Below are 144,179 nucleotides of genomic sequence, written 5' to 3' on the forward strand. Positions count from 1 at the left end.
CAACATGATGTTGAATCAGATGATATTTAGTATTGATGTGCTTTGTTCGATCATGGAACTTTGGGTTCTTGGCCAATTTTATTGCAGAGGTATTGTCAATCATGAGTGGAGTTGATTGTACTTGTTTTACCTACAAATCTTCAAGAATTTTCCTGAGCCACACAATTTCTTTTGTTGCTTTAGATGTTGCCACATATTTTGCTTCTGTTGTGGAATCTACTGGAATTGATTGTTTGCGTGCTTTGCATGAGACAGCTCCTGATCCAAGACTCATAACATATCCTGAAGTAGATACCCCAGTTTCTTTGTCTCCATCGAAGTCTGAATCAGAGTATCCAATCAAGCTGAAGTCGTCCACCTGTGTACACTTGATTCCAAAGTCTTGAGTTCCCATCAAGTACCTTAGAACTCTTTTTGCAGTAGACCAATGTCCCTCACAAGGCTTTTGCATAAACCTGGAAAGGATTCCAACAACAAACAAAATGTCTGATCTGGTGGTAGTTAGGTAGTTGAGACTTCCTACAAGATGTCTATACTTTGTTGCATCCTCAAATTCTTTTCCTTCAATAGATGTGAGCTTTAAGTTTTGTTCCATTGGAGTAGTAAGAGGATTGCATTCTGTCATGCCAAACCGATTCAACGGATCTCCAATGTATTTCTTTTGAGAAAGAAATATGGACTTCATATGTTGGGTTACTTCAATGCCAAGATAGTAATGAACATAGCCCAAATCAGTCATTTCAAAACTTTTCCCCAATTCCTTCTTTATGGATGCAACGTAGCTTTCATTGTTCCCTGTCATCAAAAGATCATCTACATATACCACAAGATATACTACTGTTTTTCCAACTTTCTTGACAAATAAAGTTGCATCATCAAGATCATAATGTTTGAAATTGAGTTTCAGAAGATGCTCAATTAGTTATTCATACCAGGCTCACGGTGCTTGTTTAAGGCCATACAAGGACTTCACAAGTTTGCATACTTTATGTTCATGTCCTTTCATAGAAAATCCTTTAGGCTGAGACATAAAAACATTCTCTTTTAGATCTCCATTTAAGAAAGCAATTTTTACATCCATTTGATGGACTTTCCAACCATTCTAAGCTGCTAGTGAAAATAGTGCTCGGATGGTAGCCCATTTTGCTGTGGGGGAAAAAGTCTCCTCATAATCGACCCCTTCCTTCTGTGAAAAACCTTTTGCCACAAGCCTAGCTTTGTGCTTGTCAAGTGAGCCATTAGCTTTATACTTGTTCTTGTACACCCACTTGTAGCCAATTGGTTTGGTTCCTAATGGAGGATCAACCAGCTTCCAAGTGCCATTATTTATGAGGGCATCATATCCTTTTGCATTGCTTCTTTCCATTCATCATGAGAAGCAGCTTATTTGAAGGAAGTTTTTTCAAAATCTGTAGACAAGTTCAATTCACAATCATAAGAAACATCCATATCAACAGGTGAATTAGAGTCATCCACATCACCTCCATTTTGCCAGTTTGAATTTCTAGTTCCTATCTTTCCAACCTCATCAGGATGAACACTTTCAAGTGTCTTTGTCAGCCACTTCGGGGGACCTTTTTCAGATGGTCTAGGCTGCTCCGTTGATTGAGTTGGGACTGAATCAAGATTGAGTCTCCCAATTCTATCAATCACATCATTTAAAGCATCATCCATTATTGGAGTTTCTTGCGGGGGAGAGTGTTCTTCAGAAGAAGATTCCACATGTTGATCTAGTATAGGAATCCCCCCTTCAGGATGTGGAATCTGATTATCAAATTCTTGAAATGATTTTTCTTTTGCGAATCTATCCAAGCGATCAAGTTGCCGCTCAACAACATTGTTAGTTTTGGATGATTCAAGAAAAATTACATCTCTAGATACAACAAACTTCTTATTTACTTCATCATAGAGGTGGTATGCTTTGGAGGCGTTTGAATACCCCAGAAAGATACACTTATGACTTCTAGCACCAAGTTTGTTTCTATGTACCTTTGGTATCAAGGCATAACAGGTGGAACCAAAGACCCTGAGATGCTTTACCGAAGGAACATGTCCATACCACATTTCATATGGAGTCTTGTTTCTTATAGCATTAGATGGACATCTATTCTTTATATATGCAGCACATAGAACAACATCAGCCCAAAACATTATCTTTACATTTTTGAAGAAGAGCATGGATCGTACCATATTTAAGATTGCCCTATTCATTCTTTTAGCTACACCATTCTGTTGGGGATTATAAGGCACAGTTCTTTGATGTTTGATCCCATGTTGGCGAAGATAGTTTTCAAATTCATTTGATGTGTAATATTTTCCATTATCAGTGCGAATAGACCCAATATGAGATTGTGCATCATTTTCAATCCATTTATGAAAATTCTTGAATGTTTGAAAAACATCACATTTGTTCTTCAATAAATAAACCCAACACATTCTGGTGTAGTCATCAATAAATTTCATGATATATTTATTTCCATTTGCAGAAGGAATAGGCATTAGACCACATAAATCTGAATGAATGAGTTCAAGTTTTCTATGTGCTCTTGAAAGTGAATCATGAAAAGACTGTTTGCTATGCTTTCCTAGAATTCAAGCATCACATTGCTTAAGTTTCCTAGGAATTGTAGGCAAACCAGCAACACCATTTTTCTTCAACAAGCGGAGACTAATTAGTTCAAATGTCCAAATCTAGCATGCCATAATAAACTTGATGGAAGTGTACCTTCTTCATGATAAGAATTGTATGAGAAATGTTGTGCACGAGCAGAGGTTCCTTGCAGCTTGAGAAGCCTTTCTTATTCTATTCCCCTCATGACAAGTGAGTGGTCAGATGCTTTTCTTAACTCAAGCTTGCCATCAAACATATGAATAGAGTGACCTTGCTGGCGGATGTGGACCAAGGACAACAAGTTTCTCTTGAGCTGTGGGAGATATAGAACATGATGCAGAAGAAAGTATGGAAGACCAGGCAGTTTAAGCCTGATTGTGCCAAGCCGTGATGGCTTGATTTTTTATTGGTCTGCAAAGTATACTACTCCATCAACATTGTTAGTGAAATCTTCAAAAAAATCTTGTCTATGAGTCATGTGGCAGGTTGTTCCTGAATCAAGCAACCAATCATTTTTCCAAGAAGTAAGTGAAGCATTAAATAAATCTTCATTTACTCCAATGTTACATTGTGCCACATCATAGTGAGCGGATTCAGGTGCTTTACCTTTGTCTGTATCATCAATTTTACCTTTCTGTTGGTTTCTTTTCTGCTCAATTTTGTCCCATGGTAGCTTGCATGTAGAGGCATCATGTGATCCATTTCTTTTGCAGCGAATGTAGTGCAAATCTACCTTTTCTCCTTGAGAATGTCTGCTCCCCTTGCCTCTGAAATATCTTCCTCTTCCTCTTCGACCACCTCTTCCTCTTGTAGAATCTTGAGCAGGATGCTTTTCTTTATAAGCAAGGCACACAACCTCTTCAAAAGATTCAGGGGCTATCTTCTTTCCAAAAGCTTTCTCTCTTTTAGCAAACTTTTTCACAAGAGACTCAGTCAAAGGTGATATCTTTGAGATTTCCATTTGCTTGCAATGATTCAAGATAATTGGAGTAAGTAGGATAAAGTGCCTTGAGAAAAGCGATAAGAGGAATATCCAATTCAACCTTAGTGGATTTGATATCATGCATTATAGACTTTACTTTAGATGCAAGAGCAAGAGGATCATTATTTTGTAGTTCAAGAGTGAAGAGTTTAATCATGAGTTGAACAACTGCAAGTGTAGAATGAGAGTCATAGAGTTCTTTTAGCTTTTGTAAGGCTTCAAAGGCAGTTGAAATATGGCGACTCACCTCTTCATTTACAAATGCTGCAATTAATGCATAAGCTTTGTTTTTCTTGTTTTCCCAAATGACAATCTCTTTGTCTAAGGTAGGCTGTATTGGTTCATTGTCTCCATCTCTGACACACACTCCTTTCCACAATTCATTGAAAATGAGGGTGTATTTTATCATCTGGGACCATTCAGGATATTTCTCCTTGCTAGTGAGAACTATTCCCACCATGGATATGATTGAATGCATTCTATAAAAAAACTTGTGTTGATAGAAAAATACTTCTGCCAATATATAGTGAAATTGTACTTCTGATGGTAATTTTTTTTTTTTTTTTTACATTTCAAAAGAGAATTCTCTCCATGTACTGTCTTTGTCTTTAATGAAAATATAAAACATAAATTAGCTAGGCATTCTCAAAAGATTTCAAATCTCTTCCTCATATACCAATATGGACGCCAATACCTCACGCTACATCTTTATGCAACATATTTCCCTCACCTCATTGTTTATGCGAGAACTAAATGAAAAGCTCCAACATATATCTTCCATATACCCCAATGGTAATTTTATATAATGTAATATATGCCCATTAAAAGTATCACATATAATGGAACCAAAAAGTATCATGTACGTGAAGCACGTTACCACACAATGAAGCACGCAGGTGTGCTTAAATTAAATTCGCAGGTAGTTTCTAAAAATTGAAGATGAGATGAGATGGAAGGTCACAAGAATAAGATCACGGTACTTATGGCTGAGATAAATCACGTAAACGAGGAGAATCAGAAGCTCAAATCTATGTTGAATTGCACGTGTTACAGATATAACTACCTGTAGGAGCATATCAGGCGTATGTTGCAACAGAGGAATGGCGTTGATGGTAGCCAATTATTTAATCGAGATCACCCAAGTGAAGTCAAACTGTGGTGAAGGTCTATAAACGTTGACTCCAGTAGCACAGTTTCGCACCAATTTGCTCCCTATAGGGGTGATCGTGAACAAAGCTGAGAAACGGTGGAGAAGAATGTCAAGTTTATGGAAGATCAGCCGCTGCCCTCAAAAAAGAGAAAGAATGGGATGATCGATTCATCCATTGAACAAATGGAGCAGGTCATTTCATGCTGATAACGGTTCAGGCTACTGCGTGGAGCAGGTCATTCAGGCTACACAAATAGCAATTGGGACAGACATTAGATAGGGAAAATGGCAGTATGGACAACGCTTTTGAATGGAGAGCAGAGGAGCAGAATAGGGAGTTACAAAGGACATAAAAGCTAAAAAAGGAGTTGGCTCTGATACCATGTCAGGCCAGGCAGTAACTCCTCAACCAAAAATTGATTCATGTTTATTCCTTCAGGTAGGTCTTCATTAAATACATGAGGGAGAGACTGTTCAGTTCATCTCCCGATGACTGTTCATATTATTTATTTATCTATTTACATTATATTCACCCAATCATGAGGATTAGGTGTCAATAGAAAAATACAGAACCCACTGCTGAAATCCTAAACAAGCCAGGTGTTACTCCTTCTGAAACACCTGAAGTACAATCTTTGATCCATAAAATGCAGGTGATTTCAATTTCTCAAGAAGAGTCTGAGTTATCCTAAGGTAGTGTCACTTCCCAGTATATCCCATCGCAACTGTTAACTAGAGCAAAGAGTGAAAAACTTGGAATCCCACTAGTTGAATTCCCTCTGCCATGTCGAAAAAGGGCTAGGAAGACACCATCAAAATCTGACAACGAGATTATTTCATCATCATCCATACCATTGCAAGGTCACACACCTATTTCTCAACTTCAGATTGTAGTCCCCACAAGGACAATAACTTCAACATCCTATACCCAATCACTTTCAACCACTTCTTCACCCTCTTATACTAATAGCTCAATAATGGCACATAATCAACCTCAACCAAGGCCATGGACCAATCCAGAAGCTGTTACAATGCCTGCACCTTTGACACAATTTCCAACTCATCCAGAAAAATGGTTACCTAAATTCAACCCTGATAATGGCCTGTTAGCGAATGAACATATAAATAATTTCATGTTGTCCATTAATTTGAATGGAGTAACAGAAGAGGATGCAGTTATAAGGTTATTGCCATATACATTACAAGGAGCAGCTAGATCATGGTACTTCTCGTTACCATCAGGCTCGATTAATAGTTGGGATGCTTTTCAAGAGCAATTTTTAACTAAATTTGGAGACGATACGTCTACAACAACTTTGATAAATGATCTCTCCAATTTGAAAGCCGAACCCAAAGAACCCATTAAGGACTTCAACTCATGTTTCAATAAGTTATTGAATAAAATATGTACGGCATCCAAGCCTAGTGAAGAGGTCTGAAATGAATGGTACATTTTTGCACTACCTTAAAACACAACCATCTTTATTGATAGAGCTGCCAAACCAACATTAGTAGAAAATATGAAAGAAGCAATAGTTGTTGAAAAATGTATCATGGCCTTAGAAAATAAAAATGCACTAGAGGAAAGAAAATCCAAGAAGGTAACCTTTAGAGATGAATCAAAGAAGAAAGTAATCAAAGATCCATATGACATGGAAGGCTTGCAAAAAGTTCTTAAAACTATGTCCAATGAAATGGTAGAGATTAAAAAGCAGGTAGCTGAAACCTCATCAAAAAGACCATTTAGGAATTTTAAAAGAAATCAGGTAACTAATCCTAAACCACCAAATTCTATATCAAATGCAGAATCTGATTTAGATGACGAAGAAGAAGAAGATACAACTTTATCAGTTGATGAAACAAAGAAAGAAGAAACAATTGAATGTCATGGAATGTGGGACTTTATTTTTCCCAACTTTGATAATGAAAGTGAACAGGAAGCCTTACCAGTTAACACTAGAAGTAAGAGTGTTATAGAACCTAATCAATCAACTCAAAGGAAGAAAAACTCAAATCCTATTACTAAAGAGAAAGCTCCTGCAAAGATAACTCCAATTTCATCTCCTCAAACAAAACCATCTTCGTCTAACCCTCCATCATCATCAAAGACTCTAGTAGTTTTAGATCCCATGGATTATAACATAGTTGAAGATATGAAGAAGACTCGAGCAAACATTTCACTGCATGAACTTAGAAAGCTCAAACATCAACAAAAGTTTTTGCTTAAGAAATTAAATGCAGTACCTTCTTCTCCTCTTCCAACTAGTGTATTATCCAAGGCTGCCATAGGATCAGGCAAGCCACCATCTGATAAGGTGGAAGCTACCAATGCCATTTTAATGGGAGATAGATCAAATTCTCATACTCCTCCTTTTCTTTTGACTTATGAGATCTACAGTAGAAACTTGCATAACTGCTTGATTTATTCAAGGGCTTCATCAAATATAATGCCAACATCAGTTTGCTCCAAATTAAATATTGAACCCCAGAAGTCTGCAGTTCATATTGTTTAGTTAGATTGGACTAAGGTTCAAGTTTTAGGAGAAATAAATTCAATTACTATTAGACTATCTACTGATCAAAGGGTTGTTCAAATAATTGATATATTGATTGCTGACATCCCTGAGTTTTATGGTTTAATTCTTAGCAGAGATTGGTTTGAAAAACTCCATGGTTATATTTCAATAGATCAGTCTCACATGTGGCTTCCTTATAATGGGAAGCCAAATCAAATCAAAATCGACCGTGAAAAGAATCTCACTCACACAGTAACTGGATTTGAAGAAGAAAATGAACCAGTAGCCTTCAATACTAATATTCTTGGTAACTATTTGGCTGAATCATTTTTTGGGAACTTCCATGCTCAACAATCACCTTTCCCAGCTAATAATGTCACCTCACAAGTTGAAATTTTTTCAGAGACTGATACTTCTAAGTGTGTTAATATTGTAGATAAAATTGTAAATAAACATGTTGTTATTGGGAAATCTAGTGTCTATGCAGAGCTGCTAGTCCCACTAAGGCTGGTAGCTACCTCAGAAACAAACAAACTAAAACCACTTTCGTTTTCCTTTATGAGAAGTAGATAAGAGGGGAAAGAAGGAGACCAACCTCTGTCTTGCGCTTGGTTCCTTGCTTGATTCCTCTCCCTTCTGATAGATCTTTGCCACTCGCTTCCTCATCTACCCAGCTTCAAAGAGCATTTGTAGAATCAAAGCAGCATAACACTATCCAAGAACATAGATCTACTATCATAAACAATATAGGACCAAATATATATTGACCACACAAATGCATATATCATCAATCATACAAGAATGTGGAGGAAAACTTGAATAGCTTTATTAATAATCAAGAATAGCAAAGAGGATTACAACCAATTGTTCTGACCCAGCATCATCCTCTCAGCAAGAAAGCCCTTCTTCACCTCATGAAAAGCTTAGATCACCCAACACTATGATGTTACACCAAGAAACCAGCAGCACTTCCTTACAAGATACAAAATTCCAGCCTCCAACCTCCGGATCTCTGGGATGAGAGATCTATATATAGATATTTGCAGAGGTGTGAGTCAGCTCTGGGTTTTTGATTAGTGTCTTCTCTCTGATAGTTCTTGTTTCCACTTGGAGATCTCATTGATCTCTTACTCATCCTTGGGCGATTTTGAGAGGCAAGTGTCACAGGAGAAGTTTCTGGAAGATTCCATGATCATCCACCTCGCAAAATGTCTCTGCCATTTGTCTATTCTCATCCATCGCACCCTATAGAAGGGCTTTTCAGTATGCATCACACCTCTCGTGTGCATTTAGGTGGGATGCATCGCACCCTCAGCACTCAGCAATCAGTATGGTCCAGTTTTGACCATTTCTAAGTAGTTTTTCGTGGAGAACTTCTGGGAGATGATGTAATCAGTTGACCTTGTTCTTTTAGGGGTTGGAACAAGACTTTTAGGGACTTAGGAGCCATTGGTTTATGGACATATTTGATTGGGGTTGCAGTGCCCAAAAATGTATATAACAGTTGCCCCCTAAAGCATGAGGTCGTTAATCTTTTGATGTCGGGTGAAATGCTTTATCATGAGGATCCGAAGTTTTTTCGAGCTGGAAGGCGACCTGTAATAAGATACGATACAATACATTATCTTCATAATATTTTCATGATCTAGCTGAGGCGGGAATTCCCATGCTCAGCTTTATAAATTCATTTTCATGTACATAAGACAGACAATCGTCTGAGTGCAGACTGATGATTCTGGTAGAGCCATCATCCCTTAGATTGGATGATTATCTATGTAGCAATGATGTACATTTGATGTCTTTATTTTCCTGAATATATATCGCAACCCAGATGGATGAAACTAGATCCGTGGTCTTCAATCTCGTTTGATCTTCACTCAGAGTACAAGTCGATCCATGTGAGAGATGTTCTAGAGTCAAACATGGAAAGACATCGCCTGATTACCAGCCAGTGATGTAAGCTGTTAACAGGCGCGAGAGGAATCACCGATAATGATGATGACCCTCAAGGTACGACAGTACAATTCACGTGGTGTGAAAAAGGGACTTGGCGTCGAACACCACGCAAAATCTTTCGGTCGAAGGCCATTGATGTAAGCATGTTCCCGGAAGTGAGAAACTTGCCATTGAGGCATGCAAGCTTCAAAGTACTGAAAGGGTTGTTCCTAGATCGAGTTCCTGGATAATGAGCTGATGTCGACAAGAAGCGATCCGTCATAGGAGGGCCTTAGTGAATCCCACATCAATGACACGGAATGGAGCAAATGATTTTAATGGAGGTGAAAACGATCTGATGACATAAGGTTCAGGGTGGCGGTCATGAAAGAATGGAGCGTAAATGTATTGCAGTGGATGAGACACAGGTGAATTCTCTGAGCGACTTCTCTTGAACATATCAGCGACACTAACATGACGGATTGGTAGCGTTAACCCCAAATATGGATGGTGTGATGGACCAACGGTGATATGACTGGTGAACGGAACAACAAAACTCGACTCGGATGCAGAGTGAAAGTGTCATGTTCTAGAGAGACTTGCTACCAATAAAGTTTCTTCAAGTTTTCTTCCCAATTTTTCCCCAGTCATTGCTGACCAGTACCTCTTTATTTTTGTCAAGCTTGAGGAGGATAACATATGCTTGTTCTATAATTTTCCCTTCGAGCAAACCCATCGTTATGTTTTAACGAGCCTAGCGATAATGAAACTCGTTCTTGTCTGTATGGACAAGTTTGTCGCTATTCGGTTTTAACGAGTTTAACAACAAAGATAACTCGGTCCTTTTCAATTTTAGAGAGTCTGAAAAGGGACGTAAAGAAAACTCCGACAATCCTTTTTCGTCATATAATCCCTTAAGTCCGAAAAAGTATAAAATAATACAAAAGGGATGGATTTTTGGTAATTTTAACGAGTCGAACAAAACAAGTGCTCGATATTTTTGTGTAACAATCCCTCAGGTCCAAAAACATTAAAACTCAAAAGAGGGATAGCACTTCCGGTCACTTTAACGAGCTGGAGAGGCCAATTGCTCGACAATCTTTTCATATTTTACGAGTCAGATGAAAAGAGCTTAAAGGAGACTTGTTTTTCGAGGAATGAGTGATAAATTCGGGTAGCAACTAATTCCAGGTAAGGTTTGGAATTTTCCAATCACGACAATGTCACAAGGATGGCTAATAGGATCACTCTTCGCAGCTGTTCCTCAAAAAGGGTAAACAATCAAATGGAGGTGAATGATCAGCCAATATAGAGTGGAGGTGATGATGAGAACACGACCAAGGCTTAAAATGCTGATGATAATGCATTCACGATGGTTATTTACCGGAAATTGGTTCATTTTTTAATGAGCTTAAACTTTGGGGGAATGTTTGCTCATTGATTATGTTTATTTTTTAACGAGCTTGAATTCCACGTTAAAACTGCTCGATGCAGGTTTATTTTTTAACGAGCTTGAACCCTGCAGTAACACTGCTCATGATAAGTTTGCATGCCCCCAGCATAATAACACAAATCGAGGTGCATGCCCCCCAAGCTTCATTGCATTCAACTCGGTGGTTGGAATGAAGGTTTACCTTTGAGATTTGGAAAGGGATTTCTTTCATTTTTTAATTAGGTTGACATAGTAAAAGAACTATCCTCATGACTCCTCCGTATTTATAGTATTTGATAGAAATTCAAAAACTGAAGGATGATTAAGGTCATTGGAATAATCTTCGTTGTAATCCGGGAGATGGGAACGATGGTGGTAATCTTCCCATGGTGCCTCTCCTAACATCATTGACTGAATGATTCCTTTGTCTGTAGAATGTACATGCGACCAAGGATCTGAAGAGGTACCATATTCCTTAGACCTATCTATCCACACTCGATGAGCATTGATTTGGGTTTGTCCCCCAGGCCAAGAAAATTGATTGCTACAATATTTCTAAAATGGTGATGATCCATGCTGACAAAATGTTTAGGAATCTTCCGAATCCATTAGATATAGAAGATTTCATATTGCAGGTTTCCACTGTGGCCACTTCCGCCAGATTAATCGGAGGCGGTAGGGCAAAATTACCCATTAAGGCAGGGTCTTTTAGGAGACCTACTCTGATATTTTGAAGCGAATGATTGCTTCCATGGATCATTGGAATGCTTCCCGTAACTTGTGAACTGTTGGGGAGAAATGTTTGTTGGTCGACGATTGTAATTCCTCCTTGAAAGGGAAATGCAATCTTTCTGAAGTAGGTCGACACAACTGCAGCCATGGCATATATCCAGGGCCTTCCCAGTAGGATGTTGTAATCGAGGTTTCCGTCGATTACTTCAACATCAATTTCTACTCTTTTGCCCCCTAGTTCAACTTGCAAGTTACTTAAAATCTCGTATGGAGTGTATGATCGTCCATCAAATGCTTTTAACATTGTTGATGATCGCGACAAGGGTGGTGAGCCTAAATTTTTCGAGCAAGTCATCGACATAATACATGTAGATGCCTCCTCATCAATAATTGTTCGATGAACAGTTTTGTTGAGGGCTTTCATTTGAATAAGGAAAGCTAGTTGAGCTGGTAACTGAGGGTCATATCCTTTGTGATTAAAGGATACAAGATTGGAATCCATTAGGTCAATTCCACCTATTACTGAAAATAGATCCTGCTGTTGGGAGAGGCAATTTTGTGATACCTCAAGTGTCGACATAGCGGATGGCGATTGGGCCAGGTCCTCTATTATATTATAGTTTTGTGCTACTTTGGCACGAGGATTAAATGTCGATTTGTGTACTACTCACTTTGGCGGTTTTATCATTGGTTCAGGAATGATGGGTGGCACAACTTCGGTCAAAGTTGTTGTTGAACTACAAGGTTGTTCATTAGCTTTGTTATTCGACAACTGTGGATTCCCGTAATCTTTATTCCTTGTCAAAGCATCATTTTTCTGCTTTAATATAGACAACATAAGCACTTGGGATCGGGAAGCATTTTGATTAGCAACCAGTTTAGTTCCCGGGTTTGGAAATGGATCAGTCAATGCTGCTGAGATTTTTGAACTCTTAAAGAGTTTCTTAACTTCAGCTTTATGTGGACAATCTCTCGTCTGATGATCCTCATCGCATATCTGACACCCCGCAGGGGGTTTCCTTTGCCCAGAAGGGTTTGTAGAAGGTTTTTCACGAGATGAATCATCCTGCTTCTTTTTTCTTCCTTTCTTTTTCTTCTTGCCCCCTGGTTGCTTCAGTTGTTTGCCCTTGTCGGTCAACACGACATTTACCTCCGAGGCGAGAAGTTCTTCATTTGCATTTTGATCAGAAATCTTACGAGCTTTCTTAGATGTAGCCTTTGTCGATTTCGTGCTTGTCATACCTATCACGCCATTGCCGGCATGAGAGTATTTGTTTGATTTAGGAGGGGGAGGAATGGAAAATTCCAGTCTAGGAGCATCAGGTATTTTATCGTAGAGCATGCCAGACTGAGTATAGATCAATTCTAGATATTGTGCACGAGCAATGAATTGCTCTTCAGTGACGACTCCTCCTTTTGCCACATCTTCCATAATAGAAGGTAATAAAGACTTAATAAACCATTCAGCTAGCAGCTGATCAGGAACATATGTTTATACCATTCTGCGACGACGTCGCCACTCATGAATATGATTAGATATGTGAGTGGCCGTTGTCTATTTGAAATTGGTAAGAAGCTCTGTTCCTGTTTCGTACCTTATTGGTAACTGAAAATGGGTTAAAAAGGTTGTGGCTAGGGTGCTGAAGTTATCGAATGAAGCTCTAGGCAATTCGATATACCATTTTGTTGCCAGACCAGTTAACGTTCGCTGAAAAAGGCAAAGCCTAATCGAATCATCGTTTAGAGTGTTAGATGAACACCACAGATGAAAGGTCATCACATGATTCGACGGGTCTTCACCCGGATTTCCATTAAATTTAGGAATATCTGACGGAAGTTTATGCGGAATCACCGGCCACCAAGGGGCATAAGAAATTGGATCATTCGTCAGCCGGTTTAAATCTGGTAATTCTAGAGTTGCTACAAAGGGCAACTATTGATTCAGGTTAGGCGAAGCATACCCAGGATAAGATGGAATCGCCTGAGCAGTTTGTCTTTGCATACCAGCATAATGTATTTGATGCTGGTAACTTTGATAAGGTTGATGGGCATAACCATTATAATATGGTTCTTGTAACAACTTTGGAAATGCGGCTGCCCATTACTTAGAAAGAATTGTTGCTCAGGTCCTTGATATGATTGCTGGAATGGGGGTTGTTGAGATTGAACCAGCCATGGTTGTTGGACCATTTGTTGTTGCCCAATACTGGATGATTGACCAAGATGAGGAGTCATAGTAATTGTTTGAGCCTGAGTCGCTCCAAATAAGGAGGCACTAACCTGAGGTTGTGAATGAGTCGTCGAGACAAGAGGCTGTTGTATTGCAACCTGAGAAACTTGGGGTTGACATACAACAGGTAGCTCTTGTACTTGCGACGCAGTCACCATAGCAGGTATAGTGGGAATATTCGACACAGGTTGGACTGGTTGCATTGAATATACAATCGTTGGTTGCTGAGGCAGTATTGGTACCGAACTGCTGGATGTAATTCCAGTTTGACCTGAACTTTGTTGTAAACTCCCATATGGTTGTTCTCCAGGAGGGAACAATGAAAAGGCATACTGCCCTCCATATGGTGGCAATCCAGTACTTAAAGGGTAGATTGGCCTTTGAAGACACATTGGATCAATTTGTTGAGTTTCAACATAAGAAATACCAGATGATAATTCGGATGAAGAAATAGGAACCGACCATGTTGTCGAAACAGTCCTTGATTGGACTCTGGCTTGTTGTTGATAACTTGCCGGGACAGATGGTATATCAGCGAACATCGTTGGAGTAGCAGCAAGAGGCTCTGTTGCTGCTGCATCGGATGACACAGTCCTGGATGTCGATGGTTGTTTAGACATATCTAGTCTGTCCAAAAGATTTTCTAGCGATTTCGATTGAATTTCTTCCACCATTGCGGATTACTCGATCAACTAAAAATCAAGGGGAAATATGTTTCCAAATTAAATGAATTTTAGACGCTTTGACACAACTTGTTTTTTCAATTTTTAAGAGTCAAGAAAAAACAAAAGATGACTCTAGTCGCCTTCGATTTTTAATGAGCTTGAAGTGACAAGTGCTCAGATGGACCTTTTCCTTTAAGGAGTCTAAAAAGGAACGAAAGAGACTATTTTGGAAATCTAGATAGAGGGATTACCAAACCAATCACGAAACTGCAGAATACTTTTTACGGTACGACAGTCAATCTTCCCGAATGCTATGTTCAGTGCATTGCGATCAATAGGGCGGCAGACACGGCTTCCTATGGATAAAGGATGAAGCCTATTGTGGTCTCCCAATATATACTCGACGGTACGTGGGAGCACAAGTCCGTACTGGCACTTATCGTCTCAAAGTGGAGGAATCAACCAACCAGCAATGAAAACAACAGTTACCAGGCTTTACGATGCCAGAATACGTCTCTAGCCTAGACTTCTAAATGTTGTGCATTAGGTTCCAAAGCGTTTTTAGATTCATTAAATTTATTTTATAGTTGATCTTGCTTAAGAAATTTGCCTTTCAGGTTCACCGCATGATGTAGATATACAATTCCTAAAATGCAATCTAAGATGATAAACAATCGTCTAATCTTCTTTTTGCAATGAAAATCCTAGCTACTAAAGAAAGAGAGATGAAATTCTTTCAACATAGAGCAGAGAGAACACACTATATGCACTGTCCTAAATCAAACCAACAAACGGCCTAAATGCAAATGCACATGCATGTATTTGTTTTCAGCCTTCTTAATGTGTGAATGATAAAAAGAAAGCTAAGCGCAAATCTGAATTATTTTCAAAGCGACTTTACTAACAAGTTTCTTTTCAAGATAAAATGAAGACAATGACGACACTTTGCGATTTAGAATTGAAAACTTGCTTTCGACACTTGAAAAACTACTATTTCAAATCAAATACAAGAGTAATAGTGTAATCGACTATCAAGAACAATCAGATTCTCTTCTATGACTGAAAACGACACTTGTGACACTTTCAAATCAAGAAACGACAGTTCAATTACGCTACTTCTTTGTAAAAGAGAACTGAAAATGGCTCAAAATACATAAAAACATTTACAGTTCTTTGCACAATGGAGGTGGAATAATGGCAAGGAAGGGGGTTTAAACGGAGGTATACCGACTACAGACAACAAAAGTCCTAAACAGAGCTAAAAAGAGTGAACACAGAAACCAAAATCGAAGAGCAGAAGAGGTCTTGTCTGATCAGCTCACCTGTAACACAGGGAAAGTGAGATGCAGCGCACGTACTACACTTAGGAAGTGCGATGCATCCAGATTCCAGAGAAGAGACAATGCGATGATCCAGGGACGAGACTTCAACTGGGTTCCGGGTCACAGTTTGCAGCTCAGTTCAGGTATTTAGGCCGAGTAAGTGGTAATCAGTAAATCAATCACAGGGGTAGATCTAAAGAGGTTACTAGAGCCACCACAAGGGCAATTAGAGAGCTTGTAAATCGATTGTTCAATTCATCAACAAAACCCGGAGATAGACTGAAGCAACATTGATCTACTTTGCACTTGCATAGCAAATGCAGTTCGAAGGCTAGCTGGCTTGACTTCAGGCTCCGTCTGTAAGTTTAAAAAGTAGAAAAATATAGAAAAACAAACAATCTATTCGCTCCCCAGTGGAGTCGCCATTTTTTTATCGGGAAATCTAGTGTCTATGCAGAGCTGCTAGTCCCACTAAGGCTGGTAGCTACCTCAGAAACAAACAAACTAAAACCACTTTCGTTTTCCTTTATGAGAAGTAGATAAGAGGGGAAAGAAGGAGACCAACCTCTGTCTTGCGCTTGGTTCCTTGCTTGATTCCTCTCCCTTCTGATAGATCTTTGCCACTCGCTTCCTCATCTACCAAGCTTCAAAGAGCACTTGTAGAATCAAAGCAACATAACACTATCCAAGAACATAGATCTACTATCATAAACAATATAGGACTAGATATATATTGACCACACAAATGCATATATCATCAATCATACAAGAATGTGGAGGAAAACTTGAATAGCTTTATTAATAATCAAGAATAGCAAAGAGGATTACAACCAATTGTTTTGACCCAGCATCATCCTCTCAGCAAGAAAGCCCTTCTTCACCTCATGAAAAGCTTAGATCACCCAACACTATGATGTTACACTAAGAAACCAGCAACACTTCCTTACAAGATACAAAATTCCAGCCTCCAACCTTCGAATCTCTGGGATGAGAGATCTATATATAGATATTTGCAGAGGTGTGAGTCAGCTCTGGGTTTTTGATTAGTGTCTTCTCTCTGATAGTTCTTGTTTCCACTTGGAGATCTCATTGATCTCTTACTCATCCTTGGGCGATTTTGAGAGGCAAGTGTCACAGGAGAAGTTTCTGGAAGATTCCATGATCATCCACCTCGCAAAATGTCTCCAACATTTGTCTATTCTCTTCCATCACACCCTATAGAAGGGCTTTTCAGTATGCATCGCACCTCCCATGTGCATTTAGGTGGGATGCATCGCACCCTCAACACTGAGCAATCAGTATGGTCCAGTTTTGACCATTTCTGAGTAGTTTTTCGTGGAGAACTTCTGGGAGATGATGTAATCAGTTGACCTTGTTCTTTTAGGGGTTGGAACAACACTTTTAGGGACTTATGAGCCCTTGGTTTATGGACATATTTGATTGGGGTTGCAGTGCCCAAAAATGTCTATAACACATGTAAATAAGCCTTTATTTTGGTCTTTGTATTTCGATGGATATAAATCCAATGATGGTGCAGGAGCAGGATGTATTTTAGTCAGTCTTGAAGGAGAAAAAACTATGTTATCATGCAGGTTAGAATTTGAGTGTACCAATAATACTGCAGAATATGAAGCCTTGATTCAAGGTCTTTATAAAGCCATAAGTCTTGATGTGAAATATTTGAAAGTGTTTGGTGATTCTGAAATAGTGATAAAACAAGTAAGAAATACTATTCATTGTCTATCAGGAAATCTCAAACACTATCAATCACTCACTCAAGATCTTATTTCTCATTTTCTGGCATTTGATATCTCTCCTATTCCCAGATCACAAAATGCAGCAACAGATCTCCTAGCTAATGTAGCTTCTAAACTCCTTCCATCTGAGGATTATAGTCTAGATAGATTTTTTATTGAGTTCATTTTTAGACCATCCATCCCAGATAATGTCACCAATTGGCGTGTGTTCAATCATGATGAGGATATCCTAAACTTCTTGACATATGAAGGGTCTTATGATGATCAAATAATTGATAAAAGTGAACATGATCTTCAATTAAAATAGAAATTCAATGAAAATCCTATTCCTAAATCCGTGGTTAAACTAGAAGATCTTTATGATATTAAGGATAGATTCAAAAAGGTCACTAATGCAAAAATTCAAAGTTCAACTTTAAGGTTTGAATTAGTAGACCTTGGTACAGATACCAAACCACAAAATGTCAATCTAGGGCTTGGACTTTCACCTGATAAAAGATTTGCTTTCATACAATTATTGAAGAAATACAAAAATGTTTTTTCTTGGAATTATGAGGATCTGAAGACTTATGATACCTCTATTATTCAACATACAATTCCAATGATTTCTGACAAGAAAACTGTACAACAGAAATTAAGGAAAATTCATCCCAATCTTGAGAGTCAAATCAAAGCAGAGTTTAATAAATCCTTAAAGCCAAAATAATCTTTCCTGTCCGACATTTGAAATGGGTCTCAAATCTAGTACCTGTTAGGAAAAAGAATGGCGATATTAGGATTTGCATAGATTTTAGAAATCTCAACAAATCATGTCAAAAAGATAATTTCCCATTACCAAAAATGGCACAGATACTTCAATCAGTAGCTGGCTCATAATTAATGTCTTTTCTTGATGGTTTTTCAGGATATAATCAGATCCTGGTTCATCTAGATGATAGATTAAAGACTACATTCAGAACTAAATGGGGAACATATGCTTATCAAAAAATGCATTTTGGTTTGATAAATGCTGGAACTACTTTCCAATGAGCCATGGGCATAGCTTTCAAAGGTTTGATCAATAAAACGATCGTTTTTTACTTGGATGACATAACTGTCTATTCTAAGAAAAAGAGCACCGTTTGCATGATTTAAAGAAAAATTTTGCACGTTGCAAAAAGTATGGGATTTCCTTATATCCCAAGAAATCATTCTTTTCTCTTAACGAAGGTAAACTCTTAGGGTTTATTGTATCCAAAAATGACATATATATTGATCCTAATAGGATAAAGGAGATTTCTGATATCCATTTACCACATAATAAGAAATCTATGCAAGCATTCTTGGGACAGATAAATTTTGTAAAAGGATTTGTTCCTGATTTTTCTCATATTGTTCTACCCTTACCATCCATGATTAATAAAAATTCAGTCTTCAAATGGGGACATAACAAAAAGGAATATTTTGACTCAATCAAACAAGCAATCATTAATGCTCCTACATTGAATACTCTGAATTTTTCTAGTCATTTTATTTTGTATACTTTGGCCATTGAATCATCTTATGCTGTTGTTTTAAGACAAATCAATGATCAACAAGTGGAAGCACCCATATCTTTCTTTAGTTACAATTTACAAGGTGTTGAACTTAATCATTCAGAAGTCAAAAAATAATCCTTCACTGTGTTTAAATTTGTTAAACATTTTAGAACTTTCCTCTTGAAAACGCATAAGAAAGTAATAGTCCCATTCTCTACAGTGAGGCAATTGCTAATTCAAAGAGAAGTAGGAGAAAAAAGAGCTAATTGGGTAACAGCTTTACAATAATATGATATTGATATTAAACTAGTGAAAATTGATAGAGGGAAAAGTTTTTGCAGGTTGCTAGCAGGAGCTTCCAATATACCAGATCATGAAGATTTAGGTAGTACCGTACAAGTCAATCAGATACGTATGATTGATTCTGAATCTCAATATGTTGATCTGATTTTTTAGTTAAGGAATGGATATGCCCCCCGTGAGTTCAGCTACAAAAGCGAACGTGCTCTAAGGTTAAATGCCAAACAATATGAAATCATTGATGATGTGTTATTCAGAAGAAATTATGATTTTGTTCTATTAAGATGCCTTGAAAAATCTGCAGCGCAAACGGTTTTACAGGAATTGCATGATGGCCCAGCTAGTGGGCATTTTGGAGGAGACACTACAACGCACAAAATAATGCATGCTGGGTATTATTGGCCAAATTTGTTCAAATATACCCATGACTATGTGAGGAAATGTAAGATATGCCAAACTGCTAGTGGGAGGCAAAGGAAACCAACCTTTCTTTTACAACTAGTTAACATTAAGCAATCGTTTGAACAGTGGGGGCTTGATATTATAGGTGAAAATTTTCCTCATTCTTCGAAGCAACATAGATATATCCTTACAGCCATGGGCTACTTCACAAAGTGGGTAGAAGCAATTCCACTAAAGGTAGCAAATTCTGATGTGATTATTGAATTTATTGATCATTTTATCATCACCAGGTTTGGTTTACCTAATGCGCTTATCTTTGATAATGCATCTTATTTTTCTGGAAATAGTATAGTCAAATTTGCTCTTAAGAGAGGTTTTAAGTTAAAATACTCTGCAAATTACTATCCTCGAGGAAATGGCTTAGCAGAGTCAACTAACAAAAATATCATAAGGATTATTAAAAGAACTGTTGATCAAAGCCAAAAGAATTAGCATAAATGTTTAATATTCATACTATGGTCAGATCGTATAACTCATAAGGCCTCAATAGGTACTTCTTCTTTTAACTTAGTATATGGGAAATAAGTTTTTATTCCACCAAATCTATCCCTCCCATCACTAGCCCTAGTACAATTCATTGAAGAAACTCCTTCTTCCTCTATTCAATTAAGGTTCGATCAAATTCTTAAATTAGATGAGGAAAGAGAAAAAGCCAAGATTACTCATTCCAAACATCAGAAAGTCATTAAATCTTCTTTTGATGCAAGTTCATCTGGCTCAAAAACATTACAGATTTGTGATCTCATTTTGAAATGGGACAAAGCACATGAAGACAAAGGTAAACATACCAAATTTCAGAAAATGTGGCTTGGACCATTTCAGATCGTCGAAAAGGTAGGCTCACTAACAATTTTTATTGCAAGACTTATCAGGAAAGAGAGATTCTCTTCCTATGAATGGGCTTATCTTAAAGAAATTCTTTCCCTAAGGAGGTAACCCCTTCTTATCTATACATATTCTTTTTATGCAAATTTTGATTTCTTTCAATAATGTTGTAAACAATTACCATTGGCTTTCTACTATTGAAATCTCTTTGAAAACATATTGTGAATATCCGCTTTTAGAAAGTAGAAACTTTTAAGGAAGTGATTACAGTTTTGGGAAATTAGATAAACATCATAAAACTCTGAGATGTTCTTTGAAATTGTGAAATCTTTCAAACCAGGGAAACATAGTGAATCATTTTAATTTTTATCAGTTGAGAGAGGTTATTTTGTAAAAAAAAGTAAATACTTTCTACGACTGAGCATCTACATCTCTACAATTGTCATCCAATAACTCTTAAGGAGTCAAAGCTTCACCCCATCCATTAGGACTATGATTTTTAAAGTGTAATTCTAAAATATATCTGATTTAAAAGATAAGAGGTCTCATTACGAGCCTGGTTACCATGATCATAGGGAACTAATTAAACTAGCATTACCAATATTGCATACCAAAGTAGGGTAATGGCTTATAATCATATACAAGGGGTCTCATTACGAGCCAGCTTGTTCAGTTCAATTACAACTAGTGAATGGCATTGTCATCTTCTGGCTCCCAAACCAGGACAATGGATTTTAAGCAGAAAAGAAAAAAGGAAAAAAAGTAATATATATATATATATATATCTTTATGAATTTATCTTTAAAATATTATATTCTTAGATGGATGGGATAATGAGTAATTGATGGTTAAAAGGTAACCCTGTCGAGACTATAGATGTTTGCTGGTAGCAATGGCTCTACCTATGACAAAAGAATAAATTCAAAATCTAAGTTGGAGAAGCCCCCTACTTTATCTTTAACAACCAATCAAGGCTTGAAGAAACTATAAATGGTTTCATTGATAATAAGGGTTTGTAAAAGAAATTGAAAAATTGATAAATTTTTCTTATTCAGAGTAATTTTGTTTATTTAACAAATTTCAAAATAGTTTCCTTTTCCTCAATTGTTTGTACTAAAGAAATTATTAGAAATTTCATCTTTTTATTTAGAGATAACTGGTTCTTTCAGTGAATCGCTAATTGTTGTGCTATACAACAAACCCCCCCATTTCAAAAATTTTCTTAATTTTATTCTAAGACGCTAAATAGGAAATAGGGTCCCTTTAGTTTGTAAAAAAACAATAAAACCTTTACATAGAAATCAATTTCTTTGTTTCTTGCTTTTTAAATAAAAGTGCTTCAAAAACCCCTCTAAAAAACAACACACATCGCAAATCGCAATCGCTTAAGGTTAAGGAACATACAATCTGTATAATATTGTTGCGGTCCGAAAGTCTCAATCTTAAAGCTTCTTAAGCAAATCATTGGTAAACATGTGATGTGATGAAGCGATTGCATATTTCCTATCGCATCACAGACTCCAAATGATAGGTTTAACAAAACATTGAAACTTTGCGATGCGAAAAGATTATCGCATCTCGCATATCACCAAAAACCAAAAGAAGCTAAACTCGAAAACCTGTGATGTGATGAGATTCTCACATCTCTCATATCGCAAACCTAGCGGAAATAAGTGATAATCACCTCGAGGATGCGCGATGCGATGATAAAATATAATAAGTGGTTTAATGATAATAAAAAGAAAACATGATGCGGGCAGTTAAATAAATATTTTCCCAACTCTATGTGCCAGGTCATCATTGATCGCAATCGCAAAAATTCAAAAGACTCTTAGAACATGGCGCTTACACCTCTCGACTTGTGATATGTGATGGCTCTTAGAATATTAAAATAATATATATTGAAATCGCTCATCGCAAAATCGGAAAATTTATGGCACACATTCTAATTAGGCCTTAAGAAAACTGCGATGCGATCTATTTATTGAACATTTAAGTTTCACGTCATTGAATACGGCAAAGCATTAAGAACAGTAATGACTTTAGTCCTTCAAGATTTCGTCCTTCGTGTTGATATTATTTCATAATACGAAATCTTTCACACCAAATGCTCCTGCCCTGATTTTTGACTATACTATTATCACCATTATTTGTTCAAGCATTAGTTGCTCTAAAAGTTTTAGTTTATTGATTTTCTCTGTTTCATATAATTGCAGTTTGAATCTGGAAGTATGCAGCCAGCTAAAATGTCAAAGAAAGCCCGAAAGACGAAAGCTTCCCCTACAGTAGCTGAAGGATTGGAGAAAGTTGTGTTGATATATGTTGTGGCCACCAACGATCCCCCTCCTTATTTAGTATTAGCAATAACACTATATAAGTGGGGACCCTTAGTCAAAAAATTTTAAAAAATCAATTAGTGCTTATATGACCTCTTGGATAAAACTTACCATCATGGACTTAGGAAAATACTTTTGAAAAATCTAAAAAGCTTAAGTTTCATGATGAAGAAAGTAATTTCACTCCTTAAGAAATATCACATCGCGCAAAGAATGATAGGGCATCTTCTTATGAGTCAAAATGATAAAATGCGAGATTGCGATGAGAACTCCATCGCATCACATGCATTAATGAACACTCACATTGGAAAACCTTAAAATCGTCGATATGCGATATCGCATATCGCATATCACAAAATCGCATAAAATACACATAACGATTAAAGGATTAAGCGATCTGCGATCTTGCGATATTGCGATCCGCGATCTTGCGATATTGCGATCAAGCAACCTTGCGATAAAATAGCATGATGAAATTGCGGTAATGTGATACAGCGAAATGCGATACTTTGATGCAAATCGCAGAAACATTCCATCGCAGATTTTCTTGGCTTAATATTCAAGAAAAAACTTTTTTTCATAAACCAAGAACCGGTTACGCGCTTTAATGATAATTAATGAGTTACATGCCAGTTGTTAATAAAATATGGTTTTGTGTTTTCCAAAGAGCCAATTCACGGAAGATGGCGTGTTTTTGCATATCCTTGGCATTTAAAAGCTTTCTTGTCATTATTTATTATCATTACTCTCTCCTCACTTGTGAACTGCAGGAACGAAGAACAAAAGTTACACAAAGCAATGTGCAGGAAGCTATGGGGAAAAAGGGTAAGGCTCCAATGTCCAAAGACAAAGAAAAAGCACCCTTATATGCAGGCACTGCATGCAATAGAGCCGCAGATTCACAAAATGCTGCTGAGCCATCCATTACAGATCTTTCATATACAGCCATGGTTAAATGGGTACTGAGCGATGCTGATATCAGAGAGAGACAGTTTAATGCTCAGGGTCAAGAGCTCACGAAATCATTGTTTTTACAAATTTTGAGCTTTATACCTGATAAGAGAAAGAGGCGTAAAAGGCGAAAAACGCATCAGAGAAGACCGGATCAAAGAACGGAGGCAGTTTTCGATGCGCAATTAGCGCCTAGCGCTAATCGCTGAGAAAATTGCTCGAGAAGGAAAGCTTCTAACTGCTTAGTCACCTGTAAGCCCAAAAATTACAAGAAAGCAATGATAAAAACGAACTGGAAACAGAAAGCTAAAGAAAGGGCAGAAGCAATCCAAGGGTTAACCAAGTTGAACTGGGATTATTACTGGGCATACACCGTAAACCCACATAGTCAATGGATGACTCTCAAGTATATCATCGATTTTGTTGAGAAGATGGTGCTAGCTCTTGCCAATTCTGTTTGCTTAGCTAAACTAAAAGCGGAAGACAGTCAGCCGACTCTACTCAAGCAAATACTGAATGCTTGCAATGTTAAGGAGCAAATGTAGAAATAGTTAGATATTAGATTTAATTTTAGAAATAGTTTTGCTTTATTTTTGCTTAGAAAAAGGGTGGTCATTTAAACCGCATCCTGAAATCTTTGTAAATAAGTTATTTAGTTAGTAGTATTTAAACCCTTCTCATGCATTTAGAGAAGGGTCCAGAAATTTATCAAAAACTTGTCCTCAGAACATGCACTTTTGCACCCTCCGAGGAGGTTTTGATGAACGAATGGAACAGGATTTGTTGATGTTTGCATTTGATATCTGCTACTGATGTTGCACTTTTGTACTCTTAGTGGATGTTAGAGCAAGGAGAGATAAATCATTGTTGCTTGAAGCTCATGAGTAGGACTAGTTATAATTGGTACTTTTATCTCTTAACCATTTCTGCTTATGTGTTAAAGTGATATACAGTTTTTAGTTGTTTATGTATTACTGCATGAATGCTTGAGTTATCATTTGGCACTTTTGTATGGCGATAGCTATTTATTTATGCTTAATGTATGAATAGCTCATTATGCGATATGTTTTTCACAACTGTTTCATCTAACTTTTTATACGAAGTGGTTCATCCTTATTGATTTCTTTTCTCATAATAGTTGAATGATATTTATTACCAGTTGTTATTTGAAATCTTTTTGGATCGCATAATAGAAGAATTACATCCCGGGTTAGTATAGACTTAGATGTTGCTGCTTATTAGAATACAATAGCATAGCATTAGATTAAAGTTAGAATTAGAATATCTTAATTAAGAACTGTTAGATCAGGAACATCAAATTCTACACACACACACTCATAGATTGGGAAACTGGTCCCATATCCCCAGTCGGACCCGCTATACCAAACGGATAAGGAGTTGCCAACCAAGGTCCAGACCGGGCGGGTATCTCCCTTGTTGTAGACCCGATTTTCGGGGCTTCAACATATTTGGCGCTAGAAGGAGGGCCAAACTATGAATGGAAAGTAAATCTAAATCTGAATACCATTCCGAGAGTAAATCGCCCTCACCATATCCCCTGACTTCTCCATTACACTTAAATCCAGAGTTAGAAGTCGCTGGAGCATCAACCGCTACTACAAACCCTGACATTTTAGAACAATCTACTATTGAACCTCCTGAAGTCGAATCTCTAATTCAAAAACTTCAGCGAGTTTCTATTTCTCCTCAAAGATCTGATAAATATCAAGGCAACGTGACTTCGCAATATAACCCTGCTCATCCCCTAACCAGATTAAAGAGTGAAAGGTTTGGCGTTCAACCAACCAAACTACCTCTTCCCAAAAGGAAAAGAGCAAGGAAATCACCTAAGGAGTGCGATAGCGAGACTCTTTCATCATCATCATCCATCTCAACTTCTCCACCGCGAAGTCAACCATCCACTCCTCCACTTCAGATCATTGTCCATCTGTCGACTGGAACCCCCACAACTCCTCCTCAATCATCTACAATCATAATATCCTCATCTTCCCAACTGCAGGGATCATATTCTGCACTTTCCTCTGTTAGTAGTTCAGCAATGGCCCAATCTCCATGGAATAATCCTGGGGCAGCCTTAATGCCTGCACCCTTGAGTCAAATACCGGCCCATCCTGAGAAATGGCTGCCTAAGTTTAATCCCGAGGCAGGCATGCTAGCAGAAGATCATATAAACAACTTTATGCTATCCATTAATCTCAATGGGGTTACTAATGAAGATGTTGTTGTTCGACTTCTTCCTTATACTCTGCAAGGAACAGCCGGATCATGGTATTTCTCATTACCCTCTGGATCCATCACTAGTTGGGACATCTTCCAAGAGAAATTCCTGACCAAGTTTGGTGATGACAGGTCTACGGCAATGCTAATCAACGACCTATCTAACCTTAGGGCCGAGTCAAGAGAGCGTATCAAAGATTTAAATTTACAGTTCAATAAAATCCTAAACAAAATTCCTACTGCTTCCCAGCCTAGCGAAGAAGTACGAAGTGAATGGTATATCATTGCTTTACCATCAAACATAACAATCTTCGTGGACAGGGCTAATAAAACAACCTTAGCCAAAAACATGAAAGAAGAAATAGCAGTAGAGAAACGTATAATAGCCTTAGAGAAGAAATCCGCGATAGAGGAACGGAAATCCAAGAAAGTCACCTTCAAGGAAGATTCCAAGAAGAAACAAACAAAAGATCCATTCGATTTGGAAGGATTGCAAAAAGTTTTGAAGACCATGTCCAATGAAATGGTCGACATCAAGAAGCAAGTAGCAGAAACTTCTTCAAAAAAACCCTACATAGCTTTTAAAAGAGGCCCTTCAATGGATTCAAAGCCACCCAATGCTATTTCAAATGCTGAATCCGAAGAAGAGGAAGAGGAAATTGCCATTGAAGGGCAAACCGATGAAGAAGAAGTTGTAGAGTTACAAGGAATGTGGGATTTCATCCTCCCACAAGAAGAAGATCAAGAAGTATTCCTAGTTAGCACACGAAGTAGAAATCAGCTTGATCCTCCCCAAACTATCCCTAAACCAAAGAGTGCAAGCTCTGCAATAAAGGATAAATTCGCAACAAAGAAAATGACATCTAAAGCGACTCAAACCAGCCCAGTCCAAACAAATTCATCAACTCCATTTAAAACACTGATCGTGTCGGATGAAATGGAGTACAATATTATAGAAGATATGAAAAATACTAGGGCCAACATCACTCTTTACGAATTGAGCAAGTTAAATCATCAACAAAAGATAATTTTGAAAGAATTACATGCTGTGCTAGTTGCACCTTTGCCTGCCGCTGTACTTTCTCAAGCTTCCCATAACATGGGAAGACCTCCAACTAATGCGACCAATAAGATTGATCCAAATGACATCGCTCTAATTGGAGGAAGATAGAGATCTCATACTCCCCCGTTTCTCCTTACTTATGAAATTTTCAATAAAAATGTGCATAATTGCTTAGTGGATTCTTGTGCTTCATCTAATTTTTTGCCAAAGTCCATATGTGCCAAGTTAAACGTTCAACCACAGAAATCTTCTTTGCGCATAGTTCAGCTAGATTGATCTCAAGTCGAAGTGATTGGCGAACTAAATCAGATAACCATAAGGCTATCATCCAACCCTAAGGTATGTCAAGTTATTGACATTTTAGTTGCTGATATTCCAGAATTTTATGGCTTAATTCTTAGCAGGGATTGGTCAGAAAAACTTCATGGATACTTTGCAACTAACTGGTCGCACATGTGGCTGTCCTACAATGGTAAACCAAATCAAATAAAAGTTGAACGAGAACTACATCAGAAATACATAGTAACGGAGCTAGAGGGGGAAAATGAACCAGTAGCATATAACAGTAGCATTATTGGAAATTACTCAGTAGATTCTTTCCTCGGCAATTTTAATGCTCATATGTCACCATACTTAGAACATTCTGCTTTGTCCCAAATCGAAATTTTTTCTCAAACAGATAGTTCAAAATGTATCAATTTTCTAGATAGTCTTGTAAATAAATCTTTGTTTTGGAAATTATTTTTTGATGGTTCTAAATCTAACGAAGGAGCAGGAGTAGGATGTGTTCTAATTAGTCCAGAAGGAGATAAAATTATGCTAACATGCAGACTCGAATTTGATTGCATCAACAATACAACAGAATATGAGGCTTTAGTCCAAGGGTTGTACAAAGCAATCGGGTTAGATGTCAAGTACCTTCAAGTTTTCGGAGACTTTGAAATTGTAGTTAGGCAGGTACGTAATACTATACATTGCTTATCAGGTCATTTAAAACATTATCAATCCTTAGTTCAAGATCTGACTGAGCATTTTATAGCATTTAATATTTCTTCAATTCCCAGACTCCAGAATGCAAGTGCAGACCTTTTGGCTAACGTAGCTTCTAAGTTTATTCCTTCAGAAGATTTTAGTCCAGATAGATTCTCAATAGAATTAATATTTAGACCATCTATTTCTGATAACATCACAAATTGGAGAGTATTCAATGATGATCCTGATATCGTAAATTTCCTCACATATGAAGGATCCTACTCCAATCAAATAATTGACGAAGACCAACATGATCGACAATTGCAACAAGATAGCACTAACAATGCTATACCTAAGTCGGTAGTCAAGTTAGAAGACCTGTACGATTTGAAAGATCGATTTAAAAGGTCTACCAATTCAAAACTCCAAAGTTCAACTTTGAATTACGAATTAGTAAACCTAGGAACCGATGCCAAACCACAAAAAATTAATCTAGGTCTCGGCCTAGCCCCTGAAGAAAAATTAGTGTATATTCGTCTTTTGAGACAATATAAAAATGTTTTTTCTTGGAACTATGATGAACTCAAAACATACGACACTTCCATCATCCAACATACTATTCCAATGATCAATAATGAAAAACCTGTCCAACAAAAGTTGAGAAAGATCCATCCCAATTTAGAAAATCAAATAAAGACTAAACTCAATAAGTTATTGAAAGCCAGAATAATCTTTCCCGTCAGACATTCTAAATGGGTCTCCAATATGGTACCTGTTAGAAAGAAAAATGGAGATATTAGAATTTGCATTGACTTTCAAAACCTTAACAAGGCCTGCCAAAAAGATAATTTTTCTTTACCACCTATGGAACAGATATTGTAGGCAGTGGCGGGCTTAGAATTAATGTCTTTCTTGGATGGATTTTCAGGATACAATCAAGTGTTGATACATCCTGATGATCAATTAAAAACCACATTTAGAACTAAATGGGGCACATACGCATATCGAAAGATGCCATTTGGTTTGATTAATGCTGGTGCCACATTCCAGAGAGCCATGGACATCGCGTTCAAAGGTTTAGTCAATAAATTTGTAGTAATTTATTTGGATAATATAACAGTGTATTCCAAGAAACGAAGCAACCATCTTAGAGATTTAAAACAAATATTCCAACGGTGTTTAAGGTATGGAATTTCACTTAACTCGAAAAAATCCTTTTTCGCAATAATTGAAGGGAAACTTCTAGGTTCATAGTGTCAAAATCTGGAATTCACATCGATTCCGATAGAATCAAAGAGATTTCTGAAATATCCCTACCTCACAACAAAAAAGCCATGCAGTCTTTCCTTGGTCAGATCAACTTTGTAAAGAGATTTGTTCTAGATTTTTCACGAATCATGTCTCCTTTGCAAGCCATGATTAAAAAGAACTCAAATTTTAAATGGGGCCAAGATGAAGATGAAGAATTCAACCTGATCAAACAAGCTATTATTAATGCTCCATCTTTAGCAACTCTGAATTTTTCAGAGCCTTTTATTTTATATACATTTGCCTCAAATAGGTCATATGTTGCGATACTCACTCAAGCAAATCAAGAAAAAGCAGAAGCCCCAATTGATCTTTTCAGTTCAAATTCACAGGGCGCTGAATTAAATTATTTAGATGTGGAGAAATAGGCTTATGCTGTTTTCAAAGCAGTCAAATACTTCAGACCTTTTTTACTCAAAACCCATACAAAAATTATAGTACCATTTCCAACGGTAAGGAATCTTCTAGTACAGAAGGATGTGGGTGAGAAAAGGGCCAATTGGGTTACTGCCTTACAGGAATATGACATAGAAACTAAACCAGCAAACATTGTAAAAGGTCAAGGATTTTGCAAAATGCTGGCTAGAGAGTCGCAAATTTCTGAAATTCCATCTGCAAAGGTACAAATGTGTGAGGTAAGCCTAAACGATGCAGAATCATTATACGCTAATATCATTTATTATCTTAAGAATGGGTATGCTCCTTCACACTTCGATCATACTAAGAAAAGAGCTCTAAGGTTGAAAGCCAAATAATATCAGTTCATAAATGATATTCTTTTTAGAATAAATTATGATTCTGTTCTCCTTAGATGTCTTGAGAAATCTGAAGCTGAAAAAGTTTTGCAGGAACTCCACGATGGGCCAGCAGGCGGACACTATGCTGGAGATGCTACTACACATAAAATCTTGTGCGCAGGCTATTACTGGCCCACGTTATTCAAAGACTCGCAAAGTTACGTGAGGAAATGTCAAGTCTGCCAAACTACTGCTGGGAGACAAAAGAAGCCATCCTTGCCACTACAACCAGTTAACATTGAGCAACCTTTCATTCAGTGGAGATTGGACATAATAGGTGAGATCGTTCCTCACTCTTCTAGGCAGCATAGATATATCCTCACAGCAACAGATTATTTTACTAAGTGGGTAGAAGCAGTTCCACTCAAGACGACTAATGCTGAAAATATCATTGAATTTATAGATCAATTTATAATCACTAGGTTTGGATTGCCTTCTGTTTTAATGTTTAATAATGCATCATACTTTTCTGGGAATGCAATGACTAAATTTGCACTTAAAAGAGGATTCAAACTTAAATATTCGGCCAATTATTACCCACAAGGCAATGGGTTAGGTGAGTCTATAATAAAAACCTAATCAGGATTATCAAAAGAACAGTTGACCAAAATCATAAAAATTGGCATAAGGCTTTGATATATGCTTTATGGGCAGACTGAATAACGAAAAAAGCTTCTATCGGCACTTCTCCCTTTAATTTAGTTTATGGGAAAGAAGTGGTTCTTCCGACTCATTTAGCAATCCCCTCTTTGTCTCTAGTTCAATACATTGATGAAGTACCAACTTCCTCCTTACAGCTAAGACAAATGGAAATAATCAAATTAGAAGAACAATGAGAACAGGCTAAGAAAACCCATGCTCATCATCAAGCACTAGTAAAATCCTCTTTTGATTCAAACATAATGACCAGAAAAGATTTTCAGATGGGAGACTTAGTTTTAAAATGGGACAAGGCTCATGAAGAGAAAGGCAAACATACAAAATTTCAAAGAATGTGGCTTGGTCCTTTTCAAATTGTAGAAGTCATAGGTCCATCAACGTTTGTGTTACAGGATTTAGCAGGTAAGAGAGACTCTTTGCCTGTTAATAGACAAATTCTCAAGAAATATTTTCCATAGAAGATTATTCTTCTATTTTTGTAGAAATATTGTTTTTCTTTTCATAATAAAACCAGTTGTGAGTGGTTACATTAGGCATTTACGAATAGGACACCAATTCTCTTTCAGATTTTGAACTTTTCGCTTGTATAAATAGCAAATCTTTTGGAAAATTGATCTTTATTATTGATAGATATAGTTAAAGACTCTAGCCTAGATATGATACTAGTTTCAACTTCATAAAGTTTGATGAAAACAACCTTTAGTGAAGAAATTTTTTTATGTCAGTATAATGAAAGGTATCAATAACAAAATAAAGATTCTCTGTAGAACAACTGTTTCCAATAACTCTACTATTGTCGTCCAGAGCTATCTTAAGGAAACAGTGACTTCCTCCCTGCTAAGGAGATCACAACTTTCAGAGGAACAACCCAAGGATACACTTCATCTTGAAGAATAAGAGGTCTCATCACGAGTCGGCTTATCATAATCACAGATATTATAACTTGCTGACTTTGCCAAATACTGTGCACCACAACAGGGCAATGACTCAAGATTTTTGCAATCAAAAGTCAAGGGGTCTCATCACGAGCCAGCTTGTTCAGCAAAGTTATAAATCAAGTGAATGACTGTGTCATAAATTGGCTATCAAACCAAGACATTGTTCTTTAAGATTAAAAAGAAAATCAAAGCAATAAATGTGGATGTGGATTCTTCTTTGAAAGTTGTAGGCTACTTTAAGTAGGATACAGGATCATTGCTGGGTAACAGGTAACCTTGTCGAGGCTATAAACGCTTGCTGGCAGCAGAGGCTCTACCTACGACAAATGAGCATATTTAAAACTGTTTACAGAGAAAACTTTGTTTTATCTTTACAGACCAAGTAATGACTGATGTAAATACAAGTACTAGCCTGAGGAAGCAAATAATCAAAGTTGAAAATAGTTGAAACAAAATGTCATTGACAGGTTAGAGCATAATGTACTTTATCTTTTCATAATAAAGTTTAACTTTCTGAAAAATTTTCTGTTTTGGAAGTTTAGAAAATTCAATAGAAAAACAGAGACAACTGGTTCTTCCAAGTGAATCGCCAATTGTTGTGGCCACCAACAACCCCCCTCCTTATTTAGTATTAGCAATAACACTATATAAGTGGGGACCCTTAGTCAAAAAATTTTAAAAAATCAATTAGTGCTTATATGTCCTCTTGGATAAAACTTACCATCATGGACTTAGGAAAATACTTTTGAAAAATCTAAAAAGCTTAAGTTTCATGATGAAGAAAGTAATGTCACTCCTTAAGAAATATCGCATCGTGCAAAGAATGATAGGGCATCTTCTTATGAGTCAAAATGATAAAATGCGAGATTGCGACGTGAACTCCATCGCATCGCATGCATTAATGAACACTCACGTTGGAAAACCTTAAAATCGCTGATATGCAATATCGCATATCGCATATCGCAAAATCGCATAAAATACACATAACGATTAAGCGATCTACAATCTTGCGATATTGCGATCCGCGATCTTGTGATATTACGATCAAGCAACCTTGCGATAAAACAGCGCGATGAAATTGCGGTAATGTGATACAGAGAAATGCGATACTGCAATGCAAATCGCAGAAACATTCCATCGCAGATTTTCCTGGCTCAATATTCAAGAAAAAACTTTTTTCCATAAACCAAGAACCGGTTACGCACTTTAATGATAATTAATGAGTTACATGCCAGTTGTTAATAAAATATGGTTTTGTGTTTTCCAAAGAGCCAGTTCACGGAAGATGGCGTGTTTTTGCATATCCTTGGCATTTAAAAGCTTTCCTGTCAATATTTATTATCATTACTCTCTCCTCACTTGTGAATTGCAAGAACGAAGAACAAAAGTTACACAAAGCAATGTGTAGGAAGCTATGGGGAAAAAGGGTAAGGCTCCAATGTCCAAAGACAGAGAAAAAGCGCCCTTATATGCAGATACCGCATGAAACAGAGCCGCAGATTCACAAAATGCTGCTGAGCCATCCATTACAAATCTTTCATATACAGCCATGGTTAAATGGGTACTGAGCGATGCTGATATCAGAGAGAGACAGTTTAATGCTCAGGGTCAAGAGCTCACGAAATCATTGTTTTTACAAATTTTGAGCTTTATACCTGATAAGAGAAAGAGGCGCAAAAGGCGAAAAACGCATCAGAGAAGCCCAGCAAAGAGCGAAGGCAGTTTTCGATGCGCGATTAGCGCCTAGCGCTAATCGCACATCACTGAGAAAATTTCTCGAGAAGGAAAGCTTCTAATTGCTCAGTCACCTGTAAGCCCGAAAATTGCAAGAAAGCAATGATAAAAACAAACTGGAAACTGAAAGCTAAAGAAAGGGCAGAATCAATCCAAGGGTTAACCAAGTTGAACTAGGATTATTACTAGGCATACACGGTAAAGCCACATAGTCATTGGATGACTCTCAAGTATATCATTGATTTTGCTGAGAAGATGGTGCCAGCTCTTGCCAATTCTGTTTGCTTAGCTAAACTAAAAGCGGAAGATAGTCAGCCGACTCTACTCAAGCAAATACTAAATGCTTGCAACGTTAAGGAGCAAATGCAGAAATAGTTAGATATTATATTTAATTTTAGAAATAGTTTTGCTTTATTTTTTCTTAGAAAAAGGGTGGTTATTTAAACCGCATCCTGAAATCTTTGTAAATAAGTTCTTTATTTAGTAGTATTTAAACCCTTCTCATGCATTTAAAGAAGGGTCCAGAAATTTATCAAAAACTTGTCCTTAGAACATGCACTTTTGCACCCTCCGAGGAGGTTTTGATGAATGAATGGAACAGGATTTGTTGATGTTTGCATTTGATATCTGCTACTGATGTTGCACTTTTGTACTCTTAGTGGATGTTAGAGCAAGGAGAGATAAATCATTGTCGCTTGAAGCTCATGAGTAGGACTAGTTATAAATGGTACTTTTATCTCTTAACCATTTCTGCTTATGTGTTAAAGTGATATACAGTTTTTAGTTGTTTATGTATTATTGCATGAATGCCTGAGTTATCATTTGGCACTTTTGTACAGTGATAGCTATTTATTTATGCTTAATGTATGAATAACTCATTATGCGATATGTTTTTCACAACTGTTTTGTCTAACTTTTTATACGAAGTGGTTCATCCTTATTGATTTCTTTTTTCATAATAGCTGAATGATCTTTATTACTAGTTGTTATTTGAAATCTTTTTGGATCGCATAATAGAAGAATTACATCCCGGGTTAGTATAGACTTAGATGTTGCTGCTTATTAGAATACAATAGCATAGCATTAGATTAAAGTTAGAATTATAATATCTTAATTAGGAACTGTTAGATCAGGAACATCAAATTCTACACACACACACTCATAGATTGGGAAACTGGTCCCATATCCCCAGTCAGACCCGCTATACCAAACAGATAAGGAGCTGCCAACCAAGGTCCGGACCGGGTGGGTATCCCCCTTGTTGTAGACCCGATTTTCAAAGCTTCAACAATATCAGATACGACATGCCAAGACTATGGGAAAATTTCATGGGAAGGCATATATGATATGATGGAAAAGGAAAAGCCTAAGGTAACTAAAGGATACGTAACAGAAGATGGACCTGCAAAATCTAAGAACACACTTGGTGATTTAGCCAACCCTTTTCTTCATAGAATAGCGGCCCAACAAAAAAATTTGCCATACAATGACATGGTAAAATGGGTAGTTGAGGGCATCAATATAACAGACAGGACGCTATTAACAGCCAATGGAAGAATGTTTGGATCCTTCAAGCCCGAAGACTTGAAGAAAATGTATCATTTTCCAGAGCTTCAGAAGTACTATAACAAATCATTCCTTGAAGCTTTCGCGAAGGAAAATGAAATAGAGTCAGACCCCATCATACAATGGAGGCATTTCCCTAACAAACACAAGCACGAGTCATCTGGTATGTATTCTGTGGACTCTCTAGCATCTCCATATTGTTATGATGTCACAATGATGTGTAGACTATTTGGAAGCCCCAATTCTGCTAAGTTTTCCATTGAAATGGTTCCGTTAATAGAAGCAACATTGAATTCTTTTGTAATGGATTGGGCTACTATCCTATCAGACAAAATGGCAATTCAAACACTTGATTATAGGAAAGGTAGGTTTGTGACAACTCGAGTTGTTCCCACATTCTATATGAGTGGCCACATAGTCGATACCATTTGTTTCAATTCTGATTTTCCCATCATGGGATGGAAATGGACTGTTCAGGACCCAACCCTTATACATATTTATTATAAAGACTCGTGGCAAAAACAATATAAGAAGCATTTTTACAAGATTTGTCATGGCTTCATCCTACCCATTCATCAGGCCATTTTTAATAGACCAGCCCCTCGGTTGTCCGAGGAAGCTAGCATCGATTTAACTTCAATTGGCAGTTGGTTTGGGGAAGAGCTGTTTACATACATTAGGGTTTTTGGTAGCATTACCAAATTGCATGTCCTTCCCCTATATGTCCCAGATAAATTATTGGCTAGGGAAATAACCTGTCAGACAGTTGAAAAAGGGCCTACAAAAAATCTCAAAGATGCCAAGAAACAATTATGGCATGTCTTTCCGGTTCGTTGCGGAATTTATTCATTGCATGATTATAAGCATGCCCAAATTGAAGCCGAGAAAATAGGGGGTTTGAATCTAGCGGTTATTCCTAAAAGGGAGTATGACCCGAATAATGTTGCTTTTAATTTCACTACTCAGGTAAAAGTTAATCAATTCATCCATGAGAAAGATGAATTCGATGAATTCTTCAGATCATCCGAGACATTCTCACAAGCACATCACCTCGAAAACATTAAGCTGGGACCAGGGAAAATGGATCAATTCATCCAATATAGGACGCAAAGGCTTCAGATAGTACTACTGGACCTATTGAGTATTGCACCAGTCATCCAACCAACAACACAAAGCATAGAACAGGAGAAAACTTCTGAGGTGGCCGAGACAAGCGAGAATACAATTGAACAGTTGGATACAGATGTTCACATTGATTTGATATTGATAAAAGAATGGGAACAATTTGATCAATAGATTAAAGGTCAGAGTAATACCCAAATTGTTATCGCACCAGAATCTCCCTTAAAACAACATCCCCTGATTCATGAGCCTGTGACTGATAGACCATCTGGCATGGACTCACCTCTAAAGGAAATCAAGGTAATCCTTGAGTATCCTTCGTCAGAGAATACACTCAGCATAGAAGATATTCCACTGTTCGATGCATTCTATAGCCCTAAACACAGAGTTGTAGTCAAAAGGCAGCGGAAAAAGAGAAAGATAGATCAAGTATCAGCGATAGTTCCTCAAAATGAATCCATGAATATCATTTTGAGAGACTCAGAAGTTAATCCCTCTAAGGACTTGACCAAATTATCTCAGTTTGCAGGAGCATATATAGTTGCCACGATTGATAAAGCAACCAAAGTTAATCAATTGCTTAAGGAAAAGGATCAGATGATTAAACAACTGGAAGAAAAGTTAAGGCTAGAAAAACATAGGATTGATCAGTAAGCTATTGAAAGACAACAACACCTATCTCAGGAATTCAAATAGCTGAAACTGGCACATCATGAAGAAATTAACTCTAAGGATGAGAAAATAAAGCAGCTACAAATCTCAATGGATCAATTTAAAGATAATCCCAAAATTGAAGAGTTTATAAAGGAAGACTTAGAAGTAAATAATTTCTTGTCTCAATAGCTAACCCAACTCTACCAAAAGATATCTCTCATTCATCCACTATGTATCAAAACCGGCACGTTGATAGATCAAGCAGTCAATTCCAGGTTGGAATTCGAAGATGCAGATGAAAAGATTACAGATTACATCTATTGGCCGAACACAGGAAAGGGAAGGGCTACTAAATCGCTAGTAATTGAAGAATCTCACAAAGAGATATTATTTTCAGAATGGGAGACACAACTGATCAAAGAAGAAAGAGAAACTTCCAGGGCTAGGGCAATGAGGAATAATAGCATTGAACTGATTAATGATAACTTACACAATGCCAGTTTAATTTTTGAGTGTTCACAGAAAACCTTCCAAAAGAAAAGGCGTTGGAAAAACAATGGAAGCAATATTTGAATACCAGGGAGGAGAAAATAAAAAAATTAAAAAGTCTCAATTGGGATGCACATTGGTTCTACTTGGTCAAACCACATAGTCAACAAATGACAATCAAATGTCTTGCTGATTCAGTCGATCGCATGATGCGAGGACTCTCGGATGCAGTGTACACAGGTCAGTTGCATGCTAGGATGAGTCATCCACTAGAAGTCCAAACGATGCTCGAGATTTGTCAGTTAAAGCCACAGGAGGAATGATAGATGCGATGCATCTTTTTAGAGTTATTGCAATTCTATTTTTATCATGAAATCCCATATTTTGAGAGAGGTTGTTCCAACCACTTTAAGCACTTTTTATGAACAATTTGTTTTATTTTTACTATAAAGACCCTTTCATGTCATTTTAGAAAGGGTCCTGAAATTGTATTAAATTAGATTTAAGAAAATAGCAATTCTGCACTTCTGGATTTATTTTTGTCGAAGATAAGGATCAAGGTTCAAACTTGTTATAAAGGAGAATTCAAGAGGACTTGCATTTCTGTATCTTTTTGAAGTTTTCAGAAATAAGACGAACGAACGAGACTGTTATTCTTGTAGGAGGATTAAAATACATATGGTACTTTTATCAAATGTCTTTTTGTTACATGTTATGCAAATAAACAGTCTTTTGATTCATGTTGTTATTATATGTGAATGTTCATACAGTTCTGCATTACATCACTTTTGAGTAAGTTGGAATTGGTATTCTATAAGCACATATGCTGACAATTGATGTTATTATGAGATGCGATATGTTTTATATCACTTTGTGATCATCATTCATGCTTAACTTTCTGTAGTCAAGTGACTGATCTTTATTAGCATTCGATTACCAGGAATCATTATAAATCGCATTGATATTGTATTACCTGGGTTATTTATATATAGATTTATTTGTATATTTTTGTAAATTTGCAACTCAAACCATCTATCATCTCGTTATATACTCAAAAAACTCATTCATCAAAACACATTTGATTGGGAAACTGGTCCCATATTATCCAGTCGGAGCCACCATCCCAAACGGAAAAGAAACTGTATTAAGGGCCGGAACGGGTGGTTATCCCCAATGTTTGTGCAACGATTTTAGAGGCATCTACACAACACCAGTACATAATATATCATCACCCAGTCTCTTCCTCCTATAGATGGGAAAGCTCCAGGTGATGAAGAATAAATTTCTCCTTTAGATGATAGCTCGGTCATGGATATTTGTAGCTTGACTTTCAATGAGCTTCAGAGAAAAATTGTGCAAGAAAGAAAGAATAATTTCCCCAATGACCTCACACATCCTGCTTTCATTAATACAAAAAAGGTGATTGTCAAGGATACTAGAAGGAATCCTCAAAAAATTGTTGTAGCTAAATTGGCCTTTACATGAGCTTTGAATGAAAATACATATTATCTAATGGCAAAAAACAAACAAATGGAAAAGGATTTGGAAGTTGTGAGACAACAAATAGAAAAAATCCAAGCACAAACCCATAAGTTGCCTTATGCACATGTTTACTTGAAGGAAATTTAGGTGACAATATATGGTGAAGTTCAAGAATTGAGAGACACTATGATGAATATTTATGAGGAGTTTGTCATCGTGCATAAAGAAGTTTTCCCCTTGCATGATATGCAAAATAAATCATAGGAGAATGCATAACATTTGAAATTCATTCATACAACCATCACCACAATTCATGAATGGGGAATGAAATACAAAGGAGCACCATTAGAATTGGATAAGAAAACAAGAGAACAAGCTGGGTTGGAGAAAGTTGAAGTTAGAATGCTTATGAAAAACAATAAACAACTCAACACCTTCATAGTCAACATCTTATATTCTTATGCACGATTGTACAATGGTGTGGAATCCTTGGTGAAATCTCATAAGATAACTTCATGTAGGAATTTATAGGGTAATTTCCTTAGATAGAACACCAAGGGACATCGCGCACAAACAGATCACAGATCAGTACACTAGTATTCTTGACATGGTTAAAACCCTCAAAGAGGGAAACAATCCATGGCCTAAGCCAACACGGCCACTTTAGGCAATTTATTAATGTAAAAGAAAGAAAAATTACATAAGCTTCTCTCATGAATGGTCATCTTACAAATGACCCTCCATGCTCTTTAAATAGAGATCATGGACCAATCAGGTGTTAATCCATGGATCATGTGTCGGTAATATCGAGGAGAGAATGAACCGTTGGATCACTTCATGTCTAGAACATATCGTGACCATCAGATTGTAAGTTACAAAAGTACATAGTAAAGAAATAGACTTTACCTAACTCTACACTAGACCAAGTTATACTTAACTATTTCCTATGTGTCAGAATATCCTAACATCCCCCCCCAAGAACAAATTGGGATAGGATTGAAGGATGTACAAATATGATACAATAAGATAAGGAAGGAGGCATTAGATCCTATCCACCCGTAGTGAAAACTTCCTGAACTCCAACCATTAATCGAAGTTTAGTAAACTTCGCATCTACGAGATCCTTGGTAAATGTGTTTGCAACTTGATCATTAGTTGAACAATATTGCACTTCAAGAACATGGTCATGAATGAGCTTTCTGATGAAATGCATGTGTAGTTCAATTTGTTTTCTGTACTGATGTTGGACTGGATCTTTGCATAGTTGAATGGCACTTTGATTATCACACCAAAGTGTAGTCGGATGCTGCTGCTGAAAGCCAAAATCTGATAGGATCTGATGAAGCCACATGGCTTCCTTACTAGCTTCTACAGCACAACGATACTCTACTTATGCTAAAGAAATGGAAATGGCACTTTGTTTCTTGCAATCCCATGTAATAGGTCCAGAACCAAGAGTGAACGCATAACCTGCAGTAGACTTCTGATCATCAGGGTCACCAGCAGAATCAAAATCAGTGAAACTAACCAATAGAGGAGATGCTTTTGTACTATAATGAATCCCAAACTGAACTATACCTCGATCATAACAAAGTATTCTTTTAGCTGCTTTCTAATGACTTTCATGTGGGTTTTGCATAAACCGAGAAATAAGGCCAACAACAAAGGAAAGGTCAAGCTGGGTATGGGTGAGCTAAAAACGTTTTCCTACAAGCTGATGGTATAAGGTAGCATCAACTTTAGGGGAAGTACAAGTGACTAAAATTTTGGTTCTAGATTGAAAGGGAGAAGGGGTTGGCATATAGTCTTCCATGTGAAAGTTGTGTGGAAGATAACAGACATACTTGGACTGGGAAAGGGAAATACCTTCCTTGGATTGCAATACTTGAAGACCAAGAAAATAATGCAAGTGTCCTAAGTTTGTCATTTCAAACTGATTTTTAAGGTTGGAATTCACATGGTTTATAAGGTTGGGATCACTACCAGTAAGGATAATATCATCAACATAAAGAGCAATAATGATAAGAGACTTACCTACTTTCTTGGTGTAGACAATATTGTAAGAATGACACCTATAAAAGCCAATATCTAAAAGAAATCTATCCATTTTGGCATACCAAACTCGAGGGGCTTACTTGAGACCATAAGGGGATTTCTTAAGCCAACATACAAGGCTGGAGTCTGTTTGTATAAAGCCAGGAGGTTGTTCGATATATATTTCTTCATGCAAGTCCCCATGCAAGAAGGCAGACTTAACATCCATATGATGGACTTCCCATTTGAAAGAGGCAGCAAGGGAAAGAACAAGACTGATAGAGTTCATTTTGGCAACAAGGGAGAAGGTTTCAGTATAGTCAATTCTTTCAACTTGTGAAAAACCCTTAGCAACAAGACAAGCTTTATGTTTATCAACTTTTCCATCTGGTCCAAACTTGGTTCTATAAACCCATTTGCATCTAACAAGTTTTTGTCCCTTTGGAAGAGGAACAAGATCCCATGTATCATTTTCCAACAATGAACGATATTCTTCATTCATAGCTGTGTCCCAATCTAGATGGCCTGAAGCTTCTGCAAAGGTGTTGGGATCATAATTCGTTGAAGCTTGAGCTAGTAAAGAAGAGGTTCTATCAAACTGAGAACATGTACGTCGCTGATATGTAGGATCACTTGCAAGAGCACCTACTGCATCCCGAGTAGCACAGACCCATTTTGGAATTTGAGGAGATGAAGGAGGATCCCGAGAAGGTGGGGTAGGATTGTCATCCTCGCTATCATCATTTGAAGAAGAAATATTTTCAGAAGTAGAAGGGATAAAAAGAGGTGGCACATCCGCCGAACTAGGCTCGTAGGCCGATATATTTTCAGCAAACTTTACATCTCTTCTAATGAACATTTTTGGATTTAGGTGGAAGAAGTCTTATCCTTTGGCATCTTTAGAATATCCAACAACAATACATTTTTTACTCTTAGGTTCTAAGGCTTTATTTTTCTTGTCTGGAATATGGACCCATGCTTCACTTCAAAAACGTGAAAGTGACTTACATATGGTTTAATTGAGTTCCATACTTCTTCTAGAGTGATATTCTTTAAAACCTTAGTAGGAGTGCAATTTACTATGTAATTTTCACAGTTAATTATTTCTACCCAAAAATTAAGACTAAGTCCTTTAGATTGAAGCATACAATTAGCCATTTCCTTTAAGATGTGATTCTTCCTTTTAGCTACACCATTTTGTTGTGGAGTATATGGAATAGTATGTTGCATTTGAATTCCATGCTCAGTGCAAAAGTTGATGAATTGTTTGTTAACATATTCTCTGCGATTATCATATCTTAGCTTAAGAATTTGATGACCAAATTGTTTCTCAACAAAGGCCTTAAAGGCCAAGAACATGTTAAATACTTCATTCTTGAGTTTTAAGAAGTATACCCAAGTGCGTCTAGAGAAATCATCAGTGAAAGTTAAGAAATACTTGTAGCCAGAGAATGAAACAACTAGAAGTGGACCACATAAATCACTATGCACAAGATGTAAAGGGCTTGAGGTGTGCCAAGAGGCACGTTTTTCAAAACTATCATGATGATTTTTTCCGAGTACACATCCGGAACAAACACCATCTCTACAAGATACCATAGGAAGACCTGTCACCATATTTTCTTTACTTAGATTTTGAAGGGAGAGATAGTTTAAGTGACCAAATCGCTCATGCCAAAGTTTGCTCACTTCATCATTATGAGGAACAAATACCGAGGGAAGAGTTGATGACCTAAAGCTATGAAACTTATGTAACCTTGTAGAATCATCAGCAATTCCAGTAGCTAAAATCTATCTAGGATCTCTTAGGTCCTTAATTACAACATCGTGAGGTGAAAATTCAATGGTTTTACCTTCACCTGAATGAGTTATCTGATATACAAATAGAAGGTTGCAGGATAAGGTTGAAACACATAATACATCATTAAATTGACCATTATCTAGATGAATACTTCAAATCCCTACAACAATAAGAGATCTATCATCACCAACATATATATTTTTGGTGTTACAATCATTTAAAGAGGAAAACATGGCTTTGTTTGTGGCCATGTGATAAGAAGCTCCAAAATCAATGAGCCACTCATGAGAATGAGAAGAAGAAGATACATTTAGTGCATAACCAGACTGAGATGCTTGACAACCACATGCAGAAAATGCTATTCCTGAGGATGGAGTTGAAGTTGAAGAGTGCTCCAAATGGATGTTATGCTTCTCTATTGCTGCTTCCAAGGCTTTCATCTTCTTAAAGCATTTGGATTCTAAGTGGCCATCTCGATTACAAAAGTTGCAATGTCTATCAATATTCTTCTCTTTTTTTTTTTTTTTTCCTTATCATTTTGTTGAGATTGAAAGTGCTTAGAACCCTTGTTTGGTTTATGACCATTCTTTTCAAGATACTAGTTCTTAGGATTCTTTGAATTTGATTGCTCCTGGGCTACTAAGGATTTCTTAGAAGAGTTTGCAATTTTAAGAAGACGAAGATGTAAGAGTTTTCCTTGTTCTCTTACTAAAGAATCACAAAAGGCATCAAAAGAGGGAGACTTGTAGGCTTGTCCTTGAGAAAGAAAGGCTTCTCTAGTAGAATGGAAGGTGGAAACAAACACAGAGTATGTCAGCCCTAACTTAGTAAGAATGGAATAGATAAGGCTACCATCTTCTTTATTAACCTTAACATCTTCCAAGAGAAGTATAAGGGTCTTGAACTTGGAAAAAAAATCTTCAATGGAAGAAAAATTATTGGGGTTCAGCGTAAGCAACTAATTTTCGAGTTGATGGGTTCTAATTTCATTTTTAATTCCAAAAACTTTATTGAGATGCTTCATTTCTTCATCAGGGGTATCAAGTTCTACGATATGGAATATAAGATCTGGATAAATAGACATTACTATCAACCCACGTGCTTGATCTTGCTTATTTTCCCATTTGACTGCCTTATCTTCATCTTTAGGTTTAGATTCTTGGCCTGAGGTTATTCTATAAAGACCTTTACTTCTAAGTAAATCCTCCATGTAGGACACCCATTGGAAGTAATTGGTGTTGTCAAGAATAAATTGGCATGGACTTTCCATTTTAACAGAAACTAAAGTTGTGGATGTTATAACTAAGTTTTTCAATGGAAAGATCTCGAAAAATTAAGCCGATTCAAAAAAAACCACTCTAAAAACAGCTTCCGGATGAAGTTATGGCTTTTTGAAGAAAAGTTGTTGAAGATGTTGATGAAGTACATGAATGTGTGGAAGTGAATGATAATATTATATTTTAAAAAGAAAACCCCTCTTTCCAAACTTAATCTAATTAGGTCACTTTAAAAAAAAATTAATGTGACCCACTTTTATAAATAAGTGAAAGTCACTTTTACAATGTACTTTATGAGCTACCCACTAAATTGTAACTTAAATAAAAGATAAAGATACTTTATAATTATAAGTGACTCACTTTTTATAATGGGTGAGAACACTTTTACATAAAGTAGCTTTAAAACATAAGTTACATGTGCTTTTTGAAAAAGTAACTCAACAAAAAGAAAGACTTCAACCCAAGACCTCTATTCTCATAAAGTAACTTTGGACCAAGTGAGCTAGTTTAAAAGGTTAGTAATTTTTGGAAAAGAGGAAGAGAGGGTTTTTTTTTTTTTAGTCACTAAAGCTTTGGAGTGCATGCTTACTTGAGAAAGACATTTTTGCCTATAAAACAAAAAACCACACAACCCAAAGCGTACATGCAAAAAAAGCAAACCTTATGGCTTGAAGTTAGAATTTGCCGGAAACTAAATATTTTCCTCAATGTTTCTGATTTTCCGAGATCACACTAAGGCGTGATAGAAAAGAGCATATGCATGAGAAAAATCCTTCCTTTCTATTTCCGATTTTCCTAGATCGCATAGAGTCATGGGGCAAAGAGCATACGCAAAAACGAAAGGTATAGATCTAGTAATAAAAAATAAACAGAAATAAATAGAGAGATAAACAACTAAAACTGCAAATAAAGACTGTATACCTCTAGATCTTAGAAATGACGTAGCTAGGGCTCCCAGAAACCTTTTCGTGTGAAGCAAAAGGAGTTCCTCACTGGAATAGATAATCCTAACACAATAGAGCAATCCCCTCAGCCCGAAAGTGGTAAGAAACAGTGGATCTAGGAAATGACAATCAGATACAGTTGTACCAGTTTCGGATTTTGGGTCAGCAATGGATGCGACCCTTAAATAGCTCTGATACCATGTAGGAATTTACAGGGTAAGTTCCTTAGATAGAACACCAAGGGACACCGCTCACAAACATATCATAGATCAGTACACCAATATTCTTGACGTGATTAAAGCCCTCAAAGAGGGAAATAGTCCATAGCCTGAGCCAACATGGCCACTTCGGGAAATTTATTAATGTAAAAGAAAGAAAATTTACATAAGCTTCTCTCATGAATGTTCACCTTACAAATGACCCACCATTCTCTTTAAATAGAGATCATGGACCAATTGAGTGTTAAGCCACGGATCAAGTGTTGGTAATACCAAGGAGAGAATGAATTGTCAGATCACTTCATGTCTAGAACATATCGTGACCGTCGAATTGTAAGTTACAAAAGTACATAGTAAAGACACACACTTTACCTAACTCTACACTAGACCAAGTTATACTAAACTATTTCCTATGTGTTGGAATATCCTAACACTTCAGTCGGGTCATTCATAGAGGAAAAGGGAAGAAATGCGGTCAGGCATGAAGTTTATGAATACTTGGACCAGCTGAAGCAGATTGCTAATCAAAGAATACTTGGATATTAATAGACATGCCATGCAAAAATATATTGGTGACCCTGCTAAGATCAATACTATGTTGTTTTTATTAAAGTAGGGGACACAAACTAGTTCTAGAATTGTCTACCGAGATGCAATTGAAGTTAGAGTCTAATATGAACCTAATCTTATTGAAAATTATGAGGATACCATTGCACAATACAAAGCTTGGTGTCACTATGTAACTGAATATTACAAATTGAAGTTGATGAGCTACAATTTCCTCAAACTCAAGCTTAATGTGTATAATTTGTCTTATTAGGATCTACCCATTTTTGTCTTATATGGGTTTTTGTATTATTGTATTTGAAATAAAATATGTAAGTGGAAGTCCAAGTGTCAATTTTGGAATATGAAAAGTCATTGGTTAGGAAAATACAAAAGAAGTCAAAGAGTCATGAGGGAAGCTCAATGGTCACAATGGGAGATGAAGAGTCATCTCATTTGTTATAAATAAACCCTCATAACTCAAGCAAAGGGCTTGGAATTGAAGGCTTGGAAGATTTGTTTTGGAGCCTTGGCTTCTTTAGTTTAGCATAGGAGGAATATCATTCTTTGGAGAAGCAAGTGTTGACTTCATGTTCCACTACTGGGGCTAATGTTTTATTAATGTAATTGTATGGCTGGAATTTTCACTCTATAATAAAAGCTCAGAGTCAACACACCTTCATGCATATTTTGTGGATGTTGTAAGACTATTCTTTATATATTTACAATGTACGTTGTTTCACTTGCGCTAATACTAATGAACTAATTTGTTTGCTTTAGTATGCATCTTTTTGGATGCATGTTATTTATGTCACTACGATAATTGTTATCTTGTGAACTATTTTAGAGGTTAATTAACGATTCTTTTGTATTGCTCGTGCATATCTTCTAAGTTAGTACTATTACTTGCTTATAAGGGGCTCACTTATTTCCTTCGATGTGATGGAAACTTTCATGCATTACACTTGATACTTCACAAATTCCATACACTTACTGTTACCAAAGTCATGTATATATCATTCTATGTGTTTATTGCAGCCAAGGCATGTCTTTGAAACCACCACTTTCAAAACCGGTCATTTTCTGGTTGGGGTTTCTACTCCAAACTATGTGGGGTCTAATTGGGACTTCACATCGAGGAGACCCCCTTCCTTGTTAGTGTCTTCTAGCACCATCAACAAGTTTTAGTGCTAGAAGGAGGGACAGATGACAAGCTAATCCTGTGAATTTTGTTTGAAGCGTTCTTATCTTAAATTGCTTCTTCCCAAATATTAACCCCAACATGTTTTTCTAGAATCGCAAATATGAAAGTTCCTTCAGGGATAATTCATGACTTGTCGAATATGAAATTTGATGGCGAGGGTGGAACAATCATTCTTGAGCACACACTTCATTTTCTTAATTTTTTCACTTCTCATGAAATTAATTATGAGGATATTGCTTGCAGGGTGTTCGTTCTCACATTCGAAGTGCGTGTTAAACAATGGAGTTACACATTGCCCACCATCTTTATTCATTTCTTCCAACATATTTTTAAGGAGCTCCATCGTGACTTTGACAGGTATGATTATGAAATTGTTTATAAGAAAATCATTGATCTCAAAAAATAACTTGATGAATCCATTGAACATTTTTATGATCATTTCATTCACTTATTTTATGAGTTTTCTGAGGATGACATAAACTAGAATTTTATGAAAGAGGATTTTGAGTATCTTGTTTATATTTCTTTGAATCTGTCTGAATCTGAATCCTTTGAAAGTCTCCCAACATTTCGTGGTAATGGAGCTCTCAAATCCACAAAAGGAGAAATCATTTTCCCATGTGACTTTTTTTCTTCTTGCAGTTCTTCAATAAATCAAACAGCTCCATGCACCCAAGCAGAGGTTGAAGAATATGATAATCAATTTTTTCATCTAACACCATCTTCTTTCTCCCCTCATATTCAAGAGTTGAACTCAACTTTCAATTTTGAATCTAATTTAATTAGTGACATTATTTCTTCTCATTCTTCATCGATTATTTCCTATGATCCTCCTCATTTTGTGTTGTCATATCAACTTGTTACAATTGTTTCTTTTGATTCTCAAGAGGATCAAGTCCAATATGGAGTCAGTGGAGACTAAGAAACTTGGAATATATTTCATAATGACTATGTGTGGGATTATAATTATGAACAAGAATATGAATTTAAAGATGATCTTTTACTCGATATTTCCATTTATTTCCGTTCACCCATTTTCCTGACATTTTCGCTGATTCCAGTGCACCTATCACATATTTCAATGGTATTGAATATGATTTGTAGTCACGAATGGTAGAATGTTGATTTCAAATCAAAGGAAATCAAGGAAGAATCCACTCATTATAATCTATCTCATCCCTAATCTTCTGGAAGTAAAAAAGCAGAGAATGTAATTTCAAGTTTTTAATCAACCCCTCTCTATGATTCACCAGGTCATGAGGATTCCCTTCTCTTGGATGAAAAATCAAAATGTTATCATGACTATCTTGACATATTCATAGATTCATCCAGTAATGATTATGTGTCTTTAATTGTTTATTATTCCAAGCCACTAGTTCTTGATGGTCTACTTTCATATCCTCAGAACCATGTCAAGATGTCGAGACACTTCAACCTACACTAATGGTTTTGTCAGGATCTCATGATCTTGACAGTTGTTCAAAGCATGATCAGGTTGACATTATTCCTCAAAAGAACCCTCATGGGTTGATCACAAATGTTTGAAATGAATTTATCTCTTATTCTCAAGATCCTTCACCCATTTACCGTGATCCCATTGCTAAATGGTTAGAGGAATCATACTTAGAAAGCCCTTATGATAAACACAAGTTTTTATCTTTCTTCATGTTTTCCAAGGCTAAAAGTCAGAATGGATTCTTTGATATGAGAGTTTGTCCAATGTGTGTAAATATCATGGTGCATGAGCATAATGTTTAGAACACACTTTCTTGTTGTACTTTTCTACTCATGTTTTGTGTCTTCAGATTCTTGAAGATATCGGGTTTTATATTTCTTGTCACGTGCTTTTATTGATGATATTTATTGTTTTTGATTCCCTTGTTGGTATAGGCTAGGTAACACTCCGTTGGTTGAATTGAAGATTTAATTTTCTTGTTTTTGATTCCCTTGTTTGTATAGGCCAGGTAACGCTCCGTTGGTTGCATTGAATATTTAATTTTACATAAGCCTGGCCTATTCTTAGTTAGTTTAGGAGTAGGGTTAATTTAGTTAAGTTTGTTTTTCTTTATTTCTTTGTCTTTTTTTTGTTTCTTTCCTTCCGGTATCTTGTCAATAATCCTTGTATGAAATCGTGCTTTGTTTTTGAAATATGCATGGTGAAGTTCAAGAGGAAATTTGTAAAACTATCAATGCTTGGATTTGTATCTATTCCTTTATTTGTATGGGTCTTGTATCAATGCTTAGATGGAGAAAATGTTTTCTCTCCAAGAAATTATTAATGGATCTGTGATGCTCAAATCTATAAATAAGATCTTCTTCTTCAATCATATTTTTATTTTTGATCAGTTAACTTGTCAACTTGGTCAAGTAGAGAAAGGAAAGGGGGAAACTTTAACAAGTGAACTATATTTCAGAGGCGTATATATATCCTTCTTTGAAGGGATGACCTCTTCTTCTCTCAATAAATTGGGATCCCTCTTCTGCCCCATAAAATAATAAGTGTCGAAGCAAAATTATATGAATAAAAATAAATCAATAAAGGGTGAAAGAAGAGAAGGGCTTCTTTCACAAGGAGGTGAAGTAAGAAACTTTGTAGGGGTACTTCTCAGGCTCGCTGGCAGGGACACGTTGTTTGTGTTCCTGTAATGACTCTCTCGAGGTACTATCTAGGCTTGATGGTAGTAGAGAAACACCAAATATGAAAATTAAGACTTTGATAATACTTTTCACTTGCATATCTATATACTTCTTATTCCCAATCAAAACAACCAAAGTTTGACTTGATTTTGTTAGTGTGTCACAGATGAAAATAATGGAAGAAACTATATCTTTAACTCAAGCTAAGTAAATAATTTATGGTGATCAATGAGATGAAAAATACTTCCTGTAATGCTAGACCTATTTTATAGAGCTAGACCCATACAAAGAGCTAGAATTCTACTAGTGCGTCACCAAGTGTTATAGCTGCTACAACCCCCCTCGAATATTTTTCATATGATTTGATTTTGGAGCCTATATTCTATTCATAAGAACTTATCTTTCATGGTCATCAAGTGTACATCTTATTGTTTACTCTAGAAATCGCTTTTCTTCACATGCAATGCTTGTGATGAATTCACTATATTGTCTTGACTATGACTAAGTCTTGTTGACAACAACTAAAAAATTCTAATAACAAGCCAACTTATGCTTTGATCATGCATTAATTGTTGGTCTTCCCTACTGGAATTGTGAAATCCCTGTCACTAGAGACTGTGCAAGACCTTAATGATTTCAACTGCATAATCCCTTGAATATCAAAACTACACAACCCTAAGAGACTGGCATCCACTAAGCATGTGAACTATACAATCACTCACTAAGAGTCAAGACTGCGCAACTCACCAAGCCAATGGATTTCACAATCCCTTGTCCTTGGTAATTGCACAATCCCTTCTTCTAGTGAGACTGTGCATCTCCCTGGAGCAAGCAAGTGCACATACCTAGGAAATAGGGATTGAACAATCAACTTTGGACAAGTTTCCAGAATTTTCTATTTCGATCTAAGGACAAGTGTCACTTTCTCCTTGATTTTAGGAATGCACATCATAAACCATAACCTAACCCCATAGGGGTTAGATATATATAATAGATGCTTGTAGAGGTCATTTTCACACTTTGAAATTGGAGCTCTATCCTTCCTCACGAAATCAAGGAGCTTTGGACTTGGTTTGCAGCACTTTTCGAGGTAAGTTTTTCATGTGTCGCTTTTTTCTTCATTTTTTGTCACTTTTGTCTCTATGAGTGTTATTTTACCTATTTATTTTCATGGTATCTAGAGTTTACATCATTATTATCTTGTACAAGTGTTATTTTGGTGCATCGTTCATTTTTTGTAAGTGTTGCATCACCCTCTTTCTTTTTTCCTACCAACAGTTGTTGCTGATAGGTCTTTTTGTGCATGCATGTTTTTCGTTTTGCATGATATTTTTTGGCCCATATTGTTGTTAGATCTAACTCATCTGAAGGCTAATATAAACTTATTCCTACCCCAGCTTTAGATATGGAATTTTCTCTATATCTCCAGAAAAATTGTTCAATCCTTCAGCAATTGTTGCCTCCCCAATTGCGCATTTCGCAACCTCAAGCATCAACCTCACCTCTTGTACTCTGAGACTGTGTAGTGTGCAAACTAGCACTCCCAACAACACATTGTACAAATCCAACCCTCAATGCTTAGCCTTGGCCTCTGAGACTATGCATTGCACAGTTCCTTCTCTCTCCTTCCAAGCTAAGACTGTGCATTCCATAGTCTCAAGCCTCAAGATTCCTCCCTATCTTCTGAGACTGAGTAGTTCACAATTCTAGAACATATCTTTGCTCCTAGAGCCCAAAAACTACACAATCCTCCTCCTTAGTAAAATTTTTCCTACTTTAAGTTTTATGGATGAACATATCTTCTTAAGCTAACTTGTTTTTTCATGAGTGCATCATTTGGTTACATGCATTGGAGGTTTTGAGCTCATCTTTTTTTCATCAATAGCCATCATCATTCCTCCCAAGAGATTAGCCTCAAAATAAAAAATAGAGAGTAGTACCAATGAAGTGGTTGAGATTCCTCCAGTTACTATTCATATTTTATCTAATACCTCAAGCATCAAGCTCATCTCTTAGACTCTGAGACTATGCATTGTGCAATCACTAGCATTCCTAGCAAGACATTGTACAAATCCAGCACTCAATGCCTAGCCTTGGCTGTTGTTGGGAAAAGTATCCAATACGGAATGACCCTATCCCACTCTAAGGGTGATAGTACCTCAGCAACAACCGAATGCAAAGGTATTCAAGATTACTTCTTTATGAGATGTAAGAGAGGGGAGAAAGAGATCCACTAACCGTTGTCTTCCGCTAATGTTTGATCCAATCTTCTCTCCTTGCTGCTTGCTCCCAGCTCCTTGCTCTTTCACTGGCCCAGCTACACAAAGATCCTGCAAAAGCACAAGAAAGGGAAACTACAATAAGCATACATCCATAATTGATTCAAGGATTAGAATAAATCAAATATACAAGTATCAGTACGCCACAGAGACACATGCATATAGAAGAACCTCAAATGCTTTATTAATGGAAGAAGTAAAGTTCTGAGAATGTTACAACCATAATAGGCCCAATCCAGCAACACCTCCCAGCAGAAAGAAATCTCCTCTTCACCTCCCTCAAAGCAATCACCCAATAGTTCTATACTCAAACCAACAGCACTTCCTTACATTCACCAGATTCCAGCCTCCCTAGACCTCATGAGAGAGCTCTATATATAGGAGATTTGGAGAAAGGATGAGTCAGCTTGAGTTTGGCATGAAGCTGACTAGTGTCCTCTCCCACTTCAGTTATACTTCAGTTCTTGAGTCCACTTGGAGTTTCTTGCTTCCACTTGGAGATCTAGATCCTCTTACTCATCACAAGGCAAATTCCCTGATCCAAGTGTCATTTTGGAAGCTTCCTGGGCATTTGACACCTTGCAGAATGACTGTGCCACTTGGCCAATCTCGCCCAGCGCAGGTAGCCTTCATTAGATTTGACATTCAGCGCAGGTACAGAGTGGAGCAGTTGACATTCAGCGTAGATGTTGAGTGGAGCAGTTGACATGATCTAGAATTAGCTTGTTTTTGAGTGTTTTCAGGTGGAGAACTGATTTTTAGTGCTGTGCTTTGCTGACCTTGTTCCTCTAGGGGTAGGAACAACATGTTTAGGGACTTTGGATCCCTTAGATTATCGACATTTCATGCTTCATGCTGTAAGGCACAAAAATGTCTATAACATTGGCCTCTGAGACTACGCATTGCATAGTTCCTTCTCTCTCCTTCCAAGCTAAGACTGCACATTCCATAGTCTCAAGCATCAATATTCCTCCCTATCTTCTGAGACTACGTAGTTCACAATTCTAGAAGATATATTTCCTCCTAGAGCCCTAAAATGACACAATCCTCCTCCTTAGTCAATTTTTTCCAACTTTAAGTTTCATTGATGAATAGGTCTGCTTAAGTTGACTTGTTTTTCCATGAGTGCATCATTTGATTACATGCACTGTAGGTTTTGAGCTCATCTTTTTTCATTAATAACCATCTTCATGCCTCCTAAAATATTAGACTCAAAATAAACAATATAGAGTAGTACCAATGAAGTGGTTGAGAGTCCTCTAGTTACTATTCCTATTCTATCTAGTACCCAACTCTTCATTGAAAGGACTCTCATATCACATGACATATGGTCAAATATGCATTCAAAACTATAGAGTTCAAGGTAGATCTAGAGGATAGACAATTGTACAATAACATCAAGTGATCAAGTTTCCATAAGGTTTCTTACATGTTCCCAATTCTACCTTGCGTAGATGTCATCAAATGGATTCTGCAATAGTTGGATACTAAGATCATGACCCTCAAAAATGTCAGTTAGAAGCAACTTTATTTCCATTTATCCCATGATACTTGATGTACCACTTGCCTAAGCCTGAGGAATATATGGATTCACATTTCTATGCAGTCACTGACTATTTAAACACCAAGGATGATATCAAGACATGGGTAAAAGAGCCAGCTAAGTTTTTCCAAACACCTAGTAATACTTACAAGACTAGAACTCTGAGAAAGGTGTTTTAGTCCCTGAAAATGTTATGTTGTCGAATATATGGACAAAAGAACACTAAGTCCTTCCCTAAATGATGGGTTTACATGTTGCATCAAATTGTCATGGAGGGAAAGATTTTTAACTAGTCTGATCTTTTGGCTCAGTATCTCAGGATTAATGTAAACAATGCAAATAATCCACCTAAGGGAAAGCAAGCTAAATTCTACATGTCTAGATATCTATTGGATGGTATATGTGCTCATAATTCTTTTCCTAGCATGGTTGGAAATGGAAACCCAAGGAACCTTTTGTGCAAATTCATTGCAAACTGATTTCAGAATGCAGTTACAAAGGATTCATTAAGAAGTTGGTTGATCACTTCTTCAAAGTATTGTACTTGATAATATTTGAAGAAGAAACTCCTTGCATGTCTTGTGAGGCGATGGACTCAGTATCAGAAATTGTTGATTTGTTTACCTCACCAGATGGAACCTACCTCAGGGTGTTTGACTGCAAGAAACCATCTCATTTATTACTGAGGTATGCTACAGATAAGTTGGTCATGAAGGAGGTCCCGTATCATATTTCCACAGGCTTATCATCAGTTGCACAGGAAAAATAAAGCACCCTGGCCTATTTTTCCTTTGTAGGTGGGATCCTACAAAATCAAGTTTGACACAATATATTATCATCAGTATTACCCTGAAGGCTTTTGCAAGCAACATTGTACCAAGTTGCATTTTAATTGGTCATGTGGGAAATTCTTTAGGATAAAGGAGAAGAGTATTAAGAATTGTTATGATTCCTCTAGGCCTCACACACTAGGCATCCAGGAAGGCCCTTCCCATGTGGCTCTAGATTAGGAAACTACTTTGAAAGAAAAGAAACCACAAGAGCACAACTTAGTGAGTATAAAATATAAAAGGAAAGTTCCTCATAGCCTAGCAGAGGAGGAAAGCTGCAAGTTCAGAGCAAATCCAACTATTTAAAAAGTGGTTATGGCAGTGGAAAGAAAAAGGAAGCAACAACAAGAAGAGAAGAAGAGGAAAGAAGAAGAACAAAGGAAAAAAGAAGAATAGAAAAATAGAGAGTAGGAAGAAAGGTAGATGCAAGAATAATTAATAAGAAAGGAGGAAGAAGAAGCATTGTTGAAGCAAGCTGAAGAAGAAATATAGGAGCAGTTACAAGAAGAAGAAATCAAGAAGCAGTAGGACTAAGAACTTTCCCAAGAGGTTGAAGAGCTAATTATTTTCCATGACATGGAGGTAGAACAAGGGCAGTGGAACCAAGATGTTGATCTTATGCCTAGTATAAAACAGATCATCACCCAATCTCTGCCTCCTCCTACAGATGCTCAAGCTCCAAGTGATGAAGAATAAATTTCTCCTTTAGATGATAATCTGGTCATGGATATTTGTAGCTTGACTTTCAATGAGCTTAAGGGAAGAATTGTGCAAGAAAGAAAGAACTATTTCCCAAATGAACTCACACATCCTACTTCCATTAATAAAAAAAGGGTGATTGCCATGGATACCAAAAGGAATCCTCAAACCATTGGCTCAGTTAACTTTGCCTTTGAAAGAGATCGAAGGAAAATACAAATTATCTAATGGTAGAATAAAAAAAAAATGGCAAAGGATTTGGAAGTTTCAAGACAACAAATAGAACAACTCCAAGCAAAAACTTAGAAGTTGTCTTCCGCACATGTTTACTTGAAGGAGCGTCAAGCGGCTATATATGGTGAATTTTAGGAATTGGGAGACAATATGATGAATCTTTATGAGGAGTTGGTCACCGTGCATAAATTTGTTGTCCCCTTTTATGATATTCAGAAGGAATCATGGGAGAATGAAAATTATCTTAAAGTCATTCATGTAGCCATCACCGCAATTCATGAATGGGGAATGAAGTACATAGTTGCACCATCAGAATTGGCTAAGAAAATGCAATAATAAGCTAAGTTGGAGAAATATGAAGTCAAAATTCTTATGCAAAGTGTTGTAGCGGCTACAACCACCCTCCAAAATTTTGGCCTGCACCAATTTTGGAGCCTCCCTTGAAGAGTTTCACTTGATGACTACACCCACTCCGGTTCACACTGTGAGCTCATGTGAGCCTTTAAATTCACTTTGCTTGTCTATTACACTCAAGTCTCTGCATGTTGATGTCTAAGTCATGCTTGCAACCATGTTCTGGTTATGCTCAAAGTCTTTGATTCGTATGTGTTTGTTGTGTTTGCCATGAAAGAATCTGTTGCACTCACACATGGAGTCACATTCATTGTCACACAAGTGTCATATCGATCATGAAAAATCAATCATGAGTGCCATGCTTGTCGCTCACACCATCGTTCAGTCATGTTAAGCATGTTTTTCTAGATGGTTTGGTCATTTCGTCGTCAATTTATGCGAGTGTGTGTTCATATGATCACCTATACATCTTTCGATTATTCACACACTTAGTCATTTTTGTTGCAATTCTGACGACCAGACTCCTCACTGACAGCCATACCAACACCTTGCTTTTGACTTGATTTACTGTCAACCAGAACAATGCAAAAACACCAAGTTAGTTCTGTCAAGATGCGCTACCCACAAGAAGCTCAAGTGGCACTCATGTTGGCCACCTGTCACTCAGCTCAGAAATTGCACAGAGATGATCCGCAGGCTGGCCTCACATCCTTAGTGCATTTTTTCCAGCCATCAGCTCCTAGCAGTAGACTGATTATTCCCAAAATGAATTACGTAGTTTCTGCTACCAGTGACTGAGCATCCAACTAGCAGTTCCCTCTCAGAATTACGTAGTTCTGGCTACTAGTGACCCTAGCAGCCAACTGGCAGTTCCCTCTGGGAATAGCTTAGATCTGGCTGCCAGTGACCCCAGCAACCAACTGGCAGTTCCCTTTGGGAATTGCACAGTTCTAGCTACTAGTGACCCCAACAGCCAACTTGTAGTTCCCTCTTGGAATTGCGTAGATTTGGCTGCCAGTGACCCCAACAACCAATTGGAAGTTCCCTTTGGGAATTGTGTAGGTTTGATTGCTAGTGATGCCAACAACCAACTGGTATTTCCCTCTGGGAATTGTGTAGATTTGGTTGTGAGACTCCCAGGCAGTTCCCCAAAAAAATTGAGCAATCCCTGCCTGCTGACCCCTCATGCATCCCGACTCGTTCCTCTAGAAATTTGCGCAAATTTGGATGTCTAGCCCTTGCTAACTGTTCATTCCGAAAAATGCGCAGAGTATGCATGCCTTGCACAAATTTGGATATCTAGCCCTTGCTAACCGTTCGTTCTGGAAAATGCGCAGAGCATGCCTGCCTTGCCTTCCAGTAACCCGGACTGTCCCTCCCAAAATTTGCACAATGTTGCCTCCTAGTTGAGCTAGACCTTGCAGTCAGTCACTTTTGACTCGGATTGTGCATCTCCATCCTTCAGTGGCTCTTGCATAGTTTTCATCAGTAGCTTCCTGGAGCCATCATCCTGCATCACAACCCTGCTACCTGTCTCAGTCACCCGCATCCGAATGATCATGTGTCATGGTAGACTAGGAGGTTTTGGATTTGATGTCGTTTTTTTCATGAGTGATTGCAGGTATAGGTACACCAATAAACACGTCAAAATGATGAATGAGATGAATGAATGGAGCACATGTAGATGGACAAGTTAACCAATGAACGAACAAAAAAAGCATGCGAAATGGACGAACACGATGAACATGCACCTTCACGAACAAGTGAACTTGTCAACCCTTCCAACATGAAAGCAAGGGACAACATGCTAGAGCTTCAATAAGCAAAACACGGACCATTGACGGCACCACACATTTCACCAAGTGGAGGTGAAGCTATGATGCACCATGAAGACATCCATCACTTAGCATCATTGTAGCTCGACATGTACTCCAGCAGTAGCACGAATGTACGAGCATTGTCCTGTCAATTCATGTCGAGTCAAGTCATGAGTCATGTTGCCCACATCTCCACTATGGGCTTGTTTTCAATCAATGTGATGTAACGTGGAAGTCCAAGAGACACACTTGTTGAAAATAGAGTCATGTAAGTCAAAAATTAATGGGAGTTGAATGGTCATGAGGGTAGTCGAACAGCCACAAGTGTCAGTTTCACCTTTGCCTATAAATACCCCCCTCATTTGTACATGAAAGGAATTTTCACCTCAACTCCTCCCACATAGACAAGAGAGTCTGTAATATTTTCTTTAAAGAGTAATAGTGGCTCTAATGCCCTGCTGATGGGGTTAGTGCTGTATGGTTTAACGATGTGTCTTGGAAATTTCGCTTAATTCAGAAGCCTGTTAACAAGGCAACATGTTTTCATACATGTATTGTATTTGTTGTAAGACTGATCTTTAACACTTGTAATGCATGTTGCTTTAACCATGTGTTCTACATCTGAATTGATTCATTTGTTGTAATGCATCATCTATTAATGGAAATGTGTTGTATATGCTATTAATGTTGTCTCATCCGTGTGAACTGCCTTGCTGGACATCAGACAAACCTTTCACATGAACCTTGCTGTAACAACCGTCGCACTTATCTCAGACTGATACGTGAGTGTTGTACGTGTTATCTTACCTTGAATTTTGTGACAGTCACATCTAAGTGGACTGCTCCACCAGAATTTGTGCATGTCCTCTGTGTTGTGTGTTCCTAGTTGAGTTGGGACTGATCCCTTTCAACCTGGAAATCACCTTCACTCTCTTCCCCTCACAGTGAAAGAACCATTGACACAAGTACACTTACACTCACCAGGCATGTGAACCTCAGTTCCCAAAGACAAATCAAACCACTTTCCTGTGTTGACAAGCAAGAGTTGAGGCAAATCCTTAAGACAAGGAAATTGGGCCATCATACTGGATGGGACTCCCACACCAAACGGTGTGAGGTCTAGTTGGGACTTCATACTGGGTTGATCCCCTAAATTTCGGTGGGTCCAACACCGTCAACATTTCTGGTGCTAGAAGGAGGGCCTGATGACAAGCAGTTTCCTCTCATCTAGTTTTGAACCTTTGCATATATTTCATGGAGTCTTGCATTCTTCTTCCCCCGAGGTTTTTTCGAATTGCGAAGATTTCTCTATCTCGGGGAAGCTTTTCAATCTATTGTCCACTTACACATATTATGGTGAAGGCGAAGTGGCCTGGTCTGATCTCTTACATAACTTTCTTTCCATGATTTATGAGGAAGATGAGTTTATTGACGAACAAGACAGGTTGCTGCTCACATACACACTTCGCGAATCTCCATTTCGTTGGGTGCTTAGCCTATCGACTAACACCATGCACTCATGTGAGAACTTCTATGATCTTATTGAAGACACGTTCTATCATTTTGATCCAGACCATCTTGACTGGAAACTGTTACAGCAATAGAGGGCTCTGCATGAATCCGTTATTGATTTTTGGCAGCACTTCCATGACTTGCAGTTTCAAGCTACGAGGAGCCAGATGAAGTTCGCTTATCTTTGGGACCGGTTCGAGTACTGCCTTAAGAAATCTTCCCATCCCAAGAGGAAGCTTGATGTCAAGCCTCGCTTAACCTTATTTGTTGATGGAACTGCGCAATCCCATGTGGGAGCCGACACTGTCTCAATGGATTGTTTGCCTCCCTCTCATTCAACAGTTCCACCATTTCCTAGTGATGTTGAGGATCATGTTCGCACATTTGTTCACCCTTCACACCCTTCCAACATCACTCTACTCAATTTTCGCATAGATTTGGTTGTGAGTCCTTCGAGTTCCCATATGAATTATTTTCTTTGACCTTCATCTTCGCACTCAAGTGTTCCTCCAAATGATGTTGTCTTGTGTTCATCTATTCTAGACTCTTCACTTGTTGTGAATGAGGACCAACCCACTGACGGAGTTGGTGTTGCACAACCCACATGCGCTACCATTGATGAAGAGTGTGAGTGGGAGCTTGAACATCAGCACTAGGTGAAGGATGACTCCCTTCCATCGATGCCGCATCCGTTATTTCCTAGCTTCTTTGGTGAACTTTCCATCCATGATTTTGCATGTGTGTCTTCATCCACAGATGCACCCATTGTTGATCACTTGCAGGACTAACTAGATGTTAGTCCATCATTTGACAATGGAGAGAATAAGTCATTCATTGAAAATCCACTTGATCTTTCATTTTCTTTTTCTGGAAATGCAGAGGGTGAACATCCTTCCTTCTCATCTACGCCTCTGTGTGATTCATCAAACCATGAGGCTGTTGACCAACATCCTGAATTTTCTAATCTTGGTTGTTGTGATCTCTCCACTTCATCATCCGATAAAGGTGTTGATTCACTCGTTGTTAATCCGTTGAAGCCAATGTTCTATGAACATCCATCTGTCAACGAAGTCAAAACCCCACAGACTGTTGAGGCACTTCAGGCCGAGCTGATGGTTATGTCAAGCCCTCGCTGTCCTGAGGTTGGTTTCACTTCTGATCAGGAAATTGTTCAATCACCCAAGGCTCCTCATCACCCATCTGTATGCATTGAAGATCCATCTCACACATAGATCACACTTCCTCCACTCGAACTGCATGATCCTGTTGCTCATGAATTGGAGGAATCTTACATTACAAGCACTCGTTCACGACACAAGTTATCTTTGTTTCTTTCATTTGCTTGCATGCCACAGTCAATAGTGTGCGTATGCTTCAAAGTTGCATGTTGTGTCACACAACACCATGAAAAGTCCACAAACTTCCCAGCATGCACTTGTACTCACTTATGTCATGTAGTCACTTTGACACACGAACACAGTTGTCTTCATTGTTATATCTTTCTTGCCTACTGGTTCGAAAAACTGGGTTTCTCGCCAACCAAGCCTTCACCAACATGGGTCAACCAATGCACTGGTGGTTGCATTGGAAATATCACTTCACGTGATCGGGCCCATGCACCGTTAGCTTAGGAGTAGGAGTAGTGTTTTCTTTCAATTTTCTTGCCACATGCTTGTTTGCTTTCTTGCTTTACATGTTTGTTTGTTTGCTTGCTTGTATGTTTGCTTACTCGCTTTGCTTTCTCTTTTACTTCTACTTTTGCTTTGCTTTGTTTGTTTTTCTTGCTATTATTGTTTACGTTCATTTTATTTTCTTGATATATTACTATTTTTGTTTCTGGAAATATGTGCTAACAACTACTTCATTCTGACTTTTGAATAGAGTATGTGGTTGAGATAGGAAGAAACTTGTGACACTTCATCACTTGGCCAATCTTTTGTCTATCTTCTTTGTGCTTGGTTACAACCTTCGGCCGATGAAGTCTTGACAAAAAATACGAATCGTATGCAGGGGAATTTTTGGTCCAACCGTGATTGTGTGTCCACACTGGGAAGATCCATGCTTGTACTCAGCCTTCTGTTGTGTTGAAGCTAATCCAATTAGTAGAAATGGATAAGGGGAAAAATAAATGAGTAAACCAATGCCAAAGGTCTTACATGCTTCTCTAAAGGAACAACCTCTTCTGCTCTTAATAAGTCGGGATCCCTATTCCTCCCCAAAAATAAATAAGTGCATATGCACAGTTCTCTTAAAAATACAAAGGCGAAAGAAGAGAAAGGCTTCCTATGCAGAGAGGTGAAGCATGCAACTCCACTGGGGTATTGACTAGGTTTGCTGGAAGTGGAGAAATGTGTGTGTTCCTGCATGACTCCGATGGGGTACTGTCCAGGTTTGTTGGTAGCGGAGAACACCAGAGATGAAAACTTATACTCTAAAAATATTCAACTTGCGAGCTAAACTACCCTTCCCAGATTCGAAACACTGAGATCTGATATGAACTTCAGATTGTGTTTGACCGAGTTAGCAAAGGGTGAACCATATATGTCCATGGGGTAAGTGGGGAAACTGAAGTACCCCACACAACAATTGAATACTCCCTGAAATACCAAGGCCTGTGCTAACAATGAACCGAAATAGAGAAGCTAGAGTTCTACCAGTGTGTTGCCAAGTGTTGTAGCGACTACAACCACCCTCCAAAATTTTGACCTGCACCGATTTCAGAGCCTCCCTTGAAGAGTTTCGCTTGACGACTGCACCCACTCAGGTTCACTGCATCAGCTCATGTGAGTCTTTACATTCGCCTTGCTTGTCTATTTCACTCAAGTCTCTGCATGTTGATGTTTAAGTCATGCTTGCAACCATGTTTTGGTTATGCTCAAAGTCTTCACTTCGTATGTGTTTGTTGTGTTCGCCATGAAAGCATATGTCACACTCACACACGAAGTCACATTCGTTGTCGCACAAGCATTGTCTCGATCATGAAAAATCAATCATGAGTGTCGCACTTATCGCTCGCACCGTCAGTCAGTCATGTTGAAAATGTGTGTCTAGATGGTTTGGTCGTTTCGTCGTTAAGTCATGTGAGTGTGTGTTCATATGATCACCTATGCATCTTTCGACTATTCACACATTTAGTCATTTTTGCTGCAATTATGATGACCAGATTCCTCACTAATAGCCAAAACATCACCATACTTTTGACTTGATCAAAAGTCAACCAGAACAATGCAGAAACACCAAGCTAGTTATGTCAAGTTGTGCTGCCCGTAAGCAGCTAAAGTGGCACTCATGCTGGCCACCCGAATAATCGACCGACTATTCATCTCAGAAATTGTGCAATGCTCATGAGTAGGTATCCTACTGCCAATCAGTTAGATCAACTTAGAAATTGCACAAAGATGATCAGCAGGCTGGCCTCCCAGCCTTAGTGCATTTTTTTCCTGTCGGCAACTCCCAGCATTTTTCTGCTGCCAGTGACTGAGCAACCAATTGGAAATTCCCTCTGGGAATTGTGCAGTTATGGCTGCCAGTGACCCCAACAGCCAACTAGAAGTTCCCTCTGGGAATTACGTAGATCTGGATGCTAGTGACCTTAGCATTGAACTGGCTATTCCCTCTGGTAATTGCACAGTTCTAGCTGCCAGTGACCCCAACAGCCAACTGGCAGTTCCCTCTGCGAATTGCATAGATATGGATGCCAGTGACTCAAGTAGCCAACTGGAAGCTCCCTCTAGGAATTGCGCAGATCTGGATGCTAGTGACTCGAGCAGCCAACTGGTAGTTCCCTCTGGAAATTGCACAGATCTGGTTGCCAGTCTCCCGGGAAGTTCCCCTGAAAAACTGTGCAATCCCTACCTACTGACCCCTCATGTAACCCGACTCGTTCCTCTAGAAATTTGTGCCAATTTGGCTGTCTAGCCCCTACTGACCGTTCATTCTAGAAAATGTGTAGAGTTGCTTGCCTTGCCTTCCAGCATCCCAGACTGTCCCTCCCGAAATTTGCGCAATGTTGCCTCCCAGCTGAGCTAGACCTTGCAGTCAGTCACTGTCGACTTAAATTGTCTGTCTCCATCCTTCAATGAATCTTGCATAGTTTTCATCAGCAGTTTCCCGGAGCCATCATCCCGCATCACAGCCCTGCTGCCTCTCTCGGTCACCCTCATTCAAATGATCATGCGTCATGATAGACTAGGAGGTTTTGAATTTGATGCCATCTCATCATGAGTGACTGTAGGTAAAGGTACACTAACAAACATGTCAAGATGACGAATGAGATGAACGAAGGGAGCACATGCATATGGATTGGTTCACCAATGGATGAATGAATGAAGCATGTGAAGCGGACAAACGTGACAAACATGCACCTTTGCAAAAAAGTGAACCTGTCAAGCTTTCCAACATGAAAGAAAGGGACAACATGCTAGAGCTTCATCAAGTGAACCAAGGACCATCAAAGACTCCACGCATTTCACCAAGCGGAGGTGAAGCTATGATACACCATGAAGACATCCATCACTTAGCATCATTGTAGCTCGACATGCACTCTAGCAGTAGAACGAATGTACCAGCATTATCCTGTCAAGTCATGTCGAGTCAAGTCATGAGTCATGTTGCCCACATCCCCACTATGGGCTTGTTGTCAATCGATGTGATGTAACGTGGAAGTCCAAGAGACCCACTTGTTGAACATAGAGTCGTGTAAGTCTAAAATTCATGGAAGTCGAACGGTCATGAGAGTAGTTGAACAACCACAAGGGTTAGTTGCACCCTTGTCTATAAATACCCCCCTCATTTGTACATGAATGAACTTTTCACCTTAGCGCCTCCCACATATCCAAGAGAGTTTGTAATATTTTCTTTGAGGAGTAAGTAGTGGCTCCAATGCCCCACCAATAGGGTTAGTGATGTATGGTGTAACGATTTTTCTTGGAACTTTCTCTTAATTCAGAAACCTATTAACAGGCTAGCTCGTTTTCATACATGTATTGTATTTGTTGTAAGATTTATCTTTAACACTTGTAATGCATGTTCCTTTAACCATGTATTCTACATCTGAACTGATTCATTTGTTGTAATGCATCATCTATTAATGGAAATTTGTTGTATATGCTGTTAATGTTGTCTCATCCATGTCGACTACTCTTCCGAACATCAGACAGACCTTTCACATGAACCTTTTTATAACAACCGTTGCACTCATCTAGGACTGATCCATGAGTGTTATACGTGTTATCTTACCTTGTATGTTGTGACAGCCATATCTGAGTGGACTGCTCCATTGGAAGTTGTGCATGTCCTTTGTGTTGTGTGTTCCTAGCCGATTTGGCACTGGTCCCTTTCAACTTGGAACTCACCTTCACTCTCTTCCCCTCACAAGTACACTTACACTCACCAGGCACACAAACCTCACTTCCCAAAGAAAAAGTAGACCACTCTCATGTGTTGACAAGAAAGAGTTGAGGAAAATCCTTAAGACAATGGAAACCGGGCCATCATACCGGATGGGACTCCCACATCAAATAGTGTGAGGTCTAGTTGGGACTTCATACTAGGGTGATCCCTTGAATGTTGGCGGGTCTAGCACCATCAACACAAAGAAATAAACACCACAACACCTTCATAGCCAACATATTATATTCTTATTCATGGTTTTACAATGGTGTGGAATCCTTGGTGACATATCATAAGATCCATTCGGTCATGTCATTCATAGAGGAAAAGGGAAAAAATGCAGTCAGGAAGGAAGTTTTGAAATACTTGGACCAACTAAAGCAAAATTCTAGAAAATAAGTCTTGGAGATTAACAAACACACCATGCATAAATATATTGGTGGTCCTACTAAGATCAATACTATGATTTTCTTATTAAAGAAGGAGACATAAATCAGTTCTAAAATTGTCTACCTAGATGTAATGGAAGCTAGAGTCTGTTATCAGCCTAATCTTCTTGCAAACTTTCAGGATACCATCACACAACACAGAGCTTGGAATCACTATGTAACTGAATATTTACAAATTGAATTTGATGAGCTAGTTTTGCCTCAAACTCAAGCTTAATGTGTGTAATTTGTCTTATTATTCTTGTATTATTAGGATCTACCCATTTTTGTCTTATATGGAATTTTATATTATTGTATTTGAAATAAAATATGTAATTGGAATTCCAAGTGTCAGTTATGGAATATGAAAATTCATTGGTTAGGAAAAGATAAAAGACGTCAAACAATCACGAAGGAAGCTTAATGGTCATAATGGGAGATGAAGAGTCATCCCATTTGTTATAAATAAACCCTCATAACTCAAGCAAAGGGATTGGAATCGAAGGCTTGGAAGATTTATTTTGGAGCCTTGGCTTCTCTAGTTTAGCATAGGAGGAATATCATTTGTTGGATAAGCAAGTGTTGGCTTCATGTTCCACTATTGGGGTTGGTCTTTTATCAACGTAATTGTATGCTTGGAAATTTCACTCTATAATAAAAGCTCAGAGTCGACATGCCTTCATGCATATGTCATGGATGTAGTAAGACTATTCTTTATATATTTGTGATGTATGTTGTTTCACTTACACTATTGCTAATGAACTATTTTTTTTTACTTTAGTTTGTATCTTGTTGGATGTGTTTTGTTTATGTCATTACGATTGTTGTTATCTTATGAACTATTTTATAGGTTAACTAAGGATTCTTTTGTATTTATCATGCATATATTCTACATTAGTATTATTAATTTCTTCTAAAGGGCTCACTTATTTCCCTTTGATGTGATGGAACCTTTCATGCATTACATTTGATGCTTCACAAAGTTCATACACTTGTTGTCACCAAAGTCACTTATATATCATACTATGTGTTTATTGTAGCCAAGGCACATATTTGGAACCACCACTTTGGTAACTGACTATTTTTTGGTTGAGGGTCCTACTCCAAAGGGTGTGGGGTCTAATTGGGACTTCACATCGGGGAGGCCCCCTTCCCTGTTGGCAACTTCTAGCACCATGGTATTGGAAAATCACCAAGGACTAAGCATTATAGGCCTATTCTTAAATGAAGCTTGAATGGGTCGGCAACTTCAGCTTAGATTCTTCATATTTGGTAGTTCTACCAAATTGGATTCCTACTATATAATATTTAACAGACGTGAACTAGTCGGTAGCTAGATTTTAATATTGGAGTCAATAGAAACTGTAGAAGAACACTAGATCAAGGTATCAAGGAAAATGATTTTTTGGAATTAATTAATGGATCATATCTCAAACAATAACAAGTAAAACCTACTACTTGAATTGATTATGACTACAGGGAATTAAGAAGGCAATGAAGAAGGAAAAGAGGACCATGATATACAAAATAGTGTTAATGGAGATCAATCTAAGAGCTTTGAATGCCATGTTGAAGCACATCTTGAGTTTTGGAGAACCATGCTATATGTAGATACATAATTTAACAGAGGAACTACTTGAGTATACAAGTGGACTAAGAATTAATTCTCAGCATTACAAAACCTCCTATGTCCATTCCCAAAATTAATACAACAAAAATGACTAAATAATTTGATGTAACAACAAAATGGAGTGTCTAACAGGTGTACACTCGAGCATAGTAAATGCATAGTAAATGATAGAGGATACAACATTGTTCCCCATGTTGTAGAGGAACTAAAATATGGAATGGAAGTGATAATACATGGGGAGTAGAATCCATAGTTTGTGCTCTATGTGAGAGTGAGCGTTGTTGTGAGAGATTGTGTGTGTGCATGATAAGAATTGAGGGTTGAGAGATACTAATTGTTTATACTAATTCAGGTCTGAGAGTAGAGCTAATGGATCAGTGAGGTGTGTAGTGGAGAGTGAGACTGCAAAGCAGAGAGGAAGGATTTATGTGTGACAACAAACTAGGTTATTTATGTTTCTATGTAATATAAGTAGGCCTATATTACTCAATTTGTATGAAAATTAGGATAATTAGCTAAAGCAGGTTGTGGACTGCATTTATAAGGGGTTGGAGCCTCTTGAAAATTTGTTCCTTCCCATTTTTAAGGCGGTTGGGGCTTCCTATGAGTGGGTGATAATAAAAAAGAAATAACAAACAAATTGGTAGTTTTCCCTTTTGGGTTTCCACATTATTTTAATTTGTGGATGGTGCTCATACTGATGGTGTGTGTATGTATGTGAATGATTTACTTTTCAACTTATTTATTTACTTGTGAATGCTCACATGAATGAATGTTGAATGAAAAGAGAAAATAGGAACTATATGTAAAATTTAAAATTAGCACCAATTACTAATTCACTGCCCCCCCCCCGCCAACCAATAATTTATTATGTCCAATAATTGGTATCAGAGTCAAGTTCCTTCAGGAACAGTTTAACCACTGGAAGATAGATCTATAAGGAATCATGTATTGACAAGAGAACTAGGATGCTTACTCAAGTAAGATACCAATATTTGATGGGAAAAACTATGTCTTTTGTAAAATTAGGATGGAAACATATCTCATGTCCCTAGGGGAAGATTTTTGGAGCTCTACATTAGTAGATTATGTTGTCCCAGCAACCCCTCTTATAGATGCATATGGTTAAAAATGTTTATGCAAAAAATGCAAAGGCCAAGAATGCCATTCTCTACTATTTGAGTCAATCCAACTTTGTAAAGGTTATGCATTGTAATTCATCCAAGGAAGTATGGAGACAACTTAATAAGAGTCATGAAGAATATGAGAAAATCAAGAAAACCAAGCTTCAAACCTTCAAAATGAGATTTGAGAGCTTAAGGATGAATGAATAAGAAAGAATATCATAATATTTCCTTAGAGTTAATGAGGTAACGAACATGATTAGAGGACTTGGTGAAGATCTCAAAGAGGAAGTAATTGTTCATAAGGTTTTAAGGTCTCTTCCTATGAGATTCAATGCCAAAATCTCGACCATTGAGGAGATGACATATTTGAAAATTCTCACAATGGACCTGCTACTTGGTACTCTCATAACCTATGAGATGAGACTTGGAAAGGAGAACACTGAACCAAAGGAGGTCGCATTCAAAGTGTTTAAGAAGACTAAGGTGCAAAAATATCACCAAGAATGGTCTAGCTATGAATCTGATCAAGAGATGGATCATTTTGCTAGAAAATTGAACCGAGATTCAGGTAAGTATAAGGGGAAACTACCCTTCAAATTCATTAACTATGTTTTTCTTCCAAGTTTTCTTATAAATAAAAGATAGACAAGGATAAGATTCAAAATCGCGAGAAAAAGCTCATAAATAACAGAATAAGAAGTCCTCTAAGAAGAAGGGGCTCTACTCTAAAGAGGACAACTCTACATCAAAATATGATAGTGAGGGCTCTTCAAAAGGTGATTCCAATGAATGTTTTCTTATGGCACTTGAAGTTGACTCGAAAACCAAGAATTTCTCAGACTCCAAGGAAGAAGACCAAAGAGTAGTGGATCTTTGAGGGGAGCTCATCAATTTTCTTGATGAATTGAAGAATGCTAGAAGGAAAAATAAGAAATTAAAAGAGCAGTTGTTGTGAGTTGAAGAAGGTATGTATAAGTCTGATAATGAGGATTTTGTTTATCAAAGATAAAAACTTGAACAATCCATTAAAAGAAAAGACAAGCCAACACTTCAAGTAGAACAAAAACAAAAAACTTGTGAAAAGATAGAGGATGAGTATGGACTCTTGAAACAAGAGCTAATTAAGAAATAGGATGAGAATATTTCAGAAACATGTAAAGGAAAAAATTTGTCTCTAAAAGTCAAGTTAGAGGAACTAAAAAGAAAGGAAGTGGTTCTAAATGACTTGATCCTCGAATGGGAAGAAAATTGCCACATATTAGAAGAAGAAATAGTAGTTTTGAGAATAGACCTCGAGAAATTCACAATTGAGAAGATTTTCGACAAAAAAAATATTGAAGGAATAGAGAAATTGAGTCATATTTTATGCAGTCAAAGGTCTCCAGCAAATAAAGTGGGTATGGGATATTTTGAAACACAAAAGACCTCAATAAGAAAAACAAGTTTCAGTTTCACAAGATTCAAAGTCCCCCAGAGCTTTTCAAAGGGGCTTCAATATAGAGTCAATGAAGATAAACCACGGCAAGATCTGAGGAGCACTCAATGTTGGAACACAAATACTAAATTCTCAAACAACTCACACCACAAGGATATAAATTAATCAACAAGACAACAAGGGTACCTGCAACCAGCTCAACCTCATCAATTCTTAAATATCAGGTACCCACCAATTTTTTTTTATCATTGCTATAAATGTCATGTCTTTGGAAATAAAGCTATTAATTACAAAAGTGTCAAATTGAATGAGATGAAAATTTCATATATATAAATTATCATAATTCTAGAACTCAAAACTCATTCCCTAGGAATAAAAATCCTTTCTCTCTGATGAATGAAGTTGAATGCTTCAAGTATAATAATTTTTGGCACAAGGAAAGTGAGTGCAGAAGTAGTTTTGAGTACCCTTATAAACCACAGCATGCTTGGTAGTCATTGTTAATTTTTCAAATTATTCTATCATGTTGTATTAATTACTTTAGCCCAATTTACTTCTTCATTAACAATGCATCCAATTATTAGCAATGTAACCAATCATAAACTGTAACTGAAGATAGAAAAATATATGCAATGGCAAAGAAGACAACAACACAACCATAAGAGATAGTAGATTGGTCCAAGACCAGGGAAAAACCCACAATGGGGAAAAACATTTCAAATCTTCTTCTTTATTAGATCATCATAAAAAATTTCAGTAGAGAGTACAATGATCCCAATACATAAATTTGCAACAGAGATTTCCATAAATAGATTGCAGATCTATATATCAGCAGAGAGAAACCCTTGATCCATCAAATCACTGAGGCCAATTGAAGAAAATTTCCAAACCCTAGATCAAAGCTCTAAACACTTTTAGTAAGACTGATTGCGTTCGTCTAAAACTCCCTGGACGCTCCCTCAACCACTTTGTGAGGGCATCTGTGTCTGCCCGGATGCTCTTAGGAAGATTGTATGTGAGTGTCCAAGGTCAAACCAACTCATATCCACTCCAAATCCCTAGAAACTCTCTTCCATTTACTATGCATGCGTCCGAGACTGCATGGATGCTCTCTAGACCACTCTGTGCGAACTTCTGGGGACTAATACTGCCTTATTTGCCTCTGAAACCCTGGACGCTCTGTTCAGGCCTCCGTGTGAGTGTTTGAGACTTCCGGGTTTCTCTCTTAGCTGCTGTATGCATGTGTTTGAGGATGACAAATTTTAGTTACGTTCCTGCATCTGAGAAATAGAAACCCTAGATCTGTGTGAGCTTCACGGCTATAATTTTAGACCCTTTCACGAACTTATTCCATCAGACTTGTGCAAACCAAGAAAAAAGAGAAGAGTAGAAGATGGGTTTATCAATGTGTCCAAATGAGCTTGAGGTCTCTTCTATTTATAGGGTTCCATGAGGTTCCACTTGGGGTTGAGGTCAACCTAACCAATTTCACATGTGATTAGGACCGAACCATTCCATTATACATGAATGAATAAAATAATTCAAAAAATCAACTTCTGCTTGTCCAAATGGGGTGATATTTAGGTTTATTTTGGTCCTCTCAAAAATATGAATTTAATGCAATCATCATCTCAGTCATCTAAGTTTTCCAAGGTGGAATTTGACCCTAGTTTCAAAAATTAACACCCCCTCTCAACTAGGAAGAATTCCACCTACCAATATCTATATGTTGATCATCACGTCATCCTATCATGTTGTCATCATGATTTGGTTGTCTCTACTAAAATATATCTGTTGAAACTTTCTCAGATCTAAAAGAACAAGAATCGAGGAGCAATAGCTTCCACCCATACTGAGTAATAGGATAACTTAATCATACATGGGAGCACATATTCGACCCTTGAATCTCATCAGGGAGCTCACTCTCAACCCGGAATCTCAAAAGGGGGAAATTCTCAACCCAATCCTATTTCCTACCGATATTCTGAACATTGACCCTCAATAGTCATGTGGTAGAAAACCTGTATAATAATCAACTTGGGTTGTATGCCCCAAGTACACTCTCAACCCATTGGCCAAACATGAAGTGTATTCCCAACAAGACTTGCCTAAGGGTATGATGCCAACGGGTGTATACTTTGCATAGACCAGATAGGGAAGCAACATATCCAACCCTATGGGTAATAGATAGGGGATTACCCTATTGTTTAGAGATCCCTCAACCCAAGGATCCCTCTATCTCAATTCCTCACCTTAGGAACTCAAACAGGGTAGGAAGAGTTGGCTCAGTGTCCTCGATCAGCACTGCCACTTATCTAGAGGGGCCACATCCATTAGTCCAAGCTACTATGTAAAGACCAAGAAATTCCATTTTGGTAATTCCTTGGAGAGAATATTTGCAATCTTCTCATCTGTAGATATGTGATTGATTTTAATAGCTCCTCTTTACACCATGTCTCGAATAAAGTGATATCGAATCTCAATGTGCTTGGACTTGTCATGAAACACAGGATTCTCTGCCAGACAAATCCCACTCTTGTTGTCGCAATATATCACTGTAGTGCCTAGGACCTGCTCAAATAGATCTCTAAAGAGATTCCTCAACCAAACTGCTTCACATCTAGCCATGCTAGTGGTAATGTATTATGCTTCGGAGGTTCTTAATGCTACAAAATTTTGTTTCCTTCTCATCTAGGATATCATGGTAGATCCAAGGCTAAAGCAACATCCAAATGTACTCTTTCTGTCGATAAAATTTCCTTCCTAGACATCAGTGTATCCATGAAGTTGGACATCTCTAGCAGAATATCTCAAACCAAGTGTGATTGTCCCATGAAAATATCTCAATACGTGTTTGGTGGCTATCCAATGTGTATGGAGGAGCTCGGTCATGAATTGACTCAATGTGTTTATTGCATAACATATCTCTAGACGGGTTTTCACAAGGAACATTAGAGCCCCAATTAGTTGTATATACTCAGAGGAATTTGCCAAATCGGGTTCTGTAGATTCTCCACATAATTTCTTAAAGTTCATTTCCATCGGTGTAGCCATGGATTTGCATTCAGCCATTTCAAATCTGTCCAAAAAATTCACAACATATTTTCCCTGTGAAAGGAAAATATCGATGGGCCTTTGCCATACCTGAAGGCCTAGAATGCATGAGTCCAAGGTCTTTCATCTTGAATTCAGAGGCCAACTCCCTCTTACATTCGATCATCAGAGGCTCACTGGCTATCAAGAATAGATCGTCAACATATAAAACCAAAATCAATGGCATATATTGGAATACCTTGAAGTAGAGGTGGATCGACATTGCTTCTTGTGAATCCCAACTTCATTAAATAACTCTTAATGCATGCATACCAAGCTTGGGGAGCTTGCTTCAAACCATACAATGAATTATTCAACCTGCAAACATGTGTTCTTAAATCTTCCACTTCAATTACATGTGGTTGTTCAACATATACTTATTCCTCTAACATTCCATGAAGGAATGCAGTTTTTATGTCCATCTGATGAAGAGTCCATTCTTGACAAGCAACAGGGGACACTATCGAACAAATGGTTGTTTATCGAGCCATAAGAGAAAATATGTCATCATAATCTTCTCCCTGTTTCTAAGAGAATCCTCGAGCTACAGAACTTTCTTTGTATTTCTCAATGTTGCCATCAATTCCATGTTTGATGTTGAATAACCACTTTGAAGTTAGAACATACTTCCCATTTTGTCTTGGCACAACATCGCATACATCATTTTTCATAATGGATTCATATTCCTCAACCATCGCAAACTTCCAAAGTTGTTCTTTTGCAGTTTCTTCAAATGAGGATGGTTCGGATTGAATCATAATGCTCATGGCTGCAACATATCTATGATACCTACATGGTTTCTTCCTTTCTCTAAATGATCTACAAATGGGAACATTAGTTTTAGCATTTTGTAGAGTATCGCAGAGCCAAATTGGTCTCTTCCTAGTAGGAGGATCACTTGGAGGAGGATCTAAAGGATCCATAGGCTCCATGGGATCAACAAAAATATTTGACATAGGCATGGAAGGACCATCTAGAATATCCTATTCATCATTATCCTTCTTGGGAGGAGGAGGAGGAGGAAGGTCTCTCGCTTTTCCAAGAGCTACATCTTCATCGAATGTTATGTCCATTCTAATTTCGACCTTTCTTTGACCAAGAATATATATTCTATATGCTTTATAATTTTCACAATAACCCACAAATGTACCTTCTCTTCTTGTAGCTTCCAACGTGTTTCTTTTGTCCTTCGGCACATGAAAATATACGAGTCAGCACATGAAAATATACAGAGCAGCCAAATACACGAAGATGGCTAATATCGATCTTGACACCTGTGAATATTATTCAGGGGCCTTATTTTCTAATGCTTGATGAGGTACCCTATTTTGAACATATATGACAACATGTGTGGCTTCTTCCCAAAGGAATTTTGGCAACCTTTGATCATGGGGCATGGCACAACCAACTTCTAATATAGACCCATTCTTCGTTTCAGCTAAACCATTTTGTTTCGGAGTATATGGGACTGTTTCATTTTTTATCCCTTGTTTCTTCCAAAATGCTATGAATTCGTTTGATATGTATTCCCATCCATTGTCAAACTTGAATACTTTGATTCTCTTTCTTTTTTGATTTTTTGTTCAAGGCTTTGAATTCCTTGAATATTTCAAAAGCTTCATCCTTGTGCTTAAGGTAGTATATCCATGTCCTTCTTGAGAAGTCATCAATGAAGGTGATGTAGTAGAGACGACCACCAATAGAATCATAGGCATCAAACCACATATATCGAAATGAATGAGATGGAGGATGTCATTTGTCTTGTTCTCACTAGAGGGGAATGGTCCCCTTTCTTTCTTTCCACTCGCACAACCTAGAAAAACTCTGCCATGATGGGCTTGAACATTAGGAATACCTGAAATCAATTTCTTCAATTTCGAAAGAGAATCATAGTGTATATGAGCCAATCTGCGATGCCACAACTCACTCAGATGATTGGTATTATGAACCAATGCTAGAAGTGGCCTTTGAGTGACTCTATAGAGTCCTTCAAATCTTGATCCTAATGTAAATGCATCTCTCATGGGTGAATTAGCTGAAAAAATCAAAACTTTTCCATTGATGAAGGCAACTATCATCCTTTTATCTTCCAATGCGGATATAGATACCAAGTTCTTCATTAATCTCGAAACGTACATAACATCATGCAGCAAAATTGATTCCCCAAAATTCAACTAAAATTTGACGGACCCAAAGCTTTTCACAGGATGAGTGGAGTTGCCTCCAAGAATGATATTCAGCTTGATCTCCCTTTCTACTAGATTAGATAGGACTTCCTTGTATCCATAGAAATGATGAGTGACCCCACTATCAACCAACCAACTATCCCACGAGTCTTGTGGAGAAGAAATAGTAAGGGTAGAAATAAGAATATATTCAAATTTATTTACAACATTAGTTTCATACCTGGGAGCTCTTGACTTCTTTTGAGGAGGATGATCTTCTACACGGTCACTTGAGGAATCCCTTATTATTCTTTCATATCTTCTATTGCGGTTATTCCTTTGATTGTCTTTTCTTATTTTATTATTGTTGTTGCTTCTGGTGTTGTAATGTGGCCTTTTTATTTTCTCGGGACAATATCAAGCATAATGACCTTTCTTGTGGAAATTATAGCATTCAATATGAGATAAATATATATCATTCCTTCCTTTTTTATTTTGATAAGGAGGCTTCCTTGATGGACCTCCTCTTCCGTTCTTATTTTTGTTATGAGTGATATATGTAGCGGGCTCTCCCTCTTCATGGTTTTGAATCCTTCCTCTAGCTCTCATCCTTGATTCTTCTTGAGTGAGCTTCCCAACAATTTCATCAAATGACGGAAGGACATTGCTATTTCTTATTGTAGTAATGAAAATTTCCCAAATAGGAGGGATACCTCTAAGAGTCACAACTACAAGTTCCCTATTAGATACACTTTCTCCAACTATCTGTAATTGATCTCTAAGGAAAGAAATACTCATAATATAGGATTTAATAGGTTCTTCTTTGTTAATATTGGTTTCCTTGAGTTTATATTTCAAGGTGATGATCTCATTCAAATTATTGACTCCATACATGTCGTCTATTTTGTGATACATGTCTTTAGACTTTCTTAAATTGCCAACATATGCAAGTAAACGATCTTGTAAACCATAAAATATAATTTTCTTTTATTTGGAATCATATTTATTTTACTTGTTTTTGAGGGAATCGGAAGCATTTTCTGGAGGCTCGGGCATCCTTCCTTGAATGTATTCTGTTAAGAAACCAGCTCACAAAAAGATAGATCAACAACTTCCAAATCAGCCTCTTCGAGGGGGCAACCTCCTTTACATTACACAAATGAACAATTCTTGGATGATACAAATGAAAAAACCTCCATTATATATATAGGATTTTAAGTGGTCACAATATAATCAAAGCCGACATAACAATAATAATATAAGGGCACAAAAATAACAGTAGTGGGATTTTATGGGGCACATTAATAGCAATATGTGGACAATAGGGGCACAACAATAACAATAAGGGCTATAATGACAATAGTAATGGGGGAATCACTAGTATTATAGGGACCTAACATGCCCTTCTCCTTCAAAAAAGTGTTGTACTCAACACTTGAGTAGTTTTATATGCTTCTGTTTAAAATTCTCATCCTTCCATGTGGAATCTTTAGCGAGTAAATTCTTCCACTTGATGAGATACTCCAAAATTGATTGATTTTGTATTTGTTGAGTTCTTGTTTCTATGACTGCTTCAAGTTCCAATATGACTTTTCCTGCCTCATCAAGTTCTAGCAATATTGTTTGAATTGGGAGCTTGTCACCTATAAACTTCTTTAAGCATGAAACATGGAAATCTAGGTGCACTAGGGAAGCTGCAGGAAGCTCCAATTTGTATGCCATAGTACCAATCTTTTGCAACACCTTGTATGGACGATAATACTTTGATGATAATTTATTATCCTTATTACATCACTTGAGGGACATTTGTTTATATGGTTGTATCTGTAGAAATACCCAGTCACCTACATCAAAAATTCTTTCGTTGTGATGTTGATCTGCCTGTTGTTTCATTATATTCTATGCCAAAGTGAGGTTATCCTTTAAGAGTTGAAGAACTTGTTGTTGATGCTCGATGTGATCTTCCACTGCTTGAACCTTAGAATTTTATCTTAAATATGATGTGATGGACGGTGGATGATATCCATAAAGTTCCATAAATGGGGTCATTTTTGTTGCAGTATGGAAGGAAGTATTATACCACCATTCATCCAGAGGCAACCATTTCACCCATTGTGTTTGTTTATCAGATACAAAGCAAATAAGATATCCTCCCAAACATTTGTTTACTATCTCAGTTTTCTCATCATGTTGAGGATGATAAGATGAGCTATGAGCTAACTGAGTACCAAGACAAGAAAATAATTTTGTCCAAAAATTTCCAGTGAAAATGGGATCTATGTCGCTTACAATAATCTCTGGGTTTCCATGTAGCTTTTGAATTGTTTCCACAAATGTAGTAGAACATATATTAGCTTTAAATGGATGAGATAATGCACAAAAGTGTGCATACTTGGTAAGTATGTCAACTATTACCATGATGACACTCTTTTATTCGAACTTGGGTAAACTTGTGATAAAATCCATTGAAACCTCCTCCCAACTTTGACTTGGAATGGATAAAGGTTGTAATAGACCAGGGGTCTTAACTATTTCAACTTTATTTTGTTGGAAAACCAAACATTCCACCATAAACTTTTTAATATCATATTTAAGGCCATCCCAAAAAAATTCCTTCTTAACCTTGTGGTAAGTTTTTAAAAATTCTGAGTGACCTCCTAAGGAAGAGGTGTGGAATTCCATAAGAATCTTTTGTTTGAGTTTGGAATTATTACATAGGTAGAAGCGATCTTTGTGCCATAAGGAATCCTTTTTCCAGCTAAATGTAGCAGATGTACTAGGATCTTGTTGTAACTTTGGAATGAGTGCCCACACCTCTTCGTCATTCTTCCATTCATCCCTTGCTTTGTTTATCCAATCTGGTTGGATAATAGAAATGGCACAAAGCAATGCTTCCACATCCTCATCCTTTCTTGAGAGTGCTTTTGCCACAACATTTTGATTCACTTTTTTGTAGTGGAAGGATGAATGGAAGGATGTTAGGTATCAAAGACTTTGTACTTTTTTATTTTTTTTTTCACCATTAATATTAACCATTTGATCAAATATAAATTGTAAATAAATAATCACATAAATTTTACTTAACCAAATAATTTTGCTTAAAACAACTTAAATCCATCCTCACTTGAAAGCACGCATCAACACAAAACAAAAATAATGGGGGACCATCTCACACCTTGTTGTTCATCTTACCTTCAAGGCCTCCCACCAATGTTGAGAGCTGTTCCAAGTTTTATTGCTTCTCCAGTTCAACCCACACCACATTATTCATCACTTAACCCCACCTTGATATGCTCGTTCACATCAAGAGAAAAATCTATTGGTACCACATTGCCTCGAGTTATTTAACCTTTTCTTAATTTCCAAGCAAAAAAATGGCATCCCTAACTTTGAATTTGTCATTTCTTGCTTCTTTGAACCTCCTAGATTTAATGAAGAATATTGTAAACCCATTTCACATGATGCCACATGGCCCACAATGCCAACCAATCCCCTTTTGGATATTCCAAATTTCAAAGGAAAGCAAGAGAGGACCTAGTTAACCACATTATTACCTTTCACTTGTGGTGTTCATCAAATAATATCACTAAAGACTCAATTTGTTTGAGACATTTTCAATGCACCTTAACTGCCCCCTTGACCAAGTGGTACATTAATGATAAAGAAGGTGCTTACAAATACTTTTCATCCCTATCCAAGTCCTTTCTCACATTTTTCTAATTACTAGTTCATCATGATACGAGATTCAAAATACTCATTGAGTTTAGGAAAATCTCATCTACCCATATCATAGATCACATCCATGAATGGCATAGATATTTTAACATATGTAAAGTTGAAGCCCCCCAAAATTATTTTATATTTCTTCCTCAAATCAAATTTTCCAATTATAGAAAAATATGTTGCAACCGTTATGCCTTAAAATAAAGAATAGTTTATCATCAGGGCTTAACATTTTGAGCTCATTTATACTCAATCATATTTTCATTCGATCATCCCGAGTGACCATTTATCCCAATCCCCCAATAAAAAAAAATTAATGGAATCAAATATTGATAATAGAATCATAGGGTCTCTCCCATAGTTTAACCCATATGGAGGAAACTCTGCATCCTATGATACTAATCTATAGGGGAAACAATATGGGCCACAATAATAATCTCAAAACATGGTAGGGTCTACATAATCCTTCATTCCCATGGAAGTGGGGCAATATGTTAATCCATGTGTTTCTCCTCTTATCACAACAAGATGTCCTCCCGAGCATCCCCCCTTGTACAACACACTATGAACTAATGATGGAATGTCCATACCCTATAACTCCTATGGGAATCCTTGAAAAGTAATCCCTTATTTCCCTTTCATAGACCCACACAAACAAATCTAATGGCTACACACTACCAAAAATAGGATGTGATCAATGTTGTCCAACCTTACTTTTCACAAAAACAATAGGCATTTGAAAAAGTCAATAATACCAACCACCCCTCCCAATAAATGAATGCGAAAAAGAAAGGGAAAAGTTAACAAAATGGGAACTAGGGATGGGGAGGGGGGGGGGGGGGGGAATATCAAACAATAGAACCTGCAAGCTAGGTGAAATTCCCCTAAACACAATCAACCTTATAATCAAGGTAACAATAATCCACCAAAGTAAGGGAAGAACAATTATATTGATATTAATTTCCTATGCACATTATGTGGAGAATATAGATACTATATCCATCATTACCCCAATATAGCTAAATTAAAATGTATGGAAGAAATCATGGGAAATCATGGCCAAAATTTTCCTTAGAGGGGTCCAAACCCTCCACAAAAGCCACTAGTGTTATAGGATCCATCCATTAGCTTGGTGTTATGACCACTCAACAAGAAGTTGGTTCATACAACCAAATTTCAGGCCCATTCACCCCACCATTAGCAAGACATCAAGGTCACTAGTGTTATAGGATCCATCCATCAGCTTGGTGTTATGACCAGTCAACAAGAAGTTGGTTCATACAACCAAATTTCAGGCCCATTCACCCCACCATTAGCAAGACATCAAGGTCACTCTGCCAATAAGGATATCTATATGAATTTTATGGACATCCTCCTCCAAACTCACATGTTTCAATATGGAACACCTCCTAATCCTATCCTTGCATTAGTAGAAACCACTAAGTTTGCATATAACATGCCCTTAGTGACCCCACATCCTAGTTGTGAATCTACCCCCAAGATACTGAAACCATCTCTAAGGTGTAACACTCAAAACCCTCATGCAAAGGAAGGTCATAGTTAAATATCATGGATGATTTGTCTCAATCAATGGAAACAATGTATGTGTTAGAGATACTATGCACAAGCCTACCTTACCTAGAGAAAGGCTCTACTTTTCTATTTAGAGGCAATCCCTTTTGATTAACATCTCATCACTTGCAAATTGGATATTTTAGAGCTACAAATACCCTATTTAGTTTCTTTTAAAATCCTAGTAACAATTTTCAATGTTACCATCCATAATTGCATCAATTATAACGGTGCATCAACCAGTATCATGTCCAAGAATATATGGTAGAAGTTGGTTTCCCCTATAGTCATCAAATATTTCATTGCATTATGAGAATATGAAAATTGTCTTTCAAAAATCATCGGCCTCTATTAGAATGTACCTATGGGAATTATAGGAAAAATATCCTAATAGAGATTGACGTTATTCGTGCTCCTCTCATTTACAACATCTTTTTTGGGAGAAATTACATGCACACCATGAAGGATATAACTTCATCAATATTCCATACCATGAGATTCCCCCAAAATGGGAAGATAGCCACCATCGACCAACTAACACATTATGAACCTTAGTCATCACTTTTGACAGATAACATGTTACCATTCATAGGTTCCCAACAATATCTTACCTTATCCTTCACAAAAGTCGTATTGAGAATCTTGAAGGATTCCTCACTTCTTGGGACTTACCCAGGAGACCACTACTCACTATGACCTTTGGCTAACCTCACATCTATTTTGTGTCCATTTATCCAATAAAACCAATCATTGAATCTCCTCCTCCCCAGCGAAACTAAACATGTTTTCTCCCAAGATTCATCCTACCATTTGTAACCACCCCTCGCACATTTACCCACATTAACTAGCTTGCCAGGGTAAACATGAGCTAAGGGCTACTATGACATGACATGACTTGCTAGATTCATTAAGGATGTGGAGTTGACAAACTAAAACTTTATTGACCTCCCTCTGGAGCTACGAGACCCCTGGGAGCTAAACGACCACTCCAGGTGCCGAAACCCTGAGCTAACATGTGTTTTTAGTGATATGGGCCCCTAATTGCATGCATGACAAGGTCTCCATGCCACTATAGGCCTCCAGTCACATGCATAAGCCTAGAAGGTGGCAACTGCAACCCAGAATTTCCAGTTCCAAGCATGCGACCCTAGAATTAGTGCCACCTTTTCAAGGCCTGACTCTCAACCACTTCCCAGAACTTAATGTGACTTTCTAGAATGATATATAACATCAATACAAAGCCATCATACAAAACATAGTCAATAACTTGACCTAACCACACCTAACCATGACAGTGATTTCATCAAACATATGGTGAACATGAAATCTACAAGTCATCAATGCATATCTGAACATAAGGGCCTCAAAATTATTTGAGATTCACCTAGAAGGTATATTTCCTATCTTAATAGCTGCAATAAAATTTGTTAGCTCATGCATTCATCAACCAACCAAATATATATCAATTCATGAAAAGTCCATCGCTAGAGTATATAACATATCCATGCTTATAACTATCAAATAATAATCATAATAACCATGACATAAAAACCATCAAATCATCATATTAACTGGTACAAATGATTCATAGATTTCCATAGAGAAATAACTCTCATTAAATGATGAAAAATCCAATCAAGTCAAGGAATTCCACGTACCACCCGACCATAGATTAGGTTGAACCAAATATTTCTTTTAACCAATCATCCCCATGCCATATTCCAAGAATGAATGTGGGATCTCATGGGATAAACCAAGACATAAAAAACCAAGGGAATCCAGAGTTTAAACCACCTCCACCCTCACACTACCAGAATATCACCTAAACTGGTCATGAGATCACAAAACCAAACCAAGCTTGTTTTCCTCGGATTTCCTTCACCATTCCTTGAGGAGTTTTCCTAACTCAACCCACCTGTTGAGGGCTTCCCAAAGAAAACTGTCTTCGCTCCCAACCCTTGGTATTTCCCTGATACCACCTCACCTGGATCCCAAACCTTATGGTAAGCCAAAGCTCAACCAAGAATGAATCCCATCACACCATGGCTATCCAAGAATTGGCAAGGCAAGGCTAAAACCACCATCAAAATAAGAAAAACCCTTGCCAATGATAGCAAATGAACCACATACAAAAATGCTTGCACCATGCCTTCACAATTTAGCTAATAAATCACACATGCAACCTATTACCTGCAAGTACTCCTGCTAAACCTGCTTGATCCAATCCTTTCTTGCTTGTTCTTTGATTTCCTTGTCATTCCTTTGCTTGTCCTTTCTTTCCTTTCCTTCCTTTGCTTTCTTTCCTGCTTTCTCTTGTTGGTGCTCTTCTCCTCTCTCTAACTAAATCCAAATCCAAACAGAGAAAAGGCCCCAAACTGATGCTCTGATTCCTTTTTATTATTGATGCCTCTAATTTCTTCATTTTCCCTCTATTTTCCTTCAATTTCCTCCTCATGAAAACCTATGACCTTTCATCTCCATTTTATCTTGTTTTCCTTTATTCTCATAAATAAATGCCAATAATTGCCACATTTCCTTTCCAAAGCCATTTCCAATTTCCTTATTCATAATAAACAACAAGTGATGCCAACTAGGATGTTTTTCCCCACCATTTAGCTTGGAATATGTGCCCCATGACCTTGGTCTTATTTTTCCTTTATTAACTTTATTACATGAAATTTTAACCAGAGGTAGTATCACCATCCCTTATTCAATCATGCAGACTCCTTTTGTATACCCTCCACTTGAATTCACCTGACACCAAGTGATAGCTACTCTGGTCCTCCCCAACATGATATTGGTTATTCCCATTTTCTACTTGGATCCCCATATCACATCACTCATGCTAACAATGATTGCTAATTGCTATAAACAACTGAGTAGGCCAGTTGCTAGTTAGACTCCCATAAAGCATAACGACAAAGTTGGGGAAACCAATAAATGTACGTTTTAACCTTGTACAAAAATTACCTGCAAAATAATTCTTAAAAATAGGAAAATATACAATGGTGAGAACATAAAAATATACACAAAGATTTTCTCTTGTAACCCAAAACTGGGAAAAGCGGATTAATTTTTCATTATATTCCTTTCAATATCATAATACATTATATACATTCCTAAGAATTCATAAACCTTAATACATTAACCCTAGATTAAAACATAATCATATTTCCCTTGGTCACATCTACAAAATACCATGGGAAAATCATGATACCCAAAACCATGCACAAAAACCAAAAACCATGGGTGGGTCTGCATAAAAAATCAAAATCACAAGGAACTTCTTTGGACCTCGTGTTGGGGGGATACCTCCCCTGCCCTATGACTGTGCCTAGCACAACGTAAGATCATGTGGGGCTAGTTGTGGAAATAATATAACACACTCTCCATAATAAACACCAAGGGGACCTAAGAAAAAGATTGGGGGAAATCATAAAAGGACATTTGAAGTCAAATATCTAGCCATGCCACAAGTCATGTCTCATGTTCCCTTTGTAATATATAGGGATATCCAACAAATCATTTATCTTACCTTATGGAACTAAAGGATGTCCTTCATGACCTATAAGCACCGCCACTTCTACCAACTCTTCCCACTGAAGGAGCTACCATAGGTTCATCTATTCCTATGCACAAAGAAAACTTATAGACTAGTCATCCATGCATCAATTTTGCTACACATGGCCATTGCACTCATCACTATGCATATATTCCTCTATATCAAGACACATTAGTAGTAGTTGACAAGCATCCATTCCCACACCAACAATCATGCCCACACCCACCTTAGATATTCTTCAAGACTCACCTACTATATACTATGTGTCCACATTTGTGAACACACATCATAGTGAGTCTCGTGCATTAAGTGGGGTATATGATCATTTCACCTATCTTTATGCATTTATCATTTCACATCACATATGAATAATGACATCGATAATATACACATACAACTTGAAACATGTACAACAATCCATAACCATTGCAACCAATACCTAGGGCTCTCTTTTCTCCTCCCTCTATAAGGGGAAACCTATGACCCTACGAGTGACCACCTAAAAAATTGAAAAACTATTGGAGGCATCCCTTTCCCCCTTTTTCCTTGATGGAAAAAAAATCCCCCCCCCCCCCCTCTAACAACTCATGAACCTCACAATTGTGAGAATATTTTATATAGTTCTTCATGTATGGGAGAAACATTCCTAGTTGTTTGCTCATGGCTTGCACATGTTAGGATAATTTCCTATCTAAATAAATCAACATTGTTATAGACACATGCATTAATTCATTCCATCTGTGTTATTTCCTCCTATGTTGGTGCCATGGAACCTAGCATGGCGTCTCATGCTTGTGATGTGTCTAGCACCTCAATATGCCTCTAGCCACTTCATGCCTCCCCTAAGTCCATCCCAACATTGTGACAAGTATTTCACTCTGATGAATCCAAATTGGAGGTCATGACTACACATGATTTCCCCTAGAATTCCATGCATCATTGTTTTTTTTCTTCCACACGCCATGCCAACCACCTAAAGACACTATCATTTTTGCTTTAGTTACCAAATATTTCATTCCTCCCAACCATGTCAATTGGTTCAAGAATCAATCCAAAAACTTGATGCCTTCAAGAAGGAAACATGGACAAAATATCCTTTACCATCTTGATGGATATATCCATGAAAAAATTATTGGTCGCAGAAATCACATGAGGGGCAACTTGTTCCCTAGAACTAGTTTCCTACAAATCCATTGTTTAAGAGTTTAAAGATATATTCATTTGGTCATGTGAAAAAATGCTTTCGTTGAACCTTTCCATTTTTTAACATTGCATGGATCTGTTTCCCAATGCCTCATGTAACTTATATAAGCAACAACTGTTACATCCATCAAGATAAATGGACATCAAATCTAAAATTGACTAGCTTCATAAAGAAAGTTTCATCTATCCCATTTCTTACACTTCATGGGTTTCTAATCCTGTCCCTACAATTAAAAAGTAGGGAACCATTCATGTGAGAAATGAATTCCATTATCTTAAAAAAAATTGTCCCAAAGACAATTTTCCAACACCATTCATCAACCAACTCATTGATGCTTGTGTTATCTATGAGGCCCTATCCTAGTGTGGATAAATTTTCTATCTATAATCAAATTTAGATACATCATGTGGAGCAATACAAAAAACAATTCACAACACCACGAGGTACATTTTCACACTATATCATGGAATTTTGTATACAAAACAATGGAGCCACATTTAAAAAAGAAATGACATACATCTTCCATGATATTTCTCACCTCATTTGTGCTTATTTGGATGATCTCACCATGTAACAACCCCTAGTTAAAATTTCATGTAATAAAAGTTAATGAAGGAAAAATAAGACCACGGTTAAGGGACACTTATTCCAAGTTGAATGTTAGGCAAAGATATCCTAGTGGGCATCATTGGTTGTGTTTATGGCTAAGGGAAATTGGCAAAGCTAATGGCTAAGGCATTAAAAAGGAAAAAATGTATTTTTAGCACATTTAATGGAGGCCTCATTGATCAAAAGGCTTCTGAGGATCAGTTTGTAACCTTTGTAAGTGCAGTTTTGGAGCTCTCTCATTATTCTTGGTCTTTCACATGCTTGGACACTTAGAGTTTTCTAGGAGAATTCTAGACTTGGACCAAGGAAGGGAAAAACAAGCAAAGGAAGGAAAAGGAAAAGAAAGGAAAGAAAAGAGAAAGCAAGGAAGATAAGGATCAAGGAACTTCAGCAGGGATACTTGCAGGTAACATATTGCATGTGTGATTTCCTAAATGGTTTTGACATGCATGACTTTGCATGTTGGTATTTGGTTCTTTAGATGTTGGTGGCATGGTCTTGTTGGGTTATGACAGTGGTTTTCAGCCTTGCCTTGACTTTTTTCGAATAGCCATGGTGTGATGGGATTTTTTCTCAGTTTTTAGCTTTGGAATTGCTAGATGGTTTCAGAATCCGGGGTGGAGGTGGTCTCAGGAAAATTCCCAAAGGCCTAGGAATCCCTTTAGAAATTTTGGCGAGATACACTATAAAGCAAGAGTGTGGAGCCTCGGTTTAGAGTCTAGTGATCCCGTGTGGATTGCGGTAAATCCTAAGGGACAAGGAGAAAAAAATCCCTCAATATAGTGATGGAGTCTATAGGCATTCCAAGCTCGGTTTGGTTTTGTGATATTGGTGTTGGTTTTGGTGAGATCACAGTTTGGTGAGGGTGGAGGTGGTTTAACCTCTAAATTTCCTTGGTTGTTTTTGGATTGGTTTATCCATGAGATCCACATTCATGCTTGGAATATGGCAAGTGGGTGATTGGATGAAATAAATAGTTGGTTCAGCCATGTCTATGGTCAGGTGGTACGTGGAAGTCCTAAACATGGTTGGATCTTGCCTATGTTTAATAAAAGTTGAGTTCTCTTTCTTTTGTAGGTGTTATTGTGTGGCTTTAATGGTTGTTATCTCATTGTTATTTACATGGTTTAATGTTGGTTATAAGCATGGTTATATGACTGGTTAGAGTCATGGTTATTTAATGTATTTACTTGAAATTGAAAGAATAATGGATGCAAGACCTAATTGATGTCAAAATAGTTAAGGGAAGAGGGTGGTGATCCTTCTTTTCAACTCTCATATGATTTATCAGTCATTTATTCTTTGTCTTGTATTCATGTCCTATAGATTGCATTGATGCCAAGTGTTTGACAAAATGTCAGTCTCGGTTAGGGATGGTCAGACCTAGTCCTGGAGCTAGTTTTTGGCTTGCAAGTCTTGTTTTCAGGTAAATTATAGCTTATGAAAGCTACATGGGTTTTTGGGTAGTGACCTGGATTCTAGGCTTGAAAAGAGGCACAAATCTCAGAGTCACATGAATAGTTCTAAGGAGAAAATTCCCCAGACACACCCATTCCTTGTTGTGGGAGTGTCTCGAACCTCTGATATGCACCCTTGTCCATATCAAGGGAGTGTCTAGGGGCTTGATGCACTAAAAAATTAGTGAGACCCAAGGGTTGTTCATGGGGATAACTGTGAAGGCTTCTAGGAGTCCTGTAGTAGGTATAGAAGGCCTGTGTTGTGGGTTTCCATCGATTATGCTTCCTTAAGGTCCTAAGAGGTTGAGTCTTGTCATAGTAGCCCCTCATCTCATGTTTACCCCGGGTAAGCCAGTGAAAGTGGGTAGATATGAGGGGAGGTGTCGTTAAAGGGTGGTATCAAAGTGGGTCGCACTCTCTATGGGAAAAGTTTGATGTTGTCAAGGTCATTATTGTCATGCATGGGATCAGGGGATACTAGTTGTATGGTCATGCATTTTGTTATGTGTTGGTAATGTTACATATCCATATATTCTTATGTTTATACATGTACATGCTAATGTGGACCAATCTTGCAGATGAGATAAGCCTCCCCTAAACAAAAATAAGGTAGAGATTTTATTTTTTTATCTATTTGGTTTTTATAACATGATATACTTGCAGGAAGAAGAGAATCAAGGATGACGAGAAAAATGATAGACTATAGCTCCCATGACTCTCCTTATAGATCAGTTAAACAACAAGGAGATGAGAATTCTCTTGGTATGGCAGATACATTGAGGAGCTTGAGGGCTAAAATTAGAAGTTGCAAGGCAGATAATGATTGGTTTGTTGAGGCTCAAGAAAAGAAGATAGAGGTTAATGCAGCTATCCTTCAGAGCTTGTCTGATTTGTAGAAACAATGAAAAATGAGGATCATTTAGGAGAAGGAAGAAAAGACCAGTGGAGCCTATGGTATTAGGTCTCTCTCTGGACACATGTTGGATAGAGGGGACATAATTAGAGGTGGCAGATGATTCGACACACGTAATAGTGTTATAGAAATATTTGGGAACTGCAACCCCAATCACATATGTCCATAAACCAAGGGCTTCTAAACCCCTAAAAGTGTTGTTTCATACCCTAAAGGAACAAGTTCAGCTGATTACATCATTTCCCAGAAGTCCTCCCTAAAAGACTGCTCATAACTGGTCAAAACTGGACCATACAAACTGCTCCATGCTAAGGGTGCAATGCATCTCACCTATTACACACAGGGGGTGTGATGCATACTGAAAATCCCTTCTGTAGGGTGCGATGAGTGAGACTAGACAAATGGCAGAAGTAGTTTGCTAGGTGGAAACTCAAAGAATCTTCTAGAAACTACTCATTTGACACTTGCCTCTCTAAATTTGCCCAGGGATGAGTAAGAGATCATGAAATCTCCAAGTGGAACCAAGAACTATCAGTGAAATGAGACTAATAAAAATCCCAGAAGCTAAATCACTCTCCTGCAAACATCTATATATGGATCCCTCATCCCAAAGATCCAGAGGTTGGAATTTTTTAATTTGCAAGGAAGTGTTGTTGGTTTCTCTTTGAAGACATTGTATTGTTAGGTGATCTTGCTTTATATGAGGTGAAGAGGGCTTTCATGTTGGGAGGATGATGCTGGATCAGACAGCTTGGTTGTAATCCTCTCTTCTACTACTTCTATCAATAAAGCTATTTGAGTTTTCCTCCATATTCTTGTATATCTCTGAATCTTGTATTTGTATATGCATTTATATGGTTAATTTACATCTGATCCTACATTGTTTATGGTTGTAGATCTCTATGCTTTGATGGTATTTTGCTACTTTGACTCTACATGTGTTCTTTGAAGCAGGACAAGTGAGAAAGGAGTGGCGAAAGCTCTATCAAAGGAGAGAGGAAACAAGCAAGGAGACTAGCGAAAGACTGAGGTTGGTACTCTCTGCTTCTCTCTCATCTACCTCTCATAAAGGAAAACACAAGTAACTTTAGTTTGTTTGTTTCTAAGAGAGCTACCCATCTTAGTGGGACTATCAGCTCTGAATGGACACTAGTTTTCCCGATAACAAAATGGTGACTCCACTGGGGAGCGAATAGTTTGTTTGTTTTGTTATTGTTGTTTGCTTTATAAACCACAGACAAAGCCTCAAGTTAAGGCAGCTAGCCTTCGAACTACTTTTTCTATGCAACTGCAAAGTAGATCAACGCTGCTTCAATTAATCTTCGAGTTCGTTTATGAATTGAACATCTGACTTGAAAACATCCTAAATGCCCTGGTGGTAGCTCAAATAACCTCATTAGATCAGCCCTTATATTTTGTGTTTACTTCCTATCATTAGCTCAGCCTAAATCCCTAAACTTAGCTACAAACTATGAGTGAAAACCAAGCTCAGTATCATCCCTAGACAATCGCACTATCTCTCATTGGAAATCTAGATGCATCGCACCTCCTATGTGTTGCAGGTGAGATGCATCCCTATTTCCCTCTGTTACAAGTGCGATGATTGACTAAGACTATTTCTGCCTCCAGATTTTGGTTTTTTCTTCATCGTCTTCAGCTTTATTTAGTAGTTTTGTAGTCTATGATCAATACATCACTGTTGAAACCATCTTCCTTTGAATTATTCATCCTCCACTAATAAGGAATTGTGAATGTTTTTTTTATATGTATTTTTCATCATTTACAATTCTCCTTTGAAAATAGTAGCTTAATCGAACTGTTGTCTTTTGATTTGAAAGTGTCGCAAGTGTCGTTTTCAGTTAAGAAAAAAGAGTGTTATAAAGAATTCCTCTTTTAGATAGTTGATCACACTTTTGCCATCATATTTGATTTGAATTAATAGTACTTCAAGTGTCGAAAGCAATTTTAAATTAGAAATCGCAAAGTGTCGTCTTAGCCTTCCTTTCGTTTTTTGAAGAGAAAATTGCTAGTATTGTCACTTTGAAAGAAGATAATTCAGATATGTACTTAGTTTTCTTTTTTTCATTCTCACATTAAGGAAACTGAAAAAAACAATACATGCATGTGCATTTGCATTTAGACTGCATGCTAAAATTGATTTAGGAAAATTGCATCTAGTGTGTGCTCTCTTCTCTATGTTGAAAGAATTTCATTTCTCTTTCCTTAGTAGCTAGGATTTTCATTGCAAAAAGAAATTAAATGACTGTTTATCATCTTAGATTTCACATTTAGGAATTATATATCTACATCACGCGGTGAACGTTAAAGGCAAACTTCTTAAGAAAGACAAACTATAAAATAAACCTCAATGAACATAAAAATGCTTTGGAACCTAACGCACAACATTTAGAAGTCTAGGCTAGAGACGTATTCTGGTGTCATAAAACCTAGTAACTATCGCTCTCATCGCAGGTTTGGTGATTCCTCCTCTTTGAGACGACAAGTGCTAGTATGGAATTGTGCTCCCATGAACCGTCAAGTATATATTGGGAGACCACAATAGGCTACATCCTTTATCCTTAGGAAGCTGTATCTACCACCCTATCGATCACAATGCACTGAACACAACATTTGGGAAGATTGACTGCCATACCGTAAAAAGTATTCTGCAGTTTTGCAATTGGTTTGGTAATCCCTCTATCTAGATTTCTAGAGAAGTCACTATTATTCCTTTTCAGACTCCCTAAAAGAAAAGGTCCATCTGAGCCCTTGTCACTTTAGGCTCATTAAAAATTGAAGGTGACTAGAGTCATCTTTAGCTTTTTCTTGACTCTTAAAAATTGAAAAATAAAGTTGTGTGAAAGCGTCATAAAATTTATTTTAATCGGAATAACATCATTGTTCCCTTGTTGGTCTTAGGTTGAGAAAATGGAGTCCACCAATCAAGGATTTCTCCTTGGGGAAAATCCTAGTCCTTTCTCTTCTTGGGGAGATGTTGGCGCTCCACATATGGATACGTTGTCCCTTCTAGGACTCATAATTGGCCTGCCGGAATGGCTTTTCTCGACCTTTGTCGTTCAAAACACCGTAATTCCTGAGCAATCAAAATAGCAACTAGATGATACTAGAGTTACCCCCCAACCTTCTACTTCATTTGTTTCTCCCTCTCCTTCTTCCTCTCCGCTTGGTGAAGCTAGTAACCAAGTAATTGAGAAAAAGAAGAAAGGGAAGGAGAAGAGGAGGAAGAAGAAGCCAACGACGAAAGGGGGCAACCATGCATCGTCTGGTGAAAATCCACACACTGCACCATCCAAGCCTAAATCTCCATATGTCATTTGCAAGGGAGACCATTATCATCGAGATTGTCCCTGCATCCCATGGATCCTGAGGGACTGGTCTCCCCGCTTGCACAATCCAGTGTCTTCAACCTCTGATGATCATGTTGAGAGCACACCATCAACTAGTGAAAATTAATTCAATGGACAAAAAGGAAGATATAAATTTCCTTGTAGACTGTGTGAAGGCAATCATGCCCTCCATCATTGTCCTTTTCTGGAAAAAGCTAAAAGAGTCTTGGATAACCATCCTGCTTCACCGCAACGACTTCCTCCTGGATACAAGAAACTCTTTCCGAGTCCATCGCTAGTTGAAAATCCAACTGACACACCTCTGTTGTCGGTTGAAGCATCTATCATTGAATATAGACCCTTTGAGTCCACACCGGACCAAAGTCAACAGGTCGAGACGGCAGTCGACCCAATCTTGTCTTCAGAAGGTCAACCTTCATATGATACTATCACCAAAGAGAATGAGAACGACACCGTTCAAATTCTTTTCGTCAACATAGAATCCGATGAACATGGGGGCAATCTACCCATTCCTTTACCGCAACAAGGAAGTTCGTCAGAGGTCTATCCGGCCATTTATTCGGTCCCTCCTCCAAGAAATCTAGTCATTTCCTTCGATTGGAATCTACTAGGGAGACCCCGCCTACCATCTAATGTACCATTCCAAATCATAGTACAAGCTTACAAAATGATCATGGTTGGTACTATCATAGATGAAGGGGCTTCTGTGAGTATCCTTTCCTCAATTTCTTGGAAAGCGCTTGGTTCACCATCACTTTTTCTTGAGATTCGAAATCTGACATGCTTCAACAAAGGAACCAGTCGACCATTAGGGATCCTTCCAATTTTACCTATAACTTTGAGAAGGAAAACTGTTCATCTAAATGTGATGGTAGTCCAAGGGCCTCCAGATTACAATCTACTCCTTGAGCGTGACTACATTTATAGCCTGGGAGCTATTGTTTCCTCACTCTTTCATGTGATGTGTTTTCCGCATGAAGGCAGAGTGGTCCACCTAGTTGACCAGCTTTCATTCCCTGGTTCAAACACAGCTATTAGTCAAATGCCACCCCTAACTGGTCCTTTTGCTCAAGGAATGTCTCATCAATCTCCAATTTATCCACCAGATGAGCGCGAGTGATTTGGTGATTGTGACTTAAACCCAGGAGGCATGCGCCCTGGTCTGCTTCAGCGGGAAAACCCCAGTTATAAGGTAGGTTTCCATGTAGGATATATGACTAGTCTGACTATCCTGTTTGTTTAGGAAAATGGATCAGTCTGGGAATATCTTTTCTTCATCAAAGCTTATGTGATTAGCACTGACAACGATCACCTTTGTCCATTTCGAACAATGCCAAGGAAGTTTTTTATCTGCCACACGGATGGAACAACCTTACTAATGCAAGAACTTCCGTATGGTGACCTGGAAACTCTACTTTATACCTGGGGGCATGCAAAATTTTTTGCATACAAGTGAAAAATGACCTTTTATTTTCTTATTTTGTAGGCTCTCAACCCTTTAAACTCGATCATTCCTAGCTTGCATACAAAAGGCTTCAGAGTAAAGTTTCGAATGGGGCAATCTCCCTAAAAAATGAACCTATCGATGAGACATCCTTATTATACGACTAGCATGAGCAGTTTTACGCAAAGTTCAAGCTCATTAAAAATTAAACCTAGCAATGAGAAAATGTTCCCCAGAGTTCAAGCTCATTAAAAAATGAACCCACCTTCGGTAAATAACCATTGCGATCGCATAATTATCAGCTTTTGAACCTCGGTCATGTTCTTACCATCACCTCCACTCTTTTTTGGCCGATCATACACCTCCATTTGATTGTTTACCCTTTTGAGGAACAGTTGTGACGAGTGACTCTATTAGCCACCTTCTTTACACTACCATGATTGAAAAGTTCCAAACCTTACCTGGAACCAGTTGCTATCCAAAAAAATCACTCGTTCCTCAAAAAATGAGTCTCCTTTAAGCTCTTTTCATTTGACTCGTAAAATATGAAAGAATTTCCGAGCAATTGGCCTCTCCAGCTCGTTAAAGTGATCAGAAGTGCCATCCCTCCTCTAGATTTTAATATTTTTTGACTTGAGGGATCATTACACAAAAAGATCGAGTGCTTGTCTTGTTCGACTCGTTAAAACTATCAAAAAGTCATCCCCTTCGTATTATTTTATACTTTTTTGGACTTAAGGGATTATATTACGAAAAAGGACTACTGGAGTTGCCTTTACGTCTCTTTTTAGACTCTCTAAAATTGAAAAGCACCGAGTTATCTTTGTCGTTATACTCGTTAAAACAATAGCGACAAACTTGTCTATGCAGACAAGAGCGAGTTTCACTATCGCTAGGCTCGTTAAAACATAGCGACAGGTTTGCCCAAAGGGAAAATTATAGAACAAGCATATGTCATCCTCCTCAAGCTTGACAAAAATAAAGAGGTACTAGTCAACAATGACTAGGGAAAAAGGGAAGAAAACTTGAATAACTTCATTGGTAGCAAGTTTCTCTTGAGCATGACACTTTCACTCCATCACCATGATTGAGTCGAGTTGGGTTATTCCATTCACTGGTCATATCACCATTGGTTTGTCGTAGCATCCATTTTTGGGTTAATGCTACCAATACATTTCAGTGTCGCCGATGTGTTCAAGAGAAGTTGCTCATAGAATTCACCAACCTAGCTAACGCCTCATCCGCTGCAATAGCTTCACTCTCCATTTTTCATGACCACCACCCTGAACCTTGTATCATCAGATCGTTTTCACCTCCACAAAATCATTTTCTCTGTTCCGTGTCGTAGATGTGCGATTCATTAAGGCCCTCCTATGACGGGTCACTTCTTTTCGACATCAACTCATTATCCAAGAAGTTCACTTAGGAACAACCCTTTCAGTACTTTGAAGCTTGCATGCCTCAATGGAAAGTTTCTCACTTTCGGCGATAGGTTTACATCAATGGCCTTCGACCGAAATATTTTGCGTGGTGATCGACATCAACTCATGTATTCACACCACGTGAATTGTACTCAGTACCTTGAGGGTCATTATCATTATCAGTGATTCCTCTCGCACCTGTTAACAACTTACATCATTGGCTGGTAATCAGGCAATGTCTTTCCATGTTCGACACGAGAATATCTTTTCACATGGATCGACTTGTACTTCGGGTGAAGATTGAATGAGTTTGAAGACCCCGGATCTAGTTTCATCCATCTGGGATACGATATATTCAGGAAAATAAAGACATCAAATGTACATCACAGCTGCACAGATAATCATCCAAACTAAGGGATGATGGCTCTACCAGAATCATTAGTCTGCCACACAAACGATTCTCTATGCCTGCCTCAGCTAGATCATGAAAATATTATGAAGATAATGTATTGTATTGTATCTTATTATAGGTCACCTTCCAGTTCAAAAAACCTTGGATCCTCATTATAAAGCATTTCACCCAACATCAGAAGATTTACGACCTCATGCTTTAGGGGGCAACTGTTATAGACATATTTGGGCATTGCAACCCCAATCACATATATCCATAAACCAAGGGCTTCTAAACCCCTAAAAGTGTTGTTTCATATGATAAAGGAACAAGGTCAGCTGATTACATCATTTCCCAGAAGTTTTCCCTGAAGAACTGTTCAGAACTGTTCAAAACTGGACCGTACAAACTGCTCCATGCTAAGGGTGCGATGCATCTCACCTATTACACACGAGGGGTTGGATGCATACTAAAAATCCATTTTGTAGGGTACGATGAGTCAGAGCAGACAAATGGAAGAAGCATTTTGCTAGGTGGGAACTCAAAGAATCTTCTAGAAATTGCTCATTTGACACTTGCCTCTCTTAATTCGCCCAGGGATGAGTAAGATATCATGAAATCTCCAAGTGGAACCAAGAACTATCAGTGAAATGAAACTAATCAAAATCCCAGAAGCTGACTCACTCTCCTGCAAACATCTATATATGGATCCCTCATCCCAGAGATCTAGAGGCTGGAATTTTGTAATTTGCAAGGAAGTGTTGTTGGTTTCTCTTTGAAGACATTGTATTGTTGGGTGATCTTGCTTTGTATGAGGTGAAGAGGGCTTTCATGCTGGGAGGATGATGCTGGATCAGATAGCTTGGTTGTAATCCTCTCTTCTACTACTTCTATCAATAAAGCTATTTGAGTTTTCCTCCATATGCTTGTATATCTCTGAATATTGTATTTGTATATGCATTTATATGGTTAATGTACATCTGATCCTACATTTTTTATGGTTGTAGATCTCTATGCTTTGATGGTATTTTGTTGCTTTGACTCTACAGGTGTTCTTTGAAGCGGGACAAGTAAGAAAGGAGTGGCGAAAGCTCTATCAAAGGAGAGAGGAAACAAGCATGGAGACTAGTGAAAGACTGAGGTTGGTATTCTCTGCTTCTCTCTCATCTACCTCTCATAAAGGAAAACACAAGTAACTTTAGTTTGTTTGTTTCTAAGAGAGCTACCTGTCTTAGTGGGACTAGCAGCTCTAAATGGACACTAGTTTTCCTAATAGCAAATAGGAGGATTGGTATGTATGGGAATAATTCTGGTTCCTCTTATAGGAGACATTACCATAGTCATCATCGTCATCATCCTTACAGGAAGGGTGAGTACTTTCCTAAGGAGTTTAAGAAATTCAAGCTGCCTAGATTCAACAGAGAGATGAAGAAGTTAGAAGATGCTGAGGCATGGTTGCTTGGTTTGAAGAAATTCTTCAGATTGCATAGCTATATAGATAATATGACAGAAAAGATAGCCACTTTCAATCTAAAATGGAAAGAAAATATATGGTGAGAGGATGTGAAGAATGTTAAAGGTATTCGGGCATATGAATTGACTTGGAATGATTTTGAGAGGCTCTTCAAGAATAAGGATTTGTCGGAAAGGTACTATGATGGCAGAGCTAGGGAATTTTATGAGTTGCAGATGGGTTCCATGACAGATGATGAGTATACTAGTAGGTTCTTGGAGCTATCGAGATATGTTTCTTTCCTCAAGGAGGAGAAGGTTAAGGTTCATAGATTCATTAATGGAATTCCAGTAGCATACAGAGACCTGATTGAGGTTGATGAGCCTAGATCATTCGAGGAGGCCATTCGAAAGATGAAACATTGTTACAAGTAGTTGAAGCTCAAATTTGAGCCTACATGTGACTTGAAAGGAAATTAGAAAGTTAAAGGAAAATTTCCACCAAAGTGGGGAAGAACTCAAGATGCAGGTGAGAAGGAAAATGTGGTTCCTTACAAGAAGTTCAATACAATTGAGAAGGGACATGGAGAGTAGAAGATTAGAGGTGATGGTAGAGAACCGCTATACTGTTAGATATGTGGCAAGGATCATCATAAGAGGGATTGTCCATAGTATCAGGGTGGTAGACCCCAGATATATAGTGCTCAGGAGGCGCATATAGTTGGGGATGTTAGTCATAACATTCCTCATATTTATGTAGTTGTGGACAATAGGCAGGCAAATCATTAGGAACATATCATTGAGATGGATGGTAAGCTTTGCGCTCTTGTTGTTTCTATTTTGATTGATCCTGGATATAATTATAGTTATATTAATCCTAGATTGGTGGATAAGTGTGGTTTGAGAAAAGAAGTGAATTCAGAATCTTGGTTGGTACAATTGACTACAAGTACAAAAAAGAGAGTTCACCATTGGGTAAGAGCTTGCATTTGAGTTAAATGGTGTTGGCACAAAAAATTCAGTAGGGAAATACCCTAGGTTCAGGCATAAGGGACCAAACAAGGGTTTGATGTAGTCTAGGATAACACCGACATTTTCACCCTACCCCAAGGGATAAGGAGACTCATCCGAGGTGTTTCGTGACCAAAGCTAAGAAGGGTTCAAAACGATATCAAGGATGAGCCAACCATTACTCTATGTATAGATTAAAGCATACATTCATCATAACATTATATCATTATAAAGATCATATTAATATGAGGAAAGAACCTCAACATTAAAAAAATTTGAGCATGCCCATAAGTCAGAACAATACACATAGATAATACTATGCAACTGGTCCATGTACTCATTCATTAACCCAATGGAAGATTCATTACAACATACATTTAGCATAAAGTCATGAGAAAATACATAAAATATCGTGACCCCATAATGCTCTAGATATGAGACCAAGCCAGCTCTGGTCTTCCCGCCACTGTTCCAGTCTTCAGATCAGGTTCTTCTATGCTCCAGACTCTCCCAGGTACGAATTCCTTCTTCATGTTATTCTCTCCTTTTATATGCTCCTCTGTTGCTTGAACTGCCAGTTCCGTTTGATTGTCTATCCCCTCTACTACTTCCTATCCTCCTCCTTGTTTGCTCGATCGTTTCTGCTTGTTCCTGACACCTTTCCACAACTTCCCCACAATTGCATGGTCTTGCTTCCTTTCCCAACTATCTTCTCTGCAACTTGACCATTGCTCTCGCCATCTTTTTTTCCCTCTTCATTCCTTCAAAACATTCAAAATTCAAAACGAAGGCCCCTTTTCTTTTTTGGATTTGGGATTGTTGGCCTTGATTTTGCATGGGGGCCAACATTGGGAATTTCTATAGTAAAAACTCATCCAATGACTGTCCAGGATTCTTTCTGTCGTCTTGATTGTGATCAGCATCAACCCTACCATTCAGTAAAGGTTGCCTCAATGATTTCTTTATTGTTGGGCCCCCCTGAAGCTCTCCATGGATCATATCTGAGCGCTATGGGCTGGTCATCTCTAATTTGCATCATTTCCCTTCCTCTCGACGGTCGCCATTTCCACATTGCCAGAGTCAACAATATGTAGCCAAATATGAAATTAGTGCTTCTTTTATAAATGTCCTCACAGAACCGGTAGCATCGCAGAACTTGATCAAGCCCCAGTTTGTATAGGTGTCCTATAATTAATTGATGATATTCCCCTCTCGCTATTAGGTGTCATTTCTATGTCAACGTGTATCCCTCACAGAAGTATCATGTTGTTAGTAACACAACAATCTCCTCTAAGTATTCTGGAATGGATTCTATTTGGAACAGTTCAACATCTAGAAGTTGGTCATCTAATGGTCCTTCATTTTCTCCTAGTTCTAACCTTGATAGATGGTCTGGTCCCACATTTAACCTTCCCAGTTTTATGACCACTTCGAAGGTGAACTCTTAGAATAGTAGTAACCATTGATAGATTCTGCCCTCCAACACTGGTTTTTTCATCAAATATTTTAAAGCTAAGTGGTCCATGAAGAACTTGAATGCTACTCCCAGCAGATAGTGTCTGCATTTTTGTAGGGAGTAAACCATTTCCAGTGCTTCCCTCTCTGTTTTTCTGTAATTCTTCTCGGTTTTTGATAGTTACCTACTGGCGAAGTAAATTGGGTGATCCATGTTTCTTTCTCTGGGTTTTGTTATCATGGCTCCTAATGCTATTCCTGATGCATCAATATGTACGTGAAACTGCTTATTCCAGTCTTATACAAGAATAGGGGCGATTACCAATTTTTATTTTAATTTTTTCAGTGCCAGTGATAGGCCTCCGTCCACCTGAAAGCTCCTGTCTTCTTCAACATTTTCTCCATAGGAGCTGTAATTGAGGCATAATTTCAAATTAATCAATGGTAATATCGTGTATGGCCTAGTGTTGATCGTAGTTTTTTTACGTTATTTAGTGGCTCCATATTTAAAATTTCCATAACCTTTGCGGGATCTACACACACCCCATCTTTGCAAACAATATGGCCCAGTAATGTTCCGAATGGAACTGCAAAGATGCATTTCTCAAGATTTAAGGAGATTTGTAACTTTCTGCACCTTTCAAACATGACTCGTAGTAGACAGGTGTCTTTCTTTGGAAAATTGTACACCATCAAGTCGTCCATGTATACTTCTAAGAACCTATGAATATAATATCTAAAGGTAGCTATGACAATTCATTAGAAAACCATTGGTGCATTCTTTAGACCGAATGACATTACATGATAGGCATATGAACCCCATTCTGTCGTGAATGTTGTTTTCTTCTTATCTTCTTCCGCTATACCGACTTGATTATAACCTAAAAATCCATCAGTGAAGGAATATGCTTCATTCCCTGTAAAATTATCTAGAACTTCATCACTAAATGACGTTGGGAATGGATCATGTATACATGCATTGTTTAGGCTCCTATAATCTACACAAACTCTGATTTCCATGGCATATTTCTTATTTTGTATTATAATCGGGCTAATCGATTCCACTTCATCCACCAGGAATATGAGTCTGACTTCAAACATTTTGTCAATCTCCTTCTTGACCTTATCTTTCACTTTTGGGTTTAGCTTGTATGGTATGTGCTTCACTAGATGGGCATATTATTTTAGCATGATCTTCATCTCTCCGATGTCCCCTTTTATTCCTTTTAATTCAGCCACAGAGGTTGGAAATAAGTCTTCGTATTCACACAACAGATCAAAAAATTCCTTAGTTGTCTGCTCATCCCAATAATCTCTGATGGATTCCATCTTAGGTTTATTCTCTAAGCCGATGTTATGCTTTCACAATTTCATTGGGAGCAAGTGTGTAGTGTCCCCTGAAGGGATTTCTTGAATATCCCGTTCACCGTCCGTTTTTTGAAATGTCAGGTGTCCAAGTCCTTCTAGATCATCCTCCTCTAGATCTACGTTTACTTTGTCACAAGACATATATTCTAGATACCCTGATTCATAGAAATACTATAGGGATTTCTTGTCAACGCAACCTTCCCATAGCTGTCCTGGATTAAATAAGATCCTTTTAATGGCATACAAGGTTTCAGTCATGCATCAATCACTATCTTTGAATGAGAAACTAGTGTTGGATTGGTTAGCCATGATATCCCAATCTATTGTATGTCTATGAATTTCCTCCTATATATACCATGCTTGTGGAATCATACCTAAGGTATGTATGAATAAATGCACCCATATTTCCTTTGGTACTTTCTCTTTTTCCCATTTCTATGTGCAATCCTCTAAATTTTTTCTGGGATATATGTTTCCTCTATACTTCACCTTTTCATGGGGTCAGTCTCCTTCTTCTCTAAACCTCTCTCTCATGGCTCACTTGATGGTATCCCATTCACGCAAAGTGTTGCGATGCACTTTCCACCACCTTGCCGGGTTGGCATGTAACACAATATCTAATAGCGTGACTTTGTGATCTTCCCTTATGTTTCTGTCCACTTTATTCAGAAAAGTCTCTACTCATTCAATTCTGTGGAAGGTAGGATAATTTTGTACCTCTGCCCCAATCTAATTTATTATGCATATCTTGGCACAATGTCCGGTATCAATCTCGTATCCTCCTTGTTGCCATGCATCCCAAGTGAATTTTTAAATAGCCTATGAACTTTTTATGCTCCTCCAACTGACTGATCCTCCTATTGTGGGATTTATGTAGTCTTCTCTTTTTCCTACCGTTAACCTATACAGCTGATCTAGCATTCCCAGCTCGTATTGATCATCCACAAGTTGAGTGAACTTGGTCCTTGATATGGATCTAGCAGTTATATTACCCGCATCCCTTCTACTTCAAAGATCATCAACTCTTTCTTTAGGTCAATGATAGCATAGTTCTCGTATGACCAGTCGATACCAAGAAGTGTTGGGTACGGGTTCTTATCACCAATTATATATATTACTTCAAATTCAGCATAAGTTTTTACCCTTGATACATCCACTTCTACATCTTCCAACCTTCCAATGGGCAAGATGCAATACTGATTCACCATCCACAGTTGTATTGCTGAATATTTAAGTTGCAACTTTCCCAGCACTTCCCATGTCTTTCTGGGTAGAATATTTACATATGACCCCAGATCTAACATTGTATCCTTAATCTAGAATCTTGTGACTTGAACATCAATCTGGAATTCTCTACCATTTCTCTTCTTGTTCCATCGTACCCTTCTCGAATGTCTTTCCAGTAGGTTTGTCGATATCATTTCCCCCTTTTCTTCGTCCTCTGGAAATACTACTTTCAAAATCCTGTGCAACTCCTTTAGCATTTGTTCATTATCAAAAATCTATAAAAATAGCCTAAAACATTCATTGATTGGTCGAGTGTTACCGTCTATGTGTGAGTCTCATTTCTTGTCTCCTTTTATCTTTGTTAATCATCAAATAACTTGGTCGCTTCCTCATAGTATTGTTTTTGTTGGGTGGGGTTGTATGACCGCTTTGGTGATGCTACTCGAACAATTGAAGGCTGGTCTACCATACCCCGATCATCCCTTGTCTTCTTACCCCCTCTGGTAACTATATTTATATTAGTTACTAGAAGTGTCTCAACATTTGTGGTTATGCATTGATCAAATTAGTCCCCATATATCTGGTTCTTTCTTCCCATTTTGCAATCAGCTTAGGGCAATCCTCGGTGGCATGTGCATTGACCCTGCATTGTGAGCACCAATGCTTTCTTGGGAACAGATAATCTCTGGCAACATGTCCCTATTGATAAAAATTGTAACACCTTACAGGTCCTCTACCCCTTGTTCTTCCTCCTCTCATACCTCCTCCTCATCCCCCATGACCAAATTCATTGATTCTGAAGGTGGACCTATCTAGCCACTCTGCTAAGGCATGTAATTCTTGGCATTAGTCAGTGTGGTATGTTTTGGATGCGTAGAATTCACAGTAACTATTCTTAGGTACATTGGAATACTTTTGTAGTATTTGACATACCTGTGGAAAATTTCCATAGTTCCTACAAACTTCACTGTAGTCTTGCATGTTTCAGTTTGGGAACGCTCCTTGCAATCCCACTACCGCAACTCCTGCAGTTGGCGGGGCTCCTGATGATCCTGCAATTCCCCTTGAACTATTTGTGCATCTCAGCCTTGGGCATTTAGTCGCCACATGGCCTTCCACCGGGCAGTGATTACACCATACATTGGGTCTTACTGGTCGAATTGGCTGTAGGTCCTTTAATTTCATTGTTAGGCTAGCGATTTGATTTTGGAGGCACATGATCGATGGGTCTTATGATCCCATCCCTCATCGATATTCATGTGGGTATCCTACCATGGCTTCTATGTGCGACGCTTGTTCTAAATCATCTTGGAGAGTTCCATTATTTTGTTGTGTCAATGGTGTTCTTGTAAGGGGTAGGAGCTCTTTAATGAACCAATCACTCTGATGATTGGGATCTATGGTATAGCTTACCTTTACAATAGCATATTTGAACCTTTGCATCAATTCCCAAGAAGTATCTTCTTCTTTTTTCTTGATCTCCCATAGTTCGGATAGTCCATGCTGATCTATTTGTGGCACCTTGAATTGTTGAACAAAGCCTCTCTTAATATCATCCACTGAAGGATTTTTCTTCTATTCTTCCCAGTTGATAAACCATGTTAAGGATATTTCTCTTAATGTGGTATGGAAATCAATCGAATTTACATTACCTGGTGTTTGGCGTGATCTCCATATAGCTTCAAACATATACCATTGTTGTTCTATGTTTTCATTCCCTATACCAGCAAACTCAGGATATCTGGTAAAGGACCCTACCATGTTGATTCAAGGGTGTGCTAAGAGCACAAATCCTTGGTTTCCGGGTTGCTGAGATCCTTGTAACCAGAGATTACTAACACTGCTATTAGATGTATTAAAGCTACTTTATATTTTTCATGCACAGTGTGTACTTGTATTACTTTAATCAACTTAGCAACAATTTTGTCAGGGTGTTTGTAAAGCACCAGAGGAAGGTCGGGGTGAACACTACCTCAGCTTTGGGGATCCTACTGATGAGATCTAGTTGACATATCATCCTTGATGAAAAATCTTCTCATCACATCACACATCTCACCTTCCATATCATCTTCGTAGTTTCCGCGAAAACTTCCTTCTGACATCTTACCCACAACTTGTAAGGGAGAGTCTCTGTTATTCTTTTGGCTCCTACATGTCTAATCAACATCCCTTTCTTGTTCTATGTATTTCTCCATACACTTTCTTTCTTTCGGGCTTCCTAACACCACTCTTACTTGGTGGGGTCCCATATGTCTTTTCTTTAGCGCTTGTACCACTCTTTCCTACCACTTCTCTGCTAGTAGCGTTGTCCTTTGTGCCCTAATATCTCTAGCTCTCTGCAATCCCTATATTTCCATTCCTTCATCAACATCTACATTTCCCCAAATGATAGCATTATCCACTTAGGCCCTTCCCCTTGTATTGGGGTTTTACGCTACCATAGTTGCTCCAGGTAAAGGTAACATTCCTTCTTCCATCATCAACATCTTAATCCAAAAACGCAATTTGTTCATTAGTTTCCCTCTTAACTCCAATCTAAACATTGCGTCCGTCTTTGAAAAGGACTGGCAATTTTTTACTAGGAATTCAACTACGTACCTTTCTACGGTAGTCTGTACCCAAAAATATACTCCCCTTGTCATATCACTATCCAAGTGTCGAAGCGTTGCGAGGTCTATGGGAATCTAGTTGGGACGAGCTGGAATAGTTCCTTCTGGCTGACTCTTTACTTTTAGCCTCCTCAACCAATTATATAAGTCTTTCGGAAACTTACACTAGAAGATCTCGTACTGATCAGTCATAGCCTCTGAGTACAAAATCTCTCTGCTCACTTTAGCGATAGGTTGGCTTCGATTAGTAGCCTTCTCTAATACAAACTGATCTACTTGGTTATCCCACCAATCATGAATCTCCTTAAATACCCTTGATACACAAAAATGTCATCACGAAAAGACCCAAGGTTCAGGCACAAGGGGCCAACAAGGGTCCGTTGTAGTCTAGGACAACACTGATATTTTCACCCTACCCCAAGGGATAAGGAGTCTCACCTGAGGTGTACCGTGACTGAAACTAATAAGGGTTTAGAAGGATATCAAGGATGACCCAACCATTATTTTGCATAGTACTTAAAGTATACATTCATCGTAACATTATACAATATAGAGATCATATTCATATGAGGAAAGACCTTCAACATTAAAAAATTTTGAGCAGGCCCATAAATCACAACAATACACACAGATAATACTATGCAACTGGTATGTGTACTCATTCATATTAACCCAATAGAAGATTCATTACAACATACATTAGGCATAAAGCTGTGAGAAAATACATAAAATACTGTGACCCCATAATGCTCTAGATCTTAGACAAAGCCCAGCTCTGGTGCCACTGCTCCAGTCTTCGGATCGGGTTCTTCTATGCCCCAGACTCCCTCAAATACCAACCCCTTCTTCATGTTGTTCTCTCCTTTTATCTAGTCCTCTGCTGCCTAAACTGCTAGTTTCGTTTGGTTGTCTATCCCCTCGGTTGCTTCCCATCCTCCTCCTTGTTCGCTCGGTTGCTTTTGCTTGTTCCTAACACCTTGCCACAACATCCCCATGACTGCATAGTCTTGCTTCCTTTCCTAGCTATCTTCTCCATAACTTGACCGTTGCTCCCACCACTTGTTTTTCCATTTTCATACCTTCAAAACTTTCAAAATTTAAAATGAAGGCCCCAACAAATGGTATGCCTACAACATCACATTTGAATGTACGACCATTGGGATCGTATAACATGATTTTAGGTATTGATTGGTTGTACTTCACAGGACCAAAGTGGATTCATTTGACAAGGCCATTGAGTGCCTGGATGATAATGGGGGAAACATAATTTTGCAGGGAAAGAGGAATTCTACATCAGTGAGGATGGTTACCACTATGTAGGCTAAGCGTAGATGCAGAAAAGGTTTTGTGATGTTTGCAGTGCATATATCTAGTGACAAGGGTAAAGATGTTGAGGATGAAGAAATATTCAAGAGGTACCCTGTACTATAGCAATATCAGGATGTGTTTTCAGTAGATATTACATAGTTTCCTCCTCACAAGGAAGTATATTTCTCTATTAAGTTGGTTCCAAGGGCAACTCTAGCATCAAAGGCACCTTACAGGATGAGTACCCCAGATCTAGTAGAGTTGAAATTTTAGTTTAAAGGAGATTCTTGACAAGGGATACATTAGGTCAAGCATACCACCTTGGGGTGCACTAGTGTTGTTCATAAAGAAGAAAGATTGTACTCTCAAATTGTGCATTGATTACAGGTAGGTAAATAAGGTGACGATCAAGAATAGGTACCCATTGCTGAGGATTGGTGATTTGTTTGATTAGTTGAAGGGAACAACAATGTTCTCTAAGATCGACTTGAGATCAGGATACCATCAGGTACGCCTAAAGGAAGAGGATATCTACAAGACTGCCTTCAGAACTAGGTATGGGAATTACGAGGTTGTTGTATTTCCATTCGGTTTGACTAATATCTACATTTAGGTGTTTGATGAATAGTGTGTTGCATCCTTATTTGGAAAATTTTGTTATTGTATTCATTGATGACATATTGATATACTCCAAGAATGAAGAAGAGCATACTGAGCATTTAGCAGTAGTGTTGAGATTTCTAAGAGAGCATTAGTTGTATGGAAAGCTTAGCAAGTGCACCTTATTTTAGAGAAAGGTGCATTACTTGGGACATGTTGTTTCCAAGGAAAACACATTAGTAGATCCAAAACGATAAGGGCCATCATGGAGTAGGAAACTCCTAAGAATGTTGATGAGGTGAGATCATTCATGGGATTGGCAAGTTACTATAGGAGGTTCATTAGGGACTTCTCATGCATTGCATATCCTATGACATCCTTACAGAGGAAAGGTAAGAAGTCTAAATGGAAAGAAGAATTTGAAACAAGTTTTGAGAAGCTAAAGCAGTTGCTGACCAATGCTCCAGTCCTTAATATTGCAGATCCGAATAAAGAATTTGTAGTGTTTATATATGCATGTAAAAGAGAACTCAGTGGAGTCCTTGTGTGGGAGGGACATGTGATGCACTATGGGTCTAGGAAGTTGAATGAGCATGAGCAGAACTACATGAATCATGGTCTTGAGTTGGCATCTATTATTCACACCTTGAAGATGTGGAGGCATTATCTTCTTGGCAGGATATTTGTATTGATGAGCGATCACAGTGGGTCAAGATACCTGTTTGACCAGTGGAATCTAAATGCCAGGAAAGCTAGATGGTTGGCTACCCTTAGTGAGTTTGACTTTGAGATTAGACACATTAAGGGAAAGGAGAACCAGGTTGCAGATGTTCTTAGAAAGAAGGTACAAGTGAATCATATAGCAACCTAGAGCTCTTATGGGACCAATTTATAGGATAAGATCTTGCAGGCAGGACAACGAGATGCAATGTATATGGAGATTATGCACATGTTACTGTAAAGTACAGATATAGGTACATGCACAGGTATAGGTACAAGTAAAAATACATGTATAGGTATAGGTGATCTGATGCATACTATCGTCTCACAGTATATGGTTTGGTGAGATTAAGGGACAAGATATATGTGCCAGATTGTAGTGAGCCCAAGAATCTTATCTTGAGGGAGTTTCACATCAAGCCATACTCAGTTCACCTAGGATATCAGAGGACGTTGACAACAGTGAAGAAGTTCTACTATTGTCTGAATATAAAGAAGGAAGTGGCAGAGTTCATGGCTAGACATTTCGATTGTCAGCAGGTAAAGGCTGAATGTAAGCATGAAGATGATCTACTAGAGCCTATTATGATTCCAGAATGGAAATGGGAGGTCATTTCCATGGATTTCGTTACAGGTTTTTTGAGGAAACTGAGACAACATGATTCCATTATGGTCGTGGTCGATAGGTTTAGCAAGGTAGATCAATTTATTCCAATGAAGACTACATATTCAGCTAGTGAGGTGGCACAAATTTTCATCAAGGAGATTATGATACTACATGGTGTTCTGAAGAAGATCGTGTCAGACAAGGATGTGAAGTTCACTTCTAAGTTTTGGAAAGAGCTATTTATATGGATAGATAGAGAGATCCAATAGGATCTTGGAGGATATGATGAGGATGTGCATGATGCACCAGCAGAGGAGATGGGAGGAGTATCTTCCATTGGTTTAGTTTTCATACAACAATGGTTATCAGGAGTCATTTAGGATGAGTCCTTTTGAGGCGTTGTATGGGCAGAGTTGTAATACTCCCATTAGCTGGAGTGATCCAGTGAATAGGGTACTTATTGGACTGGATATGTTAGAATACATGGAACAGGAAATGCATGTTATAAAGAATCATATAAAGGTAGAATAGGATATATAGAAGATCATTTATGTGGACCAACATAGGGCATTCATGGAGTTTCAAGTTGGAGAGCACGCATATTTGTGCATCAAGCCCAAAAAGAGCTCTTTGAGGATTGAATCATGTGCCAAGTTGGCATCACGGTATTGCATGCCTTTTGAGATCCTTCAGAGGATTGGATCAATGGCCTATCAACTTGCACTACCTCCAAAAGTGAATTTCCATGATGTTTTCCATGTTTCATTGCTTAAGAGGTATATAAAGGATGTTGATCATGTTATTTATTGGTCAGTATTGCAGGTGGAGCAAGAAGCAGAATTCTAGCTGGAGCCTCAGTGCATGTTGCAATGGAAGAAACTCATGCTCAGGAACAAAGCCATAGAGAAAGTTAAAGTGAAATGGAAGCACTTTGGGCCCGAAGAGGCTACATGGGAGATGGTAGATCAGATGTGGGCCATGTATCCTTCTATGTTTGACAGTGGAGGCAAAGCCATTTTGGTATGATGTTTGGTATATGTTTGGCATATTTTTTGCTGATTTTTTGGTATATGTACATATGTATATGAATGTAAATACCACCACGATATGTGTTATAAAGCTCCAATAAGTAGTATGGTTGTTATATTGTCATGTTTTCATGATGTTTTTCTTTTGAGCATGTCATTGATTGCAAATACTCCAACGAGCTCAGTTATAAAGCTCCATGGGAAGTATGTTTGCTTTTCAGCAGTTTTGTTGAGGTCTTGGTGTGGTTTAACACTAAGGATGGTGTTCCCGAAGGGGAAAGGGTATGTAATAGCCCTTGGTTAAGATTTCATGTAATAAAAGTTAATAAAGAAAAATAAGACCATGGTTAAGAGACACTTATTCCAAGCTGAATGTTTGGCAAAGATATCCTAGTGGGCATCACTAGATGTGTTTATGGTTAAGGAAAATTGGAAAAGAAAATAGCTAAGGAATTTAAAAGGAAAAAAGGTATTTTTGGCACATTTATTTATGAAAATAAAGGAAGCTAGGAAAAAAGGAAGGTAAAAGGTCACAGGTTGCATGTGAGGAGGAAATTGAAGGAAACTAATGGAACATGAATAAAATAGATGCCTCATTGATTAAAAGGCTTCTAAGGATCAGGTTGTAACCTTTTGTCAGTGTAGTTTTGGAGCTCTCTCATTGTTCTCTCTCTCACACACTCTTGGACACTTAGAGTTTTATTGGAGCAAGGAAGGGAAAATAAATCAAAGGAAGGAAAAGGAAAAGAAAGGAAAGCAAAGAGAAAGAAAGGAAGAGCAGGATCAAGTAGCTTCAACAATAATACTTGTAGGTAACATATTGCATGTGTGATTTCCTAGCTAGTTTTGACATGCATGGCTTTTCATGTTAGTATTTTGTCCTCTAGCTATTGGTGGCATGTTATTGTCAAGTTATGACACTGGATTTCAGCCTTGCCTTTCCTTTTTCCGAATAGCCATGGTGTGATGGGATTGTTTCTCAGTTTTGAGCTTTGGAATTTCTAGATGGTTCCGGAATCCGAGGCGAAGGTGGTCTCAGGAAGATTCCCAAAGGCATAAGAATATTTTTACTGGTTTTGACGGGATACATGGTAAATCCTTAGGGTTGAGTCTTGGTTTAGGGCTTCGTGATCTGGTGTGGATTATGGTAAAGCCTGAGAGACAAGGAGATCGAAAATTCCTCAAGGATAGTGATGGAGTCCAGAGGAATTCCAAGCTTAGTTTGGTTTTGTGATCTCGGTGCCAGTTTTGGTGAGGGTGGAGGTGGTTTAACCTTTGGATTCCCTTGGTTGTTTTTGGATTGGTTTATCCATGAGATCCCATGTTCATGCTTGGAATATGGCATGGGGGTGACTGGTTGAAAGAAATATTTCGTTCAACCATGTTTATGGTTTGGTGGTATATGGAAGTCCTGAACCTAGTTGGCTCTTACCTATGTTTAATAAAATCTAAGTTCTCTTTCTTTTGTAGTTGTTATTGTGTGGCCTTAATGGCTATTATCTCATTTTTATTTACATGTTTTAATGTTAGTTATAAGCATGGTTCTATGACTGGTTATAGTCAGGGTTATTTCATGTATTTACTTGTAACTGGAAGAATAATGGATGCAAGGCCTAATTGATGTCAAAACAGTTAAGGGAAGAGGTTGGTGATCCTTCTTGACATGTATCATATGACTTATCAATCATTTATGCTCTATCTTGTATTCATGTCCTATAGATTGCATTGATGCCAAGTGTTTGACAAAATGTCAGTCTCGGTTAGGGATGATTAGGCCTAGTCCTGGATCCAGTTTTTGGATTGCAAGTCTTGTTGTCATGTAAATTATGGATTTTGAAAGGTAGATCGGTTTCTGGGTAGTGAACTGGATTCTGGGCTTGAAAAGTGACACAAATACCAGAGTCATAGGCACATGTTTGAGGAGAAAGGTCCCCAGATGCACCCATGCCTTGTTGTGGGAGCGCCTAGAGCCTCCCAGACACAACCTTGTCCATATCAAGGGGGTTTGATGCACTAAAATATCAGTGGGACCCAAGGGCTAGTCATGGGGATGACTAGGAAGGCTTCTGGGAGTCCTATAGCAAGTGTAGAATGTTTGTGTTGTGGTTTCCATCAATTCCACTTACTTAAGGTCACCTAGGAGGTCGAGTCTTGTCATAGTAGCCCCTCATCCCATGTTTACCCCATGTAAGTTGGTGAAAGTGGGTAGATATGAGGGGAGGTGTCATTATAGACCACATGTTCTAAATGATGTTCTCAATGTTTAGAGGATCTTCACACTATTTTGTAGCACTTTCGTAGGTATAAGGTATGTTTAAACCCCCCCAAGTGTATCTTTCACATATTAGCTAGCAACTTACTTGAATTCATAGTGTCCAAGCAAGGGATTAGTGTTGACCCATTCAAAGTGCAAGACATTCATGAGATCCCTCCACCTCAAAATCTATGTCAGTTATAAAACCTTCAAGTTAAGGCCAATTTCTTAGTTCACTTTATCCCCTACTACACCACTTATAAATCTTCAAGAAATTCTCCTTCCATTTAGCAAGGCCACATGCATGGAAATTAATGATCAAAAGTCCATGATCTTCATCTTTAATATAAATTCTTAAGATATAAAAAATATAAGCCCAAAGTTCCCCTTTGAGGTCTCAGCCCTTGAGGTTGGACTCAATTATTTGGGTTTCCACCTCAAGATAAATTATTACAAGAAGGATGACTAGAAGTGGTTGATCTCTAAGCCATAGAAAAGGTTAAAATGTTGGAGTTTTCTTTGGATTTCAAGGGCACATCGATTGGTATTATTCAAATACATTCTAGAAGACATTTTGATGTACTGGATGTCACTAGCATGGATTCCCAAAGGTGTTCTAGAATAGGCAAGGAGGATATGTTTCAATTTTTTATGGGAATGTTCTCAAGAGCAATGTATTCCTCCTTTGGTCAAGTCGTCTCGTATTACTGTGTTGTTGTAGCTGCTACAACACCCTCCAAAATTTTCGTTTACACTCAATTTCAGATCCTTCCTTGGCCTTTTATATTTTTGTTGCAAACACTAGAGCTCATTTCATGAGCTTTCTTGCAGTGCTTTGGTCGCTTTTGCATGTTGGGTTAACTATTTTCTTTTGACATGTTTGGTTGTCATCCAATTCTTGCGAGAATTTTTTGATGGTTTTGAAGCTCAATATTTGTCTATATGAGTTCTCCCAAACATGTAAACATCTATCACATCCATACATAAAGTATTGAACACTATCACACAAGTGTCGTCATGGTCGTCCTAAAGCCTATCTTAAGTGTCACCCTTGTCGTATCTTGGTATGAGGTAGTCACTGGGAGGGAAATGCTTTGTTTATGTGTTCTAATTATCTATGTTTTCGTGTCGTCAAAGTATGATAAGTTTGTGATCATAGTCAAGGTTCATCACAATTCATCACCCATCCCACACTTAGTCATTCTCAAAAAATCCTCCCAACCGAGCAACTTAGCTTCATTGGGCCCTGACTGAACTGCACACTACATAGTCTCAACCCTCTAAGATGTGACCTTGTTGCTTGAAAATACATAATGTGCAGTCCCTATCCTATAGGGCTCCCACCCTGCGTAATTCCTGAGCCCAACTCTTGATCTTAACCCCCAGAATTGCATAGTTGTCTCCCAGTTTGCCTTGAACTAGGCACTTCACATCTTCAACCCTCAAGATTTTCCCTTGTCTGCTAGAACTGCACAATGCATATAATCCCAACCTCCCTTGGCCTCTAAAATTGTGTAGAGGCTTCTCCCAGTGTATTTTCCCTCAGTTGGATCCCACTACCTCTAGACACTACACAGTTCTATCCTTCAAGCCCCCCTGAGTTACGTATTGCGTAGTCTCAGAGCCCAATCTCTCCCCCTGACTATTGTAACTGTGCAACACATAATCACTGAGACCTTCTCCCTAGTCCATGACTTGTCCCAAGCTCAGTTCATGAATAAGAATGCATCATCTTAGACTAGGGGGTTTTCAAATTGATGTCATCCCGTCATGAGTGAATTGTAGGAACATGTACACTATCAAGTCATGGCAAGATGATGAAGAAGGCGAAGGAGGGAAGCATGCCTAAAGACTCTCTTGAAGATGAACTCAGAAGTGGATCAATCAAGAGAAAGTAAAGGGACACAAATTTGTAACTTCCACCCAAGACTAAAGATCATTGAAGACTCTGCATCACCAAACCCATGTGGAGGTGAAGAGAAATCATATCCAAGAAGAGATCCACACTCAACAGCAACAATGACTTGTCATTGCCACATCACCAAGCAGTCTATGTCAGTAGTGTCATGTCATGAGTGGTCATATGCCACATCACTATTGTGGATCATGTATATTGTATTCAAATGTATTGTGAAATGGAAGTCCAAAGGATACATATGAATATGGAGAGTCATGTGAGTTGAAAAGTCATAGGAAGTTGAACAACCATGAGGGTAGTCAAAGAGTCACAAAGGGGAAGCATCACCTCTTGGTTATATATACCCCCTCATTTTATGAGCAAAGGACTTTTGACCTTGCCTCCTCCCGCAAGGCATTAGAGAGATCAACTAGTTCTTTGAGGAGCAAGGAGTGGCTCCAATGTCCCACTATTGGGGCTAGTGATGTACAGTGTAAACATGTGTCTTGAAACTTTTGCTTAATAACATAATCCTTTAAGGCCAACACGTTCTTCATGCATGGACTATGAATGTTTGTAAGAATATTAATTGGACATTTGTATTGCTTTCACATGTACTAAGATAGTTGAACTATTTATGTTATTTTAGTGCTTATTTAATTGAGAGTGTGTTGTAATGGTTGTTATTGTTATCCCATCCTTGTGGACTATTCCGGGGGATATTAGACACATATTTCCATGTTTGTTGGCTGTAATGACCATCACATTCATTGTGGACTATTCTGCTAGATATTAGACAAATCCTTCTGGTTCATGTGTGTCTCTTCCTAGGTGGTACTATTACCTCTCACTTAGAGGCTCACTTTTCTCCCCCCTTTGCAGTGGAAGAACCTTCACACAAGTGCAACTACACACTCACCAAGCACACCTCCCTTGCTTTTTTATGGACACCATTGCATCCCTCTCTCGTGTTGACAACTAGAGCTAAGGAAAATATTTAAGGATTTGGCAACCAAGACTTTATACCGAATGGGATTCCTACACCAAACGGGGTGAGGTATGATTGGGAAGAGTATTTTATGGCTGATAAACCCACCGACCCCATCATTCCATCCTTTGGTAAAGGTAACAACATTCATTACACCTTCCCTAATCGTGATTTTGAACTTGGTGACTCTTCTTAGCCAAATCCTGAATGTGAAATTCAGCATGACCATATTCAAGCCATCCACCCCATAACCTGTCAATTTTCAAAAGTTGTTGGATTGATTCTGAGATTAATCAGTCTTCCATATTCTCCAAAGAAGAGAAATACCACCTCCACAAGGATAGTAGTTTCGTCTCTTGAAGACATGGTTCTTGCCATTCTTGAAGAATTGTCAAACTATGTGGAAAAATAAGAAGATCCCCTACTCTTTCACGATGGTGACGGAGGCAACATTATTCTCTTAGGCACAACTTTCAGTGGGACAGGTGGAGAAGCAGAAGAAGAGGAAGAAGAGCCATCAGACCTGATAAAGAAGAGGAGGATAGTGAAGAGGAAGACATGGTGGACCAAAATCTCGACTGGATGACTTAGGGGCCACTAGCACTTTCAGGTGTCCTACACAAGATGCCAATGTATTTGGAAAAGCTCTTAACAAAGCATGACCTAGATAAGATAGTGAAGGCTGAATACCATCTAGAAAACTTTTACCTGCATCTACAAACACTTGAGGTACGTTATGATGACTTTGCATGTATACTTTTCCCATGTATCTTGGATGGTATATCAATTGTATGGTTGATCCAGGTGGCTCCAGAGAGACACAAAGGACAAAGATGGCTCAAGAATAAAAGCGTTTGAATTATGCTTGAACTAGAACTAGATTGAAGACCTCGTCATCCTGATCATGGTGGTGCAAACGGTTCATGAAACCGAGCTTGTATGCAAAAGATAGAGCTCTTCAAAGTAGGCCCATAGTGTGCCACATGGCATTCCAGTAAGCAGGTGGGACCCACATGGCAGCCCATCAGCCATGGACACTTGGCATTCTCTCATTTGTCTCCTAAACCTACATAAGAGACAAAATCATGGAAAATTGTTATTAAATAACCATATAACGAAATATGTTTCAACATATATAGTTATTAACAATAACTATATAAAACCATCAAACACATGGTTTCGGGATTGGTGGCAAAAAACCCCGTCGAACCCATTAAACAACCTTATCGCAATATAAATCACAAATCACATTAATAATATGGTTTCGGGATCGACGGCGATAACCCTCGCTGAACCCTCCTCCACATATCCCACGTACATCACAACCATATTTTATAACCATATTATAATGTATATCAGGGCGGGCGAGCCACTAGCGGTGGACCTGGCCCACACCCCATCGCCCCGACCCTTTATATATATATATATATATATATATATATATATATATATATATATATATATATATATATATATATATATATATATATATGTCGATTATTATGCTAATATAATATCGCTGATATGCATATCGGCGAAACCCCGATAAAAGTGTCGATACAAATGGTGCGTCGATCGCTAATTGTAATATCACTGATATATATATCGGCGAAGTCCAGAAAATCACGCCAATAAATGAGCCAGTGCCCATATTGGTCATCGATTTGATATGCCGATCGCCGATTTTTGCACCAACAGCAGTTAAGGGTGTGCCGATAATGCAACAACGCAGGGTTTTCGGGGTTTGTGGTTATAAAATTATATATCTATGGAGGGGTGGGATTTGATCCCCCGACCTCTCCTTAACCATAAGCCTCTTTTAACCAATGCGCCAACTACTTACATTGGTAAATCCTCCAATGAGTTTTTATTTAAACTCAGTATTTTACCTCTGCACAAAGTTCAAGGAGGAGAGAGACTGCAGGCATGGATTTCAAGGCAGAAGGAAATTTAATTAATATTTTAATGTAGGAACCATGAATTTTGCAGGAGGGTAAAATTCTCACTTTGTCAGAATTTGACAAGTTTTACATGGTTTTTATACCTCTCATTGCCACAAACGTAATGGTGTTGTTTGTTTCTTGATCAGATGCTTGAATTTTCCAGTCATTTCCAGAATGCACTTGGAACCATGATTTCAGCAAAAACAGGGAGCAGAATCATGAGCCATGAAATTTTCCCAAGGAGGTAAAACTTTGACATTTCAGAATATAGTCAAGTTTATACTTGTTTTTCATGGTTTTGCACAGAGATCGCAATGGCGAGATCATATTTGCCATCTAAGTTGCAGATTTGCATCCATCCATGGAACAAAATATTTGAGGAATCCTAAGGGAATCTAGAAGATTCCTTGAGCTCAGAATTCTCAACTTCTCAGAATTCGGATTTTGGACAGTCGATTCAGCACTACTCAATGCCACAAATCTGATGGTGTCTTCAGATTTCTTATTCTCTCATTTCTTCTTCTAGTCACTTTTCTAAGTGCCAGTGAAGATGTCCACATTCATGTGTGAGCAACCATTTTCATGAGATCAATGCCTTGAGAGCAATGGTCCGAGCAACTTTAGCAATGTGACATCCACTTCTTCAGATGGCCCTTGGTTGTGAGGTATATGATGTGTTCATGTACTTCTTCTTTTTGCATTATGTTGCACAGATCCTTGATTGACGTTGATGCAGGATCTTGTTTATTATATGTTGTCATGATTCCTTGCTTCATGTTATGTGGAATGTTTTATGTGATGTACTTATTTTCATAACTCATCATGTTATGTTTTGAGATCCCTTGTTGTATGTTGCTGGGATACTCTTGTTGTCATCATGCATGTGTTTTTCTTTGACATCCCTTTTGTGCCATGTTGGCGGGATGTGCACCATGCATGTTTTTGTATCATACTGATAGGAGTCTTTTGATTGAGAGTTCTAGTTGTGGAATATCTCTTAGAGCCAAGCCTGCGTGAGGGCATTTTTCCTTGTATGATCGATACATCATCTCTTGTCTACATCATCATTATTGACAACACTTAATGTAGTGGCCTACACCATCTTCACACCAGGGCCCAAAGACGTAGTTCCTCCTGGACGAACTCCGTTATCAACGCTTATGTTTTCATGTGTTGATGATTTTTATGTTCCTCTTCTTTTCCGCATGCAGATGAATTCGTTAATGTTCTTTTATATTGCAATTTTAACACATCACGAAAGTAAAAGGTCTTGGAAGGGTCCTTATTCACACCCGAACCTGAATCAAGTGGTATTGGAGCGGTCTTTGCGTTGATGTGAATTGTAGTGTGAACAATGACAGAGGATGAAAGAGCAATGTACAAGACCATGCTTAACATTTCCAAGAAAGTGGAAATCGTGTATGAAGCTCTACAGAAAGAGACAAAGGAAAAGGAGCAATTGCAGGTTTAGTTGCAAGCCACAGAAGAGGCCATGGAGGAACTGAAGCAAAATAAACATAATCTTCAAATAGAGAACAATGAATTGAAGATGCATCTACATGAAGAGAAAGAGGAAAATCAAAGTTTTCTACTACAACTGCAAGCAAAGGACGAGGCCTTGGAAAAGCTACGGTGAGACCCATGCGAGGTAAAAAGTAGTTCTCCATCTTCATGTATATTTCCTGATGATGATTTCGTTTTGTTTGAAAATCACACCACAGGAATTGGCTCCAAAATGTTGAAGAGAATGGGGTATGAAGGAAAAGGCTTGGGAATTAGTGGCCAAGGCATTGTCAACCCCATCAAAGTAGAGGAATTACCCCATCAGGTAGGACTTGGGTATGTCAGGAAAGAAGTTGGGGAATGCGCTGAGATAGTTAGCGAACCACCAACGACAGATGATGAGCAACCCTCATCAGTGCTTTCAAAATCGAAAGAGAAGGTAAAAGATGTTGATTTCCTTTTGATTTCATATTCTCATAGTATAATGTCTATTGTATATTTGGAGATCCCATTTATAGGGACAAACATGAGGCTCCTTACAAAGATAAGGCACGAGGAAAAAGAAGAACTTGGTGTTACTAACCAAGGCATAACTCCACCTTTCGAGGTTGTGCATGAACATCCATTTGTAGGCTCTAGATACACTAATGGAGAGTGCTCAAAGGTGTCATATTCGTCCGAGACATCGTCGAGGAAAGAGAATGATGGGAAAGCATCCCCATTATCCCATGGCAGTTTCCATTGCAGGGAGATATTGATAGCAGAAACAACAAGGGAAGGTATAACCATTTTCCATCTTCGAATGTTCATTTTGATTATGATCATGTTCTTAATGCTAAACGAAGATCAAGGCATCAGAAAACATGTACCTTTTGCGGTTTACCTAACCATACCTTTTCTAAGTGTTGGAAAAGAATGGCAACACTCATGAGGCATGAAAGACCCTCTCAACAACATGAAAAGAAGCAGGTTAAGCAGATATGGAGAAGGAAATCCTACTGCAGTCATTGTGGTAGAAATGGTCATCAGAGAGCCACTTGTTGGAAGCTCCATCCATATTAGTGCCTTAAAGACAAAGCGTCGGTGCGTGAACTAGAAAGAGTAGTTTTTTGACAAGCAAAACCACCTCAAGGAGGTGACCCATTCACATTGATAAGTGAAAAATGGTTTTTTTGACTTGTTGTCATTTCATGGTCATTCTTTTGTAAATAATTTGTTGCATTTTAAAGTGTAAAAGTGATGATGTGTTTTCCATCACTTGGTTAGCAACAATGATGTCTAGTCATGTTTTGAGTTGCATGTTAAAAATCTGAAAGTGGTGTTATGTTTCCATCACTTGTCAAAACAATGGTGTATTGCCTTATGTATGTAAATCATGTGTTGTAGTGATGATGTGTTTTCCATCACTTTTTGAAGAAACCATGATAGGTTGGCCTTATTGTCATAGCTGGGGTATTAACGTCCATCTTGTTGTAAACCTAACCATCGGGTATGTATCATACACTCGTGGCAAGTGTAGGACGTTTGGGTCTTTAGTTGGTCATGTCATTCAAAGCGTGTAATTTGCAAACAATGTACTATAGGTTGTAGAAGTAGCAGGTGTCGGTTCGTCTCTTAAGGCTCCGAAGAACAAAGGTGAAGGAGATGGAAGCGAGACATTTTTCGGATATTTGTGATGCAGACAGGGTACAAAGAAAGATGCATATTATTTTCCATGCTTTTGGAGGACCAAAAGCTCCTCAGGGGCGAGGATTGATCCAAGTGGCTCTAGAGAGATACACAGGACAAAGATGGCTCAAGAATCAAAGTGTTTGAATTATGCTCGAACCAGAACCAGATTGAAGACCTCGTCGTCCTGATCATTGTGGTGTGAACGGTTCGTCAAACCGAGCTCGTATGCGAAAGATAGAGCGCTTCAAAGTTTGACATGACAGGAGAAAGTGGGCCCACAATGTGCCACATGGCATCCCAGTAAGCAGGTGGGACCCACATGGCAACCCATCAGCCATGGACACTTGGCATTCTATCATTTGTCTCCTAAACCTACATAAGAGACAAAATCATGGAAAATGGTTATTAAATAACCATATAACGAAATATGCTTCAACATATATAGTTATTAGCAATAACTATATAAAACCATCAAACACATGGTTTCGGGATCGACGGCAACAAACCCCGCTGAACCCTTTAAACAACCTTATTGCAATATAAATCGCAAATCGCATTAATAATATGGTTTCGGGATCAGTGGCAATAACCCCCACCGAACCCTCCTCCACATATCCCGCATATACATCACAACCATATATTATAACCATATTATAATGTATATCGGGGCGGGCAGGCCACCGGCGATGGACCTGGCTGACACCCCATCGCCCCAGCCCTTTACATATATATATGCCAATTATTGCACCAATATGATATATCTGATATGTATATCGGCGAGACCTCGATAAAAGCGCCTATACAAATGCCGCATCGATCGCCGACTGTAATATCACCAATATATATATCGACGAAGTCCTAAAAATCGCGCCAATAAATGAGCCAGCGGCCGTATTGGTCGTCGATTTGATGTCGATCATCAATTTTTGCACTAAAAAAAATTAAGGTTGTGCCGATAATGCAACAGTGTAGGGTTTTCGAGGTTTGTGCTTATAAAATTATATATCTATGGAGGGGCGAGATTTGATCCCCCAACCTCTCCTTAACAATAAGCCTCTTTTAACTAATGCGCCAACTACTTACATTGGTAAATCCACCGATGAGTTTTTATTTAAACTCATTATTTTACATATGCACACAATTCGAGGAGGAGAGAGACTGCAGGCACAGATTTCAAGGCAGAAGGCAGATTAATTAATATTTTATTGCAGGAACCGTGAATTTTGTAGGAGGGAAAAATTCTCACTATGTCAGAATTTGACAAGTTTCACATGGTTTTTATACCTCTCATTGCCACAAATGCAATGGTGTTGTTCGATTCTTCATCAGAGGTCTGCATTTTCAGGTCATTTCCAGAATGCACGTGGAACCATGATTTCAGGAAAAACAGGGAGCAAAACCATGAGCCATGAAATTTTCCCAAGGAGGTAAAATTTTGACATTTCAGAATATAGTCAAGTTTTTACTTGTTTTTCATGGTTTTCTACAGGGATAGCAATGGCGAGATCAGATTCTCCGTCTGAGTTGCATATTTTTAGTCCATCCATGGAATAGAATCTTTGAGGAATCCTAGGGGAATCTAGAAGATTCCTTGAGCCCAGAATTCTCAACTTCTCAAAATTCATTTTTGGATAGTTGATTCAGTACTACGCGACACCACAAATCTGATGGTGTCTTCATATTTCTTATTCTCTCATTTCTTCTTCTAGTCACTTTTCTAAGTGCCAATGTAGATGTCGACATTCATGTGTGAGCAGTCGTTTTCATGAGATCGATGCCTTGAGAGCAATGGTCTGAGTAGCTTCAGCAGTGTGACATCCACTTCATCAGATGGCCCTTGGTTGTGAGGTATATGATGTGTTCATGTACTTCTTCTTTCTGCGCTATGTTGCACAGATCCTTGATTGATGTTGATGCAGGATCTTGTTTATTATATGTTATCATGATTCCTTGCTTCATGTTATGCGGAATGTTTCATGTGATGTACTTATTTTCATAACTCATCATGTTATGTTTTGAGATCCCTTGTTGTACGTTGTTGGGATACTCTTTTTGTCATCATGCATGTGTTTTTCTTTGACATCCATTTTGTGCCATGTTGGCGGGATGTGCACCATGCATGTTTTTGTATCATACTGATAGGAGTCTTTGATTGAGAGTTCTAGTTGTGGAATATCTCTTAGAGCCACTTCCGCATGAGGGCATTTTTCCTTGTATGATCAAGAAATCATATCTTGTGTACATCATCATTATTGATAGCACTTAATGCAACGGCCTACACCATCTTGACACCGGGCCCAGAGACGTAGTCCCTCCTAGATGAACTTCTTTATCAACGCTTATGTTTTCATGTGTTGATGATTGTTATGTTCCTCTTCTTTTCCGCATGCAGATGTATTCGTTAATGTTCTTTTAAATTGCAATTTTAACACATCACGAAAGTAAAAGGTCTTGGAAGGGTCCTTCTTCACACCCGGGCCTGGATCAATGGTATCATAGCCTTCCTCCAAACTCCATCTAGAATTAGATGGGGTTTAAAAATATTTTCCTTGAAAATTTTGCTGATGATAAGACCCCTACCATATTACTAAAAGAGCTCGGTAATCTTAAGATGGAGCAAAAGAAAAAAGTAAAATATTTCAACTAGAGGTTCAATCAAATCTTAAACAATTTTTTGGAAGACATGAAACCTCATGAATCCATCACCATAGATTACTACACCTCTAGCTTTCCAACAAGCATTGCACAATTTTTCAAGCGAGTTGCGAAACAAAAATTGACAGAAAATTATGATGAGGCTATCATTGTCAAGAAGGACTTGTGTGCTATTGGAGTCATCTCAGACAACAAACCAAAAAAAGACATGGGTAGGAGATCTCAGGCCTCTATGAGTAAGGCTAAAGAGAAAGAACCATATGATCTGGAAATCTTGACCCGTATTTTCAAGTCTCTAACTAATGAAATGGAAGAGCTCAAACAAAGGTCAAGCGAGATCAATGTGAGAAACAAGCCTCCCAAATTTAACTTGTTGAGAAGGACCACAACTTCTAACAGTAGCAACAATCAACTGAAAATGTTTGCGCAGGGTTCCAATGTTGTATTGAACATTAAGAAGATGGGCAAAGATAAATATTGCACATTTCATCAAGAACATCATTAAGAGAATATGTGCCTACAATAGAACCAAGCCATGAGCATGATTTATACGTGGCTTGTTGATTCAGTAATGGCTGAAGATCAAACTAAGCCTACTGAAGAAAAGGAGGAAGATACTACAGCTGATGAAACTCCAAGTGTCGGGCATACGGTGAACATGTTTAATTGTATACTCACAACCCATAAGAGTATTGTCAATAAGAAGCTTTTGAGTGACGGTATGAACCAAAAGTAGACAAACTGATACAACCTAAGAAGCAAAGGGCCGACCACTACAATTGAGTTTCCGCAGCATAAATTCAAATAAAATCTATTAAGGAAGATCAACCCACCAGTTAACTCAGAGCAAAACACTCATAGCAAGTCTAGGAAAGTAGTCTCAACGAAAATTGTTTCTGACATCAGTAAGGATAGAACCATCCCTCTGGAAACCACAAACCAAGTTACATCCTCGGAAACCTTGTCCATTCTTTGTGCTATGGACTATAATATTGTTGATGACATGAATAAGGTTCCTCCAAACATCTCAATGTTTGAATTAACAAAGATCACAAGCTAGTAGGACATCCTTCTATTGGCACTTGGGCAGGCCTCCACAAGTAACACTACCTCTTTGGACAAGGGATCTAGTAAGTCTCCTAATTCTCTCAAATTTGTACTTAATACACTTGTGATGGATGCAAAAATACTCTGCCTACCTTTCTTGTTAACTTTCAAATTTTTTAATTTCAATGTACACAATTTCTTGGTTGATTCTGGTGCATCGATGAACGTAATGCCATTATCTATTTCCAAGAAAATCAATGCTAAATGGGACAAAACAAATGCACAAATTATTCAGTTGGACAGGACTCACATCTAGGAAATTATTGAACTATGAGATGTCATCATCTTCTTACCATCTGAAAGATGAGTTCACCAATGCATCAACATAGTGATTATGGAAATTTTGGAAGCATACAGAGTATTTTTTAGCAGAGACTGGTCTAGCAAGATACAAGGGTACTTTGCCACAACCTGGTCACACTTATTACTTCTATACAAGGGCATAAATAATTAGATCTGGGTAGAATGAGAGAGATATATGAAGCACATGGTCACTCCCTTGAATGAGCATAATGAACCAATGGCTTTCATAGAATTACTTTTTGGTAATTGGTTCCTTGAAACTCAACTGGGGCGTTTTCTTGCACAACCATCACTAGTTCCACTAGATACACAGTTGGATCTCCTCCCTTGTCCAATTGGTGATAATGAACTTTGTACAATTAGTAGTAGTGGTAGTAGCACTAGTGTAATTCACAATCTGTGTACATATGATGTTTGGAATATGGACTTTGATGGTTCGAAAATGTATGAGGGCTCTGGAGTTGGTTGTGTTTTAATAGACCCACTTCAAAGAAAGCACTTGATCTCTATCTGCTTGGAATTTGAGTGCACGAACAACATTGCAGACTATGAAGCACTCATCTTGGGATTGTAAAAATCCATTGACCTTAATGTTTCCATCCTGAAATTCATAGGTGACTCATAAATTGTGGTATGACAGGTACGTAACACTACACATTGTGTAGCACCTCATCTTAGAAGTTATCAATAAGAGCTATGGTGTCTTATTTCACATTTCCAAGATTTTAACATTATTTTTGTTCCAAGAATGTGTAACGTAGCCGCAGATGCATTAGCAAACGCTGCTTCTATGATGTCACCATTGAGGGATGATTTTTCTATTGAAATTATTTATAAGCCTTCCATCCTCGATAATATCATTAATTTTTATGATGACGAACAAATACTATGTTTTATGGAAAATGCTGATGTATTCAAAGATACAGTGATCAACGAGGATGAGCATGGAAATATTTGTGGGATGCATCCAATTCAAGTAAAGGGAACCTCATCCCCAAGGGTGTGGCATCATTAGAAAAGTTTTATGACCTACAGAACCACTTCTAAGGCCCTATCAATGCCAAAAGCCACAGTTTCACATTGTTGCACAAGTAGAATAATTTGGGAACAGATAAAGATCCAAAATATGTCAATCTTAGTGTTGGCTTAAGGGGGCTTGGACCTAGGTTTAGAGTTAGTTTCGCTAACCAACAAAACCCTATATTACTGGCCCTTTTGGCAAAAACCCGCATAGCACAGGCTACAGCCTCACCCGAGGCAGTATTGGGGGATGACATAACCAGGTTTCTACATCCAGAGGTCTATGTGATGTGTTTCTATTACTTCTTGGGATTTATTTCAACCTTCGCGAACCCCAACCCTTGAACCACAAAAATTATAGTATCTTACAAATAACAGACTCTAACTCTGTGTTGATTGCTTTAAACATTCATAACATCAAGTAAACTAACAGATCTAACACTTTCACGCATCTATTGAGTGTTTCTTGTCATAAATACAGTAAACAGAGTGAATACACAGTAAATTGTAGAAGTTAAGAATAACACTCAAATACATAGATATTTCTCCAAAACAATCTTTATTATGTTAAAATCTTCTATTACATACTCTTTCTACCATGCGCACATAGTTGAAGGGGACCACGCACTCAACTGCATACTTACCAAGGTGTCCACGCACATAGCTATAGGAGCCTTCCCCTTCGCCTAAGTATAAAAAACAGACTTCTCTAACTTAGATCACTTGCTCATAGATTCATTCTGCGATATCCCCTATAACTCTCTATGACTCCTTTTTATATCATCTTCTATTATAATACCATGGTCTGCGAACCATGGGCGGATCAAAAAACACTTTAACTCCTAACAAAATAAGGGGCTTTGACCTTCCTAAAGCCCCTTTGACTCCTAACGACCTTTGCGCTCCACTCCTCAAAATGCGGAGACTTTACAATAATAACAAAATTGTTTACAAAATTTACCCCAGGGGACCTTGTCCCAACAGGCCCCCAACACAAAGTCGTGACTTGTCCTTGAGTTACTCTAATGGTGGCGCCTTGATCTTCACCTGCAGCTCACTGAATGTTATCTTCAATAATTTAAGATTGGTTGTTCCCTATGTAGTGGCCTGGCGAACTTCCTCAACCAATTTTTCTATGGTTGGGCCTTCGACTGCAAGGCCCATGGTTCTCTGCATTTGCTGCATTGCCTTCAACTTTCTCTATATTAACAGTGTCAACTGACTTGCTTTATCCACCCAAGGCTGTGTCCTTGAAGATATGATGGATTCCTTATGACGCAGATCATCGATCTCGCTCTGGGTGAGCTTGCCCTATTATAATCTGGTGAACCTTTACACTAGCTAAGGTTCACGATGTAGACCTGATCTCGTCGAACTGCCTCTGCTTTTCTTGGATATCTACTTCAATCTTCTACAGAGTTGGATCCTCTTGCAATGAGGTCCATAGTTCCATGGCTTGTTCAAACAACTAGGTGCAACCCTTGACTGCAACTTCTAATGTATCCATCTCTTCTTTAATAGTAGCCTTGCACTTCTCACTAACTTCTGGAGGAGTGGTTGGTTGTATCTTAAGTTGGAGCTTAGAGATCTGCAGTTGCAGCTCAAATCAAACTTTTCCAATTTCCTCCTTCAACTCCTTTACTACAGTAGCTAGCTTCTGAATCTTCTTTGCAGAGGCCACGTTTGCTAGAATCTGGAGCTCGGGAAGCTCACTACAGGCTTGCGCTATGGTTGTCTCTAGTCGCTGACTACGCACCATCAGTTCCTCCCTTTCCTTGAGGGCCTGTGCCTTTTCCTTGAACATCTGTTGATTATTGGTTTTGAGTTCGTTGATGATCAACAGTGTGCATTGTTCCCTAACTTTGAGCTCATTTGATACCCCTTTATGCAGCTTGTGTAGTGTCTGAATAAGAAGTGCCACCAGGTTCAGACTCAAATTCTTCATGTGTAAGAGGTGCACCCTCTCTTCTGTTGCCTCGATGTGTAGTGACCCCTTTAGTAACTACACTATTCGGAGGTTCGTGGTGAGCTCTGCTACTAAGGCCAACCCGCTTTCTCGTTTCAGGCTCGCTTACTCCAGGCTCACTTTTCCAACACTCAGTTGAATCATACATGTTTGGACCTACAATTCCCTCAGGCCCTGGTGCACCTTATCCAATGTCTGATGATACTGGTCCTCAATGTGGTTCCATATATTCTGCATTGCATCGCAAACCACATCATCAATCTTCTCTAGGTCCCCCTCTGTGAGGACCAAAGGCGTCATGCTTTCCGATTCGTCTGAATTTTGCTTCTTGTGCGGCCCTATAGAACTCTATTTTTGTCTCTTTTTGACGATGAAGGGGGACTCCAAGCCTACACCCCCTTCCTCTTCAACCTCTGTGTCATCCTCCAGATTGGTGTGCACTGTTTCTAACTCGCTGAGGTCAATAGTGGCCTATGACATGGTGGTAGTATTCTCCTTTGGCACGTCGGTCTCTTTGGCATAGACCCTTTCTTTTGTTGCTCCTTTCTCCCTTGCAGCAACTTCTTTCTGTTGCGCGACCTTTTCTTTTGTCACAAACTTCTCTTTCACGGAAGCTTTTTTGCTTCCTTCTTCTTCTCTTTTGTTGTTCCTGTCATTGTTGTGGTGTACGTTGCTGCTCCTTTAGCAGTCTTACTAGTTCCTGTGGCAGCATCAGAAGGGGTGAGCTAGTCGCTCGGCCATTTACTGACAACCCCCAAAATATTGTCTTTGGCGACTAAGTATAGAGACTTGTGTCATGTGCCCATGGCATCTTTCTTTGCACGGATGTGCAAATTATGAAAATTTTCTTTGAAATTAGCAACATTGAAGTACTGTACGTGTAAACTTGGTGATAACCTTGGCCACTATTTAACCACCATCCTCATCTCTGATTCAAACAAGACCTAAAAGATCTTCGTCTCCATAACACGCCTAGGGTCCTTGGTCACCCATAGTGAGGAGAACTTCGCAGCCTCGGGTAGATCTGGATCATGTTGAGGGAACTAAATTTCTTTGGGTGTCCTCCATGCCAACAACATGATCAATGAAAACAACCATGCACAGTGGAATGTCTTGCCCTCATCCTAGGCCTCTCTGCAATCCTCCAAAAATTCATGACATAAGTACTAAGCCCAATTGTATTAGACTCCTTTGGCGCACTGTGCAACCAAAGATACTACTGGTGCCAACACTTCATTGGCGCAACACTTCCTCATGATTTTCTCAGCCAAAATTTGTGCAACAAACTGCACCGCACCATCAGAGATGGAATGAATTGAATAACCGTGCGACTTCTTTACCAGGCTGAAATCACTCTTCATTTGGTCTACCAACTTCTTCTCCTATGATTTTCCCACAAATGCACTCGCAGGGTCCACTCCTTGGTAAGGCAGCAATGTGATTATGTGAATCAACATGTCAGTAATCGGGATGGGCCCTCCTAACCACAGGCACCCATCATGCACTAACATCAACAATTTTTGCACGCAAGTTTAATTAATGGTACTGCAACTAAAATGCAACACCCACGACATGTTTAATAGCACTATACACCCAACTCTAACCACCGATTTCATCAACTCAAACCGCGTGACCTCTGATTCTTCATAATATACCTTCTTCAGGCACTTGCTCGGCTCCAACCGCGGGAACTTCACGTGGCCCCCCATGTCTCAGTCCTCCATCTTCGAATATGGTATCTGATCCAGCAAATTTCCCTCAAATGACACATTCTCTGACAACAAAGGTGTGGAGACCATGAACTTCGTTGAATCTAGGTCTTTAGGAACTTTAGTCGTGGATTTTCTTGGTGGTATATACGGTTCTAGCCGAGTTATCAACTTAACCTCCTTTACATCAATCTCCTCAATACCCCTGGTTAGTTCTTCCTCATCTAGGTCTAGGGGCTCTGTCGACTGCTTGGATCTATCCATCTTTCCCTTTTGTCAGACCTCCATTGGATTTTTGTGCGACGATTGCCACACCGGTGCCTACTGGGGCTTCTTCTGCTTCTTATCTCCTATCATGGATGGTTTAGGTCTCGACAACCTAGGAATTGTATTAGGAAAAATAGTAGGTGCAGTTTGTTCTGGCTCAAGTCAAGTTGTCATCATTCTCTCCAGGAATCTTTCATGCTGACAATCCATTAAATTCGCAAATCCTAGCTGTAATATCTTCTCTCAGAGTACTTCCCACTCTTCTATAGACATACAACAATACTCTTGGTGCAAACTGAAGTGCAAAATCTCAAGACCAATTCTTAGGAAGAAAAGTGTTCGAATATTGAGTGGGATGTTGTATTTATAACGTAATTTGAATTTAAATCCATCTGTTCCCTCCAGATCCCTATCATTAATGCGCTTTTGGCAGAAAATTTCCAAAGATATGCTCCTTGAATGCTCTCCCCCCTGTTCTTTTAATGGAAGAATCATCATCCAATCATCTATAGTGCTTCCAACGGTCAATTTTTAGCCAGACTATGCGGTACCCACCATGCTAGCGCAACACCTTCACTGTAGCTCTCCTCTGCTCCTTCCCTCGATTCATCGCACAACCCCTCCACTTCACCCAACTATCCTGCTAATAGTGTAGTTTATAGTCACATACTCTCTTGAAACTGCCTGGAGTACTAAGACTATCTCGCATCCATATAGTCATTGCGCAGGGGTAGGATCACCCCTATACAACTTTAATCAACTCCCATTGACATTTCCTGGGAACAACTCCCCATTCAGCTTCACAAGTTGAACTGCACCTCCATTTGTAATCTCCCTAACTATATAGGGCCCCAACCAAGGCATTTGGAACTTTCCCATAAACTTCGTGATCTTACTGTCATACAAAAATACCAAATATCCATTCTTAAAGGTGTGCTATTTAATATGGTGATCATGCCATGCCTTTTCGTGATCCTTCTACACCTACTGATGAAAAACTGCCAAGAAGTGATGTTCCTTCAACTCAACTAATTTCACAAGGCGTTCTTTCATGGTATCTTGATTGGTTATGTCTGTAACTGCAACCATCCATAAACTTGGCACGATGTAATCCATTGGCATTACAACTTCTTGTCCATAAACTAGTCTGAATAGTGTTTGTCCAGTCAAATTTTTGTAGGTAGTTCTATACACCCATAGAACAGCTGGTATGTGCACATCCCAATAATTCCGATTTTGCAAATCTTCATTCAGGCATTCTCCAGGATTTTGTTAAATGCTTCCACTGTACCATTCACTTGAGGATGATACTATGTACTTTTCTAGTGATACATCTAGAATTCTTCAAGCAAAGCCGCAATTGTTTTGTTCAAGAAGTGTGAACCCCTATCACTCATCAATATTTTAGGGAATCCAAACCGAGAAAAAATGTATTCAAAAATGAAATTTGCAGCTTTGGCCATGCTACAATCCTTCACAGGTTGTGCCTTAGCCCACCTCATTAAATATTTGGTCATTGTAATGATGTATCGGGCTCCTATCCTCTTTTCCAGTGGCTGAATTGGTCCCACAAAGTCTATTGCCCACTTATCAAACTCCTGCAATGACACTTGCAGGTTCAAAGGAAATTCATCTCTTCGTGACGACCTCCTTGTTCTATAATAGACATCACATGCCCTGTAATAAGCCATGGAATCCTTATGCACAGTCAGCCACCATAGTCCTGCTCGTAATATCTTCTACGCAGTTTATCTTCCCGCATAATATCCTCTCACAACCCCTCCATGTGCCTTAATGAGGATACTTTGTCATTCATACTACGGAACATACCTATGCAATATTTCATTGAATCCCATTTTACATAAGTGTCCTATGATAATGGGGAAATCTATAGCCCGAACCACTAATTCTTTCTTTTGGTGTGTCGTATACCCTTTAGGAGCTATAACCGTAGACAAGAATTGGATTATGTCTGCAAAATGGTCATTTGCGATGCGTACATCAAAGAGTTGCACATCAAGCATCCCTTCCTCTAGATTTGTAGGTTCATCACCATTCTCAATCTGCAAGAGGTGATCTGGTCCAGCATTCAGTCGCCCTAGCTTCACAATTACTTCAAAGTAATATTCTTTAACAATAGTAGCCACCTAAAAATGCCCCCCCCCCCCCCAACACAAGCTTGTTGACCAGGTACTTCAAAGCAGAATGGTCTGTGTACATTTTGATGTGCACACCTAACAAATAGTGCCTGAACTTCTGAAGCGCATACACCATTGCTAATCCTTCATGCTTTATGGTTGAATAATTATTTTTTACCTTCGATAACTTCCTGCTCACAAACGCTATTGGATGATCGATATCACCTTCACTTGGTTGGGTTAACACAACTCCTAGTGCTATGCAGGATACATCTACATGTACATGGAACTCCTTCTTCCACTTCAGGAACACTAGAATAGGTGCAATGACCATTTTTTATTTTAATACATCTAAACTCTTCTAGCAATCATCGTCCCAGCAAAACGTCACATCCTTTTTCAACCCCTGCTCGCAGACAACATGGCCCAAAAGTATCCCATACGGTACGAAAAATATGCATTTCTTCAAATTAAGGGATATCTGATACTTTCGACAAGTATCCAACATGAGGCAAAGACTGGCAACATGTCTCTTTACTAACCCAAACACTATCCAATCATCAAAGTAAACCTCCAAAAACTTGTGAATAAATTCTTTGAAAGCTGTGACTACCACCCTAAAGAAGATTGCAAGGGCATTTTTAAGTCTGAAAGGCATAACTATATACTGAAAATAGCCCCATTTAGTAACGAAGATAGTCTTACTCCTATCCTCTGACATGATCTTGATCTAATGATACCCTGAGAACCCATCTGTAAACAAGTAGGCTTCCTGACCGCCAACATTCTCTAGTACTTCATCTGTGAATGGCGTAGGAAATGGGTCATGGACATAAGCATCATTCAACTTCCTTAAATCTACACAGATCTGAATTTCACCCTTCGTCTTCTTTTCCTGAACCACCATAGGAATAACCCAGTCTGATTCTTCGATAGATTCAATAATCCCAGCTGCAAGCATCTTATTTAGTTCTTCGTGCATTTTTTCCTTGTACTTAGGATTCAACTAGTAGGAGCACTACTTCACTAGCTTCGCATTTGGCTTCAGAGTGATCTTTATGACACCCAGATCCCCTATTATCCCTTTCAGATTAGAGAACTTGGTGGGAAACAAGTCTTGATACTCCCACAATAACTCCATGACTTTATCCACTGTCTTCGTGCCAATAGTCGCATATGTTTGTGAACTTCAACTGCACTTCTGATCCAATATTCACCTGCTTGGTCTTCAAGGGATTTGAGATATTAGAGACTTCCACCTTAGAACCTACGACTTCGTGTTGTCCTTCTGACTCAAGAATATTGATGTTCCTAGGATCTTCTTCACCTTCCTCAGTGGTCACATTATAGCATTCGAGTGCATGGCACAACTGTGTACTCCAGTCTAGTTGTACCCATGCAATAGGTTCTTTAGGCATTCTGAATATTGCAGCTTTGATCTCCTGTAACGCTTAGTCAATACACTCAAATCCATCTTCAAAGTTGAAAGTTCACATAAAAATTTCCTTCAAAACATCCCATTCTATGGTTACATGTCACAACTTTGTTTCTAGATACCAGTTCATCGGAATCGTATTCGAAGTGTTGCAGAACATGTGAACCCATTCTGGTTGTGGTTCTTCTCCCTATGCTTTCTTCCATCGAGCCAGATGCTCATGCGGATCGTCATTTCCTGTATATTTCTCCGTAATGTGAGTAATGGCATACCCAAATCACAATTTCATCATCCTTCGATATTCCTTCCAATCTGAAAAGTTTTTCTTATGCATGCCCCACCATCACGTAGGCGTAGCTCTCAACGCGATGTCTAGTGTTTGGAACCGATGTTCCTTCTGTACACCCCTTTCAAATTTATACAAAAATAAATTTACATCTTCAAATCATCATAATACGGTAAGTTTCGTACCTCAGTGGATATACATTGGAGTGGATTAGCGAGCCTATTACATCACAGTGTTGATGTCTCATGCAATCTATTCTGCCAGTGCTCGAGCTCCTCATCTGAATCTGAATTGTAGGAGTTGTCCTTTTCCCATGTAGTTCGCCCATCCATCATAGGGTTTCCAATCCTCATCCCACATAGTAAACTTATCGGTTTTCTCAATATCTTCCTCCTCATAATAATAGCGGATTGGTTTAGTATATCACACACCCTCGAATGGATCCAATGGAACAATAACCCTTAGTTCCTTGTTTTCAAATTTCATGTTGCGCTTCTTGAGGTTGATTTCTATATTCATATCAAATGGCCAATCAATGCCAAGTGGTGCAGGGTATGGATTACTGTCATCCACTATTTCAATCACTTCAAAATAGGCTATGGCACGCGCTCCTTCAATATCCATTGTTACCCCATGTAGGAGCCCCATAGGAATAATATTTTGTTGATTCATTATTATGAGATGGATCAAAGACCACTATAGTGTTGGCCTTCCCATTATTTCCTAGGTTTAATTTGGCAAAACATTTGCATCAGACCCCAAATCAAGGATTACCTGATCCATTTTGAATTCTCCAATCTGGGTAGTCAATCTTATTTCACGAACAGTCCTTTTCTTACCTTTGTCCACCTTATGCACAACACACTATTCCAGTAGTGGATTATCCTTGCAAGTGCAGTTATCTATCAACTCTTTAAATCTCTCTACTACTTTTTGGTCCCTCAAGAGGTTCATGCGGGTCTATAAGAAAGATGCCAACAATGATCGATTTGTTTCTTGTGTAGTGTTGACTCCTTCAGGCTTCTCCGTGTGTGTACTTTTAGTCCTTGATGTAGAATATCTTACATCTGCAAAGCTCTTCTTTGCCTCCATAAATGTTTCCTTTACTTTATTCACATCGAATCCAGCCTCATTGTCAACAGCCTTGCGAACCCATACATTCTCCTCTATTTGTTTCCATTTATCCTCCTCGGTAGCTATACCACTCCACAAAATAATATTAACACTGGGTCCATCTTTGTGTGGTTTTGAGCTCATCATCTGGATGTTTTGAGTAGGTTGCTGAGTCTGGGTTTTATTTTTTTGCATCTTTGTGATGAGAATGGGAAAATATTTTATGACATGATCAAAATGTCGACAATATTGACATGAGAGGTGTGTTGTATTTTGAAAATCTCGCACAAAATGATCTGGTTCTCCACAATTGTAACAATTGATCTAGCCACGACCTCTTCTAGCTACTGCTCCTCCTCCTCTTCCTCATCCCTGAAATCCTCTGCACACTATAGTTGCGCCTTGATCTTGCTGAGGACATGCCTCCATCTATACTCTATATGTTGGTGTTTTGTCCATCATCTATTCATAACTTCGGAAAATGCACTCGTCATGACCCATAGACTTACAGAAATTACAGAACAACTGTTGGGGAGTCCACACAAACTTCTGCAGCAAATGACAATTTTTTGTTGTATGTTTTCTTGTAATATGACAAATAGCACACCATGGTACCACACCTGTACTTGGCCCAACGATATTTTCTGGCTTCAGGGGGATACGAACCCCCAACTAGATAATTCTGGTACACCAGGCAATGATCCTTATCATGACCATGGCCTTTACATTTTAAACACTAGACTTCTACATAAACCTCATTCTGGACTTATTTTCCCTTCTTGAGGTTCTGGAACTCCATATGGAAGCTAGACAATTATGACTGAATTTACTGCACTCCCAGATTCGTATCCTGAATAGGTGAGGCTTCCAATTTCATGGCAATCTCTAGTACCTTAGTCTACATTCCAATCTTTTGATGTGACAATGGAAATCGCAAATGGGGTAGTAGCGAAGCAATATACCAATCCTTGTGTTGTTCATCTGTGATCTCCATATTAGCCTACTACATCAAACATTTCTACCTCTGATCAAAATCCCACACAGACTCATTTACCTTTTGTTGGATGTCTTTTACTTCTGTTACCAACTGGGTTTTCAACTTAGGCTTCCTGAATTCATTATTTAGTGCATCCTTTGTATCTTTCAGCGTCACAACTGGATGAGTCAAACAATACTTGATATACCAGCTCAACACTCTATCTTGCAATGCAATGACCAGTTATGCTTTCTTTAGGTCATCATCTATTATCTGTTGTGACTTCCACACAACATCTGCTACAAACCAAAATTGTTCAGGGTCTTCTATCCCTAGAGCCCTGAATATGGGCATCTTCATAACATTTTCCATATTGAATAGTGGAGATGGAGGTGGAGGTGTAGGTGTAGGTGTGTGAGGTGGAGGTGATGGTTGAGGTGGAGTGGATGGATGTGGTATTCTCGGGATACCCTGATTTACCGTATGTGGCGCGCCTTGAGGTGGTTTCAGAATACTACTTTTTTCGTCACTATAATACGCTCCCAATAGAGGAATGTACTCAACACCTAAATCTAGATATATTCTGAATGTCTTTGCACTTCACGTAGTTCCCGCCAAGTCCCTTCTAAAGATCAATTCAATGGCATAACCCTTTTCACGCACAATAGCATTTTAATCCAAGTTTTTAGGGACTTTACGTACTTACCTCTTAGTCCTTTGAAAAACTGGTGTTCAGCTTTGCTAGCTAACAGATGTATCGATCACAAACTCAGTAATTAATCTACCCAAAATGTTATCGATCCAATAATTGACAGCCCTCATGACCTTGTTTTCTGAAGTTTCCATGCGCCTCACCAACTCTGGAGTCCACAAAATAGGGTTATATAACTTCCACGTACCTTAAATGTATGCCAATTTAGACAACCATTCATATAATTTGATTGGAAAAGAGCAGAAGAAAAGTTCGTGTACTTCTATATACATGTATCTATTCAACCACTCTTCCTTTGATAGGTGCAGATTCTTGTTTTCCCAAGATGAAAACTCATGCAAATTTCGTTTTATCCACTTCTCGATCACTTTCTTAGTCGATATCCATTTATTTCTCATCACATAATCCTTAGATAGATCCCAGTCCTGGAAAAAAAACCATTTTTTGGCTTAAGGGGGCTTGAACCCAGGTTCAAAGTTAGTTGCGCTAACCAATAAAACCCTATACTACCGGCCCTTTCAGCAACAACCAGCGTACCGCAGGTTGCAGTCTCACCCGAGGAAGTATTTGGGGATGACAAAACTAGGTTTATACATCTAGAGGTCTATGTGATGTGTTTCTGTTAATTCTAGGTTTTTATTTCGGCCTTCGCAAACCCTAACCCTTGAACCGTAGAAATTATAGTATCTTACAGATAACATATTCTAACTCTGTGCCGATTTCTCTAAACATTTATAACATCAAGTAAACTATTAGATCTACCACTTTTGTGCATATATTAAGTGTTTCTTATGATAAATGTAGTAAACAGAGCAAATACACAATAAATTGTATAAGTAAAGAATAATACACAAATACACAAATATTTCTCCAAAATAGTCTTTATTATGTTCAAATATTCTATTACAGACTCTTTCTACCCTGCTCACATAGTTGAAGGGGCCCACGAACCACAGGCAGGTCATAAAACAACTTAATTCCTAACAAACTAAGGGTATTTGAACTTCCTAAATCCCCTTTGACCCCTAACAACCTTCGCACACTGCTCCTCAAAATGCAGAGACTCTACACTAATAACAAAATTGTTTGCAAAATTTACCCTAGGGGACCCTGTCCCAATACTCAGTACTTGATGCACACCATAAGAGAAAAAAGCCTTCATCTACTTATTCAAGTAGTACCACGATTTCTTTGCATGGACATATGATGAACTCAAGACATATGACACATGAATCATCCAACACATGATACTGATTAAGGAAGGGGACAAGTCATTCCAACAGAAGCTAAGGAAAGTACATCTAACACTTGAGCCTCTTATTCAGAAAGAGTTGAGAATTTTTTTTTATGTGTTTTCTTGATGGGCCCTAACCCAGTTTCACTGTTAAGTCAACCAAGCAAATCCCTACAGTACTGGCCCTTTCAGCATCAATCCGCGGAGCACGAATTGAAGTCTCACCCGAAGCAGTATGGGGGGATGCAGGAACCAATTTTTCGCACCCTGATATGGTTGTGATGTCAGTTTTATACCCTAAAACCTTCTTTCACGTAGACCTATAAGCCCTTTATGGCTTATCAATGTACTTATTTTATTCGTCCTTGAAGGCTCCGCGAAAGTCTCCGATTGTCCTTCGCTAACCCTTAATAGCCAATTCAGATGCTTTTGTGCCTTTGTAATTGTGTAAATAGATATTCTTACTTGCGTTCATATGAAAAAGTAAAATACATCGATTCACGCATCAATATAGCATTAAATCATAAACCCAACATTCAACGTAACATCATCGCAAAATTCATAACAGAAGTAAAATAAATCATACACAAATATCTCCCGAATAATTCTCTTTATTGATGGTTCAGATTCCAGTACAGACTCTAACATCCCTGGACACACAACTGCAAGGGTCCGTGCACTCAGTTGCGGACTTCTACCCTAGGCCTCTGCACACTCAGTTGTAGAGCCTCTTCCTACGCTAAGACTCTTTACTCTTAGCTCTCAATTTCCCCCAACTTCCTTATAAATATACTTACTACTTCCCTTAGACTCTTCTAAGGTTCCCTTTTTATACATTCCCATGGACCGCGGACTAAGGGCGGATCTCATTAAGTTGACACAAACTATCTAAACTAAGTGTGGAAAGCCTTTTTGACTCTTTACATCTTCACGCTCTGCGACCACAAAATGCGGAGAATTTACATTCTTTATACAAAACTTGGGCCTTTAGCCCTAAAACTTGGGCTTTTAACCCCAAAATTGACCCTAGTGGACCCGTTCCCAACAGGCCCCCAACACAAATCTTGTGACTCACCCTCGAGCCATTCTGTTGGTGTAGATATCTTGTCACGAAGACCTCCCAGTTCCACCTGTACCACTACAACTTTGGCAATGCACTGTGTTGCCACCTGCTTCACCTGCTCGACCAGCTACTCTGTCGTTGGCCCTATGCTATCTGCCTGCATTTTTTGTTGTGTTTCCTATAGACTAGCCAGTTTTCCTTCAATGGTGGCCATGAGCACATATGCTTCATCTAGCCAAGGCTTCAATCGAGCCTTCAGTACTGCCTCCTTTTGTTGTGTTGCATCCACCTGTTCTTTAAGCACCTTTGCTTCCTGTAGCTTTGCTAACCTTTGTGTAATAGCAATGGTGCGTGTCATCTCTTTAACCTCATCATATCTCTACTGCATCTCCCGCACCTCTATTTACAGCCACTACACATTGGGATCCTCTTGTAGGCTGGTGATTACTTCAAGAAACTGCTCGAAGAGTGTAGTGCAATCCTTCACTGCAGCATCTACAGCTACTACTGCATCTTTGACAGCAGCCACATGCTGCTCTTTAACCTTTGGTGGAGTTGAGGACTGGGTCCTCAACTCATGCTTTGTAATTTTAAGGTTCAGTTCAAACTGAACCTTAGCCAGCTCTGTTCTCGCTTCGTGCACTCCGACAGTGAGCTTCTGAATTCTCACATCCACTGGCGCATCTTCAGGAATATCCAGCTCTGGAATAGTCCTGCATGCCTCAGCCACCACCTTGGTCATGTGCTCATTATTTTCCATGATGGCCTTAAGAAGATCAATGGCAGAATTCTTTTGTACAACCAACTGAGCATTGTTCACCTTCTACTCACTAATAACGTTCAGGGCGCGTTGTTCCCAAGCCCGAAGTTCCGCAATCACACCATCTTGCAAGGTGTGAAGGGCTTCACTTGGAAGCACGGCCAAATTTATCCCAACCCTCTTGAGGGCACTAACAGTGGCCCTGTTAGCTTCTGCTTCTATAGTCAGTGCTCCATCCGGTAGTGCTATGGCCCAGGGATCCAGCGTGTGCACCATTTTTGTTGCCTCTAAAGTTCCAGGTGCCAAACTAGTTGACGCCGCGCTGCTTTGCCCCACACTGGTCTGTACCTATGACACCTGGATCTACATCTCACACAAACCCATTTGAATGGCACCCAAGGCCTGTTTTTTATGTTGCTCGAACTGTTGCAGAAGTTCCGCAGTCGCATCCTTCACCATATTTCCAATGTCATTCAAATCACCTTCTGTTAAGGTGATTGGGTCGAGGGATGTTTTGTTGGCCTTGGACTTCTTTCATGACCCTAATTTCTCTTGCTCCCTGTTGCACTTAACCCAGAATGGAGTAGTCTTTGGGTTTCCTCCTCCCTATTCGGATCACTACTCTTCCTCTTCTCTCTCTGGGGAAGGAAATTTCTAACTCCTGTCAGAGTCATGCTCCTTCTTTTCTTCCTGCCCTTCTGTTTTCTTTTTGGAAATGCTCTCCACTTTGGCTTTGTCCTCAACCTCTTTCTTCCTCTTTTTGGCCAAATGTTCCATCTTTATTTTGGCCTCTTCCTTCTTACGCTTTGCTACAGTCTTGGTAGAACCAGCTGTTAAGTCTGAGGCTGTGTACCACTCTACTGGCCAGTGGTTGAAGATCGCCGCAATTGTGTCATCTATGGCTAGGTATGGAAGGTCATACCACTTTTGATCAGGGTCCTTCCGCACTCACATGGAGACACAGTGGAAATCTGCCTTTAACTCCACATACCCTGCCAACTGTTCGATGACAGTTAGTGACAACAACGGTTTGCAGTTGATGGCCATGTTGATACTCATCTCCATCAAGATCCAAAATATCTTGCTATCCTTGACCCTTTGGGGGTCCTTGCTAGCCCAGAGCGAAGCAAACTTTGCTGCTTCTGGTAAATCCTGCACGACTGGAGGAAACAAATTATCCTCCAATAAATCCCATGTGAGCAATACTATGGATAGCAGTAGCCATGCATAGTGAAAAGTTTTTCCATGATCCTACACCTCTCTGTAGTTCGCGAGGAACTTGCTATAGAGGTAGCGTGCCCAGTTGAATTGTACAACCTTTGTGCACTGGCCACTAATGATACGACCAGTGCTGACACTTCATTTGCACGACACTTCCTCATAATTTTCCCAGCCAACATTTGGGTGGCTACTTTGACCACGAGGTTAGTTATACTAGAAATGGAGTAGCCGCATGGCTTCTTGGCGAGCTTAAATTTGTCCTTCATTTGCTTGGCGAGGTCGCACTCACCTGTCTTTCCACCAAATTCCATGGCCAGATTTAATCCTGAATGTGGCAGTCAAGTGATCCTATGGATTAGCATGTCAGTGATCAGTATTGGTTCTTCTAACCATAGGCACCCATCATGCACCAAGCATAACAGTTGTTTGATCACTATCATGGTTATGGGTGTGCAGTTGTAATGCGGCACCCATAGCATGTTTAGCAGTCCTACCTTGTCCACCCCTTTTATCCACTTCCTTGGCTCTAGCACAGTCACACCAGAGTCCTTATAGAAGACACGGTGCATGAATTGATCAGTCGCTAAGTGGGGAAAGCACTTCGTATCGGCCAAATCCCAATCCTCCAGCTTTAAATGGGGGACACACACTAGATGTGGTCCTTCAAAGGTGATCTTTTCCGGCAGCAATGGTGTATGGAGTGTGACTTTGCTCGCATCAATGTCCTTTGGGATTTTTGCCTTGCCTCGACACGGAGGAATTGTTGGCATTATGACACAGATTTGGCGCTATGACACAAGTGTTGTCCTTGATGGCAACTCTCACAACTGACAGATCACAGTTCAGGCTCACAGAATGAAGAAAGAAAGGTATACGCAGGTTCCCATTGACCAAGCCGCGTGTACACGCGGGTTCGCAGAACAAAATGCGCGTATGAGTGTACACATGCACTTTCAGGAAAGGAAAGGCGCGTACATGTTGGAAAACTTGGTTTTGGTCCATGGTACATGGACCATGGTATTGTGATCCATGGTATTGGTCTAAGGTATCTTGTCTGAAGTGTTGACCCCAGGTATTTGGTCCAAGGTATTGATTCTAAGTGGTTTTGGACCATGGTATTGAGCAAGGCCTAAGACTATAAAAGGAGGAAAAGATCATTAGGCAAAGTAACTCATCAATTCAATATCTAATGAAGAGCAAGATCTAGTATACAAGTGATTGGGTTATGGTGCACAACTGGATTTGAATCAAGGCACTTGATGAAGGATAAGTTCTATTGATGGGTCAAGATCTTAAAGCTTGAAGAGAAGTATCTTTGTGTGGTTTTGATCCTTTATCTAAATAATTGGCACATGTCGTAATCTATAAATATGATGATCTGGGTATAACTAATGTCTGAATATTTGTAAAGGTTAAAATCATCATTTACAGATTTGTAAGCAGGTTCATTATAGCAAAGGCACGTATACACGTTGGTTCGGCATTTCAAAAGTGTGTATACATAGGTTTGCCTTGATACACATGCGTATGCACGCAGGTTCATCACATTGAAGTAGCGTATACCTCATAAAATATGCTTTAGCTACTTCTGATTATTGTTACAGTGTTCTGGGTTCTGGCTTGGGTTCTAGTTACTGTTACTGTATTCTGGTTACAACATTCAGAGAACTGATTGTTTGATTCAGTTTTTGGTTGGTGCAAAGGAGATTGGTTGATGCAGATATATTTGACGTTTGATTGATGTTATTGATGGATCCAGTCTAAAAATTTATGAAACGTGGTCCCTGGAAGAAAAGAGAAGGTTGTAGCCTTCTGTAGGTCAGCACCTACGGTACATCAGCTAGTACAAGAGCTAGGGAATTGTAGCTCCCTTCTAGGAGAAGCTAGAGAATGAGAGAAGGTTGTATCCTTCTGCAGGTAGAAGCTTGTGTACTAGTATAAGACTACACCAGTACAAAGTATTGTAAAAAGAAGTTTCTTATTAAAAGAAAGATAGAGACGATTACAGTAGGTGGTTTTCACCCACATTGGGTTTCCACCTTATATCTTGTGTTCATGTGTGTGACTGTCTATTCTGTTTTTACTGTTCCTGGTTATATGGTTATGATGCATAGATTACAGGTCAACTTATGAAGAATTAACTAAATTATAAGTTTACAGGATATACGCTAGTTGCCTTATATACAGTTGCGTATACACTCATGTTTCGTTAACTGAAGTAGCGTATATGAATCAAAATATGGAAATGAAATATTATTGACTTGCTAATACTGATTCACCCCCCCTCTCAGTATTATTTCCAATAGGAATGTATTTGGGCAGTTTAGAGATAGGTTCGAACCCTTCAATGTGAATGTCCTCTGCCCCCATGTCAATGTCTTCCCCACCAATATTGATTTCTTCATTGTCTTCTTCAGGTTCCAGGTCAACTACCTTGCCCTTCTCTTGCGCGATGGGCTTTTCCTTCTGTGGGTGTTTTCTGGGTGACACGCGCACTGACGGTGTTGCTTTCTTCTTATCTTTGTTCGTTTTCAGACCCTCTTTGGTCAGCGTAGGCCTTGGCCTGGGCGACCTCGACGATTTGGATACCTCTACAGGTACTTCGACACTTGCTATCTCTGGGGCAGCTTCCTCAGCTTCCATTGCTACCTCTGGGGTAGCTCCCTCATCTGCCATTGCTTCTCCAATAGTCACAGTTTCTACGGGCGCTGACATGATACTAGTCAAAAACTCCTATGTTTCCTTCGGCAAACTCTCAAACGTTGAACTTGTTATCAAAGCTGCAAAGTTCTCATGGTTCATATGCGCCTGAGAGCTCAACACCTCAATTCTCAAAATGCCAAGTGTTTTTTGCTGGGCAACCATCTGTAATTTATAGGGATTTTCTAATTCAAATCCGACCGTTCCCCCCAAAATTCGTTCATAAATGCTAGATTAGCTGTAGATTTTCAAAGATATTTCCCTTAAATTCTGACTTAAGGTAATCATCAAAGGCGATTGTCAAATCATGAATAGTAATGATAACGGTCACTTTTCAACTACCCTATGTGGTTCCTTCTTCGATAGGTAGCTCCCCGCGTGTTTCTGTTGATACTGTGACATTCCTTCATTTCACACAGTTACCCAATCGTGTAGCTCCACAATTCGAGCAGTGTATTTTATAGTCTTGCACCTCCTTTCAGCTGCCTAGAGCACTAAGACTATGCTTCCATCATGTAGTCATCTAGCTGGATCGCCAATGTATAGATTCGATCGACTACCATTCACCTTTCCTGGGAAGGGTACTTCATTTAATTTTACCAACTGAATTGCACCACCATTGGTAATCTCCTTGATGACATATGGCCCCAGCCAATGCATCCTAAATTTTCCTGGAAATTTATCAAACTTGTTGTCATATAGTAAAACTAAATCATTTACCTTGAAGGTGCGTAGTTTGATGTGTCGATCATTCCATGCCTCTTCACGCTCCTTTTTAACTTGTTGATGGAATCCAACTAGAAATCTATCCTCTTCAATCTCTGTTAGCTATGCGAGCCTCTCCTCTAGGGCTTCATGATCTGCCATCCCTGTGAATGTCGCTATGTGCAGACTAGGTACAATGTACTCCATCGGCATCACAGCTTCTACACCATAGACCAACTTGAACGACATTTGTCCAGTTAGCTTCTTGCAAGTTGTTCTATAATCCCATAGCACCGCGGGTATGCACACATCCCAATCATTTCTTTGAGCATTGCAAACCTTTTTTAGCGCACTCTCCAATATTTTTTTAAATGCTTCCACCATCCCATTAGCCTATAGGTGATATGGCGTGCTCTTCTGATGGTAATTCCTTCGTCATCACACTGATTGTCTCATTAAGAAAATGCGTACCTCGTTCGCTCATTAACATTTTTGGACAACCAAACCTTGTCAGCACGTACTCAAAGATGAATTTTCTTGTTGCATTGCTTGTGCAGTCCTTCATAGGCTGCGCCTCTACCCATCTGGTTAAGTACTCAGTCGTGATGATGATGTATCGTGCACTTGTCTTCTTTCCTAGAGGTTAAATTGGTCCCACAAAGTCAATCACCCACTTCTCGAAGGGCTATAATGATATCTGTGGATTCAGTGGTATCTCATCCCTCCACGAGGGTCTATCAGTCCTTTGGCATGCATATCATGCCCTACAATATGCTTTTGAATCCTTATGCAGTGTCAGCCACCACAATCTAGCACATAGAATCTTCTACATTGTTGCCTTTCCTGCATAATGACCTCCCTCGGCTCCACCATGAGCCTCAGCAAGGATGTTGTTTCATTCAAACTTTGGTGCATAACGTCACAATATTTCATCTATTCCCATTTTGTACAAGTGCACTGCAATGATAGAAAACTCTGCCGCTTGCACCACCAGTTCCTTCTTCTGTTGACTTGTATATCCTTCTGGAGTCATTCCTGTCATCAAGAAGTGTATAATATCTTCAAAGTGACTATTCGCGACATGCACTACAAAGAGCTACACGTCAGGCAGTCCTTCCTCCAAATTATTAGGCCCTTCTCCAGTTTCAATGTGCGACAAATGATCTGGTCCTGCATTTAATCATTTTGGTTTCACAATGAATTCAAAATCATATTCCTATAACAAAAAAAACCACTTGCATATATTCCCCCCCAACACAGGCTTGTTGACCAGGTATTTCAATGTAGAATGGTTTGTATACATCTTAAAATGTCTGCCCAATAGATAATGCCTGAACTTCTGGAGTGCGTACACCATAGCTAATCCCTCGCGCTCTGTCATGGAATAATTTTTCTCAGCTTTGAACAACTTCCTACTTACGAACACTATAGGATGATCCAATTCCCCTTCATTGGCCTATGCCAGTACTGCTCCCAGGGTAATACATGACACATCCACATGCACATGAAATTCCTTCTTCCAATCTGGGAAGACTAGGATTGGTGTGGTGACCATCTTCTCTTTGAGCACATCAAGCTCTTTTGACATTCCTCATTCCAGCAACATGTAGCATCCTTTTTTAATAGCTTCTCCATCGACGCGGTGATCGGGGCATAGATTTTGATAAACTTTCTATAGTACCCAGTATGTCCCAACGTTGTGTGCAGTTGTTTCACACTTCTTGGTGCCTCCAAATTGATTATAACCATGATCTTCACGAGGTCTATCATAAAGCCTTGTATGCATACCACATGACCTAGAAAGATCCCAAAAGGGACACAGAACAAACATTTCTTCAGATTGAGTGTGATCTGGTACCTCCGCCGTGTATCTAGAATCAGGCATAGACTTTCTAAGTGGCGCTTTACCAGTCCAAACATTGTCTAATCGTCAAATTATACCTCCATAAATTTATGAATGAAGTCCTTGAATGGTGCAATGACTACACGCGAAAAGATCATCGACGCATTCTTCAACCCAAAAGGCATTACAGTGTACTAAAATCATCCCCACTCGATTGCGAAGGTCGTCTTACTTCTATCCTTAGGTGTGATTTTGATCCGATGGTACCCAGAAAACTCATCAATAAATGAGTATGCTTCTTGGACACCAACATTATCCAACACCTCATCAGTGAACGAAGTTGGGAAGGGATCATGCACACAGGTGTCATTCAACTTCCTGAGATCTACGCATATCCGTATCTCATCCTTATGTTTCTTGTCTTGAACTACCATTTGGCTTACCTAATCAAACTCCTCGATTGGTTCAATGATACCTGTTGTAAGCCTTTTATCCAACTCCAAACGGACCCTTTCTTTATACTTTGGATTGAGGCGGTAAGGTCTTTTCTTAACTAGATTCAAGTCCGGTTTCAGAGTGATCTTCATGACACCCAAGTCCCCTATTATCCCTTTCAGATCCAAAAACTTCGTGGGGAATAGATCCTGATATTCGCGGAGTAATTCGGTGACCTTATCTACTGTCGCATCATCCTAGTAGTCCCCAATCTTTGCAAACTTTGGCTCTACCTCCGTGCCAATGTTCACCTGTCTAGTTTTGAGTGGCTCAGTTATGTCTGGGTTCTCTAGTTGCGGTCCCTCAACTTTGCGGTGACCTTCAGTCTCTGGAATATTAATCTTCCTCGGGTCTTCATCTTCTTCTTTTGCTGTTACATTGTAGCACTCCAGCGCATGGCTTAGCTGGGTAGTCCAATCAGGTTGAATCAAATCTAGAGGATCTTGTGGTATCCTAAAGATCACTGCCTTAACCTCCTGCAATGCTTCATCGATACATTCAAACCCATCCTCAAAGCTAAACATCATAAAAAATCCTTGGCGCAAAACATCCCATTCTTCAGTGCCATGGCGGAGTTCTGTCTCCAAGTACCAATTCATTGGTATAACATCCAAGGTATGAAAAAATAGATGGACCCACTCCGGCTGAGGCTTCGCTCCATACACTTCAGTCCATTTGGCCAAATGGTCACATGGATCATTCCTCCCATCATATTTTTCTGTTAGCCACACTTGTGGGTGGCCAAACCGCACTCTCATCATTTTTCTGTATACGCGCCAATCATCAAAACTGTCCTTGTGTGTGCCCCACCATCTCGCAGGTGTAGCACACAACACCCAGTCTAAGGCCTAGAAACGATGTTTCTCTTGCACTTCTCTCTCAAATGCATCCAAAAATTGATCAACATTAGTTAAACCATCATAATAAGGCAAATTTCTTACCTCCGATGATACACAATGCAACGAATTGGTCATCATATTACAGTACAGTGTAGATACTTCATACATACAATTTTGCCAGTGCTCCAGTTCTTCATCTAAATCTGATGTGCAGGAACTCTTGCGATCCAATGCAATACATCCATTTGTTGTAGGATTCACCCAATCTTGGTCTCGCACCGTTATCTTGTAAATCTAGTCCAAATTGTCATCACTTTCATAATCACAGACCGGTTCAGTATAGTGCAGTCCTTCTGCAGGTTCTAGGGGCACTACTACGCGGA

This window comes from Pinus tabuliformis, chromosome Q, assembly GCF_031772625.1.
Source record: "Pinus tabuliformis cultivar Carrire ecotype Pingquan chromosome Q, CPIR1, whole genome shotgun sequence".
Taxonomy (NCBI): Eukaryota; Viridiplantae; Streptophyta; class Pinopsida; order Pinales; family Pinaceae; genus Pinus; species Pinus tabuliformis.